This window comes from Mytilus edulis, chromosome 8 (assembly GCF_963676685.1).
Source record: "Mytilus edulis chromosome 8, xbMytEdul2.2, whole genome shotgun sequence".
In the NCBI taxonomy this organism is placed as follows: Eukaryota; Metazoa; Mollusca; class Bivalvia; order Mytilida; family Mytilidae; genus Mytilus; species Mytilus edulis.
This window is the reverse complement of record NC_092351.1, coordinates 4,358,085-4,502,263: the sequence shown is the minus strand read 5'-3', so window position 1 is coordinate 4,502,263 and position 144,179 is coordinate 4,358,085. Positions and strand designations below refer to the sequence as shown.

Genomic DNA, 144,179 nt, shown 5'->3' with positions numbered 1-144,179 from the left:
TTCGGCTCGTTGCTGAAGGTCGTATGAGACTTTTAAATCGGACTACATGGTATTGGTTCGGCTCGTTGCTGAAGGTCGTCTGAGACTTTTAAATCTAACTACATGGTATTGGTTCGACTCGTTGCTGAAGGTCGTATAAACTTTTAAATCTGACTACATGGTATTGGTTCGGCTCGTTGCTGAAGGTCGTCTGAGACTTTTAAATCTGACTACGTGGTATTGGTTCGGCTCGTTGCTGAAGGTCGTCTGAGACTTTTAAATCTGACTACATGGTATTGGTTCGGCTTGTTGCTGAAGGTCGTCTGAAACTTTTAAATCTGACTACGTGGTATTGGTTCGGATTGTTGCTGAAGGTCGTCTGAGACTTTTAAATCTGACTACATGGTATTGGTTCGGCTCGTTGCTGAAGGTCGTCTGAGACTTTTAAATCTAACTACATGGTATTGGTTCGGCTTGTTGCTGAAGGTCGTATAAACTTTTAAATCTGACTACATGGTATTGGTTCGGCTCGTTGCTGAAGGTCGTCTGAGACTTTTAAATCTGACAACGTGGTATTGGTTCGGCTTGTTGCTGAAAGTCGTCTGAGACTTTTAAATCTGACTACATGGTATTGGTTCGGCTTGTTGCTGAAGGTCGTATGAGACTTTTAAATCTGACTACATGGTATTGGTTCGGCTCGTTGCTGAAGGTTATATGAGACTTTTAAATCTGACTACATGGTATTGGTTCGGCTTGTTGCTGAAGGTCGTCTGAGACTTTTAAATCTGACTACGTGGTATTGGTTCGGCTTGTTGCTCAAGGTCGTCTGAGACTTTTAAATCTGACTACATGGTATTGGTTCGGCTTGTTGCTGAAGGTCGTATGAGACTTTTAAATCTGACTACATGGTATTGGTTCGGCTCGTTGCTGAAGGTCGTATGAGACTTTTAAATCGGACTACATGGTATTGGTTCGGCTCGTTGCTGAAGGTCGTCTGAGACTTTTAAATCTAACTACATGGTATTGGTTCGACTCGTTGCTGAATGTAGTTTTGTCGCGCGGTTCGAGTTACTCAGTCTTTAGATTTTTACGTTCTGTTTTGTGTACTGTTATTTGTCTGTTGGTCTTTTTCTTTTTAAGACATGACGTAGTGCATTTATTTTTGACATATGAGTTTGAATGTCCCTTTGGTATCTTTGAACATCTGATCAGACAAAGAAAGAGAGAAATACAAGAGAATTTCTATAAAAATTAAGCATTTCATTCAAACCTTGTCTTGTAAACCTTATGTCTCTAAGTTGAACAGTACACATTTTAAAGCACTCTAGATCTGTTTAACACTTTAAAGAAAATTGGTAATTGTTGGATCTTTTTTTAAGAAAACATAAGTAACTAATGAGTGATAATTAAGTTGCTTGAATATATTTATGTGGACTTTGATTGATAGAAGTCTCATATTGGCAATCGTGAATTTTAATTACAATACAAACGTTGTTCAACATTCGGCTCAAATCCTCTACCTACATCTTAAAACAATCTCAACCCTAAAACAATAACGATAGAATAAATTATCACATACGAGGATTACTCATAATAAAATAGTCAGATGTTTACGTTTTCTGAAATGATATCAGCATTACAAGAATCATCAAATTGTATAGCAATATATATAATCAAAATAATTCAAAATGAAAGAAATAAAATATTTTAAAGAAATAAAAAGAGCGATGCTGTATTTTCATCATTTTAATGTATATGATACCAATGAATACCATCGATCTACCAAAATAACTTCAGGAAATAGTAACGTTCTTGTGTTGTCTTCAATGCGACCTTCAATACATATATACTTGAATTGTTGGTATAATGAAGTAATTTTCCGTTCCAATAGTTATTTACAGCTGGGTGATAAATGATTGGTACTGCAAGTGACACAAGTGTCATTGTTAACTGTAATTCCAGATGAAATTATAGGACGAGTGTGCTATAGGGAATATGTTGTTCATGTGTAGTGTAATAGCTCTATTCAAAAATAAAGTAAGAATGAAAAACAGGCTTTTTGAATTTGTCTTGCTATGATAATCAGTATGGTTTCAAGTTTCTTGTCAAGAAGGGAAGGCTACAGGCGATGCTTTGAAATGTTGCATAATTTGTCTACCTGAAGCCTGTATCTTAAAAGGGTATTCACATTGTTGTTCGTAAAGGATGAAGTGAAATGATTATACTGAACATAATAACATAAACTTCATTTGGTCTGTTATCGACAGTTGTCTGGTTGTCAATCATACTATAAACAATCTTTTTTTTAGTGTTTTGTTTTGATCACACTATCGGTCTCCTGTCTACTTATTTTTAAACATTTTCTCATTACAGAAATAACATCCCAAAAATATCAATCATCAAATTATTATTTTGTAATATTAAATGATATTCAGATTGATTAATAAATAAAGGTGTAGCAGGAGGGGGTCAACGACAATTCAACAATGCCATAATATAGTCCTCCTGGGACATGTAGTGGTAGTACTTCGCTTAGGTTCGATCAGCAGGATACACTCTACCTATATAGGTCTCGTTTCTAAATGTCTTACTAAATTAACTAAACAAGAATTCTCCCACTATAATATTTATTACACCAATAACATCAGTAAAGTTCAACAAATTGCATGTAAATTCAACAATAGTAAAATAACAATAAACACAACAGATAACTGTTCTGACCAATAGCCTTTCTTAAAAAGGAGCTATTAAGTATGTTAAACTTTATTTATCCACAAATTCACTTTATGGATATAATTCCACCCAACTTATCCTTAAATTAATAATAACCACCTATTTCTATGTTAAACGGACTTTACTTAAAGTTAGCGCCGGAAAAGCATACCTATGTATCCGGAGACGGTCCCTCACATTTAACTATCAATAATTACATACCTTAAAGGTCAAGGACACTGGAGTGTTTGTACACAAAAACGTGTTCGGCCCAATTAGACTGATACAGTCTGGAGGGTTTGAGGGTGGCTTGATGCAAGCCGGCTCAATGCAGCAACTCCAAGATGTAGCAAACACTCCAGTATTTATACTTTTTAAAACAATGGAATCAAACACCGTGAAAAACAACAAGTTTATTACGTAAGTGAGGAGATAAACACCGAGATCTTCGAAATAACTTTGAACCCTAGGACAGCATTGGCTTAAGTTGACCACTAGATTTAATGAATAGAAAATGCCGTATGTCCATCTACTTCCGGTCAACGTGCTCCAGAAGTAGAGAAGAAATTTAATTAAATATACTTGAGACAAGAAGCAATAGTCTAAAAGGTTAGTTTCCTAAATCAAATAATCCCTTTTATACATGTATATGAATTTGTAGCAAATTCCTATCTGGGAAAATACTAGTTTTATTCTATAAAATTGCCTGGTCACTACAAAGGCAACAGCAGTATAAGGGGGTTCAAAAGTTATTAATCGATTGAGAAAAAACAAATCTGAGTTAGAATCTAAAACCGAGGAGAAATCCTCACTATTAGAGGAAAACAATGGAACAACAGGAACACTGAAGTGCGACAGAAACAAACGCCAACATACATATACATAGATCTATGTGATAACCCTGCCATCTTCTGACTTGGTTCAGGACATTTAAAGAAAAACATGGTAGTTTGAACCTCGGTTACCCGCTTTATGACAGTGTTAAATAAATATCACTTAAATGTCAACACTACGTGACAGATATAAAGCACAAACACATGTAAGAAAAAAACAAAACCACACAAGTACTGCCACAAATATGCAATACATTAATATATAATATAAAAAAATTGATTACCTTTAAATTAAGGGTCATAACTGTACAGGAAACACTTTATAAACTTCGTTTTTCTTGATTTACCTTACCAGAAAACATCGAAACCCGAACATTTGAAAAGTAGGGATCAATAAATGCGTAGCATTGTTATGAGCTATGTGACAAAAATTAAAAAAAACGGACCGAAGAGAACAGTCAATTTCGGTTGAGATCAAATGAATAGAATACAATGTCTTTATAATTATATACTGTTGGACTGAGCGCTTCACTTGTTTATCTTCATTAGAAACGCTTCAACCAAACCATTTGAAAGCCATATATGCGCATGGTTGTATAAATATGTAGCAAAGTTATGAAAAATGTGAAAAAGGGACGAAAGGTCAAATTAAACTAAGATCACTGAACGAGTTGGAATCTTATTTTCTTATCAATTTGTTAAATTAACAATGGAGATTTTACAAAAAGTTGACCTATAGTTGTTAATGTCTGTGTCATTTTGGTCTCTTGTTGACAGCTGTCTCATTGGCAATCATACCACATCTTCTTTTTTATACATTATAGTTTCGGTTGAATAATGTGTTATGTCTTATCGTTTGTTGTCCAATTATTAAAAATCTCGCCTGTCAGTACCATCATTGTCATATCTCCGATTATGACTGTTATACTGAGTGTGAATTTGCAATGCTATACGACGTGTCTCGGTATTTTGTACATCCAGCATTTCGTGTATTTATTTTTGATGTTTCTGTTATGTTTTCGGCTGAATAATCTGTTATGTCTTATCGTTTGTAGTCCAAATATTTATGAATTTGCTATTCCATAACATTATGTTCATGCACATTGTTTGGACGAGTATTGTGTTATAAAGGCAACAGTAGTATACCTGTAGTGTAAATAATTGTATGAAGTCCGAGATTGCATATAACTTACACGTACGTAAGCGCGTCACTGTTTGTGATATCCTGTGGTGTCTGTTATTGAAGGAATATGTTCGTTGTTGTTCTTCGGTTTGCATATTATACTATTTGTTTGTGCGTTTTTCTGTGATGAATGTTTTTTCAACCCTGTATACCATCATTCCCCATGTGAAAGTATAATTTTTAAAATACTTTGAACGACAAAACTATTTCATATTTTTTCCTGTGTGACGTTTACATTCTGACGTCGACACGTGACTCTACACTAGAGTTGATGTGAATGCAGTCACAGGACGTCAAATGTTTCAATACTTTTATGGGTTGATATAAAAGACATATATAAGTTAAGGGAGCTACCATTTGATTTTTACGGGGGGGGGGGGGGGGGGGGGCGGGGGGGTGGGGGGGGGGGGGGCTAGGATGAAAAATTTTGTCCTGCATTTTTTTTTAGTTGTAATCTCTGTCCTGCCTTTTTATTTTTCACTCTATTCGGTCCTGCCTTTTTTTTATTAGTTTATCCTGACTTTTTTTTACCTAAATTGTCATCCTGATTTATTTTTTTGCAAAGTGTCTCATCCTGCCTTTTTTTTTATTCAAAACTCCTGTCCTGCCTATTTTTTTAAAATTTCATCCTAGCCCCCCCATAAAAATCAAATGGTAGCTCCCTAAGCAATGAATGTGGTTGTTAAATTTGATAGATGCTTTTTGCACTTCTTTGTTAAATATGACTTTGTGTTTGTTTTTGTACTAATTGAGATTGTGACACAGTGATGACTGGTGTGCCCCTATTTTTACCTATTATGTCTTGTTTTTTCACGCATCGCTGTAAATATAATGGAACTTAATACGACTGTCAGGAATATGACAGTTGTTGTCCATTCGTCCAATGTGTTCTATCATTTGATTTTGCCATTTGATTAAGGATTTATTTTTATTTGAATTGTTGACCAATAGCTGTTGACATCGACATTCGGTCTCCTTCGTAGTGCTGTCTCATTTAGTTGGCAATCAAACCAAGTCTTCTTATTTAAATTTTTTTATATATATACACTATATGTACCTAATCTTAAACGCACGTATTAATGAAATTCAATTAGGTCTAAATATAAAACGCGTGACATCAAATATATTTAAAATTTATTTAATTTTAGATTGTCATAAGTACGAGAATCAGCGGTCACAGCTGTTCAAAACAACAAATCAATTTACATTTGATGTTCAAAATGGAACTGAGTGCGTGACAAAACAATTTTTCAGATATTGACTAACATTTAAATATTCATTTCAAACAAATCGTATATACATGTATGTACATACCCTGTAGTTATTTGTTCTTATGATGAGTAATTGATATCCGAATTGATTGTTTGATACTTGATCGTTTTGCAGAGTACAATGAGAAATTGGTTGAAGTTTGATGTTTGCTTTACTCCGCTATTTCGCAGCGAAAGTTATTTTACGAAATTGAGGCTGGTATATACTACGCTCGGTACTTTGTGTCTTTCGTCTTTACATAAGTTGTGTTTGTGCTTTGTGCAATCTAAATACACAAGCCATTTCCAGTTGATCTTACATTGTGCTGTCACCGGTTAGGGTTGAACACTGACAAGCGAATTTAGTCCTGTCTCCTTTTTCAGGTACCTGTCAAAGACAGAAGCCGACAATTCAGTAACTGTCGGTTTTCGTCTGACATATTTGCTTTTGGTTTAATGTTTTGTTAAATATAAATCCGTTCGCTATTGTTTTTTCTCATTGTTGAAGGTTATACGGTGCATATCAGCTATTGACCTGTTGTTGTCCGTTCTATGGTCTGGTTGTTATTTCTTTGATACATTCTCCATTTCCATTCTCAATTTTAATCAAAATCTCCTTATTTTTAAACTAGTCGATTTTAAGAGGGATATAAAATGAGTTGGAAACGAAAAGACATGTTGCTATACACGTTAAAAGATGTGGTATTAATTGCCCATGAGACAACTCTCCATCAGTAACCAAAATGACATTGACTTGTCAGCATTTGTGTCATTTGAAGAACTTGAAGGGATGAGTGAAAGAACAACAATGCAAGTACTGTGTATTTGCTCACATTGCAAAGGGTATATTTTTATTTTGTGTAACGTATTAGTATAATACTGTATACTTATTGACTGGGTACGAGTGGAATCGTAAGTTTATTGACCCTGAGGTGCAACTATTGCCATGAGGCGTAGCCGAGGGCAATAGTTGTATCCGAGGGGACAATAAACTTACTATTCCACAAATATCCAGTCAGTAAGTGTTTTATTATACCGAAAAATAACCAGACAATAAAAATTGCGAGGATAATTCAACTATCGTAATATAAAAAGCAGGAATCCAACCAAACTGACGTTTATTTCATAAATATTCTGAAATGTTACAGCTACCTCCTGCACTGAAGTCAACCAGGGTCTAGATATGATATGTAAAGCTCGACGTCGTAATTCCCGCGCTATTTTCAAAATCCTCCAAATTCGTAGCTGCATTTGCAGTTCCGCCAAATATAATGACGCTTGCAGTCAAATACTTTCAACGAGGTCCAATAGTTGGAAACTATTTACCGGTCAGATAGTTCAATGCTTGAAATTTGAAAAAAAAAATAGTCAAAATAAATATTGTGTACTTACTTTATATAGAAAATGATAATTGAGGTATGATAAATATACATCGTGTTCTTCATTTTTTTGATTGCATCAGATTTTATTCTTTAACCCACAGAAATGTATCAATAAGTGGTCGTACAAGGATTAACGCTGATGTTGATAATTCACAATGAGTCATATTAAGCAGCCAAGGAAGTTAAGAAACTCGTCCATGTAGCAGTAGTAGTGCGATTATTCTTTGTGTTTTTATGACTTCATTGAATGCGCGGGCGTTTGTCACCAGTAACTAACACAACATATCCTTAGCAATAAAGGCAATAAGTGTTTTCAAATCCTATCCTTTATACTCAAAAAATTGATTTGTTCAAATATAGAAAATACACCTTAATATTAACGTTGTAATCGATTCATTAATTTCATTCAGAGAAATTACCATCATTTAGATCCGTATGTCTTATAGTAGTCTTTAATCAGAAATTAGAATTACCAAAATAAACCAAACTATAACGTATTACTAGATTTTTTCTGAACTATGAATTGATATAACTGACTAATTGAGAACGCGTTTAATAAATTGAAGTCAATCGCATGAAAATTGAAGGAAGTGTATAACTTCAGTCTAGTAAATTTGATTTGTATTTTCTTCAAATGTTGTATTACAATATAAACTACTGTCGTGTTGTTGGCGTTATGTCAAGTTCATGTGTCTGTTCTTAAAACTGTCAGCTAAACGTTGGTTTAAGAACGTATGTCCGTTTAACCTTTAAACGTTTGGCTTAGAAATGATGTCTGCTCCAGAAACCTGGTTTGAATGCAGTCAATTGAAGATGTTCCTGTTTGATTTACAGAGATAAATAACGGATCTAAATCTTTTCTGTGCATTTAAGGTAGCACAATACAAAGATTTTTTTACTTCCAATCACTAACCTTTGAAATGCTGTAACTTTCTTATGAATGCATAGAAAATAATAAAAGAGGTATATATAGATAGATAAAAGATTTATCTTTTAAATGAATGCAATATTTTTATTATGCAATTATTATGTAATGAATTATTATGTAATTAGTGGCAAAATCTGGGTAAGTTCACTTGAATGAATTTAGCTCTATCATCTTTTTAACTATACAGAAAATTTTAACAAAATCATAATTAACACGTTTTGGGCTTCAAAAGGGTGTCTCAGATTGTCTCTATGGTATTCCATTCTCTCATAAATCTCTAATTAGTGTAAACATCCTAACCACATAAAAGAAGATAATGATTAATTATGTGTAAAATTTGTTCTATACATTCTATCTGAAATCTGAGACACCCTTTTGTAGATAATTGCCATAGGAACAACATATAAAAAAATCAACCCTCTAGGGAAACCTATGCAGAAGCTAATTTCATTTGAAAGTGGAAATTTGGTGAAAAATATTTTAGACACAGTTAACATTATAATTAGTTACATAATTGTTGCATAATACTAACATTGCATTTATTTGAAAGAGTAATCTGTTAGCTATCCAAAACTACCACTTTTATAAATTTTCAAGCTTTATTAAGAAAGTTACAGCATTTTAAAACTTGGGAGTTGGAGTTATAAAATCTTTGTATTGTGCTACCTTAAGTCAACTCCTATCCCGGTTGTGAACGGAAATACATTTATACCATAGCTTACTAACTTCCGTTCTAGTGTTCTCAGTTTGGAACTAATGACACAGAAAGCGAAGTACATTGCGTGGATATGTGTTGAATCTAATGAAGACTTAGTTCTCAATTTGTATATATCAAATATCTTTAAAACGAGTGTGTTATAGAAGATTTCATTAGTTTTTCACCATCTCACCATGTAAATTGTTTCAATGGATATTTGTTTGCTATCTTTCACCAGCAATGTTATTGAAGGAGATTATGATTAAAATACAGAATATATACAATGCATGTCTGCATATCAAGAGTATGAAAACAAACCCATGTGATATAAGTTTAGGGGATAGTGGCTCTTCAAAATGTACATATTCTCGAAACTTTTCAAAATTTGGTGGTTGCATACATTTTGAAGCAACATTCAGATGTAATATCATGTGTAGCTACCTTGAGCAGCCAATTTGATTCCATTTGTCAAAATAAGCAAATTAAAGAAACATCGCTGATGAATTATTTACTTGCAAGCACCTCATTGAATCTTTGATGTTATCCGTTAGTTAGAGATTGTTAGAGCCTGTATTAGTCGTGTTCAGACATTAAAAGGAATAGAATGCAAACATTGATGGTGAAAGAAAGACGAATCATTTCGTTCTCTGATTGAATCCACAAACATCATTCTTATACAAATAAAAACGATGTTCAAATTATGTTTTAACCCATAGTATGAAATCAAACAGACAATAAAATATCCAATTACACGAGGTCGCTATCTTTTTTTTTATATCATTGTTTATGATTATACCTGGCTATGTGACTGTCGACAGTCTTCGGAGGTCATATTCATTAGTTAATCAGATAGTAAGTCTTTACTCAAATACAAACGAAATTCAGATATGTTTTATCGAGTAAATGCATTGTTATCTGTTTATTTCAGACTTATTGTCATTTGGATATATTACGTTTTAGAATGTTACAAATCAAACAAATGAGAATTTGAGTAAAATAGGTGAACAAGAATTTGATCTAATGCTCGTTTACATATCACTTTACATATCAATCATCGGCAAACAATATAGAATAGGGAGATGTGGTATGATTGCCAATGAGACAATTATTGAACCGATACCAAATAATGTAGGTGTTACAAACCAGGTACCGTTTCACAAAGCCTTCGTAAGTCTACGTGTCATCGTAAGTCCATCGTAAATAAATCGTAGGATTTACAGCCGTTTCACAAAGCCGTCGTAAGTTAAGATGATCGTAAATAAAGCGTAAATCCTGTCGTAACTTACTACAGCTATACCCAGTCGTAACTCCATCGTAGTTTTTCTACGAAAATAAATTAATCCATCTAACATGGCTGCAGCGTTCTTTATTCTTTGTCAAGATGCCTCAAATGTTAGAAGACGAAGAAGAATCTTCAATATTATAGAACTACACTTGAAGTCTTTCGATCTTCGTTTGATTATTTGTATATTCAAGCAACTAACTTAATGCAAATCTAAGGTATTAATCATTGTTTACTAATCTTATTTCCTACCGGCGTACGTCTTCAAAATTTAATAAATAGGCTTTCTATCACGTCCGGCCGCGTTCTGAAATCTATTTATAAATTATATCACTACAGACACAGTGGTAATCGATAAAACGTTTAAAGAAGGATGTTTTATTCCCGTTTTTAAAGTTATGTGTACAGTATAAATCTGAAATCAGTGTTTCACATTCAAACCAGATAATAATTATTTTTTTTGTAATTTCGGCCAAAAAAGAAATGTATTTTAATAAGAATATCGAAATACATATCTGACTGTAATTAGTTTCGTGGTTAATGGAACTTATTGCAACTATTTAGATATATATGCCTTTCGAGTGACTATTTTTGAATCGAATTTAATGTAGACCACATATACCAAAACTAATAGGGGTAAGCTGCAGATCAATAAGACTTTGTGTAGATGCGACATGTCTTCAAAAATTAATACAGTAGAAACAAATTTGGAAGCGGGAGGGGAAGTTAAAGATTGAAAAGTGAAGCATTTTTTTCTGTTTACTTTAATTTTTTTTAGGGACATCGCCACATGCACCTGTTTCTATCAATGGGAAGGTCGACTATCAATATGTAATCTATACTATTAAACGAGAAGACCTCATTTTTGGTGTCGCTTCTCTTCTTTCCACAATAAATTAATCAACACGCCTCTGTGTCCTATAGGTACAGTGCATAGTTGCATTTGTCATCCATTCATATGATTATTCAGATTGAGTTATTTTAGGAGAAAAACGAGAAAAAAGGCATCCGGATATTGTCCCGTCATTGTACGAAATTTTAAGTCAGATTAGACTTCCGGTTTGCGTTTTTCTGTATACTTTGAACATACATTTACTACGAATAAAGTGTATTTTCAGAATTTTATCTGCTATCATTTTCAAGTTTACTATCCACGGCGGTCACAGAGTTTATAAAATAGAGAGGGTCTGTATACTATATCAATGATCACCATGGATCGATTAGTAAACTTAGAATTGAAAGTAAATACGCTTTATTTATATAGTAATGAATGTTCATAATATACAGATTTATATAAGCGCTAAAATTATTCATGTGAACTTTTGATACAGTCATTAAATCTTTTACAAAATTCATTGATTACAAAAAAAAAGAAGATGTGGTATGATTGCCACAACTCTCCACAAGAGACCAAAATGACACAGAAATTAACAACTATAGGTCACCGTACGGCCTTCAACAAAGAGCAAAGCCCATACCGCATACTCAGCTTCAAAAGGCCTCGAAATGACAATGTAAAACAATGCAAACGAGAAAACTAGCGGCCTTATTTATGTACAAAAAATGAACGAAAAACAAATATGTAACACATAAACAAACGACAACCACTGAATTACAGGCTCCTTACTTAAATAAATGTTCATAACATACTAAATGTATGTTCATATTGAAATTGATAGAAAACCAAAAATTGGGAACTTTGGAAATAAAGGTGGAGGGTAAAAAAAAACCAAATATTGGGAACTTTGGAAATAAAGGTGGAGGGTAAAAAAAACTTTTCTGTCCCCAATAACCTATGACTTATGATACTTTTGCTGAAATTCTCCAGTCATTCCCAACAACACTTTACATACTACTACGCTCTGAATGCCCGCGATTTCGCGGGTGTGTTCTAGTATATATATGGATTGTCGACCTTCCTATTGATAGATCGAAACAAGTGCCTGTGCACATCTCTCCTCGGTCCTTCTTCTTTTAGGCATATTATTTAGGGAAAGAAAGACAATTATTCTATACACATTAGCCGTTTTAGCTATACAAAACTGTTGGAAATGTAGGTTATACGTTAATAAGACAGCAACCAAATGACAAAGACAAACTAAGGACATCCAGAAGGCAACATAGTATAGTATAGTTTTCAACAATATATATGTTCCAGACCATATGAGTATTTGTACCGTACGCGTACTTTTTCAAAATACGCGGCATACGTCGGACTGTTCGCGTACGGTCCGTCAGATTTTAAGAAGTTGGTCAAGTTTTTTTTTTTTGGGGGGGGGGGGGGGGGGTTCGTTGGACTCACAAACTCGACTTTAACAGTCACAATTCGAACAGAACATTGACTTTAACAGTGTTTATTTGTTTTCAAGGGGGGGTCGTCCGATCCCTCCGAACCCCCTCCCCCCTGGCTACGGGTATGGGGTTTAACCTTTAACACATGTTAAAGGTTAAACCCTAACCAATTAAACATTTCTGCATTTTTAGATACGTCAATCAAATAGTGGCTTGATACTATAACTGATTTCAGAAAATTAATGTTAGTTGGATTTGTTTGTACGATTCTAAAAGGTACGTTTAAAATTCAAAGAATTGTTGCCGTTTGATTCTTACTCGATAGTCATTTATTTTTTCCTCCCAAAAATTCTTGAAAAAGGGTGTGTGGAGAGAAAAAAAGGAGGGGAAAGGGGGGGGGGGGGGGTAATGCAAAAATTTATTCTATGATTATTTGCCATCAAAACATAAAAAAAAACTTGTAGTTTAAAAGGACGTTGTGATAAAAAGGAAACATATCCCTAATACCAATTATAAAGGTAAATCAAAATGTTCTTTCGTTCCCCAAAACTGGGGAAGATCGGTTAATTGATTGCGTGTCGAATTCATGTAACTTAGGTCCAGGGACAAATGTTTGAAGCTTGTCCAATACACGAAAATAGAACTTTATGTGGGGCCCGGGAGGGGGGGGGGGGTATGTTTCCTATTCTTCTAAAAAGATATTCTTATCCCAGATTTTATACAGTTTTTTTTTATTCTGGTCAAGCAGATTACAAAAAATAAATTCTGAATCCAGATTTTCCCCATACCTTATAGTGTTAAATATTGGGAACAAATTTTTGAAAGCGTTGAAAAACTAATTTATAAGATTGATCGCGCTTTTTGCGAAAACAAATTTCCGACTGAGACAAAAAAACATAGCCCCCATGAAGTTCAAATGGTTGCTCCCTAATTACTACCCCAAGGAGGCGGAGCTAGACTGTGCATTAACAAATTTTGAGATGGTAGTTAATGCACTGGTTTAAGCTCCTCCCATTCTTTGCTCTGCAAACGAGAAGTTCTCTACGGCGGGATTGGAGAGTGAAATAACTAAAAAAATCATTCAGTTAACGCACTCTGCTAAAAATAACCGAGGTAAGTCACCAGAAGATGAAAGGAAAATTTACCATCCATGTTACAATGAAATTTCGTGAAAGAGTTCCGACAAAAATAACCATTGACAACAAAAAGCTCTGTACAGCTGGGAAAAAAACATACAACTAGTCATACAATCAAAGAGCTATAATTCTCGATTTTTGGAACGAAACATGCACAAAAAACAGAAACAGTTGAAGAGCTATCAGACCAAATAGAACCGAATAAATAGCCAAATCATGCAGACGAAGATCAACTTTGTCTAATGGAGTTGAAACCTTAGTTTCTTTATAATTTCAAAATTTATGGATAATTTTAAGGGAGTTGCAGAATACAAACGTCTCTTTCGCCGGAATGATTCCTACGTCCTCAGTTTCATATTTGAGAGATCCATAATTCATTCCAATTTAACAAAAACAACAAATAAAAAACAATATATTTTTTATATAGGTCTGGAAGACGAATGCTCGAAGACGGATGACATTGTTTTTGATTTTTTTGGGGTTGGGGAAAACCTATTTTTCTCTCATCACGAATAAAAGTTAAAAAAAAATTAAAATCCTCCAAAACGATTATATTGATAAGCATTTTTTTCTATATTGGGCTATCAATAATAAATCTAACCTGTTCTGGTGATAAAATTTTTACTTTGTCAGATTCCAGATAACTCTTAATGTCGGATAACTAATAATGCTGTATATGTTATAAAACTTTATGCTCAGCGCTAGCTTCTCATTACTATTTCCTCATATATTACAAACTAGATAAGATCAAATATAACTAATTTCATCTAATCTACTGCTTAAATTGTTATCCCATATATCCCAAAATTATTACAAAAAAGCTAAGTTACAATATTTATATTTTTCTGTGTTTCGTTTCAATCAGACATTTAACAAAATTGATAAATGGTTTCATTTGTGTAGTGCAAATTCTAAAGAGGCACATAATTTAAAGTATAAGCATATTTTAATGCTGAAAAGATAAGAATGGCTAAAAGAATTACAGAACAAAGAAAGAAATGCAACCCCCCCCCCCTCGTTGCCCCTAATCTAGACCCTCACTGTGTCGGATAGTTTCGTTGAATATATTTGACTGTTTTTGTCTCCAAACAGAATATTGGTACAAAGTGTTGTTAATATATGTATTTTAAATTACTGACGAGGTTAACACAAAGAAAAATATTGCTTGACTCACGGCAAAGTTTGCTATGTATTCTAACCAAATTAAAATCGTAAAAAAATTCATTTGTGTTTAACCCATTCAATAATGAAAAAGAACCTCACTAAAAATATAGCCAAATAAACAATTAAACTTCAGACATTTCTGCATCTTATGGTATCTATTTTATAAAAATCCCTCATAGACTTACTTTGTAATATTTTTTTGAAAAATACCGATTTTAGTTGAAATGATCGGACAATTTTTGAGTGGGAACTCACTTTTGTCCTATGACTGTAAGCGTCATATATCTTGAATTAATATTGAAAACGGACTAAAATTCTTTAGTAAGTTGTATTAATTTTGATATAAAACTATCTCCAGAATTCGCCTTCCATAATAATTATTTTTAAAAATGTTTATTTGGCATGCCATACTCGATAAAAGTGCGGACGTGAAAGAAAGCACTCTTCTCGGTTTACGATACACTTACGATGATACACACGACGTAACTTGCGATCAACTTAGTAGTTCTTTACGATGCCTTTGTGAAACACATGTAACGGGAACGTAGAACCACACGTAAACCGATCGTAAACTGATACGATCATCGTAAGTTAAGAAGGCTTTGTGAAACGGTGGCCAGGATGGGGTCTTAACGTCATTGAGACCGCTACAAGCAAAGTAACGCTGAAAACACATAAAGACTAACGCACCACACTAAATAGGAACACGTCGTCATCAGTTTAATCACCATTCTCTTATTCTCAATGAGAGTAAAACAGTTATTAATCGAGTGTCTGAATCAATAACATCATCTCCTAATCGCGCAAAAAAACATAAATTATATATCTAAAATCAAGTTCAGACGAGAATTCTGTTACAGTCTGCGCTGCATTGGGTCATTCTATACCTGTGATAAATTCATAAATGTGCTATTTATAAAAAAATGAATAAGCAAACAAAGAAGGATAACTTGAACTTTCAAAATCAAAATGAACGGCGTCACTAGAACTTAAACTATTACTTATATTGGTCTGTACTAATCAGCTTATCGGTAAGACAGGATTTTAATATTGTGACAAAATATTTGATAAAAGTTTAGCCTATAAAACATATATCTTCTGTACTTTCAAAGATAAGCAAATTCTTGTGTAGTATCGAGCTTTATCTGATGGTAGGTCAAATGGTCTCGGAACAGTAATGAAGTGGTTATAATTACATTCTGATATCAGTAAGTCTAAGTAAGATGTCTCCGTATGGCGACTTCAATATATCTTCTTTTTTTAAGTCACTGATAAAAGGGCAAACAAATTCATACAAAGAACAATTGCCACGTTTTTTTTTTAAAGTTTAGATCATATTTATAATGACAAGTTGTCTATGTTATCCTGAAGCCTCGGTCACACCTTACCGGATAGCACGAACGGACGCCTAACGGATGAAAGTAAAAGTTGTCCGTTGATGTACTGACCGAATAAAACGGACGTGTAACGAATGCATAACGGACAGACACCGGATATGCAACGTACGAGAAACGGAAACGTACCGGACAGAACGGATGTCGAACGTACATCCAACGGACGAGTACCGCATAAAACGGACACCTAACGGAAGCGTACCAGATAAAACGGGCGAACAAGATGTACATCGCATTAATATTCAAAATGTTTCTGTGTAACTGGTTTTGGTTTGTTCTTCAAAATGCCACCAAAGCGGACAGTGTCTGGCCTGAATAATATTACAGTTTGATTGTGAAGACGTGCCCTTACTCGATTATGATAAGATCGATTATGAATAATAAGAATTGATAAACCTTAAGAAATCTGACATACCAATAATTGGCATTTCTGACGAGAAATTTTAAATTGGCATTATTTTTGTCCATCTGATGAGTTAAGCCCTTTTCAGCTGATTTTTATAGTTTGTTCTAATGATGTACTGTTATAATACCACTGTCCCAGGTAAGGGGAGGGTTGGGATCTCGCTAACATGTTTAACCCCGCCACATTATGTACAATGTACATGTATGTATGTGCCAGTATCAAGTCAGGAGCCTATAATTCAGTGGCTGTCGTTTATGTGCTACATATTTGTTTTTCGTGTATTTTCTTTATATAAATAAGGCCGTTAGTTTTCTTGTTTGAACTGTTTTACATTGTTATTTCGGGGTCTTTTATAGCTGACTATGCGGTATGGGTTTTGGTCAGTGTTAAATTCCATACAGTTACCTATAGTTGTTAATTTCTGTGCCCGTACGAAATAAGTAGTAGGATTCCACCTAGACACTAGTAGGAATGAAGTCGGAATCTACCTAGAATCAAAGATTCCATATAGAAAGTAGGCGGACATGGAAAATGAACAAAATTCTGACTGGATTTTTTTATAATTCTACTATCAAAATCCTTCTACTTAGATGGAATCTTGAAAGTCTGTAAGGATTTTTTTCTGTTTTGAAAATCCGATTTAATTATTTATTTTCCTACTACTTGTACAAGATTCCTACCAGAATCAATTTATAAATTCCTACCAGAAAATCTTTCTATCTGGAATGTTTTTACTTATCTTGAACTGGATTCCTGTTTGCTAAGAACACACACTTTGCAGTGTTAAATGCAAGCAAGTTCCAGTTCAAAAATTCAAAAGTTTGAGGGGAAAATAATCAAAAGTTGTGTTGAAACACAATGCTGCAAACTAGGGTCACACAACTGCAATATAGAGATGTAAGAACATATGGCTTATGAAGACTGAAGGTAATTCTTATACATTCAAAATGATTTTTTTATCTGCCTGCCAAAAATATCTAGTTATCAATTAATTCAACAATAGTGCATAGTTTTACTCACTATTTGTTCATAACTCTTAATTTCATCTAGGTATATGTTTGGCTTATCTTCATATTTATGTATAACACAAATTATAGCTTGCATATATTACAGTTTCCTTATACATTTCAAAAAAACATTTTTTATTTAAATACATTTATTCCATGAATTCCCTTTGTCCTTTGTTGTCGAGATTCAAACTTAAATCATTGACCCAGTTGTGTACTTGTGATACACACTTACATTTTGTATATTTTTAGATTCCTACCAGAAAATATCATTCTGGGTGGAATTTTGAAAAATTCCTACCAGGTTTTCTAGCAGGAATTTTATTTTCCTACCAAATTATTCCTGCTTATTTGCATAGTCCTGGTAGGAATATACAATATTCCTACATTCCTACTGAGAAATTCCTGCTAATTTAAATTTTTCGGCTATTTTCCGTGTGGATTCCTACTACTGTCTGACTGGAATATGACTCTTTTCTAGTAGGCAATCAGAGCAATATTTCTACTATATTCCGTGTACATTCCACCTGGAATATTTCATACAGGAGTCATTGTGGTCTCTTGTGGAGAATTGTCTCATTGGCAATCATACCACATCTTCTTTTTTATATTTATCCGTTTCAGATCCGATTTACACACTAATGTGTAACAAATGTAGATCACTAGACAGATTTCATACAAATTCATGGGTTAAGTGTTATAAACAAGAAAATCTCATTGGATATTAATATTAAACCGTTTATGTACAATATTTATGTACATGTACATATGTACAACTGTATGGAGAGTTGTCTCATTGGCACTCACACCACATCTTCCTATATCTACAGTCTAGCATTATAACAGCCCTTTGGCTATTAAACCAAGATTTGTTATATATAGAGGACTGGAAACAAAATCAAAACGATATTGAAGTCGTAACCATTATTTCAGCAATAGTGCATCATGAATAAAATTCTTCTTGCAATGCATGTTCGAGTGTAGGTTCGATGAGAACATGCTGACTGTACGTAGTATATATCAATTAAGATCAGTGTCTAGACCAATTGTATATTTATATTCATACTATGACAGCATAAGTCAATTTCAGAAATCATTTGTTATCCCATAACACATCATTATCGACTTCACATGATTTATTACTGTGATATTACATACACTCATGCATATAATCAATCAAAGGTTTCAGTATATTATGTCTTGATAACTTGAGTTAGGATAATGTATAAAATACATGTAGCATATTTCTTGGCCCTTGAATTTTAAATGAAAAGTTTATAAAAATTCTATCAAATAACATTTTAAGAGAGGGGCGAAAATAAACTGACAAGGCCATGGCTAAACATGAAAAAGACATACAGACAAATAACAATACACAAAGAAACAGCCCAGAAAACGAACGGCTGAGCAACACGAACCCCACCAAAAACTGGGGGTGATCTCAGGTGCTCCTGAAGGATAAGCAGATCCTGCTCCACATGTGACAATCGTCGTGTTGGTAATTTTATTACAAACCCGGTAAATTTGGTAGGTCACATTCATGAAATGGGAAGGGGATTGTAGTTACGGCGTAAGAAAGATATCCGATATTATCTGTTAAACGGTTATTCCATAACGGTCAACCAACCCGTGACTGCGTCCGTAAAATTTACGAAGGGATGATTTCAACTTCACCATTTGGAACTCTTTGTTTAATAGATTTCTTGTGAGCAGCAACCCTCTATCAAGGAAATCATGATAGGAAAACAAAGCGCGGGAATATCGTATACATTGTGTACGGAAGTTGCTACATAGAAATGGAAAGTTCACAATTGGGAAGCTGAAATCATCTCGTTTATCGAAAAGTTTTGTTTTCAACCGACTCTCAATGTCAATTTCTAGATTTGAGTCAAGCTATGAGACAGACTTAAATGTTTTTGTTATATCCTTTATCTCATCTCTAGTTCGATGGGATAGATGCGTTCAACATGGTCTTTTGAACTATGTCTTTAAGATCTGAATCAAGCACTTCCAAAACATTTATACAACTAGACGTTAAGCAACCAGCAATCAAACAATCCAAAGCAACCTCGTTTTGAAATTACTATAACATATTTTGTCTAATTTTTTAAACATGAATCACAGTCTTAGTTTATAATACATTTTCCTTAAGTTTGGTTTATGACAACTTTTTGATGTTGGAAAGATGTTCTATCCGCAAAACAATTTGAGGTTAACTATGCCTATGTCTCATGATTTTAGCATCGTAGTAAAGTTCTAACTGACATATCCACACAAAAAATTCCTGATTGAATCATAATCATAAAGTGAGGCGTATGATTAAACCCAGATATTCCTCCTCCTTTACCATAAAATAAAGCATTGCCACAGTAAAAGAAATTCTGATGTAAAGAAAAAAAATCTCTGTTAATTTGAATTTATCTCCCCTTCAATGGATACAGCTATATTAAGTGCAGTATATTTTTCATAAAATAACCTAAATATTGACCGCAAACACAGACCTTATTGGTCTCTAATTTTATCAAGCTCTACATCCATCAGAGTAAAACAAAAAGCGATAATTAACATTTCAACTACATAATCAAAATAACAATATTAAACATAACCAAGATTCCAGTTTCGAGTTTAAAATGTATTGACTAGTCATGGCTCCTTAAGGGGTATACCTGGTGCAAGACGATAATTTTTAAATATTAAGATGTATTAAATTTTCAAACACCAACAAGGTTATATGTAACAACTTGCTTCTTCGTAGAAAAAAAACCCAGCAGAAACCTTAACAAAAAAAAAACAACCTAACAAGTCAAGAGTACTAATCTAATAGTACTATTCTTACTTCATGAATGCTAATTCAAAGCCAATTTCGATTAATTCAATTAACATATTTTCTCAGACTATAATGCCAATCAGTACAGATCCAACAGATTAGTAAAGATGTCATTAGCAATATGCATGAACAGTGAAATCGGCATTAACAGTATGCGTAAACGGTTAAAATGTCATTAACAGTATGCGTTAACAGTGAATGTGTCATTAACCGTATGCATAAACAGTGAAGATGTCATTAACAGTACCTGGAAAACATCCATGGCATTGTGTAAGTAAAGATTTCATTAACAGTATAAGAAAACCATGGCATTGTTTTAGTAAAGATGTCATTAACAATATGAGTAAACCAGTACATTGTGTAAGTAAATATTTCATTAACAGTATGCAGAAACAATTGCATTACTTTAGCTAAGATGTCATTAACAGTAGGAGTTAGCTATAGTATAGTGTAAAAAAATATGTTGACAACAGTTTGTAAACCATGACATTGTGTAAGCGAAAACGTCATTAACAGTGAGATACAACTATGACATTGTGTAAGCAAAAGTGTCTGTAACAGTATGAGGAATTCTTGATATTGTGTAAACACAAATATCATTAACAGTAAGAGTAAACCATGGTATTGTATAAGTAAAGATGTCATTAACAGTACGGGTAAATCATTGCATTGTATAAGTAAAGATGTCATTAACAGTACGAGTAAATCATTGCATTGTATAAGTAAAAATGGCATTAACAGTATGAGTAAACCATGGCATTGTATAAGTAAATATGTCATTAACAGTACGAGTAAATCATGGCATTGTATAAGTAAAGATGGCATCAACAGTATGAGTAAACCATGGCATTGTATAAGTAAAGATGTCATTAACAGTACGAGTAAATCATGGCATTGTATAAGTAAAGATGGCATTAACAGTACGAGTAAACCATGGCAATGTATAAGTAAATATGTCATTAACAGTACGAGTAAATCATGGCATTGTATAAGTAAAGATGGCATCAACAGTATGAGTAAACCATGGCATTGTATAAGTAAAGATGTCATTAACAGTACGAGTAAATCATGGCATTGTATAAGTAAAGATGTAATTAACAGTACGAGTAAACCATGACATTGTATGAGTGAAGATGTCATTGACAGTATTAAAAGCCATGGCATAGTGTAAGTAGGGATGTCATTAACAGTTTGATGTCATTAACCGTAAGTGAAAACCATGAGATTGTGTATAAGTAAAGATATCATTAACAGTATGGAAAAACCATGATATTGTGTATAAGTAAAGATGTCATTAACCGTAAGTGAAAACCATAAGATTGTGTATAATTAAAGATGTCATTAACAGTAGGGGAAAACCATGAGATTGTGTATAAGTAAAGATGTCATTAACAGTAAGTGAAAACCATGAGATTGTGTACAAGTAAAGATATCATTAACAGTATGGGAAAACCATGAAATTGTGTATAAGTAAAGATATCATTAACAGTATGGGAAAACCATGAGATTGTGTATAAGTAAAGATGTCATTAACAGTATGGGAAAACCATGACATAGTGTAAATAAAGAGTATGAGGAAACCATGGTATTGTTGAGTAAGGATGTAATAAACAGTATTCGAAAACCATGATGGCATTGTGTAATACCAAAATATGAATATCAACAGTAACCATGACCATTAGTGTTGATATGTGTAAATTAACACGTAATAATGCCTCTATAATCGTCTATACATTTGATGGTGGAATGTTTATCCCCTATTGTGTCATCAGCCCATTAGCCGTTACTTTGGCACTGGCATGCACATTCGGATATTGTTTTCTATTTGTCTGCTGTAAGAAATTTTTTTAAATGTTGGAATGTGTGACACTTAATCATAAAGATTTATTGTCCGGATTAAACTTTCTGTTGGTCCTCCTTTTCAGTATACTTTTGAATTAGGTATTTTACTTCCAAATATATTGGCAACGAACATTCATTGAAGGTACATTAATTGTCGAAATGAGCATCTGGTGCAGTAAAATTTGTACATACATTTGTACATTTAGTAATATAGGTAAATCTGACCTAGTTTTGTAGCCATGGTCATTATGTTTAAAAGGGGACGAAAGATACCAGAGGGAAAGTCAAACTCATAAATCGAAAATAAACTGACAACGCCATGGCTAAAAAGGAAAAAGACAAACAGACAAACGATACTACACATGACATAACATAGAAAAGTAAAGTTAAACTGACATAAATATCTAAAAGTTTGCACTATCTATTTAGCAAGTCTTCTTATGTTGTGCAGAACAAATAAAAAACTATTGTTTTTCTTTTTCTTTAATGGAACACACACCAATACAAACCGATATATTGATTATCAAATCTTATTTCTATTAGAAATATAAAATATCAGCTGCTTGACACAACATGGAGCCTATTTAAACCAGACAAAAACATGATAATGTGACTTCCAGCTGATATTTTCCAGCACCAATATGTAGATAACTCAATAAACAATTATACACATGTCATTATTCATTATTCGAGACCAGAATTTAAACCGTCATACATCATGCTTTCGTTAAAACTTCGAGACATGTATATTGTAAAGGAGATCAGCGGATCTTCCATTTCCGGAAAAGCAAAATGTTTAAACTTTGAAATTTGAAAGAAATGGTTTAAAGACTATAACAATTACGTTGGTTTTCGTTAGAATAAGACCATGCATTCACATCTAATTGAGATACAGATAAAAGAAATGTCTATCTAGAAATCAATTTGTTGCATTTGTCGTCATTCCTGTATAGCAAATAATGTCGCTTAAGTATAGTGTTTCGTATATGCATAAAAGGTATATTTATTAATAACGATTGCGGCGTTTAGTGTTTTAATACTTTGCTTGCCTCTCCTGCCATGCGTTACTTGATTGAAAATTGCTGAATAAAAGAAAGCTTCAACAAAGGGGTATCAATGGTAAAGTTGAAGTCATCACATTTTTTTATGACCATATGAGAATAAAAAAGATCAGAGAATAAGAAATAGGATCACTTTACATAAGAGTTAAAACAGTTTTTCATAAATGTAACGTTGGACATCCGTTTTTTTCCCACTTAGCTTTGTTATTTTAATCCTCAAATAAACTAGGTATTACTTACTATATGATCAAGAGCTGTAAAAACATAATTTAAAACATATATTGATTTATATAATAGTTCTTGAAAAACTGGTCATTATCGTGATATATGGACTGCCCACAGGACAGTGGTATTGACTAAGATAGTGATAATGACTGAGCCGAAGGCGAGGTCATTATCGCTGTCGCAGTCAATACCATTGTCCTACGGGCAGTCCATGTATCACGATAATGACCATTTTTTCAAGAACTATTATGTTTATTTTATTGAGAAACCCTGGACAATTCTCATAAATTCGAAATGCCTACAGCGAACTCGAGTAGTTGTACGATTTCTATGGCAAAGAGTGAAGATCAGTCGTAGTAATACTGCCATTCATTTTAGTGCAATTTTACAGTATATAAATACTTAATCAAGTTATCTTTAATTTTATAATTAACGAAAACTTAACGACCGGTTTTATGGTCCGTTTTTTTTCTGTTAATGACCGATGGAATTTATCACTGAAGAATAATGAATGTCATGTGACCCTTTTAATCCATAAGAGAATCTTATTCTCAACCGATATGAAATAATTTGTTTTAATATTGGTTCGTGTTTTCTAACATTTTTATTTTGTTTTGCGGATGAAATTTCGAAGATTCTGTTTTAAATCCTAGGAGTTGTAGGAACATCGTGCCCACCGTTTGAAAGTAGAAATAGAGCAATCAATACTTCAGTTCACCCTTATTACAAGAAGCCATGTAGTTTGCGCTTATTTAAAGGGAGGTGGACACCCTGGCTTGCTTTGGTAGGACTGAAACACATAGAAGTTTGTCTAGCCCTTCACGATAGGTACAACAACAAATGGAAGTTTTTAACGACCTTGACTGGCTATACAGCCCTTGCACGGTCGGCCCTGGCTTGCGCCTTTTTGGGCATTAAATAATTTATATTTTTACCATGTGGTAATTTAAATAATTTATAATGATAAGAAAATTTAATAAAAGCAAAAAATTTAAAAAGCAAAATTTTAGATAAATAAATGAATGAAAAAAGTAAAAATATTTAAGATTAAGTAAATAATAAAGTAATAAAAAAAATAAATAATAAAAGAATATAAAATTAAATATAATAAAAAAAATATAGAAATAATTTTGTATAAAAATAAAAATAAAATAAAACAAAATAAATAAAACGATAGGTACATGGGATCTATAACATATATAATTTTCTTACAGAAGTTAACCAAAGAAGGTACCAGAGATTTTGCGACGATGCAAATATTAAACTTTACAATATAAAAAAATATCTTTAACCAATGGATTCAAAAAGCAAAAGCTATGCCATAAACAAATATATACTTATTAAGCTTCATGTAAATTATTTAACAATGAAATACATTAAATATATAATTTGGAGTTTTACCAAGGGAGCTAATAATCTATAAATAACACTGTCTGCCACACAACATTTCGGCCTCTGGTATCGTTCGTCCCTCTTTTATAGCTGACTATGCGTGGGCTTTTCTAATTATTGGGGGCATTATGATGACCTATAGTTATTAATTTCTGTGTCATTTAGTCTCTTGGCAATCATAATACATATTCTTTTAAATATATAGCGATGTCTTCTTCTTTTTTATATAGTGTATGTCGTTATTACGACATGTTATGTCGAAGTTACGACATAGCGATGTCGTTAAAACGACATGTTATGTCGAAATTACGACATAGAGATGTCGTAATAACGACAGGTTATGTCAAAATTACCACATACTATGTCGTAATTACGACAGAATTTTTTTTTGAATGGCCCTTATCGGCTTCCGTAGAAATCTATATCACAGATGACCAAGTACTGTGTTTGATTTGTTGTAATGATGATTTTGTCTTCTTTTGCCCGATTTTACCATCTATTAAATGTGAATTTTTACTGGATGCTTATTTGCTATCAGCAACACAACGGATTCCACTGGGAGAACATTAAAAACATATTTTGTTTGGAGCACCTTGTTTCGTATTGTTCAATTTTGTTTGTGTGTGTGTGTTTTTTTTTATCAACTATTGTTTATAGATTGTTTATATAAATAGAAAGATGTGGTATGAGTGCCAATGAGACAACCCTCCATCCAAGTAACAATTTATAAAAGTAAACCAATTAGAGGTCAAGGTACGGCCTTTTGTTTATTTGTCTTTTGCTCATGATTTTGCCTGATCTACTTCGAGTACTTTTTTAAAGTCCCATTTTATATTTTCACTTTTTTTAATTTATATACATGTATCGGTTAACGAATCAATATACTTATGTCGAGTAAGAACCATTTAATTTTGTAAAGATTTGTCTAGTTCTCGATATTCATCAATCACATTGTAGCATATTAATCTATTGTAATAAAAATTCATAATATTTAATAAAATTTGTAGATTTAGCTAACAAGGTCCTTATATTTGTATAAAGTAACATTTGTTTATAGTGGAAAGTTGTTTAAACGTTAAATAAGCTACAATTAAAAATTGCTTGCTAGCCCCTCTCTGTGATTACCTTTAAAGAACGTTGGTTGATTTCCCAATCCATCTATCATGAAGGCAAGATAAATTAATCGAATTTCAATCATAGTCTTTTTCAAAAATGATGAACGGTTCTTTATATTGGTATGTAATCATTTTAAACGTTTCAAATTTATGAAATTATATTCGTACATCAATGTTTTTAGACCGTGGGGCACCAATAACAAAAACTGAAATATATTGAATTGATACCTTTTGTAACTATTCAAATTTATATCAGAAACCTAAACTTAATTATAAAATAATTAACCTGTTAAAGGGAGACAATACTCGCATAACTTTTTAGAATTGGCACATAATACAACGGAATGTCACACTTGCATACAAATGGCACATCAATATAATTAATTAACTGTGCAATCGCGCTCCACCTTCAATGATGATTCTAAATTATAAATATAACCAAAAGTTGTTAATCTATAATAGTAAAGACTAATCAAATCTAACCCACTGTTAAAATATTTTTTTGCATTTTTTTAAAACTTCCTCAGTAAAATGTTTGAGCCACTTGACTTTCATAGCTCATAATTAACGTTTTTACACAATATTTAAATAAAGTAGCTAAAGATTATTCGCTTCTCAAAGTGTGAGACACAAAAAAATCGTATGCTTGCACCATCTTACCCAAAAACAGATTTAATTAAGTTCTGACAGGGGCGTAGCTAGAAAGAAACGATGTGCAAACAAGTAAAATTTTTTGGGACTCTGTTATGCAGAAAAATGTTTTTTTTTTGGTTTTCGGTCATAGGACGGTTAAAAGAGGAGCTACTTGTAGATAGGATTTATAAACAGTTTATATGAATGTAAAACTATTATAATAAATCTTCTGAATAGAGTGAATCGATTCATGGTTTATTGAATACATAAACATGATGAACGACACATTTTTGTGATACAGAATTTACTCAAAATTGTCCAAAATCTGCTCTTCCGGTCTAGGCAGAAACGAACTACTTTATTACTTTGTCAATATTCACACTGAAATCCCGATGAATATGCAGTAATGCGAGCGATGATAACCTGTCGTTGTTCATTGTTGATCGTACATTTGTTTTCAACAGATGTAGTACACTGATAGATCTCCACGGTAGCACTCGCGAGATGTTATCAGGTTATAAACCTGCGTACGTGTTCGACATCGAGTTGAATTTGTCAAAATTACATGCCAGGACAGTTTCGTATGTTTCAAGACAATGTTGAGATTTGTTCGTTTGTTATATGTCCTACAACACGAGGGAGCAGATACGACGTAAAGAAGCGATTTTCTGATAAAACCAGACGCGACTCCACTCTCCAGCTTATCATATGGTCCATAAACGCATAATATAATGAGACTTTCCAATACTGTTTTGGCGTGTATGCAGGGTTATTGGCTCTGGTAGTCTGTCGAACACATCGTCTCGGCTTATTTTCAAGGATATCGAAGAATTCTTATAAATCTATTGCCGATTGCCGATTGGTTCATCTCATGCCAAACAAATCAACCGTACTATGTAAAATGTGCTCCGAAACTACATGTCTTAAACTGAGTATAACAAATTCAAACCAAGTTGTAAAAGATACCAGTTACTGTCCGATTTTGTCATGGTCTCCAATAAAACTTCTATTTTGAAACCAAATGCCGTTTTTTAATGACATTTCATCAATTAAAAAAGTGACAGCATATGTGTTTCCTTTAAATATTTATAAATTTTTATTTTGCAATTTTTTTTTTGCATGCCGAATCGATGTGCACGCAACTGCGTGTTAGCGTATAGGGAGCTACGCGCCTGTCTGAACATTTCGACATTTCTTCGTAAAAACCGGTTTTAAACAAATCACAAGTACGTGTTAAGATCCGACTAAATACCCATATCCCGATATCGCCAGGTTAATTTGCTACACATTGACCATCAAGTGTACATAAGATTGGTTGCTTACAATGTATATTCATTGCGAGTCTAACCTATTATATATACAATAGATGGTATATTTACACTATCTCAGACACGCTCATGTTTTAATTAGATTGACAAACAATATTACGGAATGTTTAACTAGAGAAAAGGATTGATGCACATTATAGTATTTACATATCGAGTTTGTATTTATTATTACAAGAGTCAACGACTACCAATGACCAGTCATTGCCTGTTAATCTAAATAACACTCATAATCTGTTAATCTAGATAACACTCATTGTCTGTTTATCTAGATGATGAGGGTGCCATGATAAAATCATGCAAGTTTGATTTGGTGACCTTGCAGCTGACTATTATAAAAAAAAAATATGTCTCTATCATTAACTGTAGCGAACACAGACGATTCTAACCGCTACGGCGCAAAAAAAAATCTGTAAAGTCTGATAAAAGGGAACGCAACACAAAGACAGGTTATAAAAGGCAGTAGTATGCCTGCCTAGTAGAAGTTCCTGTATTATAAAGAAAAAGAAAAAGGCTCTCCTTAATTTCTTTGGAAGTTTTATTCTTGAATCCACATATGCTTCCACCTACTTGTCACATTTACTTATCCGGAACAGTTTGAAATATTGAAATTGTCAAATTTGTTTTAGACTCAACTGTTAATGACTGTCGTTAATGACTCTGATACGGATGTGATTGTTCTGTGTTTACAGTACTATACATATTTCCTATGATATGATCCTGACCCCGATTTCACGGTCCACTGAACATAAAAAATGATAGTGTGAGTTTCAGGTTAAAGATTTTGGCTAAAGTTTTTGGTCAAGGTACACTTTGATGAGGCTGAAGTCCAATCATCTTGAAACTTAGTATACAGGTTTCCTGTGATATGATCTTTATAATTTCCAAATTAGATTTTAAACCCAATTACACGGTCCACTGAACATCGAAAATGATAGTGCGAGTGGGGCATCCGTGTACTGTGGACAGATTCTTGTTTTGTTTTTATAAAAACCTTTATTGTTTACATTTCCAGGGGCGGATGCAGGAATTTTCGAAAAGGGGGGGGGGTGCTAACCCAGGGCACCCAGGGCAAAGGGGGGGGGGGTGCAAAACATATGTCCCGATACAAATGCATTGATCGGCAAAAATAAAGGGGGGGGGTGCGCACCCCCGGAACCCCCCCCCCCCTTGGATCCGCCACTGATTTCTATCATTTTCAATTATTTTCGCGGTTTTTTGCCCCATGTATGAGCATTATGTTTTCTGGTCTGTGGGTCCGTTCGTCCGTCCGTTTGTCCGTTCGTCTGTACGTTCGTCCGGTCGTCCGTTTCTTCGTCCCGCTTCAGGTTAAATTGTTTGGTCGAGGTAGGTTTTGATGAAGTTGTAGTTTAATCAACTTGAAACTTAGTACACATGTTCCTTATGATATGGTCTTTCTAATTTTAATGCCAAATCAGAGATTTCCCCCCATTTTCGCGGTCCATTGAACATAGAAAATGATACTGCGGGATAGGGACATAAGAACATAACTATGCAATAAATAACTAATGTTTGCTGTAGTGACCCCCGTTGATAGTTAATGTTAATTTGATAGTAAACAGCAAAGTAAAAGTGATTTAAAGAATTATTTAAAGTTATTTTGAACTTCATAGTAAACAAAAAAAAAAGTGAACATGATTGAAATTAATAGAAAAAAAATGACAGATTTTGAAAAAAGGGTGAGCTAAACAAAAATTGTCATGTCCACAAGTACCTATAATGGATCAACCTCAACCAAATTTACAATAGGGGACATGAAATAATATCTTTGGTCGTGAAGGTTTTGTTTTCAACCAACCCTCATTGTTAATTTCTAGATGTTAGGCAAAATTTGTATTAGAATTAAGTATATCTGTTGTATCCTTTATTTCAGGTTCGTTGAGATAGATGCGTTCTACATAGTCACCTAACTTTGAATTATTTAATGAGAGAACATCATCTACAATGAACATATACATTTACGAGAGAATTTGAGAAAGTATACATCTGTTATTTCCTTGTCAAGGTTGGCGGACATCATTTTAGTAGCTGCACTGTCTATTTATATTATTGTGAGTTTTACTTTTAAGACATCGTTTCTATATAGGCTCACAGGAAGATTTGTGCGAACTAAGAACTGATTAAACCTCTAACATGTTGTAGATATACGTGAACCATTTTGTTTACATTCGTTGCTTTTTTATACGTTTCCTTTTTCGGAAGAGTCCAGTGTTGATTGACTGTGTGGTATATTGCTTTTTCAGGATAATTTGCCAATTCCTGTTTTCATTTTCATGTATTATAATAGTGTAAGCCTTATAGTCAAGGGCATAAAAGTGAGGACGTCTTTTGAAAACCGTTTAATCTTTATAACAGTATCAGATATGACTATAATTTTAAGAAACTACAATGAATAGCTAACGCGTCATCAATAAACGAAACGTGCGACCATCTAATCGTCAATTGATTTCCTAAAATCTTCAAATACAAATCATATATCCAAATAACAGATTAAATTGAAAAAATTGGTTAAACTACAACATTCAAAATCTTTGATATCTTGTCGCATCTATATTTTTCTGGTAAAGCCTCCAGTGACTTCAATGAACGTTACCTATATGTAACACATGGTCCGAGCTCGAGACCACAATTGTCGTCCCTTGTTTTTCGTTGTTTTTATACCCTTTCCAAATTTATTTCTCCATGTTTATTGCCTCCAATTGCAAGTATGGGGGTGAAATTACACTGTAAAAAAATTTGGGTTCAGAATTTTGAAGGAAAGTAGTGATTTGGTCCAGCTGAAAAAGGTTGAAAATTAGCACTTCGGAAGCTGTCAAAAGATTTCAAGACGCCCTAAACATAAAATTGTCCATATTTTGAGTTAGAGCCGCCGAAGTTTTCTATAAATTTGATATAATTTGTCCCAAAAGTAGTACAACACACTGTAAAGTTTCTTTGAGAAAGCGCAGGTGGGATTTTTTTTATTTTCATTTATGTTCTAAAAGAAATGCACTACGAAATAATTGTGTTCTCGGTCCACATGTTACTTGTACAGATGTGAACCGTACATAGTCAACAGAATTTTGTCATATTTGCATCTCATTAAATTGATGAAGATAAACAAAAAAGATACTAGTAAACAGACTTTAGTTCTCAATATATTTGTTACATTTTTTTAATTATCGTTATATTCAGGGGTGTGAAGAGGTACAAATGTATAATGTGTTTTACTATCCGTCTGCACACAATCTCGACGTACTTGAGAATATGACAGTTCTTGTCCATTCGTTTTTAATGCGTTTTGTTATTTGATTTTGCCATGTGATTATGGACTTTCCGAATTGGTTTTCCTCTAAGTTCAGTATTTTTGTGATTTTACTTTTAACAATAACACAACTCTACACCTTAGATCAAATGACTAATAAGAAGTTAACGACTTCACCGTAAGGCTTTCAACAATTAGCAAAACCATACCGCATAGCAAACTATCAAATGCCCGGAAATGAATAATTCAAAACGATTCAGACAAGCAAATAACAGTCTGACTAATGTAAGAAATTATAAACGAAAATAATATGATATACAGCAACAAACGGAAGTCTCTGATGAATTACATGCACCTGAAATGAGCAAGCCCATGGAGAATGTGGCGGCCTTAAACATGTAAGCGGCCAATCATCAAGTTCAATTTCGTTTTTTTTCCCAGTTTGTCATTTTGAAGTTATCGAGTTATGATATCTAATGCAATATGGATAGTTTCGTTTTACTGGGTAGAGATTTACTTATGCTTCTCTTTGTTTCCTGTCTAAAATCCACATAAAAACTAAATTGCAAAGTGACTTGATTTAAACTGTGACATATACATACATTCTGATTAAAAGATATTGTTCATCGTCGATACAACAAAGTCAAATCAATTGAATTCTTAGGCAATCTAATTTCTCTCCTCCCACGCCGAAAATTATCATACTTATTGTGTTCAGTAGTGAAAATTAATGAATTATTTCTTTCACAATTATTGTTTTAAAGTAGCAAAATCTGACAGCTTTTACAAAATAAAAAAATATTAATGAAACCTTTAAATATCGCCGTTCAATTTAGGAATACTTGGTTTGTCACTGTTATTATGTATTAGTATATGTATTTGTAAATATCTTGTAGTCATAGAATTGTGATGAGTAAATGTTGGTATGGTGTAAAGCTAACTTTCCCCGTGTTAATTTTACACTTTGGCCATCAATCTTGACTTAAGTTCTCATGCTGTATTTTAACAATAAATGCTCGCAATGAGTTTGCAGTTTAACATAATTCGGCCATATGATATTGGAATTTTAAACGGTAAATGTGCCTGATAAGGTCACACAAAAACAAATGTACAGATAATTTGTAAAAAACATCAAAATCATTCAATTTGCATGGAAGAGATATTTCAATCCACTCAAGGTTTTTTTATCTTTGGGTATTCGATATTTTTCTACGCAAGGCAGTTTCATTTTAAAATCAAAAACGTGGCCTGTCGAAAATGGTGAAATATCACGGTATCAGATGAGATACATTGGTGAAATATGTTTCTCTAATTGTTTTTATACGGCATATACATGAAGGCAAATTTTCTTTTAAATGTTCAATGAAAATATTGGTTTTTTTTCTGGTATACATAATTATACATACTGGAAAGATGTACTGAGAAATATAATCATGCCACTTTATATGAGAACCTAGATATATTTTTAATTAATACTTGAAGATGCTTTAAGCTTGAGAAAATGCCAGTTGAACAGTGCTACGATATATTATTTAAATCAGCGAAGGAACACGAATACAGCAGCTGCTCATTTCTCTTTATTTAGAATTGGTGTTATACATTCCATAATTGAATGTGCTATATATAAGAAGCGGAAAGAAATTAAAGACGATACCATTGTTACAACAATGACAAATAACAACAGAAGCAACTACAACTTCAAAACGAATCAAAATTAAAAACACATAATTATTTATGAAAAAAATAAGGCGTTTCTATTTACTTTCTTATTACGAACGTATTGAACGTATGACAATGAACTCACTGTCGGGTCTTCAGTCTATTAAAAAAAGACCATTGAGACATTTCAAGATCCATTGAAACATTTACAATTGTTGGAGCTTATCAATTTTCAATTTTGTATGCACTGCATTACAATGAAGGAGTAAATGATGCGCTAATTCAAGCTTGTGTCTATCATCCACTTCATACATCAGATATGAACTTGATATGAAAATGTAAGCATCTGTGGGATGGACTTATACATTCCCAGATAGACTAAAAGAGTTCAATAAACCAACCATGAAAACAAAAAAGAAAATTTGTTTTAGTTTTTAATAATTGTGAACTTGCATAATATGATCAGAACAAACTAGATACAAAGTAAACACGCAGAATGAATTGGTGTACGGTTTTCAAAGTTTCGATCTTTTTAAGCCTTGCTGTATGTAAGAGCACTCAACCGGATACATCAATAAAATTAAATAAAAAGCGTTTAAGTACCTCCAATCAACGACTAATTTTTGTTACCAAGGGTGACAGCTCCGATATACTAGTATACATTTATTTAGGGGTATTTTTTATACTTTTTTTGATAAATATCCAACACGACATGGAGGATTGCGATAGCTTAAGGTAAACATGTTTCGTTATACTTTCTATTTCCAAGTGATATATATTTCAACTCCTTTTTAAACATTTATTCGGTACTGAGTCTCAGACTCATCCGAAATATCCATAATAAAAGTATTATAAACTTTTGATATAAATAAAGTAAACAAATCTGACATGAATATTTTCTGTGTGAGAATGCCAACAAGACCGCATAAACGAACACACGAACACACGGAGACACAGACTCATGCACACCCGGTATCAATTTTATTATTATCAAACATTGCATTGCGGTGAGAAGGGGAGAACAAGCTGAAAAATACATGTAGCACATATTGGAAAGGTATTACAAGTAAAAATCTGTGGGGAGTCAGAGCAAAAACTTGTCGACCCGCAGTCAGAAAAAATGTCCTTGTTCGTGTGGCCTGTTACCCTGTGAACTAGCACTTTAAAAACATAATCAGCCTTCCAGTCTAGTACAAAGCTGGGTTAAAATTAAAATCATAGTAGCATGTTCTCGTCCTGAAAACACATTTATTTTGTCACTTGACGTCAATTAGTCACCTATAATCATCATCCCATATTGTAGTTCATGAATTTGAAAGACAAAATTTAGAAAAACAGTCTTGAACGTCAATTGTGATTAAAGACATTTTTACAAAATGCACATAAACTTTAGAGCATAACAAGAGCAGTTGTCTCCTCGCATTCGCGAATTGTGGTTGTCGAAGTTATACATTCTTTTTGACAATATGTAGGATTTTCTTTTAAACAAAGGTTCACGTTCATTTTTGAAGAGTGAAACTCAATTCAAGCAAATAAAAACATGTTTAACTTATGTATTTAAATTCGAAGTTTTATATGACTTTAACAACAGTAAATTGGAGGACTTATATACATGGATTGATTCAATAATTTCCTTATCATAATGATTTCAAGAAACTCGTTTTATATGACTTAACACTAATATTATAAATAAATTGAAGTAGTGTTATAAGAGAAGAACACCTCTTCTATTGAAATAAGTAAAATAACATTTAATCAAAAGCGTGAAAACGAAAAGAAATAAATACATCCTGGTTTCTTAACCCTGTAGAATTGTGTTATTGGAATGTAATGCATCTTGCCTAAATACATCTCCTCACACGTGTCTTGATATTAAGTGATAGATATTAATCTCTACTTTAATAGTGCGTGATCTGTCAGAATCAATCTTATATTATCATCTGTTGCAGTCTACCTTCACATACTATTTATATAACGTCTGTTTTTGCATATTATTTTTTTATTTGGCTTCTTTTTTCTTTTGCAATCCGAAACGATTTAATCAAAGCATCATTGATCAAGGTGAATTACATTTAATGCAAACACAATTGGGATTTTGTAATTTGAAATAACCGAAAAAACAAACAAAGACTTGGAATTATTTATTTTTTTGAATGAAGAGAGAAAGTGTTAATACGACGTTGACGTGCTCGACTTCTATTTCTCAGAAATATGTAATACATTGATTTCTAAAATAACGAAGAGTTTTTGCTATTTCTAATTTAAAGATCTAAATTGGTGATTGTGGAAATCAAATAACAGTTTATAGAACAATCTTAAGCTGAAAGCATTCGATTTGTTATTTTATTTGTACATAGTTAAAAGGTTAACTGATATTTACATGAGAATCACATGGTTTTCATTGATGAGTGACTGTTTTAACTGTAGGCAATCCAAACCAATGATCAGTAAGCCAAAGGATAAACGACAAATGACATTGGAGTACTAATAAACCGGATATAATTTACATAAATACATTTTACAAATATATTTGTTGAATAGTATTGATGTGTTTTATTTAACAAAAATGAGTTTCACAACACAGAACGTGTCGAATTGTTCAAATAGGACTTTTGAAAGGGATTTATTTGATGCCGATGGGAATATTAGGATTCCATTTTATGCGATAATTTTCCTTCTTTCTGTAATGGGGAATTCTTTAGTTATACTAACACTATTCCAAAACCGTAGGATGAGAACAATTACCAACGTGTTCCTGTTAAACCTGTCCATCAGTGACCTGTTGTTGGCGGTATTCTGTATGCCTTTTACTCTCATCCCGTTACTATTGAGGAACTTCATATTTGGAGAATTTATGTGCATCGCTATCCGATATCTTCAAGGTAAGCCAAATTTAAAAGTGATGAAAAAGCAATTTTTAAATGGTATTCTGACATTTCATTTGTATCAAGCTTTTGAAAATAAATTTCTTTGTATCTGTAGTAACTGTTGCAGTAGTAATATAAGCATTCTGGTGGTATTTTTTTGTGGTCCCTTTTTTAATGGGGTGGTAAGGGGACTGGGGTGGTTAGGAGTCCCCTGTTTTGGAATTAGCTTAGTTTGGGGTGGTTAGGGGTCCCCTGTTTTGGAATTAGCTTAGTTTAGTTTATAGTCCTTATCAATTTAAAGTAACTGTATTCTTCAAAATAAATTGTTTCCTTTTAACTAATATTTTAAGTATACTTAGTAAATCTCTTAATGTAGCATAATGTACATGTATATATTATAGTTATATTTTTTTACAATAACTTTGTTTACCTGGTGATTGTGTCAAAATCAAATAACATAATAAAAAATATGTAAATTGCAATAGCTTGAAAAGTGTTGACTTGTGTTAAAATACGATAAAGTCAACAACATTTTAATGCAAATGATTTTAAGTATCTTTAAGAAAATGAAGATAAAAAGAGAAATTATACAACTGTGAAATGATTCACAAAGGTAATATATCTATTTTTCCTTTCCGTACCGGTTTCGGGATTTATCATCGATCTATTCGTCCATTAGTTCCATTTCGAGATCACAATCATTTTAAAATGTTTTCAAAGTTTACTTATAAATGCAAAATTATGGTAAGTTTTGCATCCCTTCAAAGGTTATTTTCAACATAAGGTCAACAAAGAAACATGTGTAAGATCAACATATATATATATATATATTAATTTGATGAGGTTTTAGATTAATAATATCTGTACAGATAATATCTGTTTTGGCTGAATTTGTGAGTTATATTACTATATATAGCAGGTTGTAATAAAATTACATAAAGAAACACACTAACATATGAGCCTTATTACAAAACAGAGACGAACTATAACAAAGGGTCATTCGAACACAAAAATAAATTCTCAGCGTCATTTTAAAATATAAAACCCACATGCAAAAAAAAAAAAGACTAAAAGACGGACAATATCATACAAAACACAACACAGACAACTAAAGAATGATCTAAACAAGCCCCAACGAAACAGCGGTCAAGTCCAGGTGCGCCAGAAGGGTAAGCAGATCCTGCTTAACATATGTTACCAGTCTAATTAGGTAGTTCACATTCGAGGAAAAAAAAAAGGATTGTAATTACGACAATTCAATCATATACGTCGTCATCTGTAAGAAAGATGTTCTATAACGGTCATCAACTCGTTCGTCCGTTAAATTTCCGAAGGAATAATTTCAATTACGCTTGGATCTTGTGGTTACGCGTCTGTCGTATATACAAAATTTAGTCCTGGTATCTATGATGAGTTTATTTGAATAGCTTTCTTGTGAACAGCAATCCTCTATCAAGGAGATCATGATAAGAAATGCAAGGTCTGGAATATCGTATCAAATGGGAGATATATACTCTATATGTAAACGCTGCTGGGGTGTTACTTCATAGAAATAGTATATATCATTTTCATAACTTATTTATATTCTCATGTAAATCTACTCTATGATGTTTTTCTCATCATGAATAAAAGAACAACTTGAAGAAAAGGACATACAGTTGGTTGTGTACCTACCGTAAAAAAATGAAAGAGTTTTAATTTCATCTCTTCTACTTGTTTTTACAATTAAATACAGTAGAAATAATACTGCATATGTTGCTTTTTAATTTTAAGAACAAAAGGCCAAATGAATATCTTTACCCGCCCCATTTCATGGTAACTATTAATCTATGTGAAGTATAGCTATATCTGGATCATCTTTGCATGATGAAGCTTTCAACGTTATCCATCATGCGTAGTACAATGAAATAATTTACTTAATGTAAACATTTTTAGTGTACTGCTATCTCAAGCGTGCTCCGAAACACGCCATCTATAAAATAATTTAGAAATAATATTAAGAGAACCTTTGTTCACAAATAAGGTTTATGCCGGCGTCAAAAATTGGCGTATAGACCGGCGTGCACCAAACGTACAGAGAAAATTGACAAAGTCGGTATACGTTAGTTGCACAACAGAGGAACGTAAAGAAATCGTTGAACGCGCGCTGCATAAGTTTAAAGTACGTCGAAGTACAAAGGTATACGCTACAACTCGTGGAAATTTTTATGCAGCATTAAAATTTTCATCCAGCTCAAGCGTATGTCTAGCGTATACCTATACGCTACACACACGTTACACATACGCTACAAGCGCGTTTAACGCGCTGCAGTTACGTTTGAGACATGTTTAATGCACGTTGTATACGCTCCAAGGTCGTTTGACTTTGACTAAAACGTATGCGGGTGTGTTTTAATAAACACCCCACAATAGAACGTCCAAGACAGGTTGAATGCATCAAAAATTACTAGCGTATTGGCAGCGTACATGATTGTTTTAACGCACCCGGCGTACGTCGGAGCTAAACGCTTATGTGTGACGCCGGATTTTTTTTAAAACAGACATACACGTCCTGCACTATTGATGAGGATTGGTTGCATTGATTACAACACATTTATATTAAAATAGATGATTTCAGTTTCCCAATTATGTCCTTTCCCTCTTCATGTAGTAATATTTTAGTAGCGTCTGCAGGTGCAGTTTATATCCCCAACCTAATACGCTATGACGAGATTGCGTACCCTATCATGAGTAATTGATAGAACCTTGTAGTTTACAAGTTTTAATATTAAAGATTCTCCCGTCCGTTTTTTTTATTAGATTGTGACAAAAACGAATAAAACTAAACACCAAATGTGTACCTACCATGAGTCACCGAAGGCTGCCATATGTGGAAAAGGGTTTGTACTCCCTGTAGGAGCACCTGAAATTTCTCAAAGTTTTAGTGCTGCTCTTGGTTTGGTCTTTAATGTTTTGCTGTGTGCTTTTGAATTGTTTAATTCCTGTATCCCTTACCGTTAACAGCCTTGTCTATCCTTTGTCCACAAAAACATGTTTCCAATTCAAAAAGTCTGTTTCGGATTAATTTAAGGGTTACAGAATTAGTGCAACCGAAGGTTTGCGAATTTTATAATGTCTCATGTTTAGCGACCGGTGCCACATGTGGAGCCGGATCTGCTTACCCTTCCGGAGCAACTTGATATAGACTTATTACTTGATTTAAATATTCATCAAATTTCTAACGCATTATCACGATGCATGATTGTGGAATGTTGAGCAGGACCAGCTTACCCATTCGACCACCTAATATTACCCCTCATTTTTCTTGTTTCTCTGTGGCTATATATTTTCTATGTAGTGTTTCGTAGACTTTTATTTTCTTCGTCGTTTTTCTCCTCCCTTTATTATCTTCAACCTCTTTTATATAAGAAAGAACAGGAATTTAATCAGTATGTAAAAAAAACCGTGAACATTGCAATACACACATTTATAAAGTGTTTGTGCCACCACAATATTTCAGTGTTAGTCTATTTATCCTTCTCTATTTGGTCATACTGATGGACTTTTTCATTTTAAGGTTTCTGTTTGACAATGTTCTAAAATTTTCTCTGTTTGCCTCTGTATTAAAATACTTGTGTATTATTGTATAAATGTTTTGATTATGTTTGCATTCATTGTTTAACGCATACATTCAATAATCTGGTACCGTGCCTTATAATAATATATACGGATTACATTATATAAGGAGATGCTAGGGGAGGTGATGTACCATTCGTTACTATGTTACATTTATATATTTTATACATCCTTATTTCTTATACACTAGGATGCTTTTTATTCGTTTTTGACTTAATGTTAAGGTTACTCATCATTTAAAGAAACATTTTTGGTTTATATTTTGTAAACCTAATTGTATATGTGAATGCATACATATATGTATGATAACAAAAGCGATGTTTTATTTTGATTCAGTCGGAACTGACGTCTATGTATTTTTTTTAAACGAAATGTACTATCCTTTTTAGCCCAAAGTGTTTTATGAATGATTTGTGTTCTTGTCTGTTCATCAGATATTATTAAAATTGCTTTATGATAAAAATGTATATTTATTTTGAATAAATTTGTTATAATAACGGGAACAATATTATCATTAAAATATTCATATTAGCAAGTTGTATTAGTACACATTCACTGAAATATCAATTCAACAGCTTTAGTCGATATAGTTTGGCTAAGCTTGACTCACCAATTTGTGAAAAGCCAAAGATGCTTAAGGTAGTTCAGGGGTATAGAAAAAAAAAATGCTTTGCCAAAATGAAAAATTACTATTTTGTTTTTTAAAAAAGGATAAAAAGTAGGGGTCACCGCGATATTTTTCAAGGGACGAGTCGTTCAAAATTGCAAAAATTTGATGAAGTTGCTCATGAAAAAACACGTTTGTGTGCATAAAAAGAAATTTACAAGTCAGAATTTTGAAATAAAACATGAGAAGATAGGTTTTAAAATATATTTTAAGAATGCAAAAAGAAAAATGGTGTCACCGAACTTGTTTTCTTGCTACAAGTAAAAAATGAAAATTATCCAATATGTCCAGAATAAATTTTGTACCATAAGAGTTATCTCCCCTTAAACGGGTTATTTGAAAAATGATTCTAAAAACACAAGTTTTTGGTATCTGTTAAAACATTTTCGATAATGCAATGAATCACTTTGTTTTCTTTATAGAAACTAATAGTGTAACCAATAAATTGCAAATCTGTCTCCAAATTTGCAGATTTGGGAAAAGAACTAGACCGATTATATTCTGTGATTGTACAATTCAAGATGGCGGTATACCCCTGAACTACCTTGAATACACCGAAACGTAAGGAGCTACAGACCAAAAAGGACCTTAACATCATTTTCATTTTTAACTAAGCTCAACTTTGCTTGAGTGAGTTGGAACCCTTGTTATCAATAATTTCGTAATCTCTGAACGAGGAATTTTAAATATGTTTGTTATAAATCATGTCATTACCAAAAGATCGGACTTAGAAGTAATAAGAGCGTTTGTTATTTGTTATTCTGTATCTTTTACATCTAGGTCAAATTACAAACTTTATTCAGCTACCCACGGTCTGATTTACTCCTCAAAGAACATATTTCATTGTGCACATGTTGTAAACTTAAATATATCAAGCATAATCAATCGAATAATCGTGTTTCGTGTTTTATTTATCATCCTCACAACGAGATCTGATTCCGTAACGTAGACGCACAGGCACTATTGAATATGTCTGTCATTCATCACCTGTATTTAGAGCGAAATATGTTTGATTAATAGGTCTTCTTTAATTCACCATTTTCTACATAAGAAAATTCATGCACCAACTCAGGAATATGAGAGTTGTTATCCATTCGTTTGATATGTTTGAGCTTTTGATTTTGCTATTTGATTACTTACTTTCCGTTATGAATTTTCCTCGGAGTTCGGTATTTTGTAATCTTTGTTTGTAAATCTAACAATGACCTAATTGTTGATGTAAGTAGTTGATTGGTACAAAAATAACTAGGAGATGTTATTTAAACCACCGATGATATGTTTTGATCGATATCGCTTCTATAAGGTGAAAACTAACTTTTTCAGCAACAATGCCTCCAAACCCACACGGACCTGGGATAACGCATTTCATTATATTTATTATGAATGACACTTTTTTTGCGATGTTAGCTTTCAACTCTATCACATCCATGACTCGTGGAATTGCGTTTTTTTTTATGTACTCTATTGTATTACATTAAAATCAAAACTGACAAAACAGAGACAAATGAATACAGAAATTTCAGTAAGATAAATTAAATAGCACATAGCTTTATATAGATGGGTGATATATTATATTTTTCTTAAATAAAACGTTAAGTTGACTACGTTTTTGTCAACCATTCTAATTTATCAGTTGTAATATTAATCGGTAAAATTCAAGACTAATAGTTCTGGATCATATAGTAACATCTAAATTCCGTGTTGATCAAACAAAACAAAAATATGCAATCAACAGGTTTTATAAAATGAGTACGAACAAAGGATACATGTCTGGTTCACTTAAAATCAGTTGAATATGTGTACATTGTTATTCCGACGCTAACTAAAAGAATTGAAATGTAAAATTCAAAAGCACAACTAAAGACCAAAACGATTTTAAAAGGAACAATTATCAAAAAAATTAACAAACTCAGAGAATCAAAATCTCTTACAATATGGACTTTCTTTTTAACCTAGATTTAATATTACAAATTCCCAATAAATATCCAGACTTCCATTATCAACCGAGAGGGATTTAAAAGGCAACACAATTAGCATTTACCTATTCAACGATTAAAGTTTGCTTACGTCTTATATATGTAAACAATTCAATGGAGAAGGTCAAACAATGCCACGTGTTAATGCATGCACATGAACTCAACAATTAAAAGTATAATATATTTATCAAACAAATGAGTCTGACAGTTATCCTTTTTTGTTTTTATTATATATTTTTTAAACGACGTATGTTTAATTTTTAAACAGAGAAAGGGGCTTCAAACTTCTTTCGGTTGTAAAACTACAAATCTATATATCGAAAGAAGTCTCATTTGTCAGAACTTGTCAATCATCTTACCAAAACATATTTTGTTGAAAAATAATGTATCTTAAACAGTTTATGTGACAATTTTAACACGATAATGACATAAAACAAAGCCATTTCCTTCTGTACTGAACTTTAAATGCTATATCAGCCTGTTCATTTATCAACAAAACTAACAGTTTTCTTTAGAAGCGTGACGAATACAATTATTTTACAAATTTGAGGATCCAAATAAAAGCTCTAGTCAAAATAATGTAACTTCCCCTTAAAACAGGGGGCACCTTGACAATGACGAACATATATTACATCAAAACAGACCGGTAATTACACGTAACTGTATCAATGATTCATGTCTTGTATGCATTAGTCGTTTCAAACTATTTTTATTTACATGGGTCTTATTTCTTAAAATTGAGAATGGAAATGGGGAATGTGCCAAAGAGACAACAACCTGACCTTAGAAAAAAACAACAGCAGAAGGTCACCAACAGGTCTTCAATGTAGCGAGAAAAATTCCCGCACCCGGAGGCGTCCTTCAACTGGCCCCTAAACAAATATATACTAGTTCAGTGATAATGAACGCCATACTTATTTCCAAATTGTACACAAGAAACTAAAATTAAAATAATACAAGACTAACAAAGGCCAGAGGCTCCTGACTTGGGACAGGTGCAAAAATGCGGCGGGGTTAAACATGTTTGTGAGATCTCAACCCTCCCCCTATACCTCTAGCCAATGTAGAAAAGTAAACGCATAACAATACGCACATTAAAATTCATTTCAAAAGAAGTCCGAGTCTGATGTCAGAAGATGTAACCAAAGAAAATAAACAAAATGACAATTATACATAAATAACAACAGACTACTAGCAGTTAACTGACATGCCAGCTCCAGACTTCAATTAAACTGACTGAAAGATTATGATTTCATCATATGAACAACTGGTTTTTGAATAAATGTGTTTAGTTCCGATGCAAAGACTCTATAAGTGAATCAATATTAACGCCAAAATATGCAATCTAGTATGGGTCCTTTTAATGCAAAGATAATATACTCTTTTGAGTTGATGCGGCAAATCGTGCACGAAACATCCGCTAGGACGTAAGATATCGGCATTTGAAATAAAAACTGTATAATAGCCGACAATCATAATGTACGTAAAATGAAAATAATTTATAACGATGTTTTAGTTAGTTATTATTCAAATTTTCATTTTTGCATTTCAACAAAAGACCTAGTCAGGTACATTATTATAATGAATGTGCATATGTTTTTCATGTTGAGTAACAAAACATTCAGTGTAATCTATTTATCATTCTATTCAAAACGACAAAATTTAATCTATTTCGATATTATTCCGCAAAGTACATATTCCACTGAACAAAAAACGATTTTGAATTATTGATAACGTTTGTTTGCTTTGGTATAGAACATTACTTTGGAGAACTAATTAGACTTACACTTTTGCAATTATTATAGACAAAAAAGACAAAATACCATTGATATGTCTCTAGCTATATATAGGCAAATACTAGATTTTGCATAATATATATTCGACTTACATTAGTAAAAACTTGAGCTTTGCTACATACATGTAACCAGGGTATCTTAAACAAATATTTAAACAAAACGAATTCAAACTAAATATTCAAACAAAGGGAAAATAACTGTACTATTCCTGATTTGGTGCAGGCATTTCGAGTTTTTAATGTTGGCAATAAGATGGTTATATCTAGTTTATACTCTAGAGATATTATCCAAGCATTTTTCTAAAAATGGGCAAATCAAAATTAGAGGCAACACCAGTTTACGGATTATCAAATCTTATAATTCACACATTAACAAATATGATCAAAACAAGATACTAAGTGCGTAAACTAGTTCCTAGGTAAATACAAAAATGTGGTTTTACTTTTGTTTTTCAAACATAATAACATATGATTATTAAAAGCAATCCTCATATTAAAAGAGAGGCAAAGGATACCAGAGGACATTCAAACCTGTAAGTCGAAAATAAACTGACAACGACATGGCTAGTAAAGAAAAAGACAAACAGATAAACAAGATACCCCCTCCCTAGAAAACTAAAAGCTGAGCAACAAACACGGAAACCACAAATAAAACAAAACTGGTGTTAATCTCAGATGCTCCAGAAGGGTTATTAAATTTAAACCCTGCTTACCATGTGACGCCCGTTATGTTGCTGCTCATGTTAATATAAACCCGAATATATAAACTCTATATAATAATTGAAATCTCGTATTAAAGATAACATCGCGATCATCAATAAAACACACATCTTCTACAAACGACTTAACTAGCTTTCAACAGCTACATGTTCTTCAATGGCGTTGTAAGTTTCTTGTCGACTTATGTGCTTTGAATGTCCCATTGGTATTCACTAACTATTATTTACAATGTTAACTTGCGTATGGTACAAAAGATAACATAAGAATAATAAGATGTGGGAGTAGCAAGTTAAATTCAATGTCAATTACAGTCATATAAATCATCATACATAAATATTGTTCAGATCAACCTTAGAATTAAGCCAAAAATAACAAATACAGACATCTTTTATAAAATGTTTCAACTTAATATACCAAACTGATAACGATAAATATGTTTAGAATCACAATGAATCTCGATCATGGTGATAATTCAATTAGACTGCACGATAAACGGCGGATTTTGGACTTAATTATTTTTATCACGGACGTTGTATAACTCAATTACATACCATATCATATATCATATGTATCTCCTTAGATTGTATTTTTTTACGATATGTTAAGTGTTTACGATCTTATAAATGTATTCAATTACAATATTAGTCAGACGAAGATTGTAAACAATTAATTCTTATAAACAGATGTTGAATAATTATATTACAGTATTGTCAATAATGTTTATTATTTCCAATCATGTAGTTTAAGATTCAGTGTTTCGCGATGATTCTTGTTTGACGTGTAGGTACATAAATTTGATTTGAATCCACAGAGTCATAGCATCTAAGATTGTTATGTTATGAGAATACATACATTGCAAGCATGCTCTCATTTACATCCGTTAAATGTTGCTTTTTTGGTACATTTTTGAACAATATAAAAAAAGTCTATGTATATTATGCATTTTGTAAGAAATGTGAAAAACATGTAGCTTATTCGAATTAACTATTTTCATAAGTCGACTTGTTGTGAACATAGCATACTACGTTTCTGTAAAAGGTATTATAAAATACCGAACTCCAAGACGTATTCAAAAAGGCGAATGTAATGATATTTAAACAAAATGGACATATCGATATTATTGTTTTGCTTCAGTAAAATATAATGTTGACTTATGATAAAGATGCAATCATCGAATTAATTTAAATCTTTTAATAGATACAAAGATCAGAAAGGGTTCTTCTTGAAAAATAGATTGAATAATTGCATATCGTAACAAAAGTTTTCAGTAAGAAACAATCTATACCAACAGGTTTAATTTCTTTACATACGGTGGACTGACTAATTATTAAATCTTCGACTTAACGTGATGTAAACTAATCATGTTGAAAAACATAATGACTTAATGAAACACAGATTTGACATCTGTTTATTATATTTTCATGATTAGATATCTGGATATCATTCTTACCCAAAGAGGACCTTCAATGTGTTTTCATTACAATGTTGTGCAGAAAATCATAACGTGCACAATATTTAAGGTAAGACATGCTGTTTTCGATCACAACAGTTAAACTTGTTATCAAAGTACAATTAATGTTTGTAGCATCCGAACAAACATAACTTAGTATCATACATTTTCTAAATGGAATTAGTCAAAGATTGAAAACATTGATGGAAAATAGTATATTAACATCTGATTTTGATCTGAATAGGGGTTTGCGCATCCTCTTTATACTGTCTAAGTCAATTGACAGTTATAGGTTAAGATTTAATTATCAATCGTTAAAAATTCATTTCGTTCAAACGATGTTGTAAAGATTGTATCAGTTGATATAGTACGTATAAACTGATAAAACATCATTTAAAAAAATTTCGATTCGAGGTGTAAAATGTAAACATATAGTACCTGATTTACCAGTTATAACCGACAACTTATGTATCATATGAATGACTTTGATAACACAGCGAATATATTAAGATGCAATCACAAAAAATCCGCTAAAACAAATTCATGGTGCGTAATTATGAGATAGAGCGAGACAGAGAGGGATAGATATCAGACCGGGTGATTTTGATTTCGATCTAAGATGAGAAGAAAAGAAAATATAATATATAGGCTTCCACCAACAAATTGTACAATCTTTATCCTATTTCATAGTCATTCCTTTAAAAAAAACCTAGAGTATTTCGTATATCATCTTTGGTTCAAACTTCTTGACCTACAATAAATAGATCGACTATATTCTTTATATTTATTGATGCGTTATTCGGAATAAAACAAATACTACATAAATCTGTATTCATGAATGAAAAACCACGAAAAACATGTATCTTTATTCATGAATGAAAAACCATGAAACATGTATCGTTATTCATGAACGTAAAAGGACCATACATCTATCTTTTGTTTATTTTTTTTACAATCAAACACTAAACATCTATGTTCATGTATAAGCCAAACCAAGACGTATATCTTTTAACGGTTAACATTTCCGCCTATATCATTTATAGGTTGATCGATGGTTACTACTTCGAATCGAAAACATCCCTGCATAACAGCAAATCAAAAGTTTTTTCTAAAATATGCAGGAAGGTTTTGTCTTTGAAATGTTAACATTCGACATTAGAATATATTGTTTTCAATCTATGAAAACAAATGTCGAAAGACAACATTATCAATCCAGGAATGATAACTGAAGAGAAAATACAAGTACATAATATCCTCAGTTTTATATGAAAAGTTTAAACATTAACCGATCAGATTCCATCTTAAACCTGCAAAAAAGAAATATGGTTTGTTCTATGATACTTACACTTGTAATTCTTCTCCCGTTGAATATATCAGTAGTTATAAAACTGTTTTTCGATAGAAAAGGAATTAATTCAGAGGAGACAATTTCTTATAATAACTATGGCATAAAGAGAGATATGATATAAGTATGAAAGTAGAACATGATAAATCGATCGCGAGGAAGCAGAAATGAGACAGCATTGTTTTTATCAAACTGGAAATACACACGAGTGCTAGAAATGTTACACCTGTCGACATTACTATTAGTTATGTAATGACAACAATTCTGTGTCTCAACTTTCATGTGATGCGTTTTTATTTTCAAATCATTTGAAAAACAACTCTAACGGCAGATTTTAAATCAACATGTGTTATGTAATTTTTGTTCATCAGTCGACAAATGTCTTCAGTTGGAGATAATTAGAGACACGATAAGAATGATGAATTCAGAAATGCCTTCACTTAAGATGCATTTGTGAATCTATCATGTTTATTAGTTTTGTAATAAGTCAAATTCCTCTTATGGATTATGTACCATTGTGTTGATTCAATGCTAAACATATGGACATTTTATAGAAAATCCACATCCTTTATCCTTGTACTCTCATATTTGGCAACTTGATGACTGATAGATATAGGATAATTTCATGCAGTGCTAGCATTTATTTCCTTAAGACAAGTTTATTAATGTAGTTATTGGTTAAAACAAATAAAATACGGACCAAATCAAGTACAACTTTTAGGGTGCGCTCGACTTTAGTGACTCAGCACGAGGTATTTTGGAATTTACAGGTTGGTTTGAACTTTTTGTAAAAAATAAGCACTAGCACATCATAGAAAAGCAAGTGAGTAATCTATGTTTCAAATTTTATTACAAAAATTTCTGTATTAAAGGCTGTGGATTTTCTATAAAAATCTGGGTTTATTTGCAACAATTAACTTACTCTTTTTCTATTAAATGAAATGAAACAGTAAATAATAATGCTTTGCATCAAGTTTCCCCTTGGTGTATGTATAAAATGGCCTATATCTATATCACTAATGGAAAGCTGAATACTAAAATTTATGATAAAAGGGATGATTTTTCATATCCTATCGTTAATTATCCGTTTTTAGATGGTGACGTTCCCTTGTCACCATCTTACGGTGTTTATGTATCTCAACTTGTACGATTCGCTCGTGTATGTAACAATGTTTTAGATTTTAACGAGCGAAATTTATGTATTACTGAAAAATTATTACACCAGGGTTTTCGATATCACAAACTTGTCAAAACATTTACTAAATTTTATCATCGGTATAAAGACATCATTCGTAAATATAGCTCAACATGCAGACTTCTAATACGTTCAGGTATTTCACATCCAATTTTTTATGGAAATATTCTTTATAAAGCACAAAGGTGTCAGTATTCACCTCAGAAACTTACAAAACCTTTGAATAGACTTATTAAGAAGGGATATAATTACGATACTGTTGTCAAGTCATTAAAGATTGCATATTTTGGCGTTAATATTGAGTCACTGATAAGGTCTTTGCATCGGAACTAAACACATTTATTCTAAAAACAGTTGTTGGCATGACACGGGTTATGTTCTTCTCATATATGTTATGATGGTATGATACTAAACCCCTAACGGGAAGGATTGTGCCTGATGTTCATATGATGAAATCATAATCTTTCAGTCAGTTTAATTGCATTCTGGAGCTGGCATGTCAGTTAACTGCTAGTAGTCTGTTGTTATTTATGTATTATTGTCATTTTGTTTATTTTCTTTGGTTACATCTTCTGACATCAGACTCGGACTTCTCTTGAACTGAATTTTAATGTGCGTATTGTTATGCCATAAAACCAGGTTCAACCCACCACTTTTATTCCCCTTTAAAAGTGTCCTGTACCAAGTCAGGAAGATGGCCATTGTTATAATATTGTTCGTTTCTGTGTGTGTGTTGCATTTTGCACGTTGATTCGTTTGTGTTTTCTCTTATTTTTTAGATAAGACGTGGCACGGTACTTGTCTATCCCAAATTCATGTATTTGGTTTTGATGTTATATTTGTTATTCTCGTGGTGTTTTGTCTATTGCTTGGTCCGTTTCTGTGTGTGTTGCGTTTCGGTGTTGTGTCGTTGTTCTCCTCTTATATTTAATGCGTTTCCCTCGGTTTTAGTTTGTTACCCCGATTTTGTTTTTTGTCCATGGATTTATGAGTTTTGAACAGCGGTATACTACTGTTGCCTTTATTTACTTTTCTACATTGGTTAGAGGTATAGGGGGAGGGTTGAAATCTCACAAACATGTTTAACCCCGCCGCATTTTTGCGCCTGTCCCAAGTCAGGAGCCTCTGGCCTTTGTTAGTCTTGTATTATTTTAATTTTAGTTTCTTGTGTACAATTTGGAAATTAGTATGGTGTTCATTATCACTGGACTAGTATATATTTGTTTAGGGGCCAGCTGAAGGACGCCTCCGGGTGCGGGAATTTCTCGCTACATTGAAGACCTGTTGGTGACCTTCTGCTGTTGTTTTTTGTTTTTTATTTGGTCGGGTTGTTGTCTCTTTGACACATTCCCCATTTCCATTCTCAATTTTATCTCTATTATTCGTTATATCTGTAGTTTTGATACAATTGAAGTTTGAAAAACTCGTACAAAAATTGCTACAGAAGGGGTCATAAACCTTAAACTAAAACGAAAACACGTTTTATTAATAGAAATAAAAGGAAATCTTGGGTATCCGTCGAACGACATTCTTAATAAAAGACAGGCCATTAATTTCTCAAAAGGTCGTAAATAATTTAAACAGAGACTTCCCATCAAAACAAAACTGAACACAAAATTATGTACGAATGACATAAACACATTATATTTAACACAATATAAACTTGTGCAGGTGTATGCTCTGTTAAATGTACAAGGGCATACGACAGAGTCGACTCTTCCTCTTTTAATATCGATCTGTCATGAATTTAAACAACAAAAAAATCAGGGAAAACACTAAAGTCTATAATAACGTAAACACGTAAGTCTATTTTTAAATATTTGTTATGGTAAAATTTTCAAAGTACTCGATAAACACATGTAATGTATCAATTTAAGCTGCAGTTACTAATTTATAATCAATTCCAACGTACAAAGACCATTTAAAAATGCCAGGTCAAATATGTACAGAATTACATTTTGTTTCATTTTTTTTGTGTGTGGATAAATAAAGGCAACAGAAGTATACCGCTGTTCGAAAGGCATGAAACGATTGAGAAGAAAACCAATCCGGGCTACAAAGAAAAACTGAGGAAAACGAAACTTATATAAGAGAACTACGACACAACAGGAACACAACATTAAAATGTAACACAGAAACGAACTATAATATAATAATGGCCATTTTGCTGACTTGGTATAGGACATTTTAAGAAACAAATGGTGGGTAGAACCTGGTTTTGTGGCATCATATCAAATAAACATCAATATTTTTTGTTAAACTAATATAAAGTAGAATTTAAGATTCTCCCTCCAAATTACTAGACGTAAATAATTGAAAGTTGTAAAAATGTTTTGTAAGCCTACCAAATCTGTTTTTCTTTAATTTGTTTACCTAAATTAGGTCCTTGGGTTTCTTGTTTAATACAATCTATTCATTTATATGTAGGACTTTCTTTGTCATATAGCTTGAAACATTGGTACATGCCTGACATTCAAATGCATAAGAGTTCCAGATGAAGTAATCAATAAATCGTACTAATGAAATTTTAAGCGGCATTCATACGATGAATGATGTCACCTTTTGAAATACATGTAGTTTATTAATAGAAAATTCCAAATTGACTTGTTCATTGATATATGGTATAGACCTTGTTCAATAGATGAATTATACTACAACAGGCTCTTTACAAGAATACCATCCAATCACTATGTTATTAATCTTCTCAGATTTGATGAAGTGAATGATTTAATAAGAGAACAGCAAAGACCTACATGTTATGGAGCATAACTTTATAAAATAATATATTTATACATACAAGAATAGAACGTGATGACTAATAAGATAACAAGTCTTTATAAATTGCTTACACAACCGGCATGTGTTTTTGTAAGATGTTTTTCTGTTTTGTATTGATCTGATAAGTTGTGCCCTATTCAACAGATTGTTATAGTTTGTTTGTTATGTTGTACTGTTACATCCTTATCCCAGGTAAGGAGGAGGGTTCGGCGCCAGCAAACATGTTTAAGCACGTCATATTTTGTCCCGAATCAGGTACCGGTAATTCAGTAGTTGTCGTATGCTGCTGTATATCATATTGATTTAAATCAGACCGTTAATATCTCATTTGAATTGTTTTACATTAGTTATTGGTGAGGGAGGGGTAAAGCTTATCAACTTATCAACCAATATAGACGTTGCTTATTGCCGTTCAACCTATAGTTGTTACATTTATTTTTTGTTGTCTAATTGGCATTCATACCACATCTATATATTTAGTTTTCTATGTTGTGTTTTGTATTCTATTATTTGTCATTGGTCTTTTTTTACATGGGGTTGTCAGTTTAAACATATTATAAGACAGTCGTTTATCATATTTTTATTTGGAGAAACAGTTTGAGATAACAAATCCCTAAATATCGTATAACGTTTTTGGAACTTCTTATTTAAATTTTAATGTGTTGTATGTAGAACATGTCTTACTTTTTTTATGCTGAAATTACATCGAAACAAATATAGAAAGATTCTAGAGATGTTGAGATAAGGATTAGTGAAAACATAGCCAGTAGCTTTTAAACAAAACATAATGCTATATGATACTATTGAGAAAACTATAAAAATGAAGTTGAAGCGCCAAAGAATAACGAAACAGTGATAATTCAACTTAATTAATTACGTTGTATGTATTTTTGATAGGGATTGATTCATGTTTGTTGTTGTTACAATATATCATTTAAAATCGGATAAGACATTGCCAACAACTGCCACAGCGTCCTACAGGGCAGCGTGTTATTATGTATCTAACAAAATACAAAAATACTATGACAGATGGTAAACCACTTGTAAACACCGGATACAAATTCACAACAACAAAAAAACCACATGATTTTCTCTTCTTTTTCCTTTGTTTTTTTACAGTATTTAGTTTAAATACTAGTAATATTAGTTTTCTATTATTTTCAAGCCGTTTACGGATTTTTTTCCCCATAATAACAAAATGTCTATTTCCTTTTTTTTTGTATAAATTGCATTATTTGACCCGAAGTCAATCAGTGGAAACGATTTCAATTAACAATAACCTCTGAGACCGATTATTTTAGTTAAAAGTTGCGGTTGAAAGGTTTGGCCATAGATTAACTATGAGGCTTAGTGTTTCGTTTTAAATTTTTTTATAGCGATCTATTCGAAGCAATTGGATTGAATAAATATGCTGCATGTAAGGCTTATGACGTAGTAAATGAATCTACCAAGAAGTATAGTGTAAAATACCAGAGGGTAAATTACACTAACTTTAAACTTCGTTAGTAGCTGTACTAGAAAGTTGATAGGATAAGACGATATCCCCCAAGACATATTAACCATTGATACACATTTTAAAACAGAAAGCCAACTTTATGTCATAAGGGGAAAAGAAGCAACTACAAAATTATAGTTTCGAGTTACATTTTTTTAAAAACATTTTTTTATTTTTTGCGATGCTTTTTGTGGTCCAAACCACTTTAACAGTCATAGACAGAGTGATTACAGTACATTTTTTATGCCAAATAGTAATTAGTATTTAGTCTCCATGTTTTCATGAGTATCAAAGTATTCGTGTTATCATTAGTATAAAAGTCTCCAATTTATCATTAGAATTGACATTTTCAGATTTGTTTAATGCACAACAATAAGTCCATATGGAATTGAACATGGATGATAATCGAAACTGAAAAGCGTTTGTATAATTATAACTCTTAATAGAACATCCTCTAAGTGTCTGTTGTTCTGAATACAATAGCATAACGAGATAAACAATTAAAATCTTTAAAATATTTTGAAATTTTGTTTATCTTTTTTTCTGTTATTTAAGTAATTTTCGTTATAAGTTGATTAGCCTACATTATAACATGTCGTAATTGGACACATATAGAAACCAACATTTGTTATCCCGATTTCTGTACAGGTTGATTTATGTAACTAAGGCCGTGTTCACACCAAACGCCGTGTACAGGAAACATGTTTACAACTGGTTTAATGTAATGTACACTTTGTTTAATTACCTGTACATAAGATTTGTTCGCACTCGTAAACTATATGTCATTTATTAAATGTTCATTACGTAGAACCGAATTCAAATTTTCTGACAACTTTTCTAGCAGTTACGGAACGACCGCTTCACTTCAAAAAAGGGGGGATGGATTTGTCCTTGAAAAATATTCTGCTCCACAATTTGATAGAAAAAAAATATTATTCGGGTCATATAGATGATTAAAATAAAAAAAATATTCTGGATCCAAAGTTTCCCCCTTACGTTCTAGTGTTAAATATTGAAAAACAATATTTGATTGCTACCATCGAAAAAAAGTGAATAAAAACGTTGGCTCGAAAAATTATTACTCCGACCCTCCCCCTCCCCCCTTATTTTTTTGAAGTAGTTAAGTAGTTGTTCCTTTATGAAAGCCATTTTGATGATTTGCAGTACTTTACAGATACTAAAAATGTCTCGATAACGCATTAAAAAACGTAGGCTGCATCAGCGTGTTTACAGGCGAAGAAAAGGGATTGCGATGTTAAAGATCACTACATGTACATTTCTATCTTTTCTGTTTGTTTCAAATGGTTTTTTTTTCTCTAAAGAGTATTTGACAGAGGGAGGGGGTAATATTTTTTTTAAAGTGTATTTTAACGGATCTGAGATACTTGACAAACAATACATTTACCACACACTTTTTCTGTAATGCATTTATGAGTGAATCGTTGTTTGAGTAATAACCAGTGGCAAATATTTCTGTTTACGTCCAGTCGATTCGGGAAGACCTTTTGAAATAAAGTATGTGTTCGGCAATGATGATGTTTGAGTCTTGATAAGGGTTAATAAAGCTACGTAAGGTGTTTTCTTTTTATAGCAAATACATATATAACGTATTAAGTTATGACAAATAGTTCTGTTAAGAACTTTATTAATATTTGTTTAGTATCAATTTTATTCAAAAATCGTTTCTTCTTTAAATATAAATGGTAAAATTAATGTTCTAAATGCCTAGTTTTGTGTACACTTAACCTACACAAGGCCTATATTGACTATCGACTGCATGTAGACAAAACATGATTCAAACTGCATGTAAACACTGAGTTTAACGAATGCGAACGTATTTGTGTTTAGTTTATGTGTGAGTTACACTAACACAACACAGATAATATGTGAAAAATACTCATCTACAAGACTTTGAACTTCAAAAACCGACAAAGAAAAGTATTCAATTGAAAACAACAACGATGTAGATATAGGAAAAGGTTGGAACATATTCGGTTAATAACTACCAGAATATAAATTATCGTTGTGTGCATGTCTTACCAGTCGTCTTAGCACGAACATTTTAAAAAAATTGAGTATATTGATAACAGTCTCTATTCCTTTTTGTTTACCTCTTCTAATTATAAAGAAGGATCAATTTGAAGACACATTGTGTTGATACTTGATGTTGAGTTCAAAACACGCAGTTGATAATCAACTATAACTGCTATTCTTAATTTCAAAGACACATCGATGCCAGTTGTTCTCCATTCATTTGATGTTTTCGAGCTTTTCATTTTGCTATATGATAATGAAATTTCCGATTTTAATTTTCCTTGGATTTCGGTAATTTTGCTATTTTTGTTTTTTGCTTATATTGTACATCTAGCTGTTAAATGTAAAAGTTTATATTTAATTATGTTAGTTACATTACGTTTTAGTACCTACTTTAGCATTGTTTACTGCCTTCATCAATCTTTTTTGTATTAGTTTACTTATTTCAAATGATATAAAGTATAACAATTGTTAACATATATCAATGTTCGAACCATCCGTTCAGTTAAATTACTGTGTAAGTATTAGTTATAAGCATTCATTGAGAACTTCACTTTATATAAAGCGATCTTTCACTGCCATTGACCGGCCGGATAGTGTGACTATTCATTATACCACTTTTAGTACACCATGTCAACTACATCTCTAGAAGGTTATACAATGTTTCCGAATCGATACCGCAAAGGAAGTAAATTAGACATCTTGTAGTCTATAACTATTTTTGCTATCTTCATTAAAGCTAATTTTGCAAGGATTTCGAAATTTCAGTTCAATAGCATTGGAAATTACATTTATTATTCATTTGTAAAAACGTGGTTAATCGGACTATATGCTTCGATATCAGGAGGGATGTGGATATACAAAAGGCGGGAGAGGTTGAATAAATTGTTATAGGGATAATGCAACGCAATCACGGTCAATAATGACTCTAGATAACGACCGTGTTTTTTAAAAAGAGAAACCAACCAAATGTATATATATGTATACAGATCTGTATGTCCATTTATTTACCATTGTTTATTAATTTATTCCTTTAAAGTATTATAAATATTCACGTTCAATAGCTGTTCATATTTAATGTGTCATTTTATTAAAGATAGCTATAACAAAGAATTCTTTGGAGAAAATTATAATGCTAGTGCTGCAATGGTAAAATCCGTAGTTAATGACGATAAACAAAAATAAAATAATAAGGGAACTAGAAACTAACTTAACAAACGGCACTAGTTAGTAGTAACAGAATTGCGTGCACAATTAAATGGTCTTAACGAAGGAATAAACATGACAGCTTAGTCATTCAAAATACAATTTTTTTTTTTTTTTATCGTTAATCAATTTTCTTCTTTTTTTTGTAAATTTCTAAATTATAATTGTGTGATTCCTTTCTGTGAATTCTCATTATTGCTCGGATAATTAGTCTTGTGCATTCAAATGGAACTGGCATTTATGAAGATTCGAGGGAAAAACAAAAAGGAATAACATTAAAAATAAGCAATTATACATCAATAAGAAATATCCATCAGTATAAAACTTTTTGAAAATCAGATAACATTGAAAACATTATATTTAGATCATTTGAAACTGTGAAAGATGGAGGTAAATGTTCATTTTTAAAGTGTTTTCAAATTGTACTTCAAACGTGGAAATTGCAAGAATAAATGGAAAAAAACAAATATGTTGAGTACGCATACGTCAACCCACAAAAAACAATAACATGAAATTTCAAAGAAACTGAAGAATAGAAAAAATGCTTTAAACGAGACGACTTTACAAATATATATTAGATAAATTAAGAAAAAAGAATAGAAATCAATCGTTTTGTCGGCTAAACCCACGTACTGCGACAGTTGAAACGACCATTGTACCTACAAATGTATCTACACTGAGCATGCGTGCAGGAAAAAGATTCTTCAAACTGATTTGAATTGATAGTTTTACCTGTTCTTTTTTACTTGAGTTGCAACAGAAATATCCCAATATATGACAGTTAATCTTTTTGATAGGTTCAATAAATAATCTAAATTCTTGATAAATTCAAGATTATTATTGTTTTTTTTTTATAAATATCTTCTATTTTGATTCCTATTTATTTACTTCTCAGATCATACTGTACGAATGGTTGACTTTATAATGGGATATCTATTGTGCTATCAATATCATTCTATGCCATTTTGTATACGTTTTCAGGGAATCATATGGTCAATTATCGATTATGAACGTGTCAGTCACGACAGGAAACATTTGAACATGGTGTTATTTTATAGGATGTCCTAGGTAGTTGATTCAGTAATATTTGCCGTTTATCAGTCAACTATATTACAGATAACCATCGCTTTTCCTGTATGTTTCATGTTTCGCTTCTGACATCAAGTCCACTGGGAATAAAACGCCTCAACAAAAACCGTTCATGTTGATATTTTGTCACGTTTTGTCACAAGAAACAATTCAAATAATGTTTTTGTTTTGATAAACTTGACCTCTAAGCATTATATGAGTTTACTGCCTGAAAAAAACACTGTATAAGTTTCTTTTCTGGTATTGAAATTTATAAATAAATTGATAATTGTACATGTATATACATTATTTGATGTGGAGACAAAATTATATGCAGAGGTGTTCATATCATTTTGTGAAAAGTTAATATGAGGCAGGCATTACCTGTAAATGGGGACGAAGTCTGTATGATTTTTTTTTAAAATCAAACCAGTTAAAAAGATGTACTTTAGTGAGGTTTAGGAATTTTTGTCAGATGTTCGAATTCCTTTTTTTTTCATATGATACAGGGTAAAATATTTTGCCCCGTAACATCCATTTTTCTTTTTATATAAGACTTCAATAGCTCATAAAAAGTCATGTGCCGAAATTTAAGCAGATTGTTCATTTCTTTTCGTTTGATTTGAGACCTAAATAATACCAATGCGAATATAAGGTTAAAGTCTGAGTCAGCCTTTTTCCGTCAATTTTAAAAAATCAAATATCTTAAAAGGCGCTCCATAACCTATCAATGTTTTAAGAAATGTTGTTTCTTAACTAATACTCTGCTGACTAATAGTATCAATTATCAATTCTTGATTTATTTAATTTCACTGAAGTGCATCATTTAATACACCGAAACGTTAGGAGCTGCATAACCATGAATGACCTTACAAAATAACCTTATTCAACTAATGTGTACTTTGTTTGAGGCAGTTGAAACCCTAGTTTATTTAAAAATAATTTCTTAATTCATGAACGAAGTTGATTATTAAAAATTAACTAGGGCAATTAAATGAAATCAGCAAGGTTATGTTTTGATTGTTATCGATTTAAAGTTGAAAGCAAACTTTTTTTTCAGTAAAATGTCTCCAAACTCACATGGACCTGTGATAATTCATTTTTAACTATATGCTTCATTATAAAATGACAATACGTTTTCGACGGTAACTTTCAATGCTATCTCATCCATATGACTCAGGGGGTAGCAGTTGTAATGTTAGCACTCTATTATATTACATTAAAATCAAAACTGACAGAACAGAGAGAAAAATACAGAACATTCAGTTAGATAAATTAAACAGCACATAGCGTTATATATATAGGTGATATATTAATGTTTTACCATCAATAAAAAGTTAACCTCAATAACGTTTTTTATGTTGTGCGGGTTGTAAATTTTGTGATTACAATGTATGTTGAACGAATCTAACCCACCGAACTGGAGATAAAGGATACTACAGATACAGTTAAATCTGCATCAAATCTTGACATACAACTATAAATTGACAATGAGGGTCGGTTTTGAAAACGAAAGAGATGATTTCAGCTTCCCAATTGTGAATTTTCAATTTCTATATAGCAACATTCCATCAGCACCAGTTGCATACAGATTATATATCTCTCAATTGATACGATATTGCCTGGCTTGTATTTCCTATCATTATTTCCTTGAAAGAGGAATGCTGCTCACAAGGAAGCCATAAAACCAAGAGTTCCAAATGGTGGAGCTGAAATCATCCCTTCATAAATTTTACTGACGCCATCACGACTTGGTTAACAGTGACGGAATTTAACCGTTTCACAGATGATATCGGATATATTCCTTATGTCGTAACTACAATACCCTTCCCTTTTCTTAAATGTGACTTACCGAACTAGACTATTTACCGGATTTGTAATAACATAAGCAACACAACGGTGGCCACATGTGGAGCAGGATCTGCCTACCCTTCCGGAGCACATGAGATCACCCCCAGTTTTTGGTGGGGTTTTAAATGTTGGCAATTAGATTGATATATCTAGTTTATAATCTAAAAATAACATTTCTTTAAAAATTGGCAAATGAAAATTAGAGGCAACGCCAGTTTACGGATTATCAAATCTTATAATTCACAAAGATAATCAAAACAAGTGCGTAAACTAGTGTCTTGGTATCTTTAAAAATGGGGTTTTACTTTTGTTTTTCAAACATAATGACATTTTAGGATTAAACGCAATCCTCATATTAAAAGAGAGACAAATGATACCAGAGGACATTCATACCTGCAAGTCGAAAATAAACTGACAACGACATGGCTATTAAGGTAAAAGACAATCAGACACACAAGATTAAACACAACACCTCCAATATAAAACTAAAAGCTGAGCAACATACACGGAAACCACAAAAAAATGGTGGTAGTCTCAGATGCTCCAGAAGGTTAATGAAATTCTGCTCAACATGTGACACCCGTTGTGTTACTCATGTTAGTATAAACCCGAGTACTTCTAGTATATAAACTCTATATTAATTGAAATCTTGTATAAGAGATACATGAAATACAGCTCGCGATTACCAATGAAACATACACATTCTTCAAACGGGTTAGATAGCTTTCAACAAATAAATGTTCTTCAATGGCGTTGCAAGTTTCCTTTCGACTTATGTGCTTTGAGTGTCCCTTTGGTATTTACTAACTATTATTTACAATGTTTACTTGCGTATGGTACACATGAATTAGAAGATGTGGGAGTAACAAGTTAAATGTAATGTCAATTTCAGTCATATAAATCATCATACATAATTAATGATCAGAGCAACCTTAAAGCTTAGCCAAAACAAACAAAAACAAACATCGTTTAGAAACTGTTTCAAAATATAAATAGCAACCATATATTCTAGACTGATAACGATAAATATGTTTTGAATGACAATGAATCTCGATCACGGTGATAATTCAATTGGACTTTGAACTTAATACTTTTTATAATGAATGTCATATAAATTAGTCAATTAACTTCTATATTGTATAGCATATGTATCTTCTTAGATTGAAGTAATTTTTCGCCATGTTGGCATATTTTAAGTGTTAAGGAGTTTTAGAAATTTATTTAATTTCAACATAAGTCAAACTCAGATTATAAACATATACATTCTTTTAAACAGATGTTGAATTGTTATTACATATCTTACAGTATAGTTGATGATGCTCACAATTTCCAATCATGTAGTATGAGACTTCGTTTTTCGCGTTGAGTCTTGTTTAACGTAGATGTACTTAAATTTGATTTGAATCCACAGATTTAAGAACCTAGAATTGTTCTGTAATGAGAATACCTAAATTGCAAACATGATTTTATTCACGTCCGTTAAATTGAATAAAAAAATGTTTGGTTTTATTTTTTCACATTTTAAAACAAATAGAAAAAAAGTCTTTACGTATTATGCAATTTGTAAGAAATTGACACCTGTGACTAATTCGAGTTTTTTAATTTATATAAGTCAACTTGTTGTGGACATAGAATGCCATGTTTTGTAAAAAAAAGTAATAAAAATACCAAACTCAAAGATGTATGCAAAAAAGAGAATGTAATGATATTTAAACAAATGAATATTTTTTTATCCTGTAATTAGCCTTGTATTGTACAAATAACAGGTACAAAAATAATGTTTTGATTTATTTGTACTTGTACATATAAAGTATCCTGTTAATCTACTTCCATGTTGAAGGATCGGTAATGTGGATATTTCTTTTTACGTGCCAGTTCATTTTTGGGCCCTCTTCGCGGTACGCTTTTACACTCGAACGATTTCTTTAAAACATTAGTGACCATGATTTCGGTTTAAACATCTAACGCTTCAAGTGTTTGGAGTTAATTGCATGATAAAATCAATAAATGTACCATTGTCGGAAAATATCAAACCTATTTGTACTAGCTGCTAAACAGGAAAAAGCTCGCTTTTCTTCCTGTTTCTAAAGCTCATACAAATAAATTTTATATTTTCCGACAATGTACATATATTGTATATATTTAAGGATAGAAATGAAATCATCGGATTAACTTAAACCTTTTTATGAATAAATATATTACAAAGAGTATACTCGGAACAGTAGAATAAATAATTGAATATGATAACTAAAGTTTTCTGTAAGAACCAATTTATATCAACAGGTTAAATTTCATGACATACGGTGGACTGAATGAATATTAAATCCCCGACTTAACGTGATGAAAACTAATCATGGTGATTTAAACAAAAACAATGATAGCAATTCGTTAAAAAAACATAATGACTTAATGAAACACATATTTGACACCTGTTTATTCTATTTCCATAATTAGATATCTGGATTACATTCTTACTTAGAGGTCTATCAATGTGTTCGTTTTACAATATTGTGCAGAAAAATCCTAACATGCACAATTTTAGGTAAGACTTGGTGTTTTTTTTATCACACAAGGTGAAATAGTTATCAAAGTGCAATAACTGTTTGTAGCAAACAAACAAATTAATTTAGTATCATACATTTTCTTAATGGAATTAGTCAAATATTGAAAACACTTATGGGAAATAGTATATTAACGTAATCTGTACGATAATTTACGTTTGAAGTTGGATTCATAACAAACTGGACATATATATATATATATATATTATAGTTAATTGCTATTAATAAGTATTGCAATATGCATTGTGTTTAAATGCAATATCAGTATTTAGTTCTATTATAATCTTTAATCAATCCTAATTCTCTCTTACTTTTGAGATAGAGTTTTTCATATGTGACGTCATTCTTCTGCTGTTTCAGAAATTTCATAAATTCAAATGTGACGTAATTTTTAATGCCTTTTCATCATCGTATGTGACGTCATTTTCACAATTTACTGCGTTGAGGCCAGGACTGAGTTGGGTGTGTCTATTCTGTGTTGGTCTTTGCATTATGCATTCGTGTTTGTTTTCTGTAATGAGTTAATACTTCAGTTTCATTATGTTTATCTATTATATTCTTTTGATAAAATTTACTGTTTGCAATAGCATTAATTGTTCTAAATAATAAGGATGTTCTTATCCCATGCATAAAAACATAGCCGTATTTGATACAGCCTTTTTCAACTTTTGATCTTAGTGCTGTACAACTTTGTACTTTTTTTCGCTTTCGATCTTTTATATCTGGGCGTCATTGGTGAGTCTTGTGTGGGCGAGGCGCGTTGTTGACGTATTGAATTTTAAACCTGATGCTTTTTGTTATTCATTAATCATGTGTTTCTTTGTCTAATACGTTCTCCTATTTATTTGTATTGTAGTCCTGTAATAATATGTTATATTTAACATTGCCATTAAAATGCGAGGTTTGGCATGCCACAAAACCAGGTTCAACCCACCATTTTTTCCTTTAAAAATGTCCTGTACCAAGTCAGGAATATGGCCATTGTTATATTATTGTTCGTTTCTGTGTGTGTTACATTTTAACGTTGCGTCGTTTGTTTTCTCTTATTTTTGAGTGTAATTTCACATTGCGATAAGACGTGTCACGGTACTTGTCTATCCCAAATTCATGTATTTGGTTTTGATGTTATATTTGTTATTCTCGTAGGATTTTGTCTGATGCTTGGTCCGTTTCTGTGTGTGTTACATTTTAGTGTTGTGTCGTTGTTCTCCTCTTATATTTAGTGCGTTTCCCTCGGTTTTAGTTTGTTACCCCGATTTTGTTTTTTGTCCATGGATTTTTGAGATTCGAACAGCGGTATACTACTGTTACCTTTATTTAACATCTGATTTTACACAAAAAATAGTTTAAAGTTAATTGTAGTTTGCGCATCTTCTTTATATTTTCTAAGTCAATTAACAGTTGTAGGTTAAGATTTGTAAAAATATAAATTATCAATCGTTAAAAATCCATTTGTTCAAATGGTGTTGTAATGATTGTATCAGTTGATATAGTACGAATAACCTGATAATAAAGTATTGAAAAAACATTTCAATTAGTAGTGTAAAATGTAAACATATAGCTGTTCTACCAGTAATAACTGATAGCCTATGTATCATGTGAATGACTATGATAACACAGCGAATATATCAAGATGCAATCACAAAAAATCCGTTAAAAACCAAATTCCATGATGCGTAGTGATAATATAGAGCGAGACAGACAGGACAAGAGATCAGACTTGGTGCCTTTGATTCCGATCTGAGATGACAAGTCAGAATATGTTATATATATATAGTCTTTCACCAATAAAGTAGTTATTCCTTTAAATTAACCATTTCATATATCATCTTTGTTTCAAACTCTTTGACCTACAATAAATAGATCGACCTAGATTTATTCTGTATATCTATTGACACATTATTTGGAATGAAACACACACCACATATTTCTTTATTCATGAATGAAAAACCTTGAAAAACATGTATCTTTATTTATAAACGTATAAGCTATACTATACATGTGTACATCTATCGTATCTTTGTTGTCATACAATCAAAAAGTAAACATCTACTTTTATCCTCAAACGTTTCACATTAGTTTGTATTTTCCTACATCATTATAAGTTGATCGATGTCTACTACGTCGAATCGAAAACAACCATGTATAACAACAAATCAAAAGTTATGTTACTGTATTGTTTACGATAACTTGAAGAATTAATCTTAATAAACTTGTCGAAAGTGTAAATTAAATCCCATATTGTATAATTATTCCAACCTATAGTACAATGAAGAGCCCATCAAAATCTGGATAATTGATAAAGTCAGCATTTTCCTTATCCTATAAGGATATGACTATCTTAATTACGTAGACAAGTAGTGACACGCGATTTGTTCGTCTTTCAATCGAAGCGTTACTACATATACCTAACTTTCTGTATATGCTATACAAGTTTATAAACAAAGAGGTCATACTGCTGACCATAATTATAATATAGTTGGTGTTAACTCTTATTCGGAAGTACATTTTGTTTTGAAATTCTAGTAGGATGTCATTAAGCTTGTGCGTAACTTATGCAATTTCTACACGTTTAATTATCCACGTATCAACGCGTCCATACGCTGGCATGAAATTGACCAGTTGCAGGTCAAAATGTCTATTCATAATATCCTCTTTTCTTAGCGGATCCGCTAAATCCGACGTCTTTCATTCTAACCGAACTTCATAAGAGTCTATCTGGGCATCTACATGTAATCAAGGGGTAAAACATGAAAAAAAAACATGAAGCAGAAATGAGACGGCGTTGTTATTATCAAACTGGAAATACACCCGAGGGCTAGAAATGTTAAACCTGTCGTCATTACTATTAGTTATGTAATGAAAATAATATTCTGTGTCTCAACATTCATGTTATCCGTTTCTATTTTCAAATTATTGGAGAGAAAACTCTAACGGAAACATTTAAATCAACTGGTATTATGTAATTTCCGTACTTCAGTTGACAAATGCTTTTAGTTGAAGATGAGAGAAACAATAATAATGATGAATTAACAAATGTCTTCACTTAATATGCATTTGTGTAGCTTAACATATTTATTTGTTTTGTGTCATGTCAAATACCTCTTTTACTAAAACGAAAACACGTTTTATAAATAGGAACAAAAAGAAACATTGGGTATCCGTCGAACGACATTTTAAATAAAAGACAGTCGATCCATTTCACATAAGGTAGTAAATAATTCAAACAGCCTTCCAATCAACACTAAATTTTACGCCTGGCATAACACAAACATATGCGGGGTGTATGCACTGTTGATTTTCCTTGAACATATGACCGAGTTAACCCTTCCTCTTTTCATCACGATCTATCATGACTTTTAACAACAAACATTCAAGGAAAACACCTAAGTTTATAATGGTATAAACATTTCTTACGTATATTCTTATATATTTTTTTGTAAAAATTGCAAAGTGCATGGAAACATATACAATGCATCAATTTAAGCTGCAGTTACTCATTTATAATCAATCTCAACGCACAAAAAAAACATTTAATGATGGCAGAATGAATATGTACAGAATTAAAATTGATTTTTTGGATGTTTTGTTTTGTGTTTTTTGATTGGTGTGGATAAAATCAAAGAAACATTTTTTTAAATGATATAAAGTAGAAATTACTATCAACCTTCCAAATTACCAGACGTAAATAATTGAAACCCAACAGTAGAAAGTTATAAATTTTGAAGCCTAACTTATTTTTTTCTTCAATTTTTTTAGTCATAAATCAGGTCGTTGGTGTTCTCTTTTAATAAACTATATTCATTTCATAAATATGACCATCTTTCTCATACAGCTTCTAACGTTGCTACATTCCTAACTTTGAAATCAATGTTTCAGATTTTGACATGTTTTACAAAAACTATACATATTTTCTAATTTTATTTGATTTTTGACAAATATACCAATTTCAATAGAACAGGTTATTTTTTTCAAGAACATCATTCAATCACTAAGCTATTAATCTTCTCAGAATTGATGTAGTGAGTGATTTAATAAGAGAACAACAAAGGCATACATTTTGTGAATTTAATAAAAAACAATATATACTGGTGACATCGAATACAAGAAAAGAACGTAATGACTATTAGATAACAAGTCTTTATAGATTGCTTACATCAACGTCACTGGAACTCACTTTGCCAATCATACCACATCTTCTTATTTTTATGTTTATAAAGTTAACTTGATTGTTTTCTATTCCTGTAATGTAAACGAGCTTTTGGTTTATCATTTTGATTAAGGTCTTTCAGTTTTCAATTTTTCTTCGGTATTTTTGATATTTAAGTTTATAAAGCGATATTGTATTTCTCATTAATGAAGACCATATGACGACCTATAGTTGTTAACTTTTATGTGGAAAGATGTCTCATTAGAAACCACACAACATATTCTTATTTTTGTATTAAGTTTCTATGTTGTGTTTTTTTTAAATTTGTTGTTTGTCAATGGTTGGACCACATATTAATGACGAGGCTTAGGTTTTCCTTCTATTCTAAATCAATCTATTCGCAAAATTTGAGTTGAAACAATACGCTGCATTTAACGTTGATGACGTTTTTAATGAAGTCTACTACAAAGAACAATGAGAAATATCACAGGGTTATGTACACTTACTTTTAGCCTCTGTTAGTACCTGCACAAGTAGGTTAATTGGATGAGACTATACCCAAAACCCCACGAAATATAATCCTACTAATACGCATATTTATTAAGCAAAGCCATCACATCTAAGCTGTTTCTTTTGAGTAATGTGCGATATAGGGAAAAACAGTAACTACAAAATTAAAGTTTTGGGTTACTTGTTTTTGTGTTTGTTTTTTGCGATACTTTTTATGGTCCTATAATACATAAACATCCAGGCATAGTCAGGGTGATTACAGTACATGTTGAATGCGAAAAAGTTATTAATATTAAAGTTTCCATGTTATCATCAGTATTAAAGTCTCCATTTTATCATAAGAATTAACATTTGTAGATTTGTTTAATGCACAACAAGTCTACATGGAATTGAACATGAATGATAATCGAATCTGAAATGCGTTTGTGTAACTATATGTCATAATAGGAAATTTGATAAGTGTCTGGTGCTTTGAATACAAAAGAATAACGAGCAAAACAGTTATAGATCATAAAAACATTTTGAAGCTTTTTGTTATCTTTTTTTCTGTTATTCGAGTTATTTCCGTTCTAAGTTAATTAGCCTACATCATAACATGTCGTAAGTAGACAAATATAGAAACTGACATTTGTTATCACGATTTCTGTACAGGTTGATTTGTGTAACTAACTCTAATGATCATTAAACTCTCGTGCAATATATTAACTTATCATGTTATTAATTAATAACGACGTTATCTAAGATCCTGTGTCAAACAACCAGAAACATGAAAAACACTTATATAGCCGTTTTCATTTTATAGTCACAATTCAAATGCATATTCACTTTGATTACATAGTCAGCAATAAAGTGCAAATAATATTTGATGGATCCTAAAGTTATTTTCGCGAATGTTATTTTGCATTGTAGATAATTAGGGGGGTGATCAGGGTGTTGAGGTATAACATCAATTAGTTTATTGATGGGTTATTTCCCTTATCCTAGAAGATTCAATCGATCATGACGAATGGCATTGATTTTACCTTATTTATTCATAAGCTCAATTATTTGCCCCTCATTATTGTTACTTAAACAATGTTAATAAGCCTAGTATCATGTAGAAAATACATAACCGCAATTCAAATAAACAAACACTCAAAGAAAAAAAATGTCTGATCGGCAGGCTGTAGGGCGCAGTTCAAAACTCCCTGAACAACATATAGCATAAAAGGCATTTGTTATATCCAATTTGTACTAACAAGGCTACGTAGAAATATTTTAAAATTTTAGATTTAAGTTTGGATTGTTAACGAAGAAAGATATTTGAATCTTAAATTATCGATTTTCTTTATCAACATCAGGAAAGAGACAATTGTCTTATTATTTATAATTTGACAAATGTACGTGTAGATCATTCAAAATAACATGTGCCTTCACAATCAATAGTAAATGTGAAAAAACTGACCTGGAGTATAACTTATTTATCATGGCATTTCTGACTATGCTCGTCATACGTAAATATGATAACTGTGGCTTTACTTTCGTTTTAAAAACAGAATATTTCACCTGCGATTAATTATATACTCTGGATGAGTTATTGAAATCTCATAATATTTATATAGGCCGCGATCATCAATGAGAGAAAGACCCTTCTCAAACGGCTTCGGATGGCTTACATTTTGATAATGCGGTGTCAGTTTCTTTTCGACTTATGTGTTTTAAATGAACCAATGGTACTTACTGATTCTCTTTACATTGCTAACTTGCGTATAATACAAGAGATGACATAAGGATTAAAAGATGTGGGAGTAGCAAGTCGAACCTAATGCCATTCAAATAATGAAACACGATGAGAAAAACCGCCATAATATAACAAAACAACCATCTTTTAGAAAGTGTTTTGAAATATTTGTTTTGTATTGCAAACATATATTTCAAAATGATAACAGAAGCTATGTTTACCACCACAATCAATCCCGATGAGGATTTTAGACTTAATACCTTTTATCACGAACTTTTTATAAATCAGTCAATTATCTACTATATCATATATCATATGTATCTTCTAAGATTGGAGTTTACGTCATTTTGGCATATTAAATGTTTTCGATCTAACATGTTTATAATTTCAACATAAGTCAGGCTTATATTATTGTTAACATTAAATGCTTTTAAACTAATGATGATTTTTTATTACATATCTTACAATATTGTCAATGATGGTTAAAATTTCCATTCATGTCCTATCATAGTTAGTTTCGCATTGTTTTTTGTTCAAGATGGCGGTACTTAAATTTTGTCAATATGACATGTTTTCGACTCCTTTGATTTATAGAATAGACAAAAGTTTATACTCCAAGTTAATGTTGTAGATGTATACTAATTTACTGTATAGTTTTATATGTTTAATTTGAATCCACAAAAGTCAAGGACAAGCATATATCAAAATAAATTAAGATCTGTTACAGTATTGATCATATCTGAATCACAAGCATGCTGTAAAATCAAATAAGAAATAGGTTTTATTTCTCCACATTCTAAAACAAAATAAATATCTATGATTACTACGCATTGTATAAGAATTGAACACCTGTGAATTATGCAAATTACTCATTTTCAAAAGTCGACTTTAGGCGGATATAGCATGCAAGGTTTCTGTATAAAGTTTTACAAAAATAACGAGTTCCAAGGTTTATTCAGAAGGGAGAAAGTTCAGATATTTAGTAATAATGAGACATATTGATCTTGTTTTTTTTTGCTTCATATTGCAAAAACAATGAATTTACGGTAAAATATAAGTTTGATCCATAATAGAAATAAAATCATCGGAAAAATTTTCCCTTTTAATCTTTTTGTATATATATATGGTTTAAAGAGTAAACCCAAAACAACAATCATATACACGTTTTATCTAAATGAAATTTCATGCGAAATAATTGCATATCGTAGCTAACGTTTTCTGTAAATAACACTCTCTACGAACAGATATGAAGTCAATGATGTAAAGCGAACTGAATTTTAAACCCTAAAATTAACCTATCATATTGAATTAAAAACAATCACAATTGTAGCAATTCGTTGAAGAAAAAAACAATGACTTTATGAAACACAGATTTTGACACCTGTTTATTTCATTATCTTGATTAAACATATTAGATATCTGTATCAAATCCTTCCCAAAAGATGTCTGGCAATGTGTTCTCTTTACTTTAGATCAGAAACATAAGGCAAAGTTCACAATATTAAAGATAAGAATTGGTGTTTTCGATCACACAAGTTGAAATAGTTTTCAAATAACAACTACTGTTTGTAACATCCCAAAAACATAATTTGAGTATCATACATGTGTTTAAGGGAATTATTAAAAACAAATCAAACACTTATATGTTAAAGTATCTGAAAATCCTAGTGCACACAAAATTATAGTATTAAATGGATTGTGATTTACGCATCTCCTTTATAGTATCTAAGTACATTGACAGTTAAAGGTGTAAATTATAAGTCGTTAAAAAGCCATTTTGTTCAAACGCTGTTGTAATGGTTGTAACAGTATATATAATACATATACATTTATAGTGACAAAAAAGCTTCAGTTTGAGGTGTTAAATGTAATTATAAACCTGTTCTATCGTATTAAACTGCAAATTATGTTGAATTTCAATGAATATGATGACATAACGTATGTAGTAAGATCCACTGAAAACTTCAAATTCCATGGTGCTATTTTATGACAAAAGAGAGATAAAGAAAGAGAGAGAACGCAGCTGGCTGCTTTTGATTTCAATCTAGGTAATAAGACAGACTATGTTATATATAGGTTTCCACCAACAAATAGAACCTTATATTAACCTCACATGCCTTTAGATTTTAATTAGTATTTCATATATGATTTTTGGTTCAAACTCCTTGACCCACAATAAATTGATTGAATTTATTCTTTATATACATTGACGCATTATTCGGTATAAACAAAAACCACATTTTATTATTATTCATGGACGACGATCCCGGAATAAATCACATGTATCTTTATTTATTGACGTATAATCAAAAACCAAACAAGTGTTAATAACTAAAACGAGACGTATATCTTCAAATATTTCACAGTTTTTTTATATTTATGTACTATCATAAATCGATTGATGATTACTTCGTACCGAAAACAACAAATCAAAAGTTGTGTTACTGTATTGTTAACGATCACTTAAAGAAATAATCTTCATAAACTTGATGGAAGTCAATTTCTTATGCCATATACTCATCCTTAGTTGTACATTAGTTCTAACGAATTGTATAATTAAGAGCTCATCAAAATCTGGGTTGCTTATATCAGAATTTGTCTTATCCTATAAGGATAGAACTATCATTATTTGGAAGAATAGTTATTACACGTGATGTATTTCTCTTCAAATCGCATACACCTAACTATTTGTATAGTCTATAAATGAATTCAGGTAACGCAGATCAAATTTATTCGTTCATTGTGTGTTAATGTGCGTTTTTGTTCGAGTTAAGCCTTCCAATTGATATTTATAGTGTGTGTTTCTATGTTGTGATGTTATACTTTTGTTTCAGAAAACGGAGAAGGTTTGATTAAAACCTCTAATCCCGCTGCAAATGTTTGCACCTGTCCTAATTCAGGAATCTGATGTACAGTAGTTGCCTTCTGTTTATGTAGTTCATACGTGTTTCCCGTTTTTATATAGATTTAAAAGAGGGACGAAAGATACTAAAGGGACAGTCAAACTCATAAATCTAAAACAAACTGACAACGCCATGGCTAAATATTAAAAAAACAGAAAAACAATAGTAAACATGACACAACATAGAAAACTAAAGAATAAACAACACGAACCCCATCTCGGGTGCTCCGTAAGGGTAAGCAGATCCTGCTCCACATGTGGCATCCGTCGTGTTGCTTATGTGATTACAAATCCGGTAAATAGTTCAATTCGGTAGGTCACATTCATGAAAGGGAAAGGGTATTGTAGTTACGACGTAAGGAACATATCCGATATCATTTGTGAAACGGTTATTCCATAACGGTCAACCAACTCGTGATGGCGTCCGTAAAATTTACGAAGGGATGATTTCAACTTCACCATTTGGAACTCTTGGTTTAATAGCTTCCTTGTGATCGTTGGTTTTCCCGTTTTAATGGTTTAAAACTTGTAATTTGCGAGGCCCTTTATAGCTTGCTGTTCGGTGTTAGCCAAAGCTCCAGGTTGAAGGCCATACCTTGACCTATAACGGTTTACTTTTATAAATTGTTAATTAGATGGAGAGTTGTCTCATTGGCACCCAAACAACATCTTCCTATATCTATCTTCATACTGCTGACGATAATGATAATATAATTGGTATAATGTATATTGTTCAATTAGACTGATGTATACCAACCCCAACTAACGAAAAACGAATATGTAGACCCACACGATCTTACAGTATATGTCATCTCTTAAATCAAGAGTTGAGTAGAATATAAAGATATAGCCACCTGAAATTCTCCCATCCGGAAGTACATTTTGTTAAACGTAAGTGGGATGTCAGTAAGGCTGTGCGTATTCGATTCATTGTGTAGACAAAGTGACGCGATTTCTGCACATTATCTTTCAGTATTTCTTTTATACACTTGCATGAAGTTTGCATGTTGGTTATCAACTATTTGTGATATCATGTTTCTTAGTGGTTGTCTTAATTCGTCATCCTTCACTCCGATCAAAATACATTTACAGAGCCTACCTATGTATTCATTGATTATTAGGAGTCTTAAATATACACGAAGACATTGGCTTTGAAATTTTAACATTAGACATTAGAAATGTCTTTAACAATCAATCGAAACAAATGTCCACCAGTCGAAAGACAACATTATAAAACCAAGAATGGTAACTGTAGAAAAAAAAGTACATGAAATCCGCAGTTTTACATGACAAATAGAAACATCAACTGATCAGATTGTCTGTTAAACACGCAAAAAATGAAAATGTTTTGTTCTAAGATATTTACATTTGTAATTCCCGTTGTCTAATTAATCAATAGTCTCAACACTTTTTATCGACAGAAAGGGAATTGATTCAGAGGGGACAATTTACAAGAAATGATTTCTATACATTTCTATAATAAGAAGATGTAATATGAGCATTAAAGTAGAACATAATAAAACCAGGAAACAGAAATGAGACGACATTGTAATTATTAAACTGGAAATACACACGAGGGCTAGAAGTGTTAAACCAGTTGTCACTACTATAGTTATGTAATGACAACGATTATGTGTCTCAACATTCATGTTATGCGTTTATATTTTCAAATTATTTGAAAAACAACTTTTACGGCAGAATTTAAATCAACTTGTATTATGTACGATACGATTACGTATGTAATTTCTGTTCTTTAGTTGACAAATGTCTTCAGTTAAAGATAAGAGTCACGATAATGATGTTAAATTCTTGGAGTTCGGTATTTTTGCTATTTTACTTATACCATTGAATAGATACATTTTATAATAATATGTGGTACGATCTAACCATTATAGATCATAGTACGGTCTTCAATACTGAGCCTTAATTGGATCAAACCGAACAGCATGCTATAAAGGGCACCAACAAATGACTAGTGTAAAACCATTCGAATATCTATATTAATTGTTTGTATTATTTATAAAATTGTTTTGACCCCGATTTGTGCTAAAGCGCGTATGGCTCAGTCTTTAGGCTAATATACATGGTTTGTTTTTTTAGGTTTTATTGGTTTTAAACTTTCTATCGATCTGATAATATGTGCCCTTTCAACTGATTTATTATGCTGAACTATAACATCCCTATCCCAGGTTATATTGAGGGTTCGGTGTAAGCAAGCAAATACAACCCCGCCACATTTTGTAGTCGTTTGTTGTTGTTTACCATTTGACTTGTTTTCCATTTTTTCTTTAATTTAGGGAGTTTATCAATCGATATCATATTGCGCATTGGTGAAGGCTATATGGTGACATTTAGTTTACGTCTACGTGGAGAGTTGTTTCATTGGAAACCATACCACATCTTGCTATTTTTTTATATTTAGATTTCTATGTTGTGTTTTAATTTGTTGTGTGTCATTGGTATTTTGTTTCAGTTTTAAAATTTAAAAATCTATAAATGAGGATATTTTGATTTACTAGATAGAAAAACTGGCTATTATTAGATAGAAATTACAAATGGCATAAAACTGCTGGCATCTTATTGGTTCGATACAATATGTACTCCCTAAACATGTAGTTTAAATAAATTCAAATAATTCAAAAGCATACTTAAAAGTTCTTACAGGATTTATTGCTCTTAGACAAATATGAGTCAATGGAAATCAGAATCAACAAACTGCATTGGACAAAACTAGTTCACTCATTTCTTTAAACATACGATTGTTTTGAAAAATCCATTATACGTTTTATATACAAAAAAAAACAATATTGGAAACTGTGATAACTACAAATTGTACTTAAAAAATTGGTCATCACAATTTAATACAATTCATTTAAACAAAGTGTATGATAGTTGTTTATAATAGATTCAAACAATGTGTGTGTGATAATAATTTCTAAAAGAAATAATAATAACGAAGTTGGAACTCTGTATTTCAATTCAAATAGGTTGTATGTAGTACATGTTTTAATCTTAAATTCCTAACTCCAAATTAAAACAATAAAAAGGTACGTCCTAGATTGGCATCTGCAGCATAACGGATCCTGAGACGAGAATTATTGAAGACTCTCAAAGGGATATTCAATAACGTTAACACAAATATGCGTAACAGAACATACTGATATATGATACTATTTAGAACTCTATGAAGTGACTTCGAAGCATCAAAAATTACCGAAACAGAGATAACTCAACTTAATTAATGACCGTTTATGTACTTTGACAGGGGTTGATTCATGTTTTTGATGTTACAATATATCATTAAAAATTGAATTATATATTGACAACAGCTGCACAATGTTCTACAGGGTATCGTGTTCTTCTTTATCTAACAAAATACAAATAATATGGCATTTACCAGATGAACCACAAGTATACAGCTTTAATATTAATGCATATGATTTTACAAAAAACAAAAATAAAATCTTCCTTTTTTTATTTGTTTCAGTCTTTAAATTGAACCCCTAGCAATTATTTAAGTTTTCCGTTGTTTCCTAGCCATATTGAAACTTTTTTCCATCAATAACATATGAATAACATGCACCGTTCGAACCAATGTCAATGAACGATCGACTCTAGATCTGAGACCGATAAACATAGTTTAAAGTTGTAACGGTAAGGTTGGGCCACAGATTGTCGATGGTGCTTAGTTTTTTCTTTGACTGTATTGATTACGATTCACGTACAGCATTTAAGTTGAATAAATATGCTTCTTGTACGTTTTTTGGCATTGTAAGTTAAGTCTTATACAAAGTAAAGTCTTAAATATCAGAGGATTATGACAATATCAGAGGATTATGAACACTTATTTTAAGTAGCTGAGATAGTAGGTAATTAGGATAAAAAGATATCCGCCACCTAAAGACATATTAGCCAATTGCTACGTATGTTTATGACTCAAAGCAAATACGTACATTTTGTTAGCTATTTTTCGTGTGTTTCTCTGTCCTGTATGTTCTCCCATTTATTTTTATTGTAGTCCTGTCATGAAATATTGTCATTTTAATGTTATGTTTAACATTGCAATAAAATCGGGTGGTTTGGTATGCAACACCTACCATTTTGTTTCTTAAAATGTCCTGTACCAAGTCAGGAAAATGACCATTGTTATATTATAGTTCGTTTCTGTGTGTGTTAAATTTTATTGTTGTGTTTCTGTTGTGTCGAAGTTCTCCTCTAACTCTTATGCTCATTACACGCTCGTGCAATATATTAACATAACATGTTCCTCCTAAAAAAGAGACGTCATCTAACATCCGGCGTAACAAAACCAGAAACAAAAGAGGAAACTATTATAGCCACTTTCATTTTTATATCCAAACACAAATTGACTGTTCTTACATATCTATTAATGCCATTACATAAAGATGATTTTGCAGTATATAAATAAGGATAAGTTGTATGGTTGTCAATGACACAATTATTTGTCACGGTAGAGCTTTCAACATTCCGCAGAATTTTTTTAAAACACTTACAGCCTGGTGTATGCTAAAATAATTAGCAAACCTCATGAAACAATAACGGCCTGGTGTATGCAAAAATAATTAGCAAACCTCATAAATAACCATTAGCCTGGTGTATGCTAAAATATTGAGCATAACTACTAAAACACTAACGGCCTGATGTATGCTAAAACGAAACACAGATATTATGGACAGCACCCAATGACAACCTATGCAGAATCGACTTCTAATTTTGGATAGGTACAAGCAGAATGATTTTTTCCAAGATTCAGAACTTGTAATATCTAGTGTCTTGCTCAGAACCCATGGGGGTTCATTTTTTTTTATGAATTGTCATAATTAGTCGCCGCCCAGTCTGATTGGTGGCGTATTTTGATCTTGACATTCACAGTTTTTCTTATAAAACTGCTATGTGAACATGTCATCGGTGATTAATGTGGTGTATTTTTGCTATTTGATAACAAACCTGAGAATAATTGGAAATGAAGAGACTGTCAGAGAAGTGGAAGGTTTAACAAACTGTAAAACCTTGTTTAAAGCATACCAATATAGTTCGTTCTTTCATAAATTAAATAATCAGGGATGTAAACGACAACATGTGTTTTTCAATTTTACACTTTATTCCAAAGCTCGTCGTACTTTCTGTTATACATTTCCTTTTTGTAGGAGTGTACTTGTAATTGTCGCTGACTGTTTTAATGGTTGAATAAAGTGCATGATTAAAAAAGAAAGAGTTTAAAAATATGTTCTTGTAAAAACAAATCTATAAGTCTATAAACCAAGTATGACATTTTAATGTTTGAATTAGAACACTCGGTCATGCATTTTGATGCTTTGTGCACGATGACACTTGGGTCGATCCCTAAGTTTCGTTTGCAAAGTACATCTTATGTAGATCAATCACCAAGTGCTCGCATACCCATCGTGTTGAGAATTTCTAATCCCATTTTCAACAAAAAAGATGACACTTCTTATGGACATTAATTTTCCTCGTAGATTAATCGATTATTATTATAAATTGAACCTTTAATTTCGTTGGGAGTCTTGCTTCATATGTCAATGTTAAATGTCATTGTTTATGGCACATCCTTAAATATTTCAGTCATATTATGTTTTCGTTCCTCCTCGAATCATGTATGTCCCAAATTACTATTTGGTATATTGTATAGCTTATTTGATGACATAAAATTATGTTCATACCTGCATGCATATTTTGAAACTGAAGCCACGACCTGTGCACTATAATAATCATCAGTAATTTATGTGAATATATAGTTTAACATACATAAGACGTTTATTTAAACCGAAAAATCTAGAATTAGAAAATCTTTAAAAGAATTTATAGTTTAAGCTGCCAAATGAAGATATGAACAGTCGAATTGGAAACTAACGATTTCGCTATGATTAAAGCTGAATTCACCGTTAATTACAAATCTACTGTATCATCTTTATATAATTGTCTGGCGTATAAGAACTGTCAACACATTACTGCCAAACTAATACAGCTGGTGCTACCTACAGGTCATATCAAATTAATTCTGTATGGATGGAATAAATCTTCCATTTCTCATGAAAAATTAGACATAATTGAGGCTTAACGTATGTCAATAAGAAGTAAAATCATAAAAATACTGAGCTCCTAGAAAAATTCAAAATGGAAGGTCTCTAATCAAATGGCAAAATCAAAAGCTCAAACACATCAAATGCTAAACCTCTCATTTGAAGTAAGAAAGTGTATCACTCATGCATGGCCCGATTGTTTTCTATATTAAATTCCTCAATTTAGAGTAGGCCCAGCTATTTTGCCGTACGTTCAAATAATGTGAAAATCATTGTATTTCACCTTGAAAACCTAATTCAACATTTGGTATTTTCACAGAGTTCTTTGAGTGTTCCTCAGTTTCCGTGTATTGTATTGTGGAATACTGTAATGGTCTTTTGCTTTTTTAATTGTTGACAAGGTGAAGTCTGTTAGCTTTAATAGCTTATGATAACTGATACACATTTGCTATCCTGTATCAATGTACAAATCAACGAACTTGTAATGGATGGATAAACGATATGAGTTTATGAGATAGCAACCAAAAATAAGGCAAAACTGTCTTGACCTATAGTTGTGAATGTCTATGTCATTTTGGTCTTTCATGGATAGTTGTCTTATTGGCACATCTGGGTTTTTTTATATTTGTAATATAATGGTATCTTAACGATGAACACTATGTCAAGCCCTCAAACGTTTAGATAGTATACATTTCCTTTTTGTAGGAGTGTACTTGTAATTGTCGCTGACTGTTTTAATGGTTGAATAAAGTGCATGATTAAAAAAGAAAGAGTTTAAAAATATGTTCTTGTAAAAACAAATCTATAAGTCTATAAACCAAGTATGACATTTTAATGTTTGAATTAGAACACTCGGTCATGCATTTTGATGCTTTGTGCACGATGACACTTGGGTCGATCCCTAAGTTTCGTTTGCAAAGTACATCTTATGTAGATCAATTACCAAGTGCTCGCATACTCATCGTGTTGAGAATTTCTAATCCCATTTTCAACAAAAAAGATGACACTTCTTATGGACATTAATTTTCCTCGTAGATTAATCGATTATTATTATAAATTGAACCTTTAATTTCGTTGGGAGTCTTGCTTCATATGTCAATGTTAAATGTCATTGTTTATGGCACATCCTTAAATATTTCAGTCATATTATGTTTTCGTTCCTCCCCGAATCATGTATGTCCCAAATTACTATTTGGTATATTGTATAGCTTATTTGATGACATAAAATTATGTTCATACCTGCATGCATATTTTGAAACTGAAGCCACGACCTGTGCACTATAATAATCATCAGTAATTTATGTGAATATATAGTTTAACATGCATAAGACGTTTATTTAAACCGAAAAATCTAGAATTAGAAAATCTTTAAAAGTATTTATAGTTTAAGCTGCCAAATGAAGATATGAACAGTCGAATTGGAAACTAACGATTTCGCTATGATTAAAGCTGAATTCACCGTTAATTACAAATCTACTGTATCATCGTTATATAATTGTCTGGCGTATAAGAACTGTCAACACATTACTGCCAAACTAATACAGCTGGTGCTACCTACAGGTCATATCAAATTAATTCTGTATGGATGGAATAAATCTTCCATTTCTCATGAAAAATTAGACATAATTGAGGCTTAACGTATGTCAATAAGAAGTAAAATCATAAAAATACTGAGCTCCTAGAAAAATTCAAAATGGAAGGTCTCTAATCAAATGGCAAAATCAAAAGCTCAAACACATCAAATGCTAAACCTCTCATTTGAAGTAAGAAAGTGTATCACTCATGCATGGCCCGATTGTTTTCTATATTAAATTCCTCAATTTAGAGTAGGCCCAGCTATTTTGCCTTACGTTCAAATAATGTGAAAATCATTGTATTTCACCTTGAAAACCTAATTCAACATTTGGTATTTTCACAGAGTTCTTTGAGTGTTCCTCAGTTTCCGTGTATTGTATTGTGGAATACTGTAATGGTCTTTTGCTTTTTTAATTGTTGACAAGGTGAAGTCTGTTAGCTTTAATAGCTTATGATAACTGATACACATTTGCTATCCTGTATCAATGTACAAATCAACGAACTTGTAATGGATGGATAAACGATATGAGTTTATGAGATAGCAACCAAAAATAAGGCAAAACTGTCTTGACCTATAGTTGTGAATGTCTATGTCATTTTGGTCTTTCATGGATAGTTGTCTTATTGGCACATCTGGTTTTTTTTTTATATTTGTAATATAATGGTATCTTAACGATGAACACTATGTCAAGCCCTCAAACGTTTAGATAGGTTTTTTATAGAAGTGTTTTGTAAGCAACCAACTTACTATCAGTAGTATATGTGGACTTCGTACAAAAAAATAAAGCTAGTAAAAAACTGTCGTTTGAACGCTCTTTAACATTTTAAATAACACCTATACAAACAAAAAATAACAAGGCAGTTGTGTTTGTTTTCGAAGCTATAATATATTGTGTATGGTTTTCTCTGAAATCACATCTTCAGTAATCGGAAGGAAACGATATAGCATAAAAACACATGAAACACATGTATATATGGAACAAAAGGTCGGTTTTACACTCCATCACATTTTGAATAATACTCGCAGTAAAAACAAATCACATTTAATAAAGTTCTGCTTGTTTTTGTGGCAATTTTAGATAGTTTATGGTTTCCTTGGAAATAGCATCTTTAGAAATGGAAAGGATAAAATGTAGCGTATTATTAAATGTAATAAACTGTAGATAATTTAAAATCAAGATCTAAGGCACCAAGTTGTATTCCAAATTATTATCTAAAGATAAATAATCATTTAGAAATCAGGACGAGACGTGTCAATAACAGTTAAAAAACCAGTTTGGAATTACTTATGACGCCAAGTAATAAATCATTTGTTTATTGAAAGCATATTAAGCAATACAAATTTGTAAAAAAAAGTTTCAACAAATCAAATTTTCCTAACTAAGCATTAAATTAATAATTATAACACGTTTAGGTTTTAGTTTTTGTTGACATCATAGATGTGAAATGACGTCACTGTTCGTGTGTTTTCCGTTCATACGACATTGCTTTTAACCTATACATTAAACCAACGCAAAAACTTGCTGCTTAGGTCAAATTATAATAACTGAACTTTGCATAATGATGAATTGTTGTGTATGGCAGTGAACAAACCGTTTTAAAGGGTTGACTGGGGTAAAGATATATGAAAATTCCTGGATTTTTGTAATCCAGTAGTAAAATCAGTGATAAAAAAAGGCGTCCATTTGGCAGTATAGGGTGAACGCATACAATCAGCCACTTGGACGACAGGCAAGATTTAGGATAATGAACTGGGATATTTCGTGATGGGATTGTGCAACACTCAAACGAACCCTTGCACAAAATCAGTAAGGAAGTCCGTAGGTACCTATTGTCTTCTGCAAGGTAAATGTCTTAAATCGTCGAAATTCGAAATCCTAATTGTCCCGTGGCTATCGGTCAATCCAGGATTCACTTTGCAGATCCGACTGAATTATGGTATTTTTTCTGAATTCGCATGAATAATTTACCACTGGACATTGAACAAACAACAATCATTCATCACGAATTACCTATATTAAACCTGTTGATTATCTTAACAGTTTCGTCCTAGTGATTTATTATTTGTCATATTGGTGATCACCTGAGTAGTTGTGTTTAAATCGAAGAAGGCTGGCTTATGTCTTCATTTGGGTATTTTGTGTCGATAATGTGTCTCTTTTGCCTTCGATTTTGTTATATAACCTCCTGAGAAGACTCTCAGGATTTATATATTGAAGAACTTTAGTGTTTAGATTACTTGTGTTTGTTTTATTTGGTGTTGTTTTTTGGGGAAAGGGGTCTCAGTATGCCATTCTAGAGTGCAGTGACAAGGATTGTAATAGGCACTTGGTCGTTTATTCTTCGAAAGTTTTAAATGTATAATATTTTCTTAGGAAACATATTAACAAATTTAAATGCCATTTCGGGACTTAATAATAAGTACCAATGAAGATAGGCATACTCAGAAGTCGAACCTATTTATATTGCATAGCTCACAATGTTTGTATAAAGATACTAACCATTAAAACAATGCGTATTTGGTTTCGTTGGGGCACTCATATTGAAAATCTCTCTCTACTATTTCTTTGTATTTCAATTTAATTTTAAGTGGCTGATATAATTCATTTTTTTTATACTTGAAAAACTTAAATCCTTATTGTCAAAGAATGTATACCCATATTATGGGCCCTTTATTATTTCTTTTATATATTAATGATCTTCCATTTTAGGTAAATCATACAAACCCTCATTTGTATGCAGATGACAAAACTCTAAAATACTCTTCAAATTCCGTTGATGGTATAAATGATAAACTTAATGATGAAATTAATTTTAATTGAATTTAAGATATTGTCATGAATATGCCATTTATATCTGACTGTCGATTATGTTGATTGTTGAAGAGCGGTTAAATCCACGTCATTTGATTGTTGTCTAATTGACGTCTCTTTTATCTGTAATGGAAACTACAGTTTTTGTTAGGTGGTACAATTAACGATACATGTTGTATAAAAACTATTTCGATAACTGTCCTTTTAACAATACTTTGTAACTTCTCCACTATACTATTTCAGTCAGATATTGAATTTGGTCTCAAATTTCCATTTAAAGATAAAGTCGTAAACTAATTAACAACGTTATTTTATAACAAAGCTTGCGCGTTTTGTCTGATTGCAGATTCTTATATTCCATTTACCTGAGGTGTTTTCCTTTTACCGTAGGTGTTTTCCGTATACTGTAGGTGTTTCCATTTACCGTAGGTGTTTTCCGTTTACCGTAGGTGTTTACATACATGCAACACAAAAATCTCAGTTTTGAAAAATGCAGCAGACAGCACATTTGTTTGCTGTCTAAACAATCCCGATAACCGAATATCTCTTGTTATCTTGTTTAATTAAAGTCATCAGTCATTCAGAGTATCTAATCATTTATATAATTTGAAAACCTTTTCATCTTTTTAAAATAAACATTATAAAGTGCCAAGCTTATGTTTTCATTGTTTCAATTTTCTCTCTCGAAATGAACGATTGTATTTGAATATGTTTATCTATTGTTTGCAGTAGTTTCTGCTTAATACAATAAAAGACAAACTTACATACATGCATTAAAATGATTTTTTTTTTAATTACTTAAGATGGTATGGGAGTCTAAAATAAAAATTATAGAATTTGTTCATACTTTGCCAAAATGTAGTATCTATTGATATATGTTGAAAATATAATAAAAATGATAGGTCATAGCGCATTTTCTGAAGCTACAGGGCGTGACAAAATGACACATTTTGTATGGATTATACAGGAAAAAAAACACCATTTTGTGATTAAAACTAAACAAAATGATAGAATTGTTAAAAAAATGTACTTAAGGAAAAGATAGTTTTACGACCATGTTTTAACAGTATAAAAAGAAAAGATAGGGTCATTGTACGTTTTTTCAGGCTAAAATACAAAATAGGAAAATTCATTGTAGAATCCTTCAGAAAATGCACTGTTTTAGAGTTACCTCCCCGTAAAATGCCAATTTTTTTTTTTTTAAAACAACCAAAAATAATCAGTATTTGCAATAATGTTATTACTGATAAGTTAAATTCTTATAAATTGGTTCTTTTAAATGAAAATTCACATTAAATATCTGCATTCCTACATCACATTTTGATACATCAAACTCGATAGAAAATGTGGACATTTGGTTTTGTGTTTTTTTACAATCCAAGATGGAGAAAGACACACATATACCACCTTAAGGATGTATTCTTCTGACTTTTCAGTCTCGTTCAGTCTCAGTGAACTCTCGTTCTTGAATTATTTCCAAAATATGTGATATAAGTGGAAAATATCAATGAATTTTACAAATATTATAATCAAACATAACTCTGTGAACAAAGTGTGTATTTACAATGGTTTTTGAGTAATCAAGTTATCAACTGTTACGAATAATGAAGTCAGTACTTTTAGCCAAAATTTTGAAAAAATGAGTGAGGGATACAAAAAATGATTTTACAAGAATCATGTTCATCCCATATCATTTTGGTCTTTTCAAGTTTCTTAGATATTTATTGTGTCAATCATTTATAACAAAAAAGTTGAAATAATATACATTTTGTTCTGAAAACTGAGAAAAATCACAAAAATACAAAACTGACAGCATGGTAAATTTTACACAAAAAAGCGTCAAAATATGATAAAACTTCACGATTATAGCCCAAAAATAGGTAAAAATCAATGAAAAATCATCAAAATTGGGCATTTTCAAAGGACTGTAGCAAACAAAGAAGTGCACCACCATATGATTTTTTCTTCCCCAATTATTTTGTTACAGTCTTATAAACCGAAAAATCAGGTTAAGAAAAAAAGTTTAATTCTAGAAATGTTTGGCTCCTCAGAGGTGTACATCCTTGAGAGTGCAAATCCGTAATTGCAAAGCTTAATTGTATCACATATTGTTATTGTTGAGAACCGTTCTTTAGCTCAAGTAGTTGAGTTTAAATTTAGGAGACAAGGTACATTCTAGATTTCAATAAGATCACTGAAAAGCATATATACTTCCCAAAACAAGTTAAAATCACTGTCTGTATCAAACTGTCTGTGTCAAACATCTGCATACAAGCATTCTTAGCTTCTGAGCAACACAAAACATTTTAATATCAATTATGTATCAAAAGAGCGACTTATATGCATTGATATAACTGACATTTACAAACACATGAAAGCGAAATTAAAAACCAAACTGAAGAGCATTTCTAATGAATTTTCCTTTAAAACGCAACCTATCAGCAACATTTATTACATATAGGTAATATCAAGACTATATACAACCAATTTATTTTCCTGAGGAAATGTGTAATCTCTTTCTGTTATAGAAAAATCAACGGGTGTACAATTGTCTTGACAATCATTATTTAATCGTTATGTAATGAACAGCAAATAGAGGAAGTTTACTCTTTAAGGACTTAGAATTCATACAACAAAGTTTGCAAATCCAAACAAGGCTTGCATTTGACATACAAATGTTTCTACTGTACATCAGGAGTTAAAAGATATAACGATTTTAATACTGTTGAATTCAGCCATATTTTAAGTTCGTGAACAGTTTTTGTATCCAGTAAATCGATGATACCACGTTGTTTTGATTCAGATTCTAAGATATACTTCCATAAAATAGCATTTATTTTCCAAACGTCAAACGTTGTTGTGGGAGTATAATTATACATTTGTAGTGATAAGTGTTAATAAACATTCATCTTTTTACGGTTATGTTAAGCAAAGGAGTCTTCAAATGATTCTTTTGGATTAAAATTTATTTCAGAAAGGTTATAATTAGAGGGCTAAACGTTAGGTCTGATATTTATAGTTTTGATGAGCTTCCCTATCCTGTTTCAAAATAACAAGCCTTTTAAAAGACTGTTTTGAATTGTTAGTATACAAATAAAGGAACAGAAAAAGCAGAAAAAATAAGGGTCCGGGTGATACTTTTCGAGATATATTCCATTGCAAATTTGGCAGGAAATATTTCTCTCTAGACTTTTAGTAAAATCAACCTTGCCATCCTTTTTCTATAAAAGAGGGACGAAAGATACCAAAGGGACAGTTAAACTCATCAATCGAAAATAAATTGACAACGCCATGGCTAAAAATGAAAAAGACAAACAGACAAACAATAGTGCACATGACACAACAAAGAAAACTAAAGAACAAACAACACGAAACCCCACCAAAAACAAGGGGTGATATCAGGTGCTCCGGAAGGGTTAAAATATTATGAAAAAATTACAAGGATTTATACCATTTTCAGATACGGCTTTATAAACTGTGTGTATTAGAATTATGAAAAAAGTATAGGTTAGTGCGAAGCTTTGTTTTAATGGCACTATATAGATAAAACAAGAGGATTTCTAATTTCGGGCAAAAATTCAAAATCAATAAGAGCGAACATCATTTAAGGATACACAACTGTTTCAATTGCGTTGAAAATGTATACTGGTTATTTTAAACTGTGCATTGATTTGCATTAGCTACTATACTCGAAAGTCTGTACTTTTTGTATGGAAAGTCATTCAAAGTAAAGCTACCAATAAAATTGTTGAAGGATGGAATAATTTAATAAAAAAAGGTAGTTTTCAGTAAATGTAATTATCCTTTCAATCAGTATTGCTGATTATTGCTTGTTTGTGTATCTGACTTAGTTATAGATAAAAAGTAAAATCACAAAAATACTGAACTTAGAGGAAGATCAATTGGGAAAGTCCATAATCACATGGCAAAATCAAATAACAAAACGCATCAAAAAACGAATGGACAAAAACTGTCATATTCCTGACTTGGTACAGGCATTTTCAAATGTAGAAAATGGTGGATTAAACCTTGTTCTATAGTATTTTTACATTGATGCGTTAAATAAACAGACACAATAAATATAGTATTGTCTATTTAGAGATCATTGCTTTCTTCCGCTGTTCAGTAAAAATGTATATAATGTTCGTTTGAAAACATTTGGAAGTCCATTGGGCGAAATCAAACATAGTTGTCGTTTAAATTGTATCAGCTTCTAATTTTCTCCTCAAGCACAAAATGAATTGTTTTCTTTGAAAACGAAATTGATCGAAGCCTTTTAGATGGAACACTGACACAAACTAATTAAGTGACTGAGTTGGGCGTTTGAAAATAAAACAAACCATATTTTGTAGCTTACTATACATACAGTGACATTTGGTTTCTTACATCTACTTTATTTAGTCTATTTTGAAAGTTGTCTTATTTGGCAACCATACCACATCTTAAAATTCATAGTAATTTATGGTCGTGGATTGAAGTAATGTACGTGATAAACATGTGCTTGTATCTGAAATATCTGCCTAATTCAAACATGTACTACAACTTCAGAAAATTTAAAGCATCACATGTTCGTTTGCTTTAAAACTAAACACCGTCTTTTTTAGACGAAAAGAAAAGGTTGTTTAATATATTCTAATTGATATTCTGATTTATATGTATCGCATGAATTTGTCAAACGACGATAAACTTAACGAAGTTAATCGTCGCAACAGAAAGTTTAGAAAAAGTGAATGTTGTAGTAATGAATAATGTTTGCTCTTACACTTGAATTTTGAACATACTTTACTATTTATCATCAAATATCATATGTATAACACTGTATTAACTTCTCACTTGCATAACCATGTCAAGTAAAATATTGTAACACTGAAAATATATACTTCATTGACCTTAATTAGTAAACCAGTGACTCTCAATTTTAATATCAGAAGGTACGAGTTGCCTAGTTATTTTCCCTGGTAAACACTGCAATCAACCTATTACTATTGACATTTGATTTATTCTTGTAGGACAAGGAAGCAAATTGGCCATCAGCCTAAGAAATACAACTTTTGAATGGAAAGGGCATTTTAAACTAAATGTTGCAGAAAAATATTATAATATCATTTAAAATAGTTTAAAGTGAATCTGTTTTAACACGCTTTAATTTCTAATTGGAATAAAATTCCTTAAGGAGTTATATCCTTGAAAGAACATGCAATTGCTTTTGTAGAGTACTCTTATTTGGAGACTTTGTGTCTATTGCTTTTACATTAGTTTTAGCGGGGGTCGTGCTATTTTATCGATCTATTGAGTTAAGCCATTTGCAACTGATTGTAACGTTTGTTTTACTTTCTATTGCCCAAGATTAGGAGAAGATGAATTGCTCACAAACATGTTTAAACCAGCTACTTCCTCCATGTGCCTGTCCCAAGACAGAAGCCTGTAATTTAATGGGCCGTCTTTGATAATATTTGTTTCTAAAAAATGAACCCTTACATTAATCGATAGAACCAAACATTGCATAGGTAATACACTTCTTAATTTCAATTTTGTTTTTTTCATTTCTGAATTCGTTTCCTCCAATTGAATTGTATATTATGTTTTATCAAAAAATTCCGTATTTATGAAACTTAATTATGTTCAGATACAAACAACCAAACATCAATATTTAATCTAACTCGTGGTGAAATAGTTTGACATGAGAACAACATATGAAGTTCACCGTGGCATGATGCTATATTGCTACAAAGTCTGTTGTTATCTAATTGGTACAGCTTTGTAATAAATATAATGAAAAAGTGTTTGATAGATTTACAAAAACTGCGACTATTCAAAACGATTATTTGGTCTCTGGTGGATGCATGTCTCTTTCATAATTATACCACATTTTCTAGGTTTTATATTAATATCTTTCAAGAGAAAGATAATTCAGATAGTAATACATCTTAGCTCTAAGAGTACATTTGTTGTTAATGCTTCTTTCGGTAACCTATATTTAAATAGTAGCTTACATTAACGACTTTTTGGATAATTGTCTCATACCACATCCATCTCCTTGTAAAAAAAAACAGCAGTCAAAATATAAATTGGTGAGAACCATGGGACCATCTCTAAAATTGTAATTAGTCATCAATTGTGTTGGTAGATTGGTTGGTGTACATGGAAACAATAGTTACACCAGGAAAAACAAATTCTACCTTTTTTCTTGTTAGATCATCGTAACGTCTTAATGTCGATAGTAAAGACAAAATCATTTGATTAAAGAATTGAGCTGAATTTGATGAAGATTAAATCTTGTCAACATTTTATTTACACGGAAGGTCAATACATCAGTACAATTTCGATATGAAGTGAAATGTCGAGATGTCGTAGTTCGTACAAATATTTGATGAGATCTTGGATGTTTTAACAAGAACTACTAAAAATAAAAGTGATTGAAACGAACAAAAAAGGTGTATCAAATTTACACCTAACGTATAAGTAAAAAACTTTCCAAATACAAAAAAAAACACGAATCATTGTATTATTGTCACTTTCATCTATTTTTTTAAGCAGTTGTTAAAGCTAATAACATATTATGAATAAACTTGAAAATATCAGCAGCTAAGTAAATCACGTGATATCTAACGGCGACTGGTATTCATAAGTTCACGCTACACGGTGTCACTAAAGGAAATGAAGAAAAATTAAACACTTCTACTAAATGAATGAAATAGCAGAGATAAATCCCACGTGGGCTAGCGTTACAATATTGTCCTTCCATTAATGCATAGTAATGAAAACTTGATATGAATTACGGACTTCGGTCATGACCAATTTTAAAGACAAATTGTATGGATTACTTAAGCTTGGAGATTATTGATTCCAATACATTTGTTCTGAACTTTGTCATCATTTCCAAAGTCGCTATGGTTTTATTTATATATTACAAGATTGATCGTTTATATAAATATACAGTGTTCATTTCCATTGTTTAACCCAAGCGTATATTTTTGATAAATAAATTGAATGAAAACTACGGTTCCTTATTTGTGCATTGTGATTAAAATTAGTATGTATCAATATTTTCTTTTGTTTACAACTCTGTCTTGTATTGTTCTGGTCGTACTATTGCAACTTTTCAATTTCATGACTTTATCATGCGATTCCATAAGTTTGCCATAGTACTATCATATGGTTTGATTAAACATTAATGGTAAACACTAGTTTTTAGTGTTTTAATGTCTAATCTTTCTTTTTACGTTTGAATATATTGACATAACTGCACGACTCGATTCTCAATTAACAGTGGTAAGAGAATCGTTGCAAAGAATCCTGCTCAAACTTTTGTGAAAGACAGGTTTAACTTTGCATTATTGCGAGAGTTTATATTCTTTATTGAAGGCAATTGTATTGACCTGCTATATACGTACCGTTCAATTGAGTTTAGTTATATATGTCTTGTGTTTCTGTCTCTGGCCTAAGTTTTTTTGTAATTTGCATGCATGTGTAGTGCATCATGACATAATACATTGTTACGTGTACCATGATGAATTTTCGTGCAGGATTGATGTGTGAATTTTTTACATGGAACTCTTGATCAGACTTTGACTTTTTGACTCCTGACCTATGCACGTTTGGTGTGTCATCATGCTACAGTGTGTTCTTCGGTAAATTACCTTGACCTCAAAATATAATTTTCAATTGACCTTGCTTCTGAATATGTGGCAAGTAGATGTATTGTCATAAGATGGTGAGTCTAGTGGCGCGAGAAAGTTCATTTGAGCTTGACCTTTGCCCTCAATGTGAAACTTGTATATTTTGTTTGTATTAAATGGATAACTGTATGATTGACACTCATACCACATCTTCTTATATATATATTAGATATATAGATATATTGTTCGTTTTGTGTACTACGATGACCCTTTTTCTCAAAATAATCCGCTATGAGTTTTTTTGACATGGAACTCTTGACCAGACTATGACATTTTGACTCTTGACCTTTGCATATTGGGTGTGTCTTATGGTATGATTACCTTCACGTCAAGTCAGGAGTCTTTGGTTTTTGTTAGTCTTGTAAGTTTTTAATTGTAAATTTAATTTTATGTTTTGGAGTTTGAACTGGTACACATTGTGTTAAGGACTCTGATGACAGCCTCCAGGCGAGGAATCTTCTCGCTTCGTTGAAGACCCATTAGTGTCTTCGACTGCTTTCTGCTCTTTTCACATGTTACTGTCTCTTTTACACATTCCACATTTCAATTCTCAATTTTTTAGAATGTTTGGTTCAAATGAAAATAAATCCATTAATTTCAGTGAAAGTCAAGAGAGAAAATTTTCTGCTTTAGTATCATCATGTGCTGCCAGTTATGATAGATAATGTAAAATGTTTCAATCATTTTATCTTAGATTTCATTTCATTGACAAGTAGATAAGGAGAGTCTGTTTTTACATTTTAAAAATTCACACAGAAGGTAATGCATATCAATAAACTGAACTCAGTGCAAAGAACCTTTAGAGTACACTTAGATAGAGAGCTCAATCTAGTGAAACACTTTGTTAATTTGGTCACATGTAACTTGAAATATCACTGTCTGTTACCAAACTGCACCAAAATCCTGAAAACAATGTGCAAGATAAGTCTATTAAAAGAAGAATTCAATGGAAGTAAATAATCTGTTTTTTGAAGTGAATGTATACGTAGAATATATCTTTTAACCACGGATGCCCCTGCTTGTGAAAAAAATGAGTAAACTTCCACATATAGATGCAGGATTCACTTAATTTTGACCGTTTTGTGACCATAAGCTTTGTGAATAAGTTTCAAAACATTTGGTTGAGGCAAAATAGGTTAAATAGATATAGGAAGATGTGGTGTGAGTGCCAATGAGTCAACTCTCCATCCAAATAACATTTTAAAAAAGTAAACCATTAAAGGTCAATGTACGGCCTTCAACACGGAGCCTTGGCTCACACCGAACAACAAGCTATAAAGGTCCGGAAACAACAGATTCAGCAATTTCCTCTCTCAAGGCTCCGGGTTGACATTTGTATCATTGGTACTAGTACCACAACTTTTTAAACCTAAAACTTACGAACAGTGACGCCATTGGGACCCAATATCGAACTTGATAGATCTGTGGTATGGGATGAGAACGGAAACAAAGAGTCCTCATTTCTTATATTTTTTAAGGGACATGATAACCCTTGAACGGTTAAAGTGACGCTTCCAAATTTCAAATTTGATTTTGTGTTGAGTGATAATAAGCATTTTCCCATGTTATATAAGGTGTAGTTGGGATCCCGCTAACATGTTCAACCCCGCCTTTTTCGGTATGTATGTGCCTGTGGCAAGTCCGGAGCCTGTAATTCAATGTTGGTCGTTTTTTATGTGTTGGTTTCTTTTCTCGTTAGAATTGTTTTACAATGACATTTCGGTGCCTTTTATTGCTGAGTATGCGGTATTGACTTTGCTAATTGTTGAAAGCCGTTTAGTTGTTAGTGTTTGTGTCATCTGTCATCTTGTAGAGACTTCTCATTGGCACTCATACCACATTAGCAGAGGGTTGGGATCCTGCTAACAGGTTTAACCCCGCCTTAGTCTGTATGTACGTGCCTATCCCAAGTCAGGAGCCTGTAATTAAGTGATTGTCGTTTGTTTATGTGTTACACATTTGTTATTCGTTTATATTTTGTACATAAATTAGACCGTGTGTTTTCTCGTTTTAATTGGTTTTACATTGTCTTGTCGGTGCCTTTAATAGCTGACTATGCGGTATGGACCTTGTTCATTGTTGGTGACCTATAGTTGTGTTAATTTCTGTGTCATTTAGTCACTTGTGGAGAGTTCCCATTGGCACTCATGTCACATCTCCTTTTTATATTGTGTACACGTTTTGTAGTATTTGCTTGAGGCAAACTAAAATTAGGATAGCGGAACCCGTTTTTATGGGACGTTTGACAAATTTATTGTACATATACATTGATGTATAGAAAGCCATTAAATAAAATCCAGTCGAACTTGAAAATAAATGTGCAATCAAATATATATGCAAGTCGTCAACTGGTCAAGTGGCTAGATGCACATATCATTGGCCATATAAACGACATGTCCTAATTGGCTAGACATATTTACGTAAATAAGGGATGAGTTAAGGAAAATAAATGAAAACAAAACGACTAAATTAAATAAAAGGATGTTCGCTATAACGTATATTTCGGTTTATTTTTAAAACCTATACGATGCTTTATTTTTTATCTAGTTTCCTAATCAAAATAATTTAAATGAGAAGATAAATACATTCCAGCCTCCTTTACCGTCGATGCTAAAATGTTTAATGTTATAAAACAATTTTAGCGTCTTTGACCTACTTTACCTTTTTATTCGGATACTTGCGGTTATCTTTTATTATGTTCAACGGGAACTTTAGAATGATCTAGAATAGAACCAAGATGGAACCATGAAGTTGGGTTGCTATTACCAAACAACCCGGTTGTTGAACCAGTTACCATGGTATTTATATATAATTTGTATGGAGGCACAAGAGAAGTACTTGAAGATCAAGTGAAGATAAAGAATAAATAAATAAACTGTGTTTAAATTCTGCATGTTATACAAAACAAGAACAAAATATAAGCTTTATTAGTTGACCTTGTAACCGACATATAAAGAGGAATAAGAAAACAATCCCGCTAACATGTTAAAACACGTCACGTTCTGTATGTAGTTGCGTGTCCCAAGTTAAGAGCCTGTAAGTTAGTGGTTGTCGTTTGTTGCTGTGTTACATATTTGTCTTTTCGTTCATGTGTTTGTACATAAATAAGGCCCTTAGTTTTCATTGCTCATTGTTGAAGACCGTACGTACCGTTAGTTGTAATGTTTGTTTCATTCGGTCTCCTGTGAAGAATTGTCTCATTGGCAATCACACCATATCTTTTTTTTTTTTTTTATATAAAAACGCATGTGAGAAGTGGCATTATACACTGTTATGTAAAATGGTAAAAATCTGAAATTGCCAAAGTGATACTCATAATAAGCTATACATATTTAAAAACGTTTAATCTAAACGATTAATGATAAATGTAAAAGCATATTACATGTAATATGTGACAAGACTTTGCACTTCAAAAAACAACAACAATGTAGATATAGAAAAAGGTTGGAACATATTCAGTTGATGTATGAACTTCACTTTATGTTCAGCGATCTTGTGACTATTCATTATACCATTATTAGTACATTATGTCAACTACATCTCTACAAGGTTATAAAATGTTTCCAAATCGATGCCTCTAGGGAAGTTAATTAGCCAGCTTGTAGTCTATTTGTTTGCTATCTTCATTTCAGCTAATTTTGCAAGGTATTTCAAGATTTCAGTTTAGTTGCATCATAAATTACAGAACAGAGTCCTTGGTCAATTATACTATGTTGTTTTCAATGTTAAATTATGTATTTACATCACATCCAAGGAAAACTATACACATTAAAAGGTTCATAGATATATGAACAATAAACAAAAACTGTTACTATTTAAAAAGGGGCACTAGTTAGTAGCTATTGAATTGCGTGCAAAATAAAATTATATTAAAGAAAGAATAAACATGACAGTTTAGTCAATCAAAATTTATAAAAAAAAATCAAAAATTTTATCGTTAATCAATTTTTTTCTTTTCTGCAAATTTCCTAATTTTAACTGTGTGATTCCTTTCTGTGAATTCCCCCTTATTACTAGGATAATTTATTGTGTGCATTCAAATGGGAATTTGAATTATGAAGATACGCGGGAAAAACAAAAAGGAATAAATATAAAAATAAGCAATTATACATCATTAGGAATACCCATTAGCATTAAACTTTTTGACAAATCAGATAACATTATAAACATTATTTTTAGATCATTCGAAACAGCGAAAGATAGAGGATAATTGTCATCTATAAAGTGTTCAAACATTGTACTTCAAACAGGGAATTTAAGAATAAATAGAATAAACTAATATGTTGAGTACACATACGTCAACCAACTAAAACAAAACCGACATCACGCGGCGACTGTTGAAACGATCGTTGTACCTACAAATGTATGTACATTTAGCGTGCGTGCAGAAAAAGATGCTTCAAACCGATTAGGGTTGATTGTTTTTGTACTTGAAACAAAAATATCCCAAATGATGACAGTAAATCTTTTGATAGGTTAAATATGTTTTTATCTGTATAAATTCAAGATAGTTTTTTCACATATCTTTGATTTTAATTTCCATTAATCTATTTCTAAGATCACGCTGTACGAATTGTTGTTGACTTTACAATGGAATATCTATTGTGTTATCAATATTATTCTATGCCATTTTGTATAGATTTCCAGGGAATCATATGGTCAATAATCTATTATGAACGTGTCAGTCACGACAGGAACCATTTTAACATGGTGTTATTTTAAAGGATGTCCTAGGTTTATTAAGTAATATTTGCCGTTTATCTGTCAACCACATTACTGACAACCATCGTTTCTCCTGTAGGTTTCATGTTTCGCTTCAGACATTTAGTCCACTGGAAATAAACCGTCGCAACAAAATCCGTTCATGCTGATATTTTGTCATGTTTTGTCATAGAAACATATTCTAAAAAATGTTTAAACTTATTCTCTAAGCATGGTATTAGTTTACTGCCTGAAATAAATAAATAAAAAAAAACCAATGTATAAATGAAGAGACAAATTTACATCAAGACTTTTTCAAATAATGTTTTGGTAAACTTATGATGCAGCGTGTTCCTGTTGAACCCTTGCACAAATGCACTTCGAATACAACCGAAACCGCAAATGCAATGTTTAACGCGAACAACTAATATATCTATATGAATTATTTCTTATAAAAGTATGTATAATGGTCGAGTTCGTATTCCTTTTGTATAGCGTTTTGGACTGTTGACCTTTTTTTATTACCGCTTTGGTATATATTTAGTTTTAATTATGCATAAAGGAATTATTGCTCTTAGTCAACTATAAACTACAACCTTCATACACAACCAGCCAAAGCTTCTTCGTTTGCTTTAAAAAGAAACCCTATCTTTGATGGAAAATAAAACTGTTCGACATATCACTATGAAAACATGATTATGAATAATTAATTAGTATTTCTCTTTCAGCTGTATCAGTATGTGTTAGCTGTTTCACGTTAGTGGCAATATCTGCCGAGCGATATTTTGCAATATGCCGACCACTTCGTTCAAGAACATGGCAAACATTATCACACGCCTACAAAACAATCATCGCTATCTGGACGTGTGCACTCCTACTTATGATTCCGATTGCAGCTGCACAAGAAATACACCCACTTCAAACTGGTAAAAAGGCATGCCGGGAAATATGGGGAGATGATTTACGAACATTACAAGTCATATACAGCATCTTCTTAGTAATTCTTTTGTTAATAATTCCTCTGTGTGTTATGAGCATGGCATACGGCGCAATGTCTTATAAGCTCTGGTTTACCATGAAACAACAAATGCAGGAGCAATCAGGTATTTTGTTTGTTTTGAATCTTTACATTTGCATATACTTTACATTGTTATTAGCAAAGGTATAACATATGAACAATGATATTATCGTGCTGCCTCATATTTCAAATAATAGATGTCAACACTACCGCAAAAAACAAAAAAACAAAAATTAGAATTAGGACAAACAATTAATATGGACATGTGTATTGGTTGTAAGAGATATATAAGACATTTTTTATAACAACTTGATCAAAACGTACGTATTTCACCAAAATAGCTTAAATAATTCTTAATACGAAAAGGGTTACAACATTGTTTTGAAAGTTGCAGACAGGCAACATATAATGAATATATATATATAATTCATATCCATGCATTTTGACACTGATAACCTAACATGCCATGGATATGCCTGTGCACAACAAGCATTATTACTATCTTGTAGTTTTGTATCTTGTATTTCCTGCACCAAACATGTACAAGTCTTTACTGAAAGCTTTGCTTCGTTTTGGTTACCCCGAATATACCGCCTATATACCAGACTTTTACAGATATAAACCGATATTGATTGAACATGTGCCTAGTTTTGTTTATTTCATATTTGCCTATTACTTATACAAATGCACTCATATTGGATTCATGTTTAGTACCATTGAAATTAAGGAGAGAACTTTATATATTTTTTCCAGATTCAAACGAAACGTTTTTATCATCTAACAACGAAATCAACATGGCGAGCATGAAGAAAAGACATTACGAAGGAATAGCCAATGTCAGCTTGAGACAAACAAATGTTAGGTCTAGTAATCTTAATCGGAAACGTGTCATCAAAATGTTATTTGTCGTTGTGTTTGAATATTTTGTGTGCTGTTCACCAATGTACATACTTAATACATGGAAAATCGTAGACTATAAGGATATACATCCGAGACTATCTGACGCAGCCTGGTCACTTATTCTTCTACTTTTCTATGCGTCGTCGTTTATCCATCCAATTACGTATTGTTTTATGAATAAAAACTTCAGGAAGGCTTTTTTATGCGTTTTCCGGTGTTTCATCAGCAAAACCAAACCACTCGGAAGGAGTTGTACAGAGATGAGCACGATGAACACGTCATCTCTTCCGAAGAGGAGTAATAAGATGAACAAACAAACGTCACAGGATTTGGCGTAGTAATTTTTTAATTGTGCATTTAATGTTGAGAACAGAGTTCAATCCAATATTTTGTTTTACTAATTCTGAGGGTATATTAGTATGTTGTTTGAAACAAAAAAATAGATAGAAACTGAATGCTCTGAAATAAATACTATAGAAACATTATGTTCTTGAAGTATTTTTTAACCTTCTGTTTGAGGGTATGGTTTATATTTAGACCCAAAAAACAAATCGTTCTTTAGACTATCATATGTTATGTTTAGACCAAGCGAAAGTGGAAGTAGGGCTAACTAAGAAATACCATATAAATTAACGAGAAGCAAATATTTTACAAGTTCAATTAATAGATATAGGTAACGGATATTCAGTAAACTACTATTACACGACTTATTTGTAATATTCCTTTTCTATTTACATTGCCATTCCTTTTTTAAATAATAAAGTTTCATTATCATCTTGATAATTTAATATAATTATCATGAAGTGTCGATAAGAAAAAATAATCCATTGAAAGGTTCATAGCTGAAATGTGGGTGTCTTGATGTATTCAGACATCTTTATTAATAAAATATTGTTAAAAAAATGAAAACAACACGTTTAATTCCATGCGTCCGAAGCTCTTTTCTTGATTTACTTTCATCAAGAATGTTCAAAGCAAAATATTTGAAAGCCGAGAATGTATAAGTACCAACAAAGTACAACATAATTAAAAATATATGACCTTTACCTCTGCTCTCCATCCAGATAATATAACTTCGTCAATGTGGTTTTCGAGTACACCTTTTCTTGTGACTGATATATCATCTTTTGTATAAATGAGTAAGCCTCCTCCGGCATTGTAACGATCTTTACGGAATATATTTTGTGAAAATGAATCTATAATTAATTCATCGTTATCTATGTTTGGATCTAAGTGTGTTACAGTGACTGTTACAATATCATACTCTTCTGCAAAATTTTGAATAAACTCAATCGTATTTCGTAAACTACGAGTGTTATATTGCATATTGATATGGAGTTATCAGTTTCATGTTCATTTTGACCGGGATTTTGTTTAACGCTCACCATTATAGGGATAAAGTGTAACACACATAGAAGGAATAACACATTTATTTTGGGATTAAGGCTCTGGAGAAGCGATAAGGAGACGACGAGAAATTAACAACGACAATTGGTAAGTAGAATTTTCGACAAAGGTTCCCCGTTGAAACAAAAAATTATCTGATCTGGAAAAATGAAATTTACATGAATATAATAACCCTATGGCTACCCCGTATTGCGCAATACAATTACCCATTATGAAAAAAAATAAAACAAACAACAATATATAAGACAGGTTGACATTCACGTTACACATAAAAAGTTAGATAACACACATCATCATCCAAAGTCATACAGGTATTAAACATATACACACAATGAACATAAAGTACATTGTAAAACAAATTAAATTGAAGGAACGCATTTTCGATTCATAAATGGGAAAATTATTTCACAACAAAAACTAAATATAAATTCTGAGATTTTTTTTAACAAAACTGTTCAGTACTTTATATTATTATGTATAGCAAATCTTTTTGATTATTTGATTTTTGGTCAAAGCTTTTCAATATATAAGCAGGGGTGTTCCGTAACTGCACATGTACGAAATATACATATAACACCTGATAACAGGACTTTCAATTGATTTCTTACAACTATGATAAACTCAGTTGCAATATTTGATAGCAGTATATTTTTATACAGGTATATATCATTTGAGACAATTATGTTTTCGTTGTTCATCTAAATTTGTTCACTGTAATTATAATGGTATACAATAAAAGAAGCATTTACAACAAAATCGAAATAAGGAAAAGATGTCTAAATGAAAAGAAAAAAAAGTATAACGTGATTTTTCCTGTTGTAACATGAGCTTTTGAATTAATTCAGATGTTTTAATTGTTTAAAACTTTTTGATGCAATGAAATTATACCAGATTTATTTGCTAGCAATATTGATAACACATGAAGCAATTTTTAATGTACATTAGAGATATTTAAAGAAACAAGTAACAACTGTCAAAGACACATATATTAACTCTGTCAAATAGTTCATGTTTTTTTAATATAATGGGCCATTATTGGGGTTCTCGTCACTGTTCTGATTGGTGGAACCTTGGGATGGATCTGGTATTTGTGTTGATTGTCACCGTCTGTGGTTGTCTCTAGAGCTTTTATGTCGTCACAATTTTTTGATAAGTTGTTTTGGTGCTTTTCTCTGTTGTATTGGCAAATATGCGAAAATTTGATGGTTGTACTTGAGGTCGGCTAGCTTTTGTGTAAGACCAGTTCTATATTGTCTTAAGTTCTCTGTTCAACAATTGTATTCGGTAGAGTTAAATGAACTTGTAAATAACAAGCTTGATTAACTGTTGTGAAAGACAAGGACGCTTACCTACATCAAAAAGTAAGAAGCTACAAGACAAAGCCTTAAAGATCCTAACAAAATTACCATATTCAACTTAGGTATACCTTGCCTGAAAGAGTTAATACCCTAGTTTCTGATTATTTCGTAATTAATGAACGATGAATTTTAAATATGTTTGTAATAAATCATGTCAGTGCCAACGATCTGACTTACAAGTAATGAGGGCGATTGTTATTTGTCATCCTCCCTCCTATAAAAAGGGGAAATCACAAACTTTATTCCGCTACACAGAGTCTGATATATTTCTCAAAGAACGTATGCCATTGTGCACATTTTGAAATTAAATTATATCATAGCAGAATCGATCGAATAATCTTGTTCAGTGTTATGTTTATGACCCCTCCCCCCCCCCCCCCCCCCCCCCAATTAATAGGTCGGTCATTCATATTATGTATTTAGAGCGGAAAATTTTACTTGGTCCTTTTTGTTGTTGTTGTAAATACTGCATAGTTCTAATTTGTGTTGTAATTAGTTGATTGATCAAAAATAAGTAGGGCATGTTAAATAAAACCATCGAGGATATATTTTGATTGATATCACTTTTGAGGGGAAAACTTATTTTTTAGTAACAATACCTCCAAACCCACATGGACCTGTGATAACTCATTTGACTATATACTCCATTATGAAATGACAATATGTTTTTGACGGTAACTTTCATTGCTATCTCATTCATAACTCAGGGGGTAGCAATTTTAATGTTAGCTCTCTGTTGTATTGCATTCAAATCAAAACTGACAAAAACAGAGAAAAACATGTCGAATATTCAGTAAAATAAAATAAATAGCACATAGCTATGTATATATCTGGTGATATATAAATGGTTTACCATCAATATAACGTTAACCTCGATTACGTTTTTTATGTTGTGCAGGTTGTCAAACTTAAAGGTTAATCATGTGTAACTTAGATCGAAAACCAGTGCCTTTTTGAGAAGACACTGGATCGCTTGAATTAAAAACATTTGTCGAGCATAACGAATTAATAGACGTGTGGAGAAAACGATACCCTAAAGACAAACAATATACTTTTTGTCGGGGTAACTCAAAGTCACGAATTGATTATATCTTTATAAGTAGTGAGCTTCAATATAAATCGCAACAGGCAAAAATAGTTTATTTTCCGTTCAGTGACCACGACGGTGTATTCATGAAATTAAAAACAAATGAACCAGAACGCGGTCCCGGAACGTGGAAAATGAACTCATCAGTTATTCAATCGGATTTATTTAGAAATACGTTCGAAAGCTTTTGGGAAATCTGGAAATTAAAAAAAAATAAGTTCGAAAATAGTCTTGAATGGTGGGAGGAAACTAAGATAAAAATAAAAAGTATTACTATAGAAGTGGCAAAGCAATTAAACGTTACAGAAAAACAAATAAGGGAGTGGGGGGAAAAATTGGACAAAATTACGGGATCCGATCTTACAAATAACATGAATAATGAAAACGAATTAAATGATTTAAAAGTTAAAATAAAAGACTATTATGACAAAAAAGCAGAGGCAGTCAGAATTAGGTCTAAGGTTAATTGGTACGAAAAAGGCGAAAAATCTACAGGGTACTTCTTTAATCTAGAAAAAAAGAGGGGCGCGGAAAAATTATGGTCTAGAATAAAAGGTGCAGACGGAAAGTATAAAGATGATATAGAATCTATTTTAAAAGAACAAGTATCTTTCTACAAAAAATTATTTACGTCCGAGGGGTGGGATAGGGAGGCTGCAGAAAATCTATTACAGAATATAGACCATAAACTAACCGAAGAAAATAAAAAAATATGTGAAATGGAAATAACTTTGGATGAAATAAGTAAGGCCATTACAATTTTAAAACCTGATAAATCCCCTGGGGAAGACGGAATTGTAAATGAATTTTATAAAATATATTGGTATTTGATAAAGGACGACTTCGTGGCGGTTATTAAGGAAATCTTTGAAAACAATTTGCTCTGTGAATCTCAATATAGAGGTATGATTACGCTTATGTTCAAGTCTGGGGAGAGAGAGGACATAAAAAATTGGCGTCCTATAACGCTCTTGAACACGGACTATAAAATTATTTCCAAAGTACTCGCGGAAAGGTTAAAAAATGTATTACCGCAAATAATTGATTTCGATCAAAAAGGGTTTGTCAAAGGGCGCAACATTTTTCAAGGCAATAGATTACTACAAGATGTTATAGATTTTTGTGAATTAGAAGATGAGGAGGGTGCAATATTATTTTTGGATCAACAAAAAGCATTTGATAGGGCGGAATGGGAATGGATCGATTTTTGCTTATTAAAATTTGGGTTTGGGGAAAAATTCAGGAGTTGGGTAAAAATGCTTTTCATTAACGCCAAGACGTGTATTCATACGAATGGGTTTACTTCCAGATTCGTAAGCATAACCCGTTCAATTCGTCAAGGATGCCCAATAGGCCCGATGTTATATATCCTGCAAGCAGAACCACTTGCAGCATCAATTAGAAATAATCCTAATATAGAAGGAATAAAACTTCCTACTAGAAGTGGGGACTATATTGAAACAAAGCTAAATATGTTTGCTGACGATACTCAACTCTTTAATAAAAGCGAGGAGTCTATCGAAGAAACATTTAAAACTTTAAAACTGTACGAAAATGCTTCGGGGGCTAAAATGAATATGGATAAGACTGTTGGCATGTATTTAGGCAAGTGGCGAAATAAAAAACCAAAATTTAACAAAATTAAATGGTCTAAGCGTCCTGTGAAAGCATTAGGGGTACAACATGGATATGGGGTGGACTTGGATCAAATTTGGTTAGAAAAAATAAATAAGATAAAAAACTGTATGGAAGTTTGGAAATCCAGAGATCTCACATTTACGGGGAAAGTTTTAATTATTAAATCTTTTGTTCTGTCTGTCATTGGATACGAAATTGAAATGAGAGGTATCCCGGATATATACGAAAAACAATTAAATAATATTATATGGTCCTTTATATGGGATGGGAAAACAAATCAAATCGCTAGAACAGTGTGCTGTTTACCGAAAGAAAAAGGGGGGATAGGAATGATAAACTTAAGGGACTTTATTAAATCAAAACAGGTGAAAAGTATGTACAGTATTGTCAACTCAAAAACACAAAAATGGAATGCAATAGGAAAATACTGGTTAACGTCACTTGACGAAAAATATGATACAGATTTTTTTATATGTTCTTGTTCGGACACTACATGTTTTAGGCAAATACAAATGTCCAAATATTACAAAGAACTTTTAATTTCCTGGACTGACTTACAGAAAATCCAAAAACCGGTCACGAAAGAAGACCTTTTAGAAGAAAATATATTCGGCAATTGTAAATTTAAGTTCAAGGGACATGCATTATATTATGCAAATTTTGCCTCCAGTGGAATAAAAAAAATAAAAGATATATGGGACTTAAACAATAAATCCTTTAAAACTTCTTTCGATATTTTTAACAGTCTTAAAGATAAAAGAAATTGGATTGCACAATATAGCCGCATTAAATCTTCGTTAACACCTCAACAAATTGACGTTTTAAAAACAGACTCTATCATACAAAGTCATTCTGATAGACCTATAAAAATTACAAATTCTTGTCAATTTATAAAAAATGGAGTTGTCGTTGATGCCAAAAAATTATGCCTTAAAGATATTAGATACTTTTATGAGAATAAAACAGCTCCAAATAGCCAGCTTAAGTGGAATTTACATTTTGGGAATGAACTACCATGGGAATACATTTGGGAAACTTTAAATAAGAATTTAGCTAACAGAAAAACTAAACAACTTCAATGGAAGTTACTACATAATATAATTTACACTGAAGAAAAATTACAAAAAATGAATCGCTCAAACGGGAAGTGTCACTTTTGCAATGAAAACGAATAACTTTTTCATCTTTTTATTTATTGTAAACTGGTGGAAGACGTTTGGCAGGAAATTTTTAAGAAAATATGGGAATTTTGCTCAAAATTAAATATCGAAAAATTACAAAAATCGGAAACAAGTATAATTTTTGGGGTCATTAATGCAGATGCATCTTATACCCAAATTTTAGACACGGTTCTTCTAATCACGAAATGGGTTATCTGGAAAACTAGAAATATCGCAAAATATCAAAAGAAAGGGATAAGTAAATCGGTGATTTTAAATATGATAAAACATGAAATGCAATTTTTGCTCAAATGTCTTAAACCAAATACGAAAAACGAAGCCTTTTCTACTATGTGTGACATTTTTTGTATATAAATATATATTTTGTGTGGTCAGGTCAGTGCAGTGACCTCTTTACTACCGATTGAATAATAATATGTACACTGCTCTCAACTCCCTGCATGTAATTTCTATTGTGTATGTAAGTCATGTATATCATCTAATTGTAACAAGTCATGTTGGATCAACAGGTTCATTTTATAAACAAATATTTACTCACCATATCTTTGAAATAAATCCTTTTTGAAAATCAAAATCACTAATCCATTTTTTTTATGAATGAACTACACATCCCTTTAACAAATCGCACGTGGTAAATGATCACTCGACCAGAAATTAAAGGTAATTTAAATTAACATAACAAAAGACTTGATGTGTACGATAAAATTGAAACTGCCTAATAAATACAGGTAGCTTTTGTGAGAAATAAATTAAGATAAAAACATACTTTATTCAAAAAATTATATTTGGTGAGAGCTGGTAAAGATATATAGATCGATAATGATTGCAGGTACATGTACATTTGTACAAGGATAGATAAGATTTATAAAGGTGATGTTAATAATTCATAGTGGGAGTTTTTTTCTCATTTGCTTTTTTCCCGACAAATGAGACTGTAAAAATTGGGGCCCCCTTAGTTGCTCCCCTGGGCAACTGAGGGTTGATGTAACAGGTGATTGTTAATAAAATATGTTTAATATTAAAAAAAAAAAAAAAAAAAAAAAAAAAAAATCATGTGTAATTTTAATTGGTACAACACCACGTACAAAAAAAGGGTACATGTCAGAAAATTATTATATATCTATTAACTAACATACAACCGATGTTCACAAGACTTGAGTCTGTTATATATTATATAATATCTCCATGACTCCTATCTTTTTATTGTGTGTTCATTTGTAACTGAGTAAGGCTTTTAACTTTTGCCGTTTGAAACAATGCAAAAGCTATCAGAACAGCCCAGAGCTTGTCAATAATACTTATTGATGACTAGAGTTCTTCGCAAAAAAGAGTTTTCTGACAGAACAATTGAATCTTAAACAAGTAATTCAAAATTCTAACATGTTGACGACATCAAAAAGGAAATTTCTGTACTGAACTTAAAAACTGTTCATTCATCAATAAAAATTACTGTACTTTTTAACGACTTGACGCAATAGTTGTTTTATAAATTAGAGGTTTCAGAAAAAATAGCTCATATGATATATGTACATCCTCCCTTAACAGGGGAGAGCTTGACAATAACCAACAGATATAAAGACAGTATTTTTTCAAAACGAACCGGAAATTACATGTAACATTATGAATGATTCATGTCTCATATACATTTATCGTTTCAAACTCTTTTTATTTACATGTGTCTTATTTGTAAGTATGGTGTTTTTTTAATGCAAAGATGATATACTCATTTCGTTCACGAAACATCCGCTAGGATGTACGATGTCAGCATTTAAAAAAAACTGTCAAATAACAAGACAGTCTTAAAAAAAAAAAGAAAAAAAAAAACTATAACGATGTTTTAAGGTGGTACCTAACACTTTCACTAAAATAATTTGGCTCGTTTAATTTTAATAAAATTTTAACAAAGTATATATTTTGACCCTTTTACAAAAATATAAAAATTTCAAAAATTTTGAACCAACCGTTTTGTCAGAAAAAAAATACACTGGTTATATAGCAGTTTGACAAACAACAATTTTGATCATTAAGAAGCTTAATATTCCCTTTACACACAACGTAATTAAAACGTTTAGCTGGCTTTACAGAGTTATCTCCCTGTAGTGTTAGGTACCACCTTAAATTGACTGTCTAGACTAAGTGCCGTTCCAATTAGTTATTATTCAATTTTCCATTTTTATGTAAAGATTGTATGAAATGCAATCAAAACCTAAATTGTTCCAAGGCTTATCAATACCTTTTGTGATACACAAAATATTCTATACATCCTATCCACGAAAATTTCCAGAAATTTATCAATGTTATTGATGATCAGATATTCAGGGCAAAAAATTATGTTATACTTGTCAAGAAAATTGACTGTCTAGACTAAGTGCCGTTCCAATTAGTTATTATTCAATTTTTCTTTTTTATGTAAAGATTGTATGAAATGCAATCTAAACCTGAATTGTTCCAAGGCTTATCAATACCTTTTGTGATACACAAAATATTCTATACATCCTATCCACGAAAATTTCCAAAAATTTATCAATGTTATTTATGATCAGATATTCAGGGCAAAAAATTATGTTACACTTGTCAAGAAAATAACATTACTTTTGCAAGGTGCAGGAATCTAATATTTGTTCTAAAAATTGCATGATGTCATTGTTAAAACCATCTTTAAAATTTTGGCGTTATCGTCCTTCGTCTAGAACTGCTGTTAAATCAACTAAAACCAATGCAATAATTAATTTTACTTCCCATTGTTAAATTGAGGCAATTTTTACCGTTCAGTGCTTACAAGCACTTTGATTTGTTTGTTTGAACGATGTACTTAGTCAAGTGCATTTTTTCCAATCAATGTGAATATGATTTTCATGTTAAGGGACCAAACATTAATTGTAATTTATTTGCATTTCGAATTTTTGATGTTGGCAATTAGAAGAATATATATACATTTAGTTTATATTTTAGAGATATTATCCAAGCTTTTTTTCTAAAAACTGGCAAATGAAAATTAGAGGCAACACCAGTTTACGGATTATCAAATCTTATACTTCACAAATTCACAAAGATGATCAAAACAAGATACTACGTGCGTAAACTAGTTCCTAGGTAAATACAAAAATGTGGTTTTACGTTTGTTTTTCAAACATAATAACATATGATTATTAAAATCAATCCTCATATTAAAAGAGAGGCAAATGATACCAGAGGACATTCAAACCTGTAAGTCGAAAATAAACTGACAACGACATGGCTATTAAGAAAAGACAAACAGACAAATAAGAGTAAACACAACAACACCCTAAAAAACTAAAAGCGAGCAACAAGCACGGAAGCCACAAATAAAACAAAACTGGTGGAAATCTCAGATGCTCCAGAAGGGTACTCAAATTTAAATTCTGCTCAACATAAGACACCCGTTGTGTTGCTGTATAAACCCGAGTATATAAACTCTATATAATAATTGAAATCTTGTATTAAAGATAACATAAAATACAGCTCGCGATCATCAATGAAACATACACCTTCTACAAACGGCTTAACTTGTTTTCAACAGCTAAATGTTCGTCAATGGCGATGTAAGTTTCTTTTCGACTTATGTGCTTTGAATGTCGGTATTTACTTACTATTATTTGCAATGGTAACTTGCGTATGATACAGGAGATAACATTAGGATTATAAGATGTGGGAGTAGCAAGTTAAATTAAATGTCAATTATAGTCATATAAATCATCATACATAAATATTGTTCCGATCAACCTTACAACTAAGCCAAAAATAACAAAAACAAACATCTTTTAGAAAATGTTTCAACATATATATTATCCAACCATATATTCCAAACGATAACGATAAATATGTTTTGAATCACAATGTATCTCGATCAGAGTGATAATTCAATAAGCTTACACCAAAGAAGACGGGTTTTAGACTTGATACTTTTTATCGCGAACGATATATAAATCATTCAATTATCTTCCATATCATTTGTATCTTCCTACATTGAAGTTTTTACGTCATGTTGGCATATTAAGTGTCTACGATCTTTGACAATGTATTCAATTTAAGCATTAGTCAGACTAAGATTGTAAACAATTAATGCTTCTAAGCAGATGTTGAATAACTACAAAATTTTCTATTATGTATTATAAGGGTAAGAGTTTCGCGTTGAGTCTTATTTAACGTGGAGGTACTTAAATTTGATTTGAATCCACAGAATCAAGAACCTTAGTGTGTTCTGTAATGAACATTCCGAAATTGCAAGCATGCTTTCATTCACATCCGTTTAATCATTATAATAAAATGTTGGTTTGATTGCTACACATTTTGAACAAATTCAAGAAAATAACAAAGATGAAAACACATCAAACAAATGGACAACAACTGTCATATTTCTGTCTTATTACAGGCATTTTCCTATGTAGAAAATTGGGGGTTGGACCAGGCTTTATAACGCAAAAACACTCACATGTATGACAGTTGCATCAAATGTACACCTTTGACTTTTTCGAATTACTCATTTTCAAAAGTAAACTTGTTTTGTACATAGCATGCCACGTTTCTGTAAAACAAGTATTACAAAAATACCAAACTCCAATACATGTATGTATTAAAAAGGGGAAATGTTATGACAATGGAGACATCTATCTTGTGTTCTCGGTTTAGATGGCAAAAGATAAATTTATAACAAATTGAAATCATCGGATCCATTTCGATTTAAACCTTTTTATAAGTAAAGATAATTAAAAAAGAGTATACCCAAAACAATTGATAATATAGATATTTTATCTTAATGAAATTCTATGTAAATAATTGCATATCGTAACTAGAGTTTTCTGGTAAGTAACATTCTATACCAACAGATTTGAAATCCATAACGTACGGTGGACTTAATTTCAAACCCTTAGTTAACGCGATTTAAACTTAATCATGCTGAATTAAACCACAAAAAACCTACAATATAGCAATTAGTTTGAAAAACAATGAGGTTAGAAAAAAAAATTAATTTTGAAAACTGTTTTTTCAAATATCTGGAATACATCCTGACACAAGAATGGAAAGTTCAGATGTTGGAGATAATTAATTCAGGGTATTCGATCACACTAGTTGAAAAAGTTATCAAGGTACAATTTATGTTTGTAGCATTTTAACGATATAATTTAGTAGCTCTTAACTTTCCTTGTGCAATATAGTCAAATATTTCAACACTGATGAGTTGTAGTTTCTAAATACCTGATTTTATACGAACAAAAACCGATTGTTTCAAATTGATAAAGATTTACGCATTTCTATATATAAACAAAGTACATTGACAGTTATAGGTTAAGATTTGTCAAAGTTTAAATTTGAAGTCGTTCAAAATCCATTTTGTTCAAACGATGTTAAAATGATTGTACCAGTTGATATATTACGTATAAACTGATATTAAATTATTGAAAAACATGTCAATTAGAGGTGTAAAATGTGAACGTATATCTGTTTTACCTGATATAACTGATAACTTATGTTTCATTTGAATGAATTTGATAACGTAACAAATATGTTAAGATGCAATCACATGCAATCTTCCGAAGGCTAAAATTTCACGATGTTTAATTACTTAAAAGAGAGAGAGAGGGATGGATAGAGATCGGGGCGGGATGCTTTTGATTTCGATCTATGGTGATAAGACAGAATATGTTATATATATAGGTTTCCGCCGACAAAAGTCATATCAACCTCACATGCCTTTAGATTTTAACTAGTATTTCTTATATGATGTTTGGTTCAAACTCCTTTACCCACAATACATTGGTTGACTTTATTTTTTACACACTTTGACGCATAATGCAGAATAAAACATAAATTTGATTTATGTATGATTGACCCAAAACAAAACACATGAATCTGTATTCACGGACGTATAATCCATACTAGACATCTATCTTTATTCCTGGACATATGATAAAAACAAGAATATATTGTATAGCCTAAATGAGACGTATATCTTTATTCAAATAATTCACATGTTTGTTTCATTATTATGGTAGACTGATTGGTGTTTATTACCTTGAATAGAAAACAACTCGTCATAACAGCAAATCAAAATGTGTGTCACTGTATTGTTAATGATCATTTGAAGAATAAATCTTGATAAACTTGTCGGAAATCTGTATCTAATGCCATGAAATCCTCCGCAGTTGTATATTTATTCTACCGAAAAGTATAATTGAGTGTCTTAATGTCAATTACTGGATAACAAATATCAGCATTTGTCTTATCCTATAAGGATAGAAGTTTTATTATTTAGAAGACAAGTTGTGACACGTATAATCCATACTAGACATATATCTTTATTCCTGGACGTATTGTAAAAAAAACCAACCAAGAATATATTGTATAGCCTAAACGAGACGTATATCTGTATTCAAATAGTTCACATGTTTGTTTCATTATTATGGTAGACTGATTTGTGTTTATTACCTCTAATCGAAAACAACCCTTCATAACAGCAAATCAAAATGTGTGTTACTGTATTGTTAACGATCATATTCATGTGGTTTGTTCAACATAATCTGTACGATATTTTATGTTTGAAGTTAGATTCAAAACAAACTGTACATATTTATAATATAACTAATTGCTATTAATTAGTATTGCAATGTGCATTTTGTTTAAATGTAATATCAGTATTTAGTTCTATTAAAATCATAAATCAATCCTATTTCTATCTTATTTTTATATCTACTGTTGCCTTTATTTATTCCAATTTTAATCGTAGCATTACTGCATCAATCTAACTTGCTGTATAAAGATATGTATAAATTATCGTTGATCATCTCAACGAGAATGATTTTCTCGCTTGAGCCGGTACGCAGTTTTACATGACAATTTATAACACTAACTGATCAGATTCTCGCTTAAACACGCAGAAACAAAATATGATTTGTTCTTATATACTTACAATTGTAATTCTTCTCCCGTTGTCTATATAAGTAGTTGAAAACTTCTTTATTGATAGAAAGGGAATTAATTCAGAAGGGACAATTTACAAGAAATAATAACTATAACTTAAGCAGACGTTATAGAAGCATAAAAGTAGAACATGATAAAACCATTAAGCAGAAATGAGACGGCATTGTTATTATCAAGCTGTAAATTCAAACGAGGGCTAGAATTATGAATAGCAATAAAAGGACTCAGAGGGTATTGGTCGTTCAACATTTATTTACTTTACGGTTGTCGACAAGAGACAGTCAATCCCAACACCAACTTCTAAACAAACTTCTAAACACTTGAAGTTATAACAAAATACAACCCCTGGCTGATAAAGATTATCAATAACAATAACAATAGCAATAACATGCTAAAAGAATAATTTTTTTTGTAAATATAGCAAAGTTCACATTAAACATAATAACCTTTACAAAACAAAAGAGAAGCTTGCAGCTACTTAGTTTAGAATATCTCATCAACCATTAAAAAAATGCTCGCATAAATATGTACATAATTACATGATTTGTTTTATGATATAGAAAACTAGAAACAGTGATATATTGCTTCAACTATCAAAACCAACAAGGCTCCGTGTTGAAGGCCGTGCATTGACCGATAATGGTTTCCTGTTATAAAATAAAATAGGATGGAGAGTTGTCTCATTGGTACTCGCACCACATCTTCCCATATCTAGTTCAATGAATTAATTATATTACAACAGGCTTACAAGAAGATCATTAATATATTATGCTATTAATCTTCTCCGAAATGATGTAGTAAATGATTTGATAAGAGAACATCAAAATCATTCATTTTTTTGAATTTAATAAAAAAAAGAAGGACTTACCGTTTTGCATTTGCCTTTGCTATTTCACTTATCATGTTTATTGCAGACGCCATAACGGATTTAGATATCAAGTTCAGATCAGTTAAAGCATTTTTGAATCTTTATAAAAAAAATATGTTCTTACAGAAAAGATACTATAACTTGAGAAAACTATAAAAAAAAAAAGAACTTGAAGCGTCCAATATTACATAAACAGTGATAAATCAACTTCAGTATTTTCGTTGTATGTACTTTTGACATGTTTGTTGTTGTTAAACTATATCATTAAAAATCGATTTAGACATTGACAACAGCTGGCACAACGTCCTACAAGGCACTCGAGTTATCATCTATCTAACAAAATACAAAAATAGAATGAAGAATGGTTAACCACTAGTGAACACCGGATACATATTCACAACCGAAGAAAAAACATAATTTTCACTTCCCTTTCCTTTGTTTTTTCCAGTATTTAGTTTTAATACTAGTTATTTTAGTTTTCCATTATTTTCAAGCCATTTCCAAAATCTTGTTTTTCCCATAAGAGACAAATGTTTATTTACTATTTTTATATGAAATACATCAATTGACCCGAATTCAATCGGTGGATACGATTTAAATGAGACCGATTTTTCTAGTTAAAAGTTGCGGTCGAATGGTTGGACCATAGATAATCGATGAGGCTTAGTGTTTTGTTTGAACATTTTATTGTGATATGTTGGCAAAAATTTGAAGTTTTAATACGTAGTAAATGAAATTCACTAAAACGTACAGTGTCAAATAAAAGAGGGTAATGTACGCTTACTTTATATTTCTCTAGTAGCTGTACTAGAAAGTTCATAGTATAATACGATATCCCCAGCCAAAGACATGTTAACCTATCGATACACCTATTAGGACCTGAAGCCAATATATACCTCTCAGTTATATCGAAATGTTAACCTATCGATACACCTATTAGGACCCGAAGCCAACACCTCTCAGTTATATCGAAATGTTATATGGGGAAGGAAAAAACTACAAAGTTAAAGTTTTGAGTTACATGTTATTTTATCATTCTAGTTTTATTTTTTGCGATGCTTTTAGTGGTCGAAATCACTTTAACAGTCATAGACAGAGTGCTTACAGTACATTGTATATGCCAAATAGTAATTAGTAGTTAGTCTGCATGTTATCATAAGTATTAAAGTCCCCATGTTATCATCAGTATAAAAACAGCCAATTTGTCATTAAAATTGACATTTGCAGATTTATTTAATGCACAACAATAAGTCCACATGGAATTGAACATGAATGATAATCGAAACTGAAATGCGTTTGTATAATTATGAGTCCTAATAGAGCATCTTCTACGCGTCCACATGGATTTGAACTATAAGTCGTTATAGAGCATCTTCTAAGTGTCTGTTGCTCTGAATATAATAGAATAACGAGATAAACAATTAAGATCCTCAAACATTTGGAAGCTTTTTGTTATCTTTTTTTTTGTTATTCAAGTAATTTCCTTTCTAAGTTAATTAGCCTACATCATAACATGTCGTAAGTAGACAAATATAGAAACCAACATTTGTTATCACCATTTCTGTACAAGTTTATTTGTGTAACTAGCTCGAATGTTCATTAAATTCATGTGCAATATATTAATTAATCATGTTACTACTTAATAGAGGCGATATCTAACATCCTAAGTCAAACAATCAGAAACAAGAAAAAAGACTGTATTATCTCCCATTGATACGATATTCCGGTGCTTGAATTTCCTAACATGATTTTCTTGATAGAGGTTTGTTGCTACAAGGAAGCTATTAAATCAAGAGTTCCAAATGTTTGAAATCATCTCTTCGTAAATTTTACGTACGCCATCACGAGTTGGTTGACCGTTAAGGAATAATCATTTCACAAATGATATCGGATATGTTCCTTAAGTCGTAACTTAAACCCCCCTCCCTTTCATAAATGTGACCTACCAAATTAGACTATTTACCGGATTTGTTATCTCATAAGCAAAGCAACGAGGGCCACATGTAGAGCAGGATCTGCTTACCCTTCCGACGCACCTGAGATCACCCCTAGTTTTTGTTGGAGTTCGTATTATTTATTTTTTAGTTTTCTATGTTATGTAGTGTGTACTATTGTGTGTCTGTTTGTCCTTTGCATTTTTAGCCATGGCGTTGTTTTTCGATTTCTAAGTTTGACTGTCCCTTTGGTATCTTTTGTCCATCTTTTATAGCCGTTTTCATTTTACAGTCACTATTCGAATGCACATTCACTTTGATTAAACAGTAAGCAATACAGCACACATGGTATTGAATGGATCCTAAAGCTATTTTTGCAATTGTTATTTTGCATTGTAAATTATTAGGGGGAACGGGGTGTTGGGATAATTATTTTATTGATAGGTTTTATCCCTGTTTCTAGAAAAGTCAATCGATCACAAGGAATGAAATTGTTTTACCTTTTTTACTTTTTTTATTCAAAATTTCAATTATATTCGTCTCATTATTGTAACTAAAATAACAATATTTATAAGCCAAGCAGTATGTTGAAAAAATTCATAACAATAATTCGAATAAACAACACACCAAAGGAATAGTTTCTCATCGGCAATTTGTATATCCAATTTGTACTAACAAGGCCACGTAGAAATATGTTGTTTATGTTTTGTTTTTAGTTTGGATTGTTTAATGGAAAAAGATATTTAAATCTTACATTGTCGATTGTATATCAACATCAGACAATTGTCTCATTATTTATAGTTTAACAAATGTACGTGTAAATCCCTTACAACAACCTATCCTTTCACAATTACTAGTAAAAATGAAACAATTCAAACAAATACCCTTCTTACACAGCTTTCGATAGCTTACAATTTGGTACGGTTTCAGTACTTTTTGACTCATGTGCTTATAGGTTAAGATTTGTAAATATTGAAATTTTTGTTTCTTGTCATACAATAATAAAAACTAAACATCTATGTATAACTTAAAACATACATATAGATTCCTACACTGCAACAAGTGTATTACGATATTTCTCAACTCGAGACGGTCAAGTTTTATTATTTAAAGCGCGAGGCTAGCGGACTTTTTGTAAATGATAACAATTCAACTGTCGAGAGTGGAGAAAGATCGTATTAGACGAGTTATAGTGTCGGAATATGTTTCTCTGATGATTTTTATCCTTCTTTTTCAAAGATTTTTAGAAACTTGTGTTCTTTATACGCGCCGTCATAAGGCATGGTCTCTTGTTTTTATGACATCACAATAGAAACATTCAGAAGAAAACAAAACATTTTGACGTCATAATCAAATTTCGACTAATCATTTGCCGGGAACAGTCTATGAACTCAGCCCAAGAATTTGCATCAAAAAGATGTTGAATGAAAAGTGAGCTTATCTCCTGCACCACTTAGAAAACACCATTTTTTCAAATTAAACTGTCACATCAATTATATTATGTTAGTTCACAGACACCACATGGTTTCTCTCTCAATCTCTAGGTGACAATTTAAATTGTTGCAAGAAGGGATAAAAATGAAATACACAATACCAATCAAGAAAAGTATCTTTTTTTTCTTCATTATATATATGTAACTTTGATTGTTTTTACAAAATTATTTTTTTTCAATAAATTGCAAGATTAAACTGGTTTAAAAACCATATCAAAAAAATAATTTAGTTTTCAAATAAATCTTGAAAGGCAGGATACATCAAAAACTATTTCCAAATTTATTTATTTTTAAATTTAGAAAAAAGGGGGAGGGTCAACCCTAAATGTGCCTGTGCATTTTCCTAAAACTTTCAAAGATTTACAATTTTGTGTTTAAAACATCTGTTAGTTAAGTAATATCATCGGTCGGCTTATCAGTATGAAATGGCAGATTTAAAGCACTACTTAACCGTTTTATAATTGAGAGAAGATATGAAATTTTCACTTTCTTGTGCATGGATCTAGGACTGGGAACAGATGATCACTGGTGAAGAGAAATATTTTTCTCACACCGATCAAGAAATGTGAAAATAGCACAAAAATTAGAGAAGTATATATTTAAACGTTCCACATTTTTTCTATTTTCCTATATCATTATAAGTTGATTGATGTATACTACGTCGAATTGAAAACAACCCTGTTTAACAGTAAATCAAAAAATGTGTTACTGTATTGTTTACGATCACATTAAAAAATAATCTTAATAAACTTGTCTAAAGTGCAAATCAAGTCCTATATTGTATAATTATTCTAACCAATAGTACAATTAAGAGCTCATTAAAGTTCAACAAATATGTTGTCGATAACAAACTCCAGCATACTGATCACTTGTTCCTCTGTGTAGCATGATTTACCCTTTTGTTCACTGTTAACAAAATATCCAAAAGTATTAAAATCATAGCGTATGCTACCACTTAATATTGAAAGGCATTGTGGGTTATTTCTTTCAGGCGATTTTTCAATTTCACATGGGAATTGGTAACTGTAGAGTAAAAATCAACTGCATGACATCCGTAGTATAACATTAAAAGTCGAAACATTTACAGATTAGATTCTCGGTTTAAATAAAAAAAAAAAAAAAAAAAATGAAACAGGGTTTGCTCTAAGGGTAAGTCTATTCAAGTTGTCTATATCAGTAGATTATCGATAGAAAGAGAATTATTACAGAGGGAATCATTTACAAGAAATTATTTCTAAACCATAATGAGATGTAAAATAAGCATGAAAGTAGAACATGATAAAACCATGAAGCAGAAATGAGACGGCGTTGTTAACTGGAAATACACACGAGGGCTAGAAGTGCTAAACCTTGCGTCATTACTATAAGTTATGTAATTACAACAATTCTGTGTCTCAACATCCAAGTTATGCGTTTATATTTTCAAATTATTTGAAAAAAAACCTCTAACGGGAAAATTTAAATCAACTTGTGTTGCGTAATTTCTGTTCTTCAGTTGATAAATGTCTTTAGTTGAAGATAAGAAACACGATAATAATGATGAATTCAGAAATGTCTCTACTTAAGATGCATTTGTGAATCTTAACGTGTTTATTTGTTTTGTATTAAGTCAAATTTCTCTTACACCAGATCGAAAATACTTTTTATAAATAGGAATAAAAGGAAACGTTGGGTATCCGTAAGCAGCCGATCCATTTTACAAAAGGTAGTATCATATTTTAACAGCCTTCCCGTCAACATTAAGTTTTACGAATGGAATAAACACATAACACAAAACAAACATGGCGGGGTGTATGCACTGTTGGTTTTCTATGAACATATGACAGTCAACCCTCCTCTTTTCAACTGGATTTATTTTGAATTTCATCAACACACATTCAAACAAAACACTTGTCCAAATAATTATGACGTCTTAAAAGGCTATTATATTTTTTTTCTTTGACGCCTTACATCGACGTCATAATGCTGAAGCCACCATTTTCGGTTGTTCTTTGAGAACATAATTTGCTCTCAACTTTGAAACCAAATTTAGCCATACAATTGTCATTGAAGGCTAATAACATTTGCATATATAAAAATTCTTACCTTTTATGTGTTTGTTTGTTCAAAATATTAGTAAAAATTCCCTCCGGGGCGGAAACATGTCGACTGTTTTTTAAAACCGTTTATCTGATTTCCTTTTATTAGATTATTAATTATTTTTTGCACCAAACTCGGTAAAATTTTACATCTTTAATACAAATTCAGATACGAACGAACAAAATTAGAAATAATTAATACAAATTGTTGATTAGAAATATTCATCATAACTCTTTTTTACAAATTGTATGAAAGTCGTTTATGATAGATTAAATATCATTTGCTTGCGATAGATTTTTTTTTAATTCTTAAAAATGTTATAACGAAGTTGGAACTGTTTATTTCAATTCGAATGTTTTACATGTTCAGCGTGTATAATCTTTTTTTTTAAATCTAAACATTTAATTACATACTTTAAAGTCCTACATTTGCGTCTCTACTACAACAGGTCTTGAGACGAGTATTATTAAAGACTCTCAAGGGGAAAGCCAGTAGCTTTGAAGTAAATACTATAGTAAACGTAACAGAACATAATACAATATGATGCTATTGAGAACTATATAAAGTGAATTTGAAGCGTCAAATATTTGTGATAACTCAACCTAATTAACTATGGTTTATGTACTTTTGACTGGGATCGATTCTTGTTTATTGTTGTTACAATATACATTGTATCATTAAAAATAGAATTAGACATTGAAAACAGCTGGCATTCCATCCTACAGGGCATTGGGTTATCATTTATCTAACAAAATACAAAAACAGTATGAAGAATGGTATTCACCTGATAAACTTCTGGTAAACACTTGATGCATATCTTAACCCCCCCAAAAATACATAGTTTTGTTCCTCTTCCCCTTTTTTTTCAGTATTTAATTTGAACACTTGTTATTTGAGTTGTCCGTTTTTGTCTAGCCATTTACGTAAACTTTTCCCCCATTATCGACACTAGTCTGTTTACTATTCATGTATGAAATGCATCATTGAACCCGATGTCAATCTGTGGAAACGATTTGAATGAACAATAACCTCTCAGACCGATTATTCAAGTTAAAAGTTGCGGTCGAATGGTTGGACCATTGATAATCGAGTGTTTTGTTTGACAATTTTAATGCGATCTATTGGCAGCAATTGAATTGAATAAATAGGCTGAATATAAGGTTTAAGACGTAGTAAATGAAATCTACTAAAACTGTGCTAGAAAAATGATACGATAAAACATTATCTCCACCCCGAGACATATTAACATATTGATACACATTGTAGGACTGACGGCCAACATCTCTCAGTTACATCTAAATGTTATGTTATCTTGGACAAAAGCAACTAAAATGTACATTTTTTAGTTATATATTGGGTTTTCAATCATTTTTGTTTTATTTTGTGCGATGCTTTTTGTGGTACAAAAACAATTTAACAACCAGGCATACACAGAGTGATTATAATACATTTTGTATGTCAAATAATGATTAGATTCAAGTCTCCATGTTGTCATAAGAATTGAAGCCTCCATTTCATCACTAGAATTAACATTTGCAGATTTGTTTAATGCACAACAATAAGTCCACATGGATTTGATCATGGATGATAATCCAAACTGATATACGTTTGTATAATTATGAGTCGTTATAGAACATTTTTCTAAGTGTCTGTTGCTCTGAATACAATAGAATAACGAAATAAACAATTAAGATACTCCAAACATTTGGAAGTTTTTTGCTATCTTTTTTCTGTTATTTAAGTAATTTCTGTTCTTAGTTAATTAGCCTACACCATAACATGTCTTATGTAGACAAATATAGAAACCAACATTTGTTATCACGATTCCTGTACAGGTTGATTTGTGTAACAAACTTGAATGTTCATTTAACGCTCGTGCAATATATCAACTTAACATGTTACTAATGAAATAAAGACGATATCTAACATCCGGCGTCATAAAATCAGAAACAAGAAACAAAAAAGAAAACTTTTATAGCCGCTTTCACTTTATATCCAAATACAAATTAACTTTGCTTACCTATCTATGAATGCCATTACATTACACAAATTAGTGTAAAAAATGATAAGTAGTATGGTTATCAATGGCACAATTACATGTCGACGCACAACTTTCAACATTGAGCAAAACTCATAAAACACTAGCGGCCTGGTGTATGCTAAAATAATAAGCAATACTACTGAATGAATAACAAACTGATGTTTACTTACACAATAAGCAAAATACAGATATTATGGACAGCACACAACGACAGCCTATGCAGAATCGACTCCTTATTGTAGATAAGGTACCAACAGAATGATTCTATTCGATTCAGAACTTATAATATCTAGTTTCTTGCTGAGAACCATTTTTCTTCGCATAATTGTCCTAATCAGTTACCACCAAGTCTGATTAAGGCGTGTTTTAATCTTGACATCAAATACTTTGCTAATATTACTGCTATTTGTATATGTAATAGTTGATATATGGTGTGTATTTTTGCAAAATTGAGAATAATTGGAATTGAAGAGAATACATGTACATCCAATCCTGTTAAAATTCAAACTGTTTTGTGCACTGATGTTGGTCTTTCTGCCTTTCAAATTAATTGACAAAGTGACATCTGGAAGCTTTTGTAGCTTCTGATTATTGAATCTGTTAAGTATCCATGTACAAATCAAAGAAATGGTATTGAGTTATTATTGGAAAGAAAAAAAACAAGACTAATCTAATCTAAGCGCTCTAGGTGGAGGCAAATATTTGCCGTTCCCATAAATAAACGCATTATTAAATTGGCGTAAAAGAAAGGAGCTAATTGAATTAGTGACATGCTTAAACTATTTACAATAACGTATTGAGATCGTTTTTTAAGAATTTAAATGATAATTTACTTATATATGTCTTATATGTTTTTTTTTAAAAAGGCTTATACCGCATTGTAGCATTATTTGTTTACATTTCCTTGTTGTGATGATTTTCGGTTTAAGAAGCGTGTTTTTCCCGTAAAATACTTATATTCTTACGTCATCGTTCTATTACGTCGGGAAGTTCATTCATAAAAAAAAACCATATGACACGGGAGTACGAATCGAACAGCCCAGGACATATATTTATATTTTACCACGGGTGAGTACTCAAAGCGTTTGAAGGACTTTATGTTAGAATTATGGTTTTTCTCTGAAATCACATCTTAAGTAATGGGTTAGAAATGATATAACGTAATCAAATGTATATTGAATATACTCTATTGCATTTAAACTCAAACTCACAGCAACAACAATCAAACAGAACTTGAGTTGTGTTTGTTTACGTGACAATATTAGATAGTTTATAGTTTTCTTGGACATCACATCGTAAGAATTGAAAAGGAAAGGATATAACGTTTATGAAATAAACTGACTGTCAATTAACAAAAATAACTAAGGCACCATGTTGTATTCCAAATAATTATCTAAAGATAAATAATCATTTTGAAATCAAGCCTCGCCGTGTCAATAACAGTAAAAAAGCATAGTTTGAATACCAGTTTGCCTTTCCTAATGACGCCAAGATTTATAATATACATAAAATTAATCACTCGTACACGTTTCAATCTGATTATTTGTGTACATCATCGATGAGGGACGACGTCACATCCCTATGTTTGGTACGACATTTTATAAGTTTATAACAGTAACAAGACTTAATTTAGAAAGTTTACAAAACTTTTTCGTTGTTTACTTTATCTATAAACTGCACCAATGTAACAGCTTAGATCAAACTGATTTTTATAACTTAACTTTTCATATTGATGAATTGATGTGCATGGCACTAGTAATGAATAAATCAATATGAAGGGTTGACTGGAGATTAGATATATTGAAATCCAGGGATGTTCATAATCCGGTCGTAACATCAGTGCCCAGAAGAGGAGTCCATTTGGTTGTACGGGATGTACACATATACGCCACATCTTTGACCTTAAGTCAAATTGAAGATGTTATAATCGGATATCTCATAAAGGGTAGTGCCTCACTTAAACGAACCCTTGAAGAACCTCATTAGGTACAATGTATGTTGCAAGAAAAGTTTTGACACCATCATTGTTTGTAGTCCTAATTTTCCAGTGGCTATCGAAATTCCTTCCTTCTCCCAAATCGATCCCCCTTGCAGAGCCTACATGTTGAATTATTGTTATTTAGTACTCGTACTGATTACGCCTGGATATTTTGCAACAAAATATTGAGCAAACAACAATCATTTATCACGAAAAACCTGTAATAAATATATTAATTAGGTTAACATTTCCGTCATTGTGATGAAGCATTTGCCATATTGCCGAAGGACTACCTAGTTGTGTGTTTTAATTAGGAAAAAGTCAAATCACAAAAATACTGATATCCGTGGAAATTTAAAAACGAAAAGTCCCTAATCAAATGGCAAAATCAAATGATAGAACACATCGAACGAATAGAAGGCAATGCTACTTAGATAATTGGGATTTCGTTTGCCTTTTTATCATTTGGACTTTTGTTGTTGATGCTGTGACTCTTTTCGGGAAGTAATACACACCCATAAAGATTGATCAATGAATCTCAAATGAACTAATAAAACACTCGTTTAAACAAAAACAAGCATTAAAAGACTTTACCACTGAATGGAAGAGACCAATTACATCGATTCAGGTAATTTCTAACGTAGAAATACGAATGATATGATAATATAAGACAATCTCTAACATACATAGTGTTTCATGCAGCTCAGCTTTACACAATTCTCTATCATAAAAACAAAACTGTTAAAATCTTTCTTCGTATTATCTAAGATCGACAATAAACAACATAAACAATTCTTTAGAGATAGATCTGACAAAACCTGTTTGATTTCATTAAAAGAATGTGATAGATTAATGCCAAAAACATTTGCACAGATCTTAAGAATTTTCTTAATAACAATAATTTCCATACGGGAAAGTGCAGGAGGTTTTTGTGCGTATTAAAACCAAGTGTTTTATTGTTGATCTTTCAAGTTAAAAAAATATTTATGTAACAAATTATTTGTATTAAGAATGTATTCTTCTGACTTTCAGTTTCGTTGAAATCTCGTTCTTGAATCATTGCCAAAACATGTCATACAAGTAGAAAATATCAATGAAATTTAAAAGTATTATAATCAAACACGACTCTGTGAAAAAAATGTGTATTTACAATGAATGGTTTTTAAGTAATCCAGTTTTCAAATTTTACGACCAATAAAGTCTGTATTTTTACCCAAAATTTAGAGAAAATGGGTGACGGATACAAAAAAATGATTTTACAGGAATTATGTACATCATATATCATGTTGGTCTTTTCAAATTTCTTAGATATGTATTTTTTCAATCATGTATAACAAAAAAGTTGATATAATATGAATTTTGTTCTTAAAACTAAGAAAAATCACAAAAATACAAAATTGACAGCATGGTAAATTTTACATGAAAAAGCGTCAAAATATGATAAAACTTTCTTACATTTACACCTACCTATAGTTTTTTTAAGTAAAATTTATTCAGATTGGTCAACTTCATCTTTGTAGAAAGTATGAACAAGAGTAGTATTGTGGAACTGTGATTTATTTCAGGATAAGAGGCCAAAAATAGGTAAAAATCGATGAAAAATGGGAAAATCATCAAAATTGTGCATTTTCAAAGGGTAGTAGCAAAACAAAAGAAGTGCACCACCATATGATTTTTTTCTTCACCAATTATTTTTTTACAGTCTTATAAACCCAAAAATCAGGTTAAGAAAAAAGTTTAATTCTAGAAATTTTTGGCTACTCAGAGGTGTACATCTTTAGAATGATTCAGAAGAAAAAATGTTATTGTGCAAAAACACGTTTTAGGTGGAAAAATAAGTATTTTCATTAAATATTTATCACAAAACATATATTTTATACCTCTATCAAAAACAAAAGGGTCAACATTCCCACTTTTATTTCACGTTCTTGCTACACGGTAAATGTTTCAATCATTTGTACTTTTGTAATTTGTAAATTTGTCATAAAAATTATGTCGACTGGCTATACAAATGCTTTGAACGTAACAAATTGACCAAGAGTGTAGTTTCAATTATAAAGGTAGGATATATCTAGTATGTCCTTGCATACGACTGTTTCGGTTGATTGAGGTTATGACGTTATTTTGTAACAAATTTCTTTTGTCTGATTGCAGATTCACTTATTCCGTTTATCGGAGGTGTTTTCCGTTTACCGTAGGTGTTTTAGTTATATGCAACACAATAATGTCAATTTAAACAAATGCACTGAGACAGCACCGCACAATTTTTTGTTGTTCAAACAAGCAAAATAGTCAAATGCCTTCCATTATCTTGTATAATTAAATTCATCTGTCATTTAGAGTATCTAATCATTTATGTAATTTGAAAACCGTTTCATCTTTCTAAAATAAGCCTCATCAAGTGGCAAGCAAATAATTTCATTGTTTCAATTTTTATCTCTCGAAATGATAGATTTGTCTATCTATTGTTTGCAGCAGTTTCTACTTACAATAAATGACAAACTCAAACACGTGCATCAAAATTATAGTTTAATTACTTTAGAGTGGCAATCCATAATTGTAACTTTTAATTTTTTAATTTGCATAACAAATTGTTGTGGTTAAAAACAATAGCGTAAGCAGTCGAGTTTAAATCTAAAAGAAAAGGTTCATGTTCAATTTTAATATGACCTTTTAAATGCATACTCCCCAAGACACTTAAAAAATCACTGTGTCAAACATCTGCAAACACAAATTCTTATATATATTTAAATTCTGAGCAAAACAATAATATTAAAATATCAATTATGTTTTTCAAAATAATGCTTTACATGCATTGATATAACTAGATATAACTAATATTTATAAACACATAGTGATGTCATGCATGTTGTCATATCTAATGACAAATTGTCATGATCAGTTGTACACAGAAAATCAGAGTTCAAACAAAAAGATTTTAACAATATTATATCATTAAGTTAAAGACGTATATACGAAAACTTTGGGTTTCTGTAACTAAACAAGGACTCCAAGAGGGTCAACTAGTTATAAAATTTAATGATGTTTCAACAAATAAAAAGATGTAGTATGACTGATAATAAAACAACTCTCAATCCAAGTCACAATGTGTAAAAGTAATTAATTATAGGTCAATCTACGCCCTTCAACAAAAAGAAATACTGGAGCTAATTATTCACACACCAACAAAAAAGTATAATAAACTAATTCTACCAAGGGACAAAGTTCATTGTATAAAGACAAAGGAAGTCGTTTAGAAGTTAATTTTTGTTAGCACTGAACTCTGTAACGCCAGACATATATTCCGTCTTCATAAAATGTGTCAGTGGTGGTAGAATCAATACACTTTGAAAGCTAAATCTAAATTGCAGAGCATTTCTAATATAAAAGTAAATTTTCTGTTTATCGTCATATAGCAGCAACATTAAAAATATAATGCTAATAGCAAGACAATGCACAACATCCATGTATATAAAGAAACACAGACTTCACAAACAAAACATAAACGCATCACTCATAATCAAGGAATGGCTTACAAGAACAAATTAAAACATAGCAAATAGTTCAAGTACTCTAAAGCAGCACTATATATAGAATTCAAGTACCAAATAAATAACAGATTTTTCTAAACCAGTTCATTCGATCCTGTCTTAACCATGTTAACTGCACCGCAGAAGTTATTATGTATTACGATTTTAATCAGATACTGTTGAATTCTGGTCCAGCGATGTGTTTAGGTTTGTGAACAGACGTTTTCATTTCTATCGCGTTGTTCTGATTCATATGTGAATATATAATTATTCTCACACGGTATCCTCATCACCATTAGTGTTTCAAAATGCACTGGTTAATAGTCGTAGGAGTATGATTATACCTTTTAAGTTTGATAAGTGTTATTTCACATCCATCTCGTCACGATCATGTTATTTTTTAAGCTAATGAGACTGAGTCCTTTAATGATTTATTTTTGATTTTATACTATATCAGAATTTTATAATTACACTGTTGTTATTGACATTTAGAGGGTTTTTCATGTAACTTTATCGTTTGGATGGATACTAAACTGTAAACAGTTTTTTTTTTAACTATGTATGCATTAGGTCTTATCTTCTGTACTGTTTATACGGAATCTCATTCAAAGTACAACTACCAATAACATGAATTGCATGATTTACTAACAAAATTAAGTTCCCAGTAAATGTAATCGTTCTTTAAAATCATTTTGCCTAAACCTGATTTGTTTGTATATCTGACTTTGTTATGTATAGTATAGTCTATATATAGTTAAGTGCTTTTCTTCTACTGGTGTTTATTTCATGTTTATTTGAAAACATTTAGAATCCCATTGAATGGTATCGACAATAATATTTCGTCTAAATTGTCTCATCTTCTAATTCACTCCTCAAGAAAAATTGTTGAATACAATATTGATTTCCAAAAAGAACAGGAATACATACTAATATACGGTGTACGGTGATATATAGTTGTTTATTACATTATCATTTTGTCTCTTGAAGAGAGTTGTCTCATTGGCAATCATACCACACCTTCTTTTTTATCATATAGAAAAGTTAAAGTGGCTTATTTTGTCGTTTTTAAACAAAACAAAAACTGTATTTCATAGCTTACAGTGACATTTGGTTACTAAAATCTACTTCATTTGGTCTTGCTTTGGGAGTTCTCTCATGTGGCATTCATACATAATAATTAATGGCATGGACTTTTATGTACGCGATATACGTGTTTCTGAAATAATCTACATAATACAAGAATATACCACAAGTTCAGGAAACCAAATAAATCAAATATTTGTAAGCTTTAAAACTAAGCATTCTTTAAGGAAAGGTTGATGTAATATAACATAATTGATGTTCTGATTTATTTGTATTGCATGTCTTTGTCAAGCAATTATAAACTGAACGTAGATAATCTCTGTAACAAAAGGTTTAGAAAGAATAATAACCAACAATTTAGACATTCTGGAATGTTGTAGTAATGAATAATGTTTTGATTTTACACTGAAAGATAATTTTGAACACACTTTAAATTTTATCATCATATATCATATGTATAACACTTTTTTGCGTTCTTGCTTTCATAAACATGTCAAATATAAAATATGTAACACTGAATATATATTGATTCTTAATTTTAATATCACAAGCTCCTAGTTTCTTAGTAATTTCCCTTGATAAACACTGCAATCAACTTTTTATTATTGACAGTTGACTTATTACAGTAGGGAAAGAAAGCAAATTGGCAACCAGTCCTATAAGAAGTACATCACTTGACATGGAAAGGGCATTTTAAACTAAATGTCACAGAAAAAATATTGTGTAATAATATCATTTTAAGGTAGATGGGGTGTCTATATTATAGTCCATAGAATTTATTGATAATTTGCCAAAATGTAGTTTATATCATGATTTTTAAAACAAATAATAAAAAGCATGGGTCACGGGGCTTATTTTCATGCTATAGGTTGTTCAAAATTGACAGATTGTTGTATAGATTATGCATGGAAAACCCAATTTTCTGCCAAAAAACCAAAACCTACACCATAAAATGTGGAGATAACATATGAGAAGATAGCTTTAACATATTTAGGAAGATGTGGTGTGAGTGCCAATGAGACAACTCTCCATCCAAATAACAATTTATAAAAGTAAACCATTATAGGTCAATTTACGGCTTTCAGATTGGAGCCTTGGCTAACAACAGGCTATAAAGGGCCTAAAAAATACTAGTGTAAAAACATTAAAACGGAAAAAAACACGGTCTAATCTATATAATAAATGAGAAACGAGAAACACGTATAAATTACATAAACAAACGACAACTACTGCACATCTGATTCCTGACTTAGGACAGGTGCAAACATTTGTAGCGGGATTGAACGTTTTAATGGTATCAAACCTTCTCCTTTTTTCTGAAACAGTAGTATAACATCACATCATAGAAAAAAACACGATAAAATATCAATTGGAAGGCTTGCTTTTAGATATAAAAAAAAAGAAAAAAATTAGGTCACCGGACCCGTTTTCTTGCTACATAATAAAATAGAGAAATTCCTAACATATTCAATTGTAAAAGTACCTTTATCTGAATTATTTGGCCTTACATTTAAGTTGCCTCCCCTAATGTGGCAAAGTTTGAAAAAATTGAATCAAACAAAAGTTTCTTGTTTTTTTTTGGTAAAATACAACCATACATATGATAAAACATCTCATTGTCTATATTGAAATGAAAACTCTTACACATGAATTACCTACTACTCTCGATTTGCCTATTCTATCAAGGATCAAGACCGATGATTCCCGGTATTTCAAAATCAAAAAGAGAGGAAGACACCAAATCTACCTTCAGTATTTTGAAGTGAATATATTTTTAACTCGCTTTAATTTCTTTTTTCGAAACAATTCTTACGGGATTAAATTTTCTCGGAAAATGAAAAGTACATTAAATGGCTTTTGTAGAGTACTCTTAAATTGGGACTTTGTGTCTAATGCTTTTACCTTAGTTAGAGCGGGGTCTATTATTAACGATCTATTGAATACAACTGATTTGTAGCGTTTGTTTTTATGTTCCACTGCTTCATAAATGCCCCAGGTAAGGAGAAGATGGATTGCTCACAAACATGTTTAACTCTGGTTCTTCCTTTATGTGCCTTTTACAAGTCAGAAGCCAGTAATTCCATGGTTCGTCTCTGATAATATTTATTTCTAGGTCATGGTATTTTTATAAATTAGACCGTTAGTTATTTGATTTCTTTTCTTCATATTTTAAGTAAAGTTCCCCTATATTAATCAATAGAAACAAACATTTGATCACTTATGAACTTTTTAATTTCTATAGATTTGTTTTACATTTTGACATTCATTTTCTTCCAATCGAGTTATACAGTTTCTATTAAAACGTCCGTATTTATAAAATGTTATTATATTCAGATATAATGATCCAAACATCCGTGTTTAAAATAACTCGTGATGAAATAGATTGTTATGAAAACACAATATTAATTTTATCGTGATTTGATACTATATTGGTGAAAAATGCGTTGTTATGTAATTAATTTCTACAGCTTGAAAAGTGTTTGTTAGATTTACACAAGCTACGACTATTCAAAACGATAATTTTCTCTCTGGTGGATACATGTCTCTTTCAAAATTATACCATATTTCCTAGGTTTTATATTAATATCATTCACGAGATGGAATACTCGGATACAAATGCATATTAGCTGTAAGAGTACATTTGTTGTAATGCGTTAATGGTTCTTACGGTTAGTTGAAGTTACAGCAACTACATTTGGATTATTATTGGACAGTTGTCTCATACCACACCCATCTCCTTGTTCAAAAACAACAAAAGGCAAAATATAACTTTGAGGTAACCATGAGACCATTTCTAAAATTCTACTTAGTCATCAATTTTAAATTTGTCTATTGGTTGGTGTACATGGAAACAAAGGTAACACAAAACCAACAACAGATTCTACCTTTGTTCTTGTTAATGCATCTTAAAGATCAATATGTTATTTGATTATAAAATGGTGCTGAATCTTACAAAGATTTAAGCTTGTTGACATTTTATTTACACGGAAGGCCAATACTTCCGCTTTATTCTGAGCTGAAGTGAAATGTCGATATGGTGTAGTTCGTACAAATATTTGATGAGATCTAAGTAGTTATTACAATAATGACTAAAAATTATTGAAACGAACAGAATAGGTGTATCCTATTTATACGTTTATATTACCACTAACGTATTAGTGAACAACTTTCCAAAATACAAAACAACACGAATCATTGTCTTATTTTAATTTTTATCTATTCTTTTAAGCAGTTGCTAAAACTGATAACAAAATATCATTTAACCTGAAAAAATCAGCAGCCAAGTAAATAATGTGATAGATAACGGCGACTGGTATTCATAAGTTCACGTTAAACGGTGTCACTAAAGGAAATGAAGAAAAAATAAACACTTCTACCAAATGAATGAAATAGCAGAGGTACTTCCCACGTGGGCTAGCGTTACAATAGTTTCCTTCCATTACTGCATAGTAATGAAAACTTGATATGAATTACGGACTTCGGTAATCACCAATTATAAAAACAAATTGTATGGATTACATAGGCTTGGAGATTATTGATTTTAATACATTTGTTCTGAACTTTTTCATTATTTCCAAAGTCGCAATGGTGTTTTATATGTTTTTATGCAGGCACCATAGAAGTAACTGAAGATCAAGTGTAAATAATGAATAAATAAATAAACTGTGTTTAAAGTTTGCATGGCATACAAAACATAAGCTTTATAAGTTGACCATGTAACCGACATATAAGAAGGCATGAGAATACAATTCCGCTAACATGTTGAAACACGCTACATTTTGTATGCAGGTGCGTGTCCAAAGTTAAGAGCCTGTAATTTGTCGTTTGTTGCTATGTTACATATATATATTTTCGTTCATTTGTTTGTACACAAATAAGCCGTTAGTTTACTAGTTTGAATTGTTTTATATTTTTCATTTCGGTGCCTTTTATAGCTGAGAATGAAGTATGGGCTTTGTTCATTATTGAAGACCGGACGGTGACCTATAGCTGTTAATTTCTGTGTCATTCGGTCTATTATTTATATAAAAAAGCATGTAAGAAGTGGCATTATACACTATAACTACACATGGTAAAAATCTGAAGTTGATACTCGTGATAAGCTATAAATAGTTATAAGTATTTATTCTAAACGATAAATGATAAATGTAAAAAACAAAATACATGTATTTTGTGACAAATACTCATCTTCAAGACTTTGAACCACAAAAAACCGACAAAGTTACACATGCTATTGAAAACAACAACGATGTAGATATAGAAAAAGGTTGGAACATATTCAGTTGATGAATACCAGAAAATAAATTTAGCCCTTCCATTTTAGCTAGATCATCATAATATAGACACCCCTGTGTCAATTGCATATTGATAACAGATTTTTATAAGTCTCTTGTATCTATATTCATCTTTCCTTTACCAAGAGCAATTTGAAGACGCATTGTATAAAAACATGTGTCTGATGTTGATCCTAACTTTATAAAAAAAAGGGATAATGTATGAATTAAAAACGATTTCTCTACACTCGGTTGATAAAAACCAGCGACGGTACAGCGCAATAACTGCTATTATTATTTTCGAAGACACATCGAATACAGTTGTTATCAATTCGTTTCGTGTGTTTGAGCTTTAGATTTTGCTATTTGAAAATGGACTTTTGCTTTTGTTGTGCTTTGCTTATATTGTACATCTAGCAGCTATATATATTATATATATTTGCTACCTACTGTAGCTTTGTTGATTGCCTTTGTCAAATTATTAGTTGGGTTTATTTTGGTATTAGTTCACAGTATGACAACTATAATTATTTTCAAAGAATCAATGCCAGATAAGTTGTACACATGTAGTTGTAAACATGATCCTTCACTTTATGTACAGCGATCTTTCACTGACAAAGACCCGGATATTGCGACTATTCATTATACCGCTTTTAGTACATCATGTCAACTACATCTCTATAAGGTTATAAAATGTTTCCGAATCGATGCCGCAAAGGAAAATAATTAGCAAGCTTGTAGTCTCTAACGTTTTTGATATCTTTATTAACAAATGATTAAAGCTAATTTTGCAAAGATTTCAAGATTTGAGTTTAGGTGCATCATACATTACAGAACAGAGTCCTTGGTCATTTATACTATGTTGTTTTCAATGTTAAATTGTGTATTTTCATTACTTCCAAGGAAAACTATACACATTAAAAGGTTCATAGATATATGAACAATAAACAAAAAATGGCATTACTTAAAAGATGTCTCTAGTTAGTAGCTACAGAATTGTGCACAATAAAATTGTATTAACGAAAGAATAAACATGACAGTTTAGTCAATCAAAGTTTACAAAAAAGAAAAGTATAAGATCGTTATTTAATTTTCTTCTTTTTCTGTAAATTTCTTGATTTTAACTATGTGATTCTTTTCTGTGAATTCGCATTATTGCTAGGATAATAACTCTGATCCATTCAGATGGAAATGGTATTTATGAAGATACGTGGAAAAAACAAACAGGGAGAAACATAGAAATAAGCAATTATCATCAATTAGGAATACCAATTATCATAAAACTTTTTGAAAAATCAGATAACATTAAAAACATTTTATTTAGATCGTTTGAAACAGTGAAAGATAGAGGAAAATGTTCGTCTATAAAGTATTGAACATTGTATTCCGAACGTGGGAATTTAAAGAATAAATAGAAACAAACGAGAATTTTTTTAAAAATTGAGAAAATAGAAAAGTCTGAATATTATATCAGGCTTTAAACGGCCCGACAAATTTTGTAGATAACTTTAGAAAAAGAATAGCTATCAATCGTTTGTCGGCTAATTCACAGTCACTGTTGAAACTACTTTTGTACCTTCAAATGTATCTACATTTAGCGTGCGTGCAGGAAAAGATGCTTCAAACCAACCGATTATGATTGATTGTTCAACCTGTACTAGTTGACTTCAGTTTCAAAAAAAATATCCTAAATGATGATACTCAATCTTTTTTTATAAATAAAAATTCATCTGTAGAAATTCAAAATTGATTTTTTAGATATATTTATCTTTGGTTTTGATACCTCAGATCAGTCTGTACGAATGGTTGACTTTATAATGGAATATCTATTGTGCTATGAATATTATTATATGCCATTTTGTATAGATTTCCAGGGAATCATATGGTCAATTATCTATTATAGACGTGTCAGTCTCGACAGGAACCATTTTAATATGGTGTTATTTTATAGGATGTCCTTGGTAGTTGATTAAGTAATATTTGCCGTTTATCTGTCAACTATATTACTGACAACCATCGCTTTTCCTGTATGTTTCATGTTTTGCTTCATACATTTAGTCTACTGGGAATAAAACGTCTCAACCAAATCCGTTCATGCTGATATTTTGTCAAGTTTTGTCATGGAAAGAAATTCTAAAAAATATTTTAACTCGATCTCTAAGCATGGTATGAGTTTACAGCTTGAAATAAAAGATAAATAATTGTAGAGACAAATTTAAATCCAGACTTTTTCAAATCATGGTGTGTAAAGTAATTATAATGATTTAGCGTGTACCTGCACAAATACACTTCGAATGCACTCGAAATCACAGATGCAACGTTTAACGCGAACAGCTTATATATCTTAATGAATATTATCTGATAAAAATTTTGCATTATGGTCGAGTTTGTATTTCTTTTAGATAGGTTTTTGAACTGTGAATTATTTTGTTCTATGTATTACGGTTTTTGAATACCACTTTGGTATATCTTTTGTTTTAATTATACATGAAGGATTGTTGATATACGTCAATTATACTACGATCTTCATACACAACCAGCTAAAGCTTCGTCGCTTGCTTTGCAAAAAACCATAACTTTATCTTTGATGGAAAATATAAATGTCCGACATATTACTAGGAAAAATTTAGTTATATACAAATTACTTAGTATTTCTTTCTCTTTCAGCTGTCTCAGTATATGTAAGCTGTTTCACGTTAGTAGCAATATCTGCCGAGCGATATTTTGCAATAATCCTGCAACTTCGGTCAAGAACATGGCAAACATTATCACACACTTACAAAACAATCATCGCCATCTGGATGTTCGCACTCATACTAATGATCCCGATTGCAGCTGCCCAGGACATACACCCACTTCAGACTGGCAAAACGGCATGCCGGGAAATATGGGGAGATGATTTACGAACATTACAAGTCATATACAGCATCTTCTTAGTAATTCTTTTTTTAATAATTCCACTGTATGTCATGAGCATGGCATACGGCGCAATGTCTTATAAACTGTGGTTTACTATTAAACAGCAAATGCAGGAGCAATCAGGTAATTTTTTGTTGTTGAGTTTATAATTACATTTACTATAGTATTTATTTAATAGGAAAGGTATTACATATGCACAATTATATCATCGTACTGCCTCATATTTCAAATAATATAAAACAATGTCAACATAAACAGTAACAAAAAGGGGAATTCGTACAGAAATTTGATATGCGCTGTACATGTGTGTTGGTTGTAAACAATAGATTCGACGTTTTTAAAATAACACCTTGATCAAAAGGAATCTCACCAGAATAGCTGAAAATAATTCTTGAAACGAAAATGGGTTACATCCATGTTTTGAAAGTTGCAGACAGCCAGCCAACATATAATGCATTTATATAGAATACGTGTACATGTATTTTCGTACCTCATTGCAGATTTGTACGTGTTACATGTCTTGTGACATCTGTTTCATAGATAATGTATTTTGCAAAGACTCTTACTCATGCTTCCTTTTTGAGTAAAAATCAGTTTATTTCCTTTTCCACTGCAGTTCATGACAAAACAGCTATGTATAACAATAAAAACAGTTTTTTTTTGTTTGGGATTTAACCTCATACTTTTAGAGCATTTAATTAGGGACAAATCCTGCAAATAAACAAGTATAGTTATCATTATTAAAGTTTCCACGTGCTTCGTAACAAATCATCGGTCTCTATAAATTTGAACGTCTAGAATAATATTTTTATTGATGTCATATTTTTTAAGATATAAAAATCATGACACATTTTACAAAAAAATGATACGAAATAGTTAACATGTATCAATTCCATGAGGTACGAAACGACAGATGCATTTGGCGGTCATCCGATATTCAGTACTTCAGTACTTTGATTAGAAATACACCTAGAATATTTTTTAATATTATAGTTGCCTAGTACTTATACAAATGCACTCTTATTGGATTCATGCTTAAAACCATTAAAATTTTAATAGCGAACTTTATATTTTATCCAGATTCAAACGAAACATTTGTATCATCTAACAACAAGATCAACATGACGAGCATGAAAAAAAGACATTACGAAGGAAAAGCCAATGTCAGTTTAAAACAAACAAATGTAAGGTCAAGTAACCCTAACCGGAAACGTGTCATCAAAATGTTATTTGTTGTGGTGTTTGAATATTTTGTGTGTTGTTCACCAATGTACATACTTAATACATGGAAAATTGTAGACTATAAGGATATACATCCGAGACTTTCTGACGCAGCCTTGTCTCTTATTCGACTTCTTTTCTATGCGTCGTCGTTTATCCATCCAATCACATACTGTTTTATGAATAAAAACTTCAGGAAGGCTTTTTTATGCGTTTTCCGGTGTTTCATCGGCAAAACCAAACCTCTCGGAAGGAGTTGTACAGAGATGAGCACGATGAACACGTCATTTCTTCCCAGGAGTAATAAGATGAACAAACAGACGTCACATAATTTGGCGTAGTAATTTTATAATTGTGCATTTAATGTTGAGAACAGGGTTCAATCCCAATATTTGGTTTTACTAATTCTGAGGGTATATTAGTATGTTGTTTGAAACGAAAAACTAGATAGAAACTGAATGCTCAGACATAAATACTATATAAATATTATGTTCTTGATGTATTTTGTAACCTTCTGTTGGAGGGTATGGTTTATCATTTGGACCCCGCTCACAAAACGTTCTTTGAACTATCATATGCTATGTTTAGAATAAGCCAAAGTGTTAGTAGAGCTTATTAAGACATGCCTAATAAATTAACGAGAAGCAAATATTTTACAGGTTCCAATGATAGATATAGGTATAGGATATACAGTGAACTATAAACCTGATTTATTTGTAATATTCCTTTTCAATTTACACTGCCATTCCTTTTTTAAATATTGAAGTTTCCTTTGTTCGATCTTGATAAATTGATATAATTATTGTGAAGTGTCGATTAAAAAAATAAATCCAGTGAATTGAGTGGTTCGTGGCTGCAAAGTGGGTGTCTTGATGTACTCATCTTTATTAATAAAATTTTGTTAAAACAATGAAAACAACACGTCTTCTAATTCCATACGTTCGAAGCGTTTTTCTTGATTTACTTTCATCAAGAATGTTCAAAGCAATATATTTGAAAGCCGAGAATGTATAAGTACCAAAACAGTACAACATAATAAAAACGTATGACCCTTAATTCTGATCTTCACCCAGATAATAAAACTTTGTCAATGTGGTTTTCGAGTACATGCATCTTTTCTTGTGACTATACATCTTTTGTATAAATGAGTAAGCCTCCTCCGGCATTATTACGATCTTTACGGAATATATTTTGTGAAAATGAATCTATCATTATTTCATCGTTATTTATGTTTGGATCTCAGTGTGTTACGGTGACTGTTACCATATCAAACTCTTCTGCAAAATTGTGAATAAACTCAATCTCATTTCGTAAACTACGAGTGTTTATATTGCATATTGATATGGAGTAATCAGTTTCATGTTTATTTGGACCGGGATTTTGTTCCACGCTTCCCATTATAAGGATAAAGTGTAACACACATAGAAGGCATAATACATTTATATTTGGATCAAGGCTTTGGAGCAGCGATTAGGAGACGACAAGAAATTAACAACGACAATCGGTCAGTAGAATTTCCGAAAAAGTTTTCCGTTGAAACAAAAATTATCTGATCAGGAAAATGAATTGAGTAATCCTATGACTATCCCGTATTGTGCAATACAAATACCCATTATGTCAAAGTACAAAAAACAACAACAATATATAAGACAGGTTGCCATTCACGTTACACAAAAAAAAAATAGATAACACATCATCATCATCCAAAGTCATACCGGTATTAAACATATACACACAATGAAAATAAAGTACATTGTAAAACAAATTAAATTACAGGAACGCATTTTCGAGTCATAAAATGGGGGAAATATTTCACAACAAAAACTAAATATAAAATTTTGGATTTATTTTTATACAAAACTTTTCAATACTTTAAGTTATTATCTATAGTCTGTAATTCAGTGGTTGTCGTTTGTTTATGTTTTACATATTAGTTTTTCGTTCATTTTCTTATATGAATTATGTCGTTAGTTTTTCTCGTTTGTATTGTTTTACATTGTCATATCGGGGCCGTTTATAGCTGACTATGCGGTATGGGCTTTGCTTATTGTTGAAGGCTGTACGGTGACTTATAGTTGTTAATATCTGTGTCATGTTGGTCTCTTGTGGACAGTTGTCTCATTGGCAATCATACCACGTTTTATTTTTTATATATGTAACGTCTGAAAACATGACTTGAAATTGATTTCTTACAACTATGATAAACTCGTTGCAATATTTGATAGCAATATATTTTTATACAAGTATAAATCATTTCAGACAATTATATTTCGTTGTTTATTTAAATGTGTTCATTGTAGCTATAATGGTTTACGGATGCCAGTACTAATATTATTGAATCGAGGTTTAAGAAATTTTATATACATATTTTTTTTTAAATTAGTAGAAAATAAAAGAAATATTTATAATCGAAATAAGGAAAAGGTGTCTAAATGAAAAAAAAGGAATAAAAAAGTATAACGTGATTTTTCCTATAGTAACATGAGTTAATGAATTTATTCAGATGTTTTAATTGTTTGAAACTTTTTGATACAATCAAATTATACCAGATTTATTTGCTAGCAATATTGATCATACATGAATCAATTTGTAATATGCATTAGATATATTTTAAGAAACAAGTGACAACTGTCAAAGACACATATATTTACACTATCATAATATTTTATGTTTTTGTAATCTAATGGGCCATTGTTGTGGTTCTCATCACTGTTCAGATTGGTGGTACCTGCAGGGTTTTATGATGAAATAAACCCTGCTTCTTGTGCGGTATAACAAAAATCTTACAATGACCCGTGATTTATCGTTTTTTTTTCTATTCCCTGTAACATGACTTCGCCCAATATCGTAAATAGTTAGATCCAGGCTTAGTTTAAAATTGCGCGCTCGTAATATCAAAACATCAGTGTTAATATAGGGAGGAATTTTACCGTTACGGTGGTCGATTGACACGCGGCTGCTTGGCGTGAATATTGTCCTTGGTTTTCTAATCTAGTTTCCAGTTCTACAATCCTTTATAAGAGAGCGCCAACTTCTGTATCAAGTTCATTAATTATGGTGGTGTAACTTTTTACGTCCTCGATAACTTTTTCGACATTAGAATACAGTCTACTAATCCTAATGTTTTCAGTGTCAAGCCTTTTGTCATGTGGTTCCACTAATTCAGCTATCGGTTTTACTTGCTGATCAACACATTTTTTAATCTCTCCTCAATCATTTAGGAAAAAGATTCACTTATTTTCTTTTTATTTGTCGTGTTGTTTTTTTTTGTGTTCCCGGTAGAAGCTCTGGACCTAACAGCTCTTTTGGTTTGTTTGATGGTTTAGTTGCTGGAGAGCTAAGAGAGATTTCTGTTTTTGAACTACAACCATTGGTCCCGAATTAAGTTCTTTGTTTTGGTCCGTGGGGGCAACCATGTTGTTTGTCCTTTGTTCCTGAATGCCTAAAAACTTAAAGTTTAAACGTTGACATTAATTTTAATCTATAATTTAAACCTTTAGGTGGGAGTCTTGTCTCAGCTATGTCAATGTTAGATGTCAGTGTCTATGGCACATCTTTAAAAATTTCTGTCATTTTATTTTTCGTTCCTCTTTTAGTTTAAACATATCTTATTTGCTGAATTAAAGCAAAATGGATTAGACACAAACATATAATACTTATGAAGTCTTCTCCATAATACAATATAAAGTTACAATAATAGTATAATATAAAGGACATGCATATAAAGCAAACAGTTTATAGAATATAATAATAGCTTTCATAAAATCATAGGTAAAACAAAAAGAGGAGAGAAAGCAAAAAAGAGAAAAAGAAAGTTTGAAAGGTCGTATAATTATGTGACGACGACCATGTGTATTGATACGACGATGACGGTCCAGTAATAATAACGTCCTATCAAGGCATAAGAAATCTGGTTGACCTTTTTATGATATTTTGAACATATTTGATTATTTGAATATTTTTGTGCGTTCGAAAGTCTCAAGTGTCCACAAGTTCATAATTTTGTATCTTAAACAAAGTTTTCTGATAGCCAGTTAAGGTTATTGAATAAGGTTTTTCTACATCATGTGCAGTTTGGACAAATGAAGAAGTAATGGAAGACATCTTCAATAATGGACCCACAATGGCAAGAAGGATCATTTTTATATTAGCTCTAAATAGGTCATTGTTTAAGAATGAAGCGGAACATCGCAATTGCGTTAAGATGATATTTAATTTGCCTGGACCGTTCAAATAAAACGTTTCAATTTTACATAATAGACTATTGTTTTTTTAATTCTTTCTTAAATTTAGAAATGGAGTCGACACTGTAAATTTTTGGATCAAGCTTATTCCATTCACGTATTGTAGAGGGAATAAAGGATTCAGTAGTAAGGGGAAGTCTACAAAATGGAATAATAATACAATAACCATTTCGCAATGGATCATGTATACCCAAATCACTATTTGGTTTATTGTATATCTTTATATGATAACATCAAACTATTTTGAAACTGAGGCCACGACGTGTGTACGATATTAATCACCAGTAAAAAGATCAAGAATGAGAAAATCGTCAAAAGTATTTATAGTTTTAAGCTGCCAAGTAAAGATATGGACAGTCGGATTAGAAACTGATGATTCTATTACGATGATAGCTGTATTCACCATTAATTACAAATCTACTGTATCATGTTTATATCATTGTCTGTCGTATAATAACTGTCATCACATTACTGCCGAGCTTTTACAGCTGGTGCTACCTACAGGTAATATTAAAATTATTCTGTATAAAGGGAATATATCATCCATTGCTCATGAAACAATAGAGATATAAAGATTTTGAGGCTTAACGTATGTCAATAAGAAAGCAACTCCAAAAATAAAACATGAAAACGCAATTGTTACGAGATTAACAAACTATCGTTATCTGAAGACAAGTATATGCGACTTATATCTGGCTTGTCATACAGTTGAGAGACGATAATCTTCTCTCCTGCACTATAAAATTAAAAATCAAACAAACACAACCAATCAAGAACAACAAAAATATTTAACTTACTAGTTAGTTAACATATAAAGAACAACGGCAAAACTAAGTTTTAAAAGTAAAATCTGAACTCCGTGGAAAATTCAAAACGGAAAGTCCCTCATCAAATTCCAAAATCAAAAGCTCAAACACATCAAAGGCTAAACCTCTCACTTTCTCTATTGTAGTAAGAAAGTGTATGGCTCGATTTGTTTCGATATTAAATTCCTCAACTTTTTTGTAGGCCCAACTATTTTGTCTTAAGTTTAAATAAATTGACAATCATTGTATTTCAAGGTAAAACCTTATGTTGTCTTGTATTGAAAAACTAATTCCATATTTGGTATTTTCACAGAGTTCTTTTGAGTGTTCCTCAGTTACTGTGTATTGTTTCGTGAAGTACTGTGATGATCTTTTGCCTTTAAAAATGTTTGACAAGATAAAGTCTGGTAGCTTTAATAGCTTATGATTATTGATTCACATTTGCAATCCTGTATCAATGTACAAATCATGGAACTTGTATTTACATAGCGCTGGAGGGAGAAACGATGGAAGTTTATGAGATTGTAACCAAAAATGGCACCTCATTTTTGCCAAACGGTCTTTTGCTATATTATGTTATCTTCACTATGAACAATATGTCAAGCCCTCAAACATTTCGATAGGTTTACATGTATTATAGAAGTGGTTTGTAAGCAACAAATTTAATATCAGTAGTATATGGGAACTTTGCACAAAAATTAAAGCTAATAAAAAACTGTCGTTTGAAGCTCTTTAAAATTTTAAATAATACCTATCCAAACAAAAAATTACTTCGCAGTTGTGGTTGTTATCGAAGCTATAATATATTGTTTATGATTTTCTCTGAAATCACACCTTAATTAATCGGAAGGTAGTGATATAGCATACATACACATGGAACACATGTTTATATGAAATAAACAGTCGATTGTACTCTCCATTATATTTTGAACAATACTCGCAGCAAAAAAAAAAATCGCATTTTATAAAGTTCTGCTTGTTTTAGATAGTTTATGTTTTCCCTGGAAATAACATTTTCAGAAATAGAAAGGATAGGATGTAGCTTATATGTATTAAGCTGTGGGTCAATTAACATAAAGATCTAAGGCTTTAAGTTGTATTCCAAATTATTATCTTAAGATAAATAATCATTTAGAAATCAAGACTCGACGTGTTAATAACAGTTAAAAGACCAGTTCGGATTTGCTTATGACGCCAAGTATTAAATCATTTTTTTCAATTTTTTTTTAAAGCGTATTAATAAATACAATTTTGTAAACAAACACTGAGCAAATCAAATTGTCCTATCGAAAGCATTAAATCAATAATTCTAACACGTTTAGGCTTTAATTTTGTTTACATCATACATGTGGAATGACGTCACTGTCCCTATGTTTTTCCGGATTTTTTATGGCATTGTTTTCACTCTATACATTGTACAAGTGCAAAAGCTTCTACTTAGACCATATTAAAATAATAACTGAGTTTTGGATAATGATGAATTATTGTGTATGGTAATGAACAAACCGTTTTCAAGGGTTGACTGGAGATTTTCTGAATCGAGTAGTAACCCGGTGCCAAAAAGGGCGTCAACTCGCAGAAAAGGGTGCACATGAAGAGGATTTATGATAATAAACTCGGATATTTCTTAATGGGATAGTGCAACACTCAAACGAACCCTTGCAAAAAAATCAGTAAGGATGTTCGTAGTTTGCTGCAAGGTAAATGTCTGAAATCATCGAATCCGAAATCCTAATTTTCCAGTGACTATCGACTTCATTTTTCGTCCAGGTCAATCCACTTTGCAGACCCGACTGAATTATTGTAAATAAATTTCTGAAAACGTATGAATGATTTGCTACTGGACAATGAACAAACAACAATCATTTATCACGAATAACCTATATCAAACCTGTTGATTATCGTGACATTTTCGTCCTAGTGATGTCTTATTTGTCATATTGGTGATCATCTACGTAGTGATATTTAATTCTAAGAAGACTTGTTTTTGTTTTCCTTTGATTTTTTTTTGTCGATATTGTGTCTCTTTTGTTTTGGATTTTGTTGAATCACATCCTAACAAGACTCTCAAGATGTTTGTATTAAAGATGATTGTTGTTTGGATTACTTTCTTTTTTGTTTTATTTGGGTTTTTTTTGGGGTCTTAGTATGCCATTCTAGAGTGCAGTGACAAGGATAATAATAGACACTTGGTCATTTATTCTTCAAACAATCTAAATGTATTTTATTTTCTTAGGAAACATATTAACACATTTTAAATACTATTTCGGGAATTAATTTTAAGTACCAATAAAGATAAGAATATTCAGAAGTCGACCTCTTTATATTGCATAGCTCACAATGTTTGTATAAATATACGAAGCATTAAAACAATGTGTCTTCGGTTTCGTTGAAGCGCTCATGTTGAATAACTCTATCTCCTTTTTGTTAATTCCATTTAGTTTCAAATGGCTAATATAATTCATTTTCTTTATACTTAAATCATTATTGTTATACGATATCAAATCAACCAATACAACACTCGCTTAATCAAAGACAAGCATTAACAAATCTTTACAATTGGAACGCAGAGACAGATAATATTTTACTGTGCCAACAGATCCAATGTCACCTACATAAGTAACATAAAAGGTTAATTAGAAACATTGTTAGCTGTATGCTGTAATTTGTGTTTACTTTTGTGCAATGTCAGCAATCCTGGTTATTTCCAATATAGATCTACAATTGATATAAATATGTAGAACAATCTATATTATAGATGTTGTATCATACAGCTCATCTTAATATAAGTCTCTATCTTTAAAAGAAAACGGTTTATTTTTTCGTATTATATAAGATCGACAATAAACAACATAAACAATTCCTAAGAGATACATACATCTGACAAAACCTGTTTGATTTCATTAAAAGAATGTGATAGATTAATGCCAAAAACAGCAGCACAGACCATTATAATTTTCTTTATAACATTCATTTCCATACGGAAAATCGCAGGAAGCTTTTGTGCGTATCAAAACCAAGTGTTTTATTGTTGATCTGTCAAGTAAAAAAATATTTATGTAACAAATTATTTGCATAAAATTGATTCGGAAAGAAGCATGTTTATGTGCAAAAGGCCTTTTAGGTGGAAAACTGTATGTGTTCAATCAACTTATTATAAGACAACTAAAAATAAAATAACTATTTACATTAAACATTTATCAAAAAATATATATCTTTACTCTATCAAAAAAAAAAAGGTCATAACTCCTACTTTCATTTCACGATCTTGCTACACAGTAAATGAATCAATTATTTGTACTTTTGTAATTTGTAAATTTGTCATAAAACTGGCTATGCAAAAGCTTTGAACGCTACAAATTTACAAAGAGTGTATTTTCAATAACAAAGGTAGGATATGCCACGTATGTCCTCGCAAACAATTGTTGGGGTTAATTGAGGTTATAACGTTATTTTGTAACAAACTCATTTTGTCTGATTGCAGAGTCACTTATTCCGTTTACCGTAGGTGTTTTCGTTATATGCAACACAATAGTCTCAATTTAAAAAAATGAGACATCACAGCACAATGTTGTTGTTGTTTAAACAAGCACAATAATAAAATTCCTTCCATTATCTTGTATAATATCGATTGTATTTGAATATGTTTATCTGTTGTTTGCAGCAGTTTCTAAGATGAGTCTTATGTAGACAAGACACACGTCTGGCGTACTGAATTATAATCCTGGTACCTTTGATAACTATTTAAACCACTGAGTCGATGCCACTGCTGGTAGACTTGTCGTCCCCGAGGGTATCACCAGCCCAGTAGTCAACACCGAAAATATCAATAATGTGGTCATTTTTATAAATTTCCTGTTTACAAAACTTTGAAATTTTCTAAAAACTAAGGATTTTCCTATCCCACGATAGATTATCTTAGCCGTATTTGGCACAACTTTTAAGAATTTCGGATCCTCAATGCTCTTCAACTTTGTACTTGTTTGGCTTTATAGATATTTTGATTTGAGCGTCACTGATGAGTCTTATGTAGACGAAACGATCGTCTGGCGTACTAAATTTTAGTCCTGGTACCTTTGATAACTATTTACTTATTACAATAAAAGACTAACTTAGATACGTGCATTCAAATTATATTTTAATTACTATTAAAAAAGTGCCAATCCGTTATTGTAACGTTTAATTGCATCGCATATTGTTGTTGGGACCAGTATTGTAGCTTAGGTTGTCCAGTTTAAATCTAGGAGAAAATGTACATTTTCGATTCCAATAAGACCTCTGAATAGCATACTCTCTAAAAAAAGAAAATCGCTGTATGTGTCAAACATCTGCAAACAAGCCTTTGTAGCTTCTAAGTATTGAACGCGACATATGTCTGATAAAAGTACATTCAGTTGCTTTTTTAGAGTATTCGTAAATCAGGACTTTGTGTCTATTTCTTTTACATTAGTTTAAGCGGTGGTCGTGCTTTTTTTTATCGATCTATTGTGTTAAGCCATTTGCAACTGATTTTTATGTTTTACATTTACACCACTGCCCAGGTAAGGAGAAGACGGATTGCTCACAAACATGTTTAACCCGGGTACATGTACTTCTTTTATGTGCCTGTAACAAGTAAGAAGCCAGTAATTCAGTGGTTCTTCTCTAATAATATTTGTTTCTATGCAATTATATTTTGATAAATAAGACCGTTGGTAATACTTGAATGTTTCTTCTTTATATTGTAAGTAAATTACCCCTATATTAAACAATAGAAACACACATTGTATCGCTAATACACGTCTTAATTTCTATGTTGTTTTTTTACATTTTGACATTCGTTTCTTCTGAATTATACAGTTTCTATTACCAGTTCCATATTGATGAAATATATTCATGTTCAGATACAATCATCCAAACATCCGTGTTTAATCTAACTCGTGATGAAAAATTTTGTCATGAGAACAACATATGAATGTTACCGTGACATGTTACTGTGTTTACAGCTTTGGAATAAATAAAAGGAAAATGTTTGATAAATTTACAAATGTAACAACTATTCAAAACGATCATTTGGTCTCTGATGGATACATGTCTCTTTCATAATTATACGACATTTCCTAGATTTTATATTAATATCGTTCACGAGAAGAATTAATCGTATAGTAATGCATTTTAGCTCTAAGAGTACATATTTTGTAAATGATGCATACGGTTACCTTTATACATATATAATTGAAAACATCAACGATATTTGGATTATTTTGGATTTTTGTATCATACCACATCCATCTCCTTGTTTGAAATAAAACAGTACAAAAATGTAAATTGGTGGGATCATATGACAATCTCTAAAATTCTAATCAGTTTTAAATTGTGTTGGTCGATTGTTTTTTGTGAATGGAAACAAAACTTACAACAGGAAAAACAAATTTATACCTTTTTTCTAGTTAGATCATTTTATAAACGATCGCTATATAAAGACGACATTATTTGATCATTATAAAATTGAGCTGAATCTTATGAAGATTTAAGCTTATCAATTCTTTATTTACACGGAAAACCAATACTTCAGTATGATTCTGATTTGAAGTGAAAGTCGAGATGGTGTAGCTCGTACTAATATTTGCTGAGATCTTAGTTGTTATTACAATAATGACTAAAAGTGATTGAAACGACCACAACAGGTGTATCAACTTTACACTTTTATATTACACCTAACGTAGTAGTGCAAATTTTTCAAATACAAAAACACGAATCATTGTCTTATTTTAATTGTTATCTAGTTTTTGAAGGAGTTGCTCTAAGCTGATAACAAAATATCTTTAAACCTGAAAAAATCAGCAGCCAAGTTAATCACGTGATAGATAACGGCGAATGGTATTCATAAGTTCACGCTAAACGGTGTCATTAAAGGAAATGAAGAAAAATTAAACACTTCTATCAAAAGAATGACATAGCAGAGATAAATCCCGTGTGGGCTAGCGTTACAATATTGTCCTTCCATTAATGCATGGTAATGAAAACTTGATATGAATTACGGACTTCGGTCAAGACCAATTATAAAAACAAATTGTATGGATTACTTCAGCTTGGAGATTATTGATTCCAATACATTTGTTCTAAACTTTGTCATCATTTCCAAAGTTGCAATAGTTTTCTTATATGTTTGTATGGAGGCACAAGAGAAGTACTTGAAGATCAAGTGAAGATAATGAATAAATAAATAAACTGTGTTTAACTTAGCCTCTATTTAGCACAACTTTTTGGAATTTTGGATCCTCATCGCTCTGCAACTTTGTACTTGTTTGGCTTTATAAATATTTTGATATGAGCGTCACTGATGAGTCTTATGTAGACGAAACGCGCGTCTGGCGTACTAAATTATAATCCTGGTACCTTTGATAACTATTTAACGTCTGCATGGCATACAAAACAAGAACAAAACATAAGGTTTATTAGTTGACCTTGTTACCGA

General features: G+C 31.5%; 1 protein-coding gene across 1 annotated transcript; it reads left to right on the top strand.

Annotated features, from left to right (window-relative positions):
• Window positions 1-35,410: 35,410 nt before the first annotated feature.
• Window positions 35,411-96,125, top strand: LOC139484643 (cholecystokinin receptor type A-like). Its single transcript, XM_071268469.1, has 3 exons — window positions 35,411-35,871; window positions 94,453-94,827; window positions 95,496-96,125. Exons 1-3 carry the CDS (start codon window positions 35,556-35,558, stop codon window positions 95,978-95,980), a joined length of 1,176 nt encoding a protein of 391 aa, XP_071124570.1. The 5' UTR covers window positions 35,411-35,555; the 3' UTR covers window positions 95,981-96,125.
• Window positions 96,126-144,179: the final 48,054 nt, after the last annotated feature.

Bases quoted from the DNA above. Each gene is read 5' to 3' on its own strand.
- LOC139484643 (XM_071268469.1), top strand. From the start codon at position 35,556: ATGAGTTTCACAACACAGAACGTGTCGAATTGTTCAAATAGGACTTTT. The intron at 35,872-94,452 runs GTAAGCCAAATT...TTTCTCTTTCAG, and splicing joins CGCTATCCGATATCTTCAAG to CTGTATCAGTATGTGTTAGC. The intron at 94,828-95,495 runs GTATTTTGTTTG...TATTTTTTCCAG, and splicing joins ACAAATGCAGGAGCAATCAG to ATTCAAACGAAACGTTTTTA.